This window comes from Cryptomeria japonica, chromosome 5 (genome assembly GCF_030272615.1).
Source record: "Cryptomeria japonica chromosome 5, Sugi_1.0, whole genome shotgun sequence".
In the NCBI taxonomy this organism is placed as follows: domain Eukaryota; kingdom Viridiplantae; phylum Streptophyta; class Pinopsida; order Cupressales; family Cupressaceae; genus Cryptomeria; species Cryptomeria japonica.
In genome coordinates, this window is record NC_081409.1 from 766,420,554 (window position 1) to 766,564,732 (window position 144,179).

General features: G+C 35.0%; 1 protein-coding gene across 1 annotated transcript; it reads right to left on the reverse strand.

The window, feature by feature from the left end:
* Positions 1-42,594: 42,594 nt before the first annotated feature.
* Positions 42,595-104,293, reverse strand: LOC131036495 (probable caffeine synthase MTL2). Its single transcript, XM_059220965.1, has 3 exons — positions 104,192-104,293; positions 103,790-104,101; positions 42,595-42,678 (listed from the first exon to the last, which is right to left on the reverse strand). Exons 1-3 carry the CDS (start codon positions 104,291-104,293, stop codon positions 42,595-42,597), a joined length of 498 nt encoding a protein of 165 aa, XP_059076948.1.
* Positions 104,294-144,179: the final 39,886 nt, after the last annotated feature.

Genomic DNA, 144,179 nt, shown 5'->3' on the forward strand with positions numbered 1-144,179 from the left:
GGATGATGACTGGTTAAAGGTAATGAAGCAAGAACTTGATTAGATTGAGAAAAACAATGCCTAGTCACTTGTTTCTAGACCTCATGATACAAATGTCATTGGTACAAAGTGGGTATTTAGAAACAATTTTAATGAAGAAGGAGAAGTTTTTAGAAACAAGGAAAGACTAGTATTCAAAGGGTATGCTCAATAAGAAGGTGAAGATTATGGAGGGACCTTTGCACCGATTTCTAGGCTTGAAGGTGTTATAATGCTACTTGCATGTGTAGCTTTTAAGTATTTTAAAGTTTATCAAATGGATGTTAAGTTAGAATTTCTGACTGGTATTCTTGAGGAAGATGTGTATATTGAATAACCGGATGGGTTTGCATTGTTAGAAGATAAGGATATGGTATGCAAACTACATGAGGCATTATATGGATTGAAGCAAGCACAAAGGGCATGGTTTGAATGACTTCATGCACATATAATAAAGATAGGATTCTAGAGAACCAGTGAGGACACTAATATTTATTTGTAGAGTGAAGGAGACAAGATGTTGATTGCAAAAGTATTTGTTGATGACATTATATTTGGTGGAAATGATGATTTGTATGAATTTTGCAGATGAGAAGAAGAAAGAGTTTGAGATGTCTCTTATAGGTGAGATAAAAAAATTCATTGGATTGCAGGTCCAGTAGCTGGAAGGTGGTATTTTTATCTATCAATCTAAGTATGTGAAGGAAGTGTTAAAGACCTTTGGAATGGAAGACTGTAAACCAGTTGGACCACCTATGGTTACCAGTTGTTGATTTTCAAAAGAAGATGATTCATCCTCTGTAGATGAAAAGGAATACAGATATATGATTGGGGATATTCACTATTGTTCATAGTAGACCAGACATTACCCATACAGTTGGTTTAGTAGCAACATTTTAGTGTTGGCATTATAATAGACATGGGGAGATTGTTGGCATTTCAATAAGGATATTGAGAAGGTTGTTGATGATTATGGATATAACTGATTAAGGATGTTTACTGTCTTAATATTATTATTTTTTCATTGATGTCAAGAAATTGATTTTCTAATTCAGTATGATGTTGCCATATCTTGAGAAGTATGATTTGATCAGTATAAAGATGTTGGTAAAAGACACATAAAGAATATGATGAATAAGGGGAGGAATAAGTTATTCAATGGGCAACTATTACCGAGTTAGACAATGATGAGATCATGATGTTTAGATTGTTTTGATATCATACATATGTTATTGATTGTAAGGTTAATACTATACTATGTTACCGAGCAAAGAACCTAGTCAGTAAACCCTAAGGAACCTAGTCGGTAAACCCTAAGGTTATCGCTATCGGTTAATAAAGGCGGTATGTCTACCAAGTGAAGTTTAGTATTTACCGAGTTGTAACCAATTAATAACAGAATGCATTGAATGAATACAAGCATTATTTAATGAAGGAAGATGATGAGCTGGCTATGATTAAATGATTGGTATGTCATGAATGAATTTTGTTAAAGAATCTATGGCAAAGGAAAATTGGCAGGAAGATCTACAACTTAGATTGAACCGCAATACCCTAGCACAAGTTCCAAGAAATGTATGCAAGTTCCAAGGTGGGGTAAAACATTTTCAAATCGAAGGATACATTGAACCTGGTCAAAGTTTGAAGATCTGATGGCTATGATTGATCATGGGAAATGTGATCAAGGAGATTAAGAAGTTGGTGAATTGTTTATGAATAAGGAACTGTTGATAAACAATGTATGCAGGCAAGTGTATGCACAGGGATGCTACATAGTGATTACCAAGCACAGAAGCTTGAAGAACTATTTGAATAACAGAGTATAGAGCCCAGTAGATGGACAAGATAAGTACTATATTGTATTGAGAAAATAAGAATCTGCTTTAGCATTTTAGATGTGAAGTTGCAGATAAATTTTTATTACTGTTACCTTGTAAAGTGATAGAAAATCTCTTAACCGAGTGGACTTAACAGTCTTATTTGTAAAACCCTCTAGCAAGGTGACATTCTGATTGAGTGTTTGAAATCCTTTAACAAGGTCACTTCTAACAAGGTGAAGATCCTAACAGATCTAAGGGAAATCCCTTAACCGGGTCACATCTAGCAAGGTGTTTGTAATCTTCAACAAGATTTTCTTTTAACTAAGCATACTCTAGAAAAGTATATTTCTTAGTGGGTCCGAAATCCCATAGTGGTTTTTCCCTATTTGGGTTTCCACGTTGAATCTGGTGTTATGAGTGTTATGATATTTATATGCTTATGAGGTTGCATGTTTAACAGTTTTGGTTATATTACTGAAGTATATATTACCGAGGTTGAATCTGTTGTTTTTATGGAAGATTAAGTTTGTATGACTCACCCCCCCCCCCTCATCTTATTAGCTTGGCATCTGTACTAAACATTTAGTATCACAACTATCAATTGGTATCAGAGCTTTTGACTCCGGAAGAAAAAGTTTAAAGGTACTTGAGGCAAAGATCCAAAGATGTATAAGAGGGATGCATCGAAGTTGAACAAGTCAAGTTTCTTTACATGGTAGAAAAGGATGAAGCTACACCTATTAGGAGTTGAAGAATATGTTGTATATTATCTGGAGAATGATTTCATCATACTGAGCACCTATCCATTGACAATGGAAGACATAAAGGAAAAGCAAGAACATATCCAAGCAATGATTGAAATAACATCTGCATTGACTGATTCAGAGTTTAATGATCTAGAAGGCTGCAATGATGTGAAGACAATGTGGGATAAGCTCATATCTGTGTATGGTGGAGATGAACATGTTCAAAGAGTAAAAGTGGATAGTCTAAGAGGACAACTTGAATCTATGAGGATGAATGAAGGTGAGAACATAGCCCAGTACAGTACAAGACTAAAGGAGATTGTCAATCAAATTAAAGGAGTAGGTGGAACAATTGAACTAAAGGATATAACAAGTAAGTTATTAAGAACCCTTCTACCAGCTTATGCAATTCAAGTCTCTACAATCAATGAACTAAGGTTTGTACCCAATATGCTAGTTTCTTTAGATGCTACTATTGGTAAGCTACATGCATTTGAGTTAAGTAATTTTGATAACAATGGGTCTTCGGTAAATAAAGTTGAATCTGCATTTAGTTCTTTTCATATTGGTGAATCTGATGATTACAATGATAGAATGAGTAAGTACACTAAAGGGGATCATAGTGGAGCAAGTGAAATATTTCACAAGAACATGGAGGAAGTACACAAACTATATGAGGAAATCAGAAAACAAGAAGAGTTTGAAGCACTTTTAGCCAGAAGGTTATCGAGAGGCAAAGGTAAGTATAAAGGCAAACTACCTTTGAAATGTTTCAATTGTGATAAGATAGGACATATGGCTTCTAACTATCTTGACAAAGATTTTACTGAAAAGAGATATTACCGAGATGATAGACAGAAAGATAATCATTACAGAGGACACCGAGACTTCAAAAGAAGAGATAGAAAGTCATGCTTAATATCCACTGAGGAATCCAATGATGATAAATCAAATGAAACTGATACAAAGGAAGTAGTTTATGTGGCTATCAAAGATGGATCAGATGAAGAAAGGTATGAAGAAAAAGCCCTAATATCTCACATAAATACTAATGATTCTTGGATCATAGATAGTGGATGCTCACATCACATGACTGAAGATAAACACAAGTTTGTTATGCTAGAAGACTATGATGGAGGCTATGTAAGATTTGGTAATGATACACCATGTTCGATAAAAGGTAAAGGATCCATAACACTTCGTGACAATGCAAGATGCAATGATGTTTATTGGGTTGAAGGTTTGAAATGCAATTTGTTGAGTGTAGCACAACTAAACAATACAGGATACCGAATAGAATTTCAGAAAGGAATTGTCAAAGTTCATGACAAGAATGAAAAGTCTACTGCTACCAGGACATAAACAAAATGTAGCACATTTCACCTTGACTCAACTTGGAATAAATGTTTGTATGCAAAGAAAGATGATACCTAGTTATGGCATAAAAGTTTTTGTCATGTAAATTTTGATAATCTAATCAAAATAAGTAAGAAGCACCAAGTAAGAGGTCTACCAAGTCTTGAGAAACCTGAGAATTCTATGTGCTGAGGATACCAGATGGGTAAAATGACAAGATCAAGCTTTACAAGTAAGTCTTACACTTCCAAGGGAATTTTAGATCTTGTACACATCGATCTTTGTGGTCCTATGAAAGTTCAAAGTTATTATGGTAATAAATATTTCATATTATTTGTGGATGATTACTCAAGGATGATGTAAGTTATGTTTTTAAAAGAAAAATCAGAAGCTTTTCAAATGTTTATACGGTACAAAGCAAGAGTTGAAAATGAAACATGAAGACAACTAAAATGTCTTAGATCAGATAGAGGAGGAGAATTCACATCTAATGAGTTCAACTTATTCTGCAATGATCATGGTATAAAAAGACAAGTCTCTACACCAAGAACTTCACAACAAAATGGAATTGCTAAGAGAAGAAACAGATCTATTGTGGATTGTGCCAGAACCTTGATGATTGAAAAGAAAGTGCCACAAACATTTTGGAGAGAAGAAATAAGCACAGCAGTTTACACCCTGAACCGAGTACAACTGAAGAAAGGAACTTTGAAGACACCATATGAAATCTGGTATGACAAGAAACCTAATGTAAGTTATTTTAAAATCTTTGGAAGTAGATTCTATGTACACAAAGTTGATAGAAATGGCAAGTTTGATTAGAAAATTGAAGAAGGAACATTTCTTGGTTATTCTTCTAGTAGTAAAGCATTTAAATGTCTGATCAAATCATCTAACAAAATAGTAGAAAGTACAAATGTGAAAATTGATGAATTTGCAGAAAGAAATGATGAAGGAAATTCCAAAGAAACAGAACATTATGATGAATTTGTCTATGTTCAACCGACAAGTCCTACCGAGAAAACTGTAGAAGGAAATGAAGAAAATATTCAGTTATTGAGTGATGAAGAAGATCATACAGAGCCTGCCGAGCCTATATTAGCCAAGTATGTTAGAAGACATCATGCATCAAGTCAAATTATAGGAGATAAGGATGATCCAGTAATGACAGGAGCAAACTGAGACAAGACACATGTCTGATATCTGAATTTGAACCGAGAATAGTGAAAGAGGCATTTAACAGTCAAGATTGGATAAATGCTATGATAGAAGAGATTGATCAAATCAAGAAGAATGACACATGGACACTGGTCCCAAGACTGAAGGACAAAAATGTAATTGGTACAAAGTGGATTTTTAGAAACAAGCTGAATGAAAAAGGTGAGGTCATTCGAAATAAAAAAAGACTAGTTTGCAAAGGTTATGCACAAGAAGAAGGAATTAATTATGGTGAGACTTTTGCACCTATGGCAAGACTTGAAGGAGTAAGAACATTGTTGGCATATGCTGCTTTCAAAAATTTCAAGGTATATCAAATGGATGTCAAATCTAGATTTCTGAATGGTATATTAGAAGAAGTATTTATTGAACAACCTGAAGGATTTGTTGAAGAGAAGAATAAAGATGAGGTATGTAAATTAAATAAAGCTTTATATGGTCTGAAACAAGCACCTAGAGCATGGTATGAAAGATTGCACTCTTATCTAATTAAGGTTGGTTTTATAAGGACAAGTGAAAACAACAATACGTGTTAGCATTTGGCATTATAACAGACAATGGAAGATTGTTGGCATTTCAATAAGGATATTGAGAAGGTTGTTGATTATTATGGATATAACTGATTAAGGATGTTTACTATCTTAATATTATTATTTTGTCATTGATGTCAAGAAATTGATTTTCTAATTCAGTATGATGTTGCCATATCTTGAGAAGTATGATTTGAAGAGAATAAAGATGTCGGTAAAAGACATAGAAAGATTATGATGAATAAGAGGATGAATAAGGTATTCAATGGGCAACTATTACCGAGTCAAACAAAGATGAGATCATGATGTTTAGATTGTTTTAACATCATACATATGTTGTAAATTGTATGGTTAATATTATACTATGTTACCAAGCAAAGAACCTAGTCGGTAAACCCTAAGGTTATCGCTATCAGTTAATGAAGGCGAAATGTCTACCGAGTGAAGTTTAGTATTTACCGAGTTGTAACCGATCTATAATAGAATGCATTAAATGTTTACATGTGTTATTTAATGAAGGAAGCTGATGAGCTAGAACAGATTAAATGATTGGTATGCGGTAATAAAGTTTGTTAAGAATCTATGGCAATGGAAGATCGACAGGAAGATCTACAGTTTAGATTGAACCGCAATACCCTGGCACAAGTTCTAAGAAATATATGCAAGTTCCAAGGCGGGGTAAAATGTTTTCAGATTGAAAGATACATTGAACCTAGTCAAGCATGAAGATCTGATGGCTATGATTGATCATGGGAAATGTGATCAAGGAGATTAAGCGGTTAGCTAATTGTTTATAAATAGGGAACTATTGATAAACAATGCATGTGGGGAAGTGTATGCATAGGGATGCTACATAGTGATTACCGAGCACAGAAGCTTGAAGACCTATTTGAATAACAGAGTATAGAAGCCCAGCAGATGGACATGATTAGTTCTATGTCTAGATTGTATTGAACAAATAAGAATCTACTTTAGCATTTTAGATGTGAAGTTGTAGATAGATTTTTATTACTATTATTTTTTGAAAGTGACAAAAAATCTCTTAACCGAGTGGACTTAATAGTCTTATTTGTAAAACCCTCTAGAAAGGTGACATTCTAATTGAATGTATGAAATCCTTTAACAAGGTCACTTCTAACAAGGTGAAGATCCTAATAGATCTGAGGGAAATCCCTTAACCGGGTCACATCTAGCAGTGTGTTTGTAATCTTTAACAAGATTTGTTTTTAACCAAGCATACTCTAGAAGAGTATATTTCTTAGTGGGTTCGAAATCCCATAGTGGTTTTTCCCTATTTGGGTTTCCACGTTAAATCTAGTGTTATGAGGTTTATGATGTTTATATGCTTTTGAGTTTGTATGTTTAGTAGTTTTGGTTATATTACTGAAGTATATGTTACCCAGGTTGAATTTGATGTTTTTATGGAAGATTAAGTTTGTATGATTCACCCCCCCCTCTCATCTTGTTGGCTATTGGATTTGTACTTATATTAAGTATCAGAACTATCAATTGGTATCAGAGCTCTAGACTCCGGAAGAAAAGTTTAAAGTCACTTGAGTTAAAGATCCAAAGATGTGTAAGAGGGATGCACCGAAGCTGAACAAGTCAACTTTCTCTACATGGCAGAAAAGGATGAAGCTGCACCTATCAGGAGTTGGAGAATATGCTATATATTATCTAGAGAATGATTTCATCACACCAAGCACCTATCCATTGACAATGGAAGAGATAAAGGCAAGGCAAGAACATATTCAAGCATTGTTTGAAATAACATCTGCATTGACCGACTCAGAGTTTAATGATCTAGAAGGCTGCAATGATGCAAAGACAATGTGGGATAAGCTCATATCAGTATATGGAGGAGATGAACATGTTCAAAGAGAAAAAGTAGATAGTCTAAGAGGACAACTTGAATCCATGAGGATGAGTGAGGGTGAGAACATAACTTAGTACAGTACAAGACTAAAGGAGATTGTCAATCAAATTAAAGGAGCAAGTGGAACTATTGAAGACAAGGATATAACAAGTTGTTAAGAACCCTTCTACCAGCTTATGCAATTCGAGTCTCTGCAATCAATGAATTGAGGTCTTTACCTAATATGCCAATTTCTTTAGATGCTACTATTGGTAAGATACATGCATTTGAGTTAAGTAACTTTGATAACAGTGGATCTTCGGTAAACAAAGTTGAATCTGCATTTAGTTCTTTTCATCTTGATGAATCTAATGATTACAATGAAATAAAGTATAAGTACTCTGAAGGAGATCATAGTGGAGCAAGTGAAAGATTTCGTAAGAACATGGAAGAAGTACACAAACTGTATGAGGAAATCAGAAAGCAAGAAGAGTTTGAATCACTATTAGCCAAAAGGTTACCAAGAGGCAAAGGTAAGTATAAAGGAAAACTACCTTTGAAATGTTTCAATTGTGATAAGATAGGACATATGGCTTCTAATTGTCTTGACAAAGATTCTACTGAAAAGAGAGATTACCAAGATGACAGATAGAAAGATAATCATTATAGAGGACATCGAGACTTAAGAAGAAGAGATAGAAACACATCCTTAATAGCCAATGAGGAATCCAATGATGATAAATCAGATGAAACTGATACAGAGGAAGTAGTTTTTGTGGCTATTAAAGATGGCTTAGATGAAGAAAGGTATGAAGAAAAAGACCTAATATCTCACATAAATACTAATGACTCTTGGATCATAGATAGTGGATGCTCACATCATATGACAGGAGATAAACACAAGTTTGTTATATTAGAAGATTATGATGGAGGCTATGTAAGATTTGGTAATGATTCACCATGTCTGGTGAAAGGTAAAGGATCTATAACACTTCTTGACAATGCACGATGCAATGATATTTATTGGGTTGAAGGTTTGAAATACAATTTGTTGAGTGTAGCACTGCTAAACAACATAGGTTACCGAATAGAATTTCAGAAAGGAATTGTCAAAGTTCATGACAAGAATGGAAAGTTAGCTGCTACTGGGACACAAACTAAAGGTAACACATTTCACCTTGACTCAATTCAGAACAAGTGTTTGTATGAAAAGATAGATGATACCTGGTTACGACATTAAAGGTTTTGTCATGTAAATTTTGATAATCTGATCAAAATAAGTAAGAGGCATTGAGTATGAGGTCTACCGAGTCTTGAAAAACCTAAGAATGTTATGTGCCGAGGATGCCAGATGGGTAAGATGACAAGATCAAGCTTTACAAGTAAGTCTTACACTTCTAAGGGAATTTTAGATCTTGTGCACACTGATCTTTGTGGTCCTATGAAAGTTCAAAGTTATTATGATGATAAATATTTCATATTATTTGTGGATGACTATTCAAGGATGACGTCAGTAATGTTTTTAAAAGATAAATCAGAAGCTTTTCAAATGTTTAAATGGTACAAGGCAAGAGTTGAAAATGAAATAGGAAGACAACTAAAATGTCTTAGATTAGATAGAGGAGGAGAGTTCACATCTGATGAATTCAACTTATTCTACAATGATCATGGTATTAAAAGACAAGTCTCTGCATCGAGAACTCCACATAAGAATGGAATAGCTGAGAGAAGAAACAGATCTATTATGGATTGTGCTAGAACACTGATGATTGAAAAGAAAGTGTCACAAACATTTTGGAGAGAAGCAATAAGCATAGCAGTTTACACCCTGAATCGAGTACAATTGAAGAAAGGTACTTTAAAGACACCATATGAAATCTGGTATGATAAGAAACCTAATGTAAGTTATTTTAAAATCTTTAGAAGTAGATGCTATGTTCACAAAGATGATAGAAATGGCAAGTTTGATAAGAAGAGTGAAGAAGGAACATTTCTAGGTTATTCTTCTAAAAGCAAAGCATTTAAATGTATGATCAAATCATCTAACAAAATAGTAGAAAGTGAAAATGTGAAAATTGATGAATTTGCAGAAAGAAATGATGAAGGAAATTCCAAGGAACCAGAAGACTATGATGAATTTGTCTATGTTAACTAGACAAGTCTTACGGAGAAGACTGTTGAAGAAAATGAAGAAAATATCCAGTTATCAAGTGATGAAGAAGATCATACAGAGCCTACCGAACCTGTATTAGCCAAGTATGTAAGAAGACATCATGCACCAAGTCAGATTATAGGAGATAAGGATGATCCAGTGATGAGAAGGAACAAACTGAGACAGAACACATGTTTGATATCTAAATTTGAACCAAGAATAGTGAAAGAGGAATTTAACAATGAAGATTGGATAAATGCTATGACAGAAGAGATTGATCAAATCAAGAATAATGACACATGGACACTAATCCCAAGACCGAAGGACAAAAATGTAATCAGTACAAAGTGGATTTTCAGAAACAAGCTAAATGAAAAAGGAGAGGTCATTCGAAACAAAGAAAGACTAGTTTGCAAAGGTTATGCTCAAGAAGAAGGAATTGATTATGGTGAAACTTTTGCACTTGTTGCTAGACTTGAAGGAGTAAGAACATTGTTGGCATATGCTGCTTTCAAAAACTTCAAAGTATATCAAATGGATGTCAAATTTGCATTTTTGAATGGAATATTAGAAGAAGAAGTTTTTATTGAACAACTTGAAGGATTTGTTGAAGACAAGAATAAAGATCAGGTATGTAAATTGAACAAAGCTTTATATGGTTTGAAACAAGCACCTAGAGCATGGTATGAAAGATTGCACTCTTATTTGATTAAGATTGGTTTTATAAGGACAAGTGAGAACAACAATATGTACATGAAGAATGATGAAAATGGAATACTGATCTCAGCCATATTTGTTGATGATATTATATTTTGTGGAAATGAATCTCTATGTAAGAATTTTGGAAATGAAATGAGCAAAGAATTTGAGATGTCATTAATTGGTGAGATAAAGTATTTTATAGGTTTACAAATACTGCAAATGAAAAATGAGATTTTCATTACTCAATCCAAGTATATAAAGGAAATCTTGAAGAAATTTGGAATGGAGGATTGAAAACCAGTAAGTACTCCTATGACTACCAACTGTAAATTATCAAAGAATGACGAATCTACATCTATTGATGAGATAGTTTACTGATCCATGATTGGAAAGCTACAATATGTTGTTCACAGTAGACCAGACATAGCACATGTAGTAGGTATAGTTGCAAGATTCTTTGCAGATCCTAAGGAAACACACATGATAGCAATCAAAAGAATTTTTAGATACTTGAAAGACACTGAGGATTATGGCTTAGTATATCAGAAAGGAAATGACTTTGATTTAAAAGTTTATACTTATGCTGATTGGGTAGGCAACATTGATGACAAAAAAAGCACAAGTGGAGGAGCTTTCCTTTTAGGAGAAAGACTAGTGAGTTGGCTTAGCAAGAAACAAGGATGTGTTTCACAGTTAACAGCTGAGGCTGAATACGTTGCTACAACATTGAATTGTACCAACATAGGATGGATCCAAAAACTGTTGCAAGGTATAAATGAGAAAGTTATCGAGCCAATAACTATATTTTGTGACAATACTAGTGCCATTAACATTTCAAAGAATCTTGTTATGCACACTAAGGCAAAGCACATCTCTATCAAATATCATTATCTTAGAAAAGAAGCTCAAGAGAAGAAAGTGGTGTTGGAGTATGTTAGAACAAAGGAACAAATAGCAGATATCTTCACCAAGCCACTGCCAAGGGACACTTTTGAGTATCTCAGAAGTTTGTTGATGATTGTTGGCATTTCAATAAGGATATTGAGAAGGTTGTTGATGATTATGGATATAACTGATTAAGGATGTTTACTGTCTTGATATTATTATTTTGTCATTGATGTCAAGAAATTGATTTTCTAATTCAATATGATGTTACCATATCTTGAGAAGTATGATTTGATGAGTATAAAGATGTTGGTAAAAGACACAGAAATAATATGATAAATAAGGGGAGGAATAAGTTATTTAATGGGCAACTATTACCAAGTTAGACAATGATGAGATCATGATGTTTAGATTGTTTTGATATCATACATATGTTATTGATTGTAAGGTTAATACTATACTATGTTACCGAGCAAAGAACCTAGTTGGTAAACCCTAAGGAAACTAGTTAGTAAACCCTAAGGTTATCTCTATCGGTTAATAAAGGTGATATGTCTACTGAGTGAAGTTTAGTATTTACCGAGTTGTAACCGAGTAATAATAGAATGCATTGAATGAATAAAAGCATTATTTAATGAAGGAAGATGATGAGCTGGCTATGATTAAATGAGTGGTATGCCATGAATGAAGTTTGTTAAAGAATTTATGGCAAAGGAAAATCGGCAGGAAGATCTACATCTTAGATTGAACCGCAATACCCTAGCACAAGTTCCAAGAAATGTATGCAAGTTCCAAGGTGGGGTAAAACATTTTCAAATCAAAGGATACATTGAACCTGGTCAAAGTTTGAAGATCTGATGGCTATGATTGATCATGGGAAATGTGATCAAGGAGATTAAGCGGTTGGCGAATTGTTTATAAATAAGGAACTGTTAATAAATAATGTATGCGGGCAAGTGTATGCACATGGATGCTACATAGTGATTACTGAGCACAGAAGCTTGAAGAACTGTTTGAATAACAGAGTATAGAGCCCAACAAATGGACAAGATAAGTCCTATATTATATTGACCAAATAAAAATCTGCTTTAGCATTTTAGATGTGAAGTTGCAGATAGATTTTTATTACTGTTATCTTGTAAAGTGACAGAAAATCTCTTAACTAAGTGGACTTAATAGTCTGATTTGTAAAACCCTCTAGCAAGGTGACATTCTGATTGAGTGTTTGAAATCCTTTAATAAGGTCACTTCTAATAAGGTGAAGATCCTAATAGATCTGAGGGAAATCTCTTAACCGAGTCACATCTAGAAATGTGTTTGTAATCTTTAATAGGATTTTCTTTTAACCGAACATACTCTAGAAGAGTATATTTCTTAGTGGGTCCGAAATCCCATAGTGGTTTTTTCCTATTTGGGTTTCCACGTTAAATCTGTTGTTATGAGTTTTATGATGTTTATATGCTTTTGAGTTTGCATGTTTAACAATTTTGGTTATATTACTGAAGTATATGTTACCGAGGTTGAATTTGTTGTTTTTATGGAAGATTAAGTTTGTATGATTCAGCCCCCCCTCTCATCTTATTAGCTTGGCATATGTACTAAACATTTAGTATCAGAACTATCATTAGAAGAGCCCTAAGGAGACACATATGACAACAGTAAACATGATATTTAGATATCTTAAAGGGACAGTTGATTATGGATTGTGGTATCCATACAAATGTAATTTTTCTTTGTAGGTATTCACTGATGCTAATTGGGCAGGGAATGTAGATGTCTAGAAAAGCACAACCAGTGGAGCATTCTTTCTATGTGGTAGACTGGTATCTTGGACCAGTAAGAGACAAACTTGCATATCTCAGTTTATAGAAGAAGCATAATATGTAGATGCATCAATGAATTGTACACAAGCTCTATGGATCAAGCATGTCACGGAAGGTTTCAAACAATATATGATAGAAATGGTGATCATATACTATGATAATACTAATACTATATACATATGCATAATTCGGTAATACATGCTAGGACTAAACATATTGAGTTGAAGTATCACTTTCTGAGAGAAAGAGTGTAGGAAAAGAAAGTGATATTGGAGCATGTATCAAGTAAGGAGAAGTTGGTAGATATATTCACTAAGCCACTATCTAAGGCTACCTTTGAATATCTTAGAGGTAAGTTAGGGGTTATACCCCTACCCAAGATCAACTATGATGCTAGTGAATCATCAATCTAGTGGATTTGTTTACTATCTTTCACTATCGATTGATGAGAACTGGGCTAATCCTCAGAGGGAGCAACTAAGATGAGGAATACAAAAATGATGGAGATGTAGCAGCAGAGTTGAAGATAGAAGATTTCTTTGGACCTTTGGCATTACCGTCAAAGGGCAAGAGCAATTGTAACAGTTAAGGGGAGAAGAAATATGATAAGGTGAGAAAAGCAATAAAGAGAAAAAGAGATGAACTGAGAACTGATGAATGGATAGTGAGTGGTGTACAACATACATAACAGGTTTCATGATGAGATTTTAGTGTTGCCATCAATACCAAAGGGGGAGAATGTCGGCATACTTGATGTAGATGATGGTGTACCAGTAAAAGACTGTTGGTGATGATTTATTGATGGACTATTGGTGATAATATAATAATGATATGATGCTTGATGATAAGTTATTTGTGTTGGCATTGATGGAAACCATTTTTGTCCATGTTTGTCTATGCTTGGTATGTCATCTAAGTTGATTAATTAAGTCTAACCGGTAATGGATTGAGATGGATTAAGTTGGAATGCAAAATTGCCAAGTGATAGTGAACCAGTAAGCATGAATAGAGAAGAAGATAGTTGCAATTGTGATCTTTGATGAGTTAGGTGTTGTGGTTTGGAATATGTGTCTATGACATTGTAATGAGTCTATGACATGAACCACATCATGTTTGGAGAACTCGAAGTTGTTTTTGTAATTGACTCTTGTATACTCAGTTAGGGTTTGAGAATAGGTATCAAGATTTTTTGACCTATGATGTTTTATGGTTTCGCGGTGATTATTTTCATGTTCATAAGTTGACGATGACCTATCAGAATCCATGTATAGATATAAGATGTTGTTTTCATGTATATGAGGAGTGAATTTCTTGGAAAGCAATGAAGTGTTTAGAAGAATGTGCTAAGGGTTTAACAAATTATCAGATTGATGTGCAGTGATGAGTTATGATCATTCAATGACTGTAATTTTTCTAAAACTTTTTGTAATGATCCATAACATGTTTTGGCAAACTGTTTTGTCGCACTTGATGTAATTTCAAAGTTTCTAGGGTTTTGTAACCAACCCAATTTTAAAGGTTATTTAAGTCAAGTTTTTGAAGGTTTATTATGTCGGTGATTAAAGAAGTGTGTGTGTGTGTGTGTTCCAACCCAGTTGGTGATGTGTACATGAGTGAAGAAGATTGGAGTTGAGGTGGATCTGTATTAGCAAGCAGAGAGTGCATAGATTAGATCATTTATCTTTTGTTTCCTAATAGTTGTAGTAGCATTAAAATCCCTTAACAAGGTAGGTCCTAACAGGCCTAATTTTGTAAATCCCTTCACTGGGTGGCTCATTAATTTGGGTTTAAATCCTTTAGAAAGGTTACACCTAATAGGGAAAATCTCCTAATAGGGCTAACTTGTAAAATCCCTTGACTAGGTGACTCCTAATCGGGCATTGTTGTAAAGCTCCTAACTGGTCTAGGCTCTTAACAGGGCACATCCCAGAAGAGTGCAAATCTTGTGGGTACTAATTCCCATTGTGGTTTTTCCCATTTGGGTTTCCATGTGAAAAATCCTTGTGTTCATGTTGTGGATGGATTTTGGAGTTGTTCATTTGATTTATTTACTATATTTTCTTAATGATAAACACTTAAGTTGCTATTGGTAATGTTTTGGTAAAACTGATTTGAAGATTGTTTGATCATCTACTGGTACTAGTTATGAACTATTTTGTGAAGTATTTTTCAGATTGGTGAAAAGTTATAGTTTATCCTTATTATGAATTCACCCCCCTCTCAGTAATAGTCATAATCTCGCAATAATAGACAATGGATGTAGTGCATATTGTTGACCCATTTTTCAAGGAGGTGGTGAGATTGCATGGATTACCTCCAAGCATGGTTTTAGATAGAGGCACTAAGTTTGTTGGATATTTGTGAGGACACTTTGGAAGAAGATGAAGATAGATTTGAAGTTTAGTTCTACTTCTCACCCACAAACCGATGGATAGGCAGAGGTAGTGGATAGGAGTTTGGTAAATTTGTTGAGATGTTTAGTTGGAGAGAAAATCAAAAGTTAGGACTTGACCCTTACACAAGTAGAGTTTGCCTACAATAATTTAGTGATCAGGAGTACCACAAGAATACCTTTTGAGATTGTTACTAGAGCACACCCTAGAGGCATATCAAAGTTTAGGGATGCCAGTAATGAAGATAAGAGGAGTACATACTCAAGTCAAACAACATTTGAAAGACATAAGGAATTTGAAGTTGGAGAACAAGTGATGTTGTATCTAAGAAAATAGATATTTCTATTTAAAACCTATAATAAGTTGAAGATGAGTAAGTTTGGTTTCAAAAATACATATGAAGCAAAGCTACCTGATACTTTGGAAATTTCACCTATATTCAACATTGTAGACCTACATCAGTAACATGAGGCAAAATTCAATGAGGACAGTGGAGCATATTCAAAGAAGAAGATACCATGGAGGGAACGAGGTCAAATTGAAGATATTTTAGATTATAGGACTGGGCGTAACACCCAGAGTATTCAATATAGAGAGTATCTTGTGAAGTGGAAGGGAAGACCAGTTGAAGATTCATTATGGATTTCTCAAGAAAAGGTAGATCACCTTGGTTTTTCTCTAACACAAACAAAGTGAGGGACTCACTTTTTCAACAACCTGAAATGGCTAATGTAGGTGAATCCCTAGTTCATGACAATCATGCATCGACCAGAAAAAATTCTTTTAGCTTGTTTCCTATTTTGAAGTTCAGCATTCCTTTTTGTGTTTCTTTTCATTTGATCACCAGATCCTATGGAGATGTATTTTGTTTGTAAACATGTTCATCTATCTTATCCTAAGGCCATGAGACATTTGTCTCTTTTTCCTGCAAGTTATCGCTTTTGCAATTTGAGACAGTTTTCTAGCTTGAAACACTAGAACCGCTTGGACCTATTTTCTATTGGTGAATCTTGTGGATCACTTCCATAGGTTGTGGAGCTTCAATTTGTTGTTTCCAATTCTCCTTGTCATGTGGCCAACCTTCCCTTTGGTTTGTGCTTCATTCTATGGATTTTTTAGAAGGATCTATTTGGTGGAGGCCGACCTTGTTGTTTTACACATTACATCTTTTTCATTGGCATATGTTTTATCTTGGACCGACGTGGATCATTCTTGATCATATAAATTAATGTAATTAAGCTTTTAGAAATTAGTTTTTGAGAACATAAAAAATAATCATAAGGATAGGAGATCTAGAGTTGGGTCACATTCTTGCTTGAGCCTAGATATTGCATTTGAGCACGTAAGTAATTAGGACTGTGTGCCATATCTTGTGAGCTGACATATTTCTAGCAAATTGTAACTGATTCTTATGATATAATTAATCCTTTAAAGCATTTCCTCCATCACATTGTGTCACTTCTATTGTGTTAACTATTTCTGCATGGTCCAAACTATTCTCTTTGAGGAATTTCCTATCCTATCGTGATTTCACTATAGAGACATTCTACCTTTTTTACACCACACTAGACCAAACATAATATCTTTGAATTTTATCAAGCCTCTTAGCCCAAGTCATTGGGACATGAAAAGGGATAGAAGATAAATTGAGGTACTCTAAAGAGTTTCTTTGACTAATTAGATTTTTCTATAATTACTTTAAAAATCATCTTTCCAACTAGCATGTTTTCTCTGGATTCTTTCCAAAAGCCAAGTCCAAACTAATTCTTGTTCAACATCCTCATAGTTAAAGGTAACCTTTGGTAAGAAGATGGGAGGCTGCCAATCTGATAATTCAAAATCATGGAAATATGATTTTGGATGTTTTGGGGGACATTTATAAAGTAAAGAGGACTCTTATCTAGATTTATTTTTCTCCTTGAAGCATAGGCATAATGTTATAAGATATAATTCTAACCTTTAGCCTCTAACACTAAAGCCGATCCAACCAAAAGGGTGTCATCCACAAATTCCAGATGAGAAATCACAAAAGGGCCAAAATATTGTTTAATCTCTTAAATATTCCTCTTTAAACAATAATAATGATAATGCAGAGATAAAAAGCAAGGGGGTCACCCTACTTAAGGCCACCAAAAGAAGAGAAAAAAATTTCGGGAGTGCTATTGACTAACATTGTATATATGGACTTTTTGAAGAATATCTTAATCAAATTTAATAATTTTCCTCTAAAACCAAATTTATTGAGAACCAAGGAAAGAAAGGGACATGAGACCTTATTATAAGATTTAGTGATATCCAATTTCAAGAGAATACCCTCTCTTCAATTGTACTATTTCATGAACAACAAGAACAACGTAAAAAATTTGATGAACTAGAATAAATCCCTTTTTTTTTAATATGAATCGACTTCTCAAGGAAAGGCTTAACTCTATTAAAAGGGAGCATTATAATTTTTTTGTACAAGGTATGACAAATATTTGTGGGTTTGAAATCAAACATATGATTGGAAGCTAGATTCTTGGGAACTAAGACAATAAAGGTTTTATTGATCTCTTTCGAAACCAAAGTTGAAGACATAAATTCTCTAGTAGCCTAGGTAATATCTAAATCAAGAATGTCCCATAATTATTTGAAGAATAAAGGGAGAAAGCCTTCTAGTTGTGGGGATTTAAAAGGCTTAAGGGAGAATACTGATTCTTTGACTTCATCATAAAAAAACTTGCACTGCGAAAAATTAAAATCAATAGGGTTAATAATGTTAAGAGTAGCATAGACCAGCTTATCAAATCCCTCATAAAGAATGGGATTTTAAGGAGGTTGAGGATTAAGAAAGGAACTAAAGTGAGAGACAATCACTTAATTAATATCCTCCTCTTTCAAAAAAGTGATACCATTTGCTCAATCCAACTCTTGAATTTTGTTTCTTTTTTGTGTCTACTGGCCTACTTGTGGAGGAATTTGGTATTTCTATCACCTTTTGGTACAGGAGCCCCTAACTTTCCATCAAGCCTCTAGGAGGAAAACTATGAGACCTATGTGTATTCAAGATTGAAAGTTTTAAATAAGGTCGTGAAGGACCATATGTGATATAATAAGTTCATTAAGATCATTAGTTTGTATGTGGAGTCTTAGTAGAGGTGATGTTAATAATAAAAATTATCTTTCTATGTGGAATATCTGTCAATGGGTCTAATGTGGTGATTCAATGGTATATAAGAGCATTTTAGATCTATTTGGGCCTATTTTTATCAATTTTGAGTCATTATGGTATTAGGTTGAGTCTAGGATCAATTTTAGAAAAAGTTGCTCACATTGTCAAAAATTGTTGAAGCAACTTTTGTGCATCTTGTGAGTAATTAGGACTTTGTTTGTTAAACCAATTTTAAATGGTGGTTGTAACCATTGGAAGTATATTAAAATTGTGTTTCAAAACCTCTCTTGGTAGATGTTAGTGGTTTTTGAAGGTCTATGATCATTTTGAACAAAAAATAAAATAAAAAAATCTTGAGTTCCCTAATAATTTTTGTAATTCTCACACATTGCAGTTTGAACCTAGTTTTTTTATATTTGTGAAAATTTATTCAAATATTTTGGAAATAAATTGGGAATGTTGAGGGAATGAATCACCTATGATTTGTGGTTTGTCTCATTTTATATCATTCATTTTTGATATAGATATATTATTTTTTATAAAATTTGTCCATACCCTAACCTAGGGTAACCAATAACTGCAAAAAAAAGTTTTTTGCCTTATTTCCTAGTTGAAAAACCACACCAAATGGTGTAATCTTGTAAAACATCATGCTTTTGTATGTTCTTGTGTTTTCAATGTCTCATGAAAATTATGGCATGTGCAAGTGTGTTGGATGGTGATTTATATGTGTTAGTCTCAGAATTCAGGGTATACATGATGTTTGGAAGGTGATCTAGGAGAAATATGGGCTTGGGAAGGTTGGGGAAGGTGTTGAAGGATGTGGGAAAGTTTCTGTTACTACTTATCAAATTGCCATTAGTTTTTATATTCAAAGTCATACTATATACTCTAGTCGGTTAACACTACCGAATCATGCAGTCGGTACACATAGAGAAGTCAGTATGCACAGTCTAGTCAGTTACAGAGGAAATCAATCAGAGAATGTAGTATACACTGAGCTGTCTACCGAGCAGCAAAGATGACACACCGAGTTAATATACACTAAGTGAAACATGTCACTAGATACATTGAACTTGGACATGCATATGAAAACATGTTACAAGATCGAGGCACATCTAACCATTATTACATTGGAAATTGCACCAGAAGACTGTGTATGATTTTGAGATCAATCTAACCAATGAAATATTTATACAGTTATTCATTCGATAAATCTTGTTTGTAAGATCGAAACAATGAATTGGATCACTGTCTTAAGAGATCTATTTATACAACATGAGTTAAGAGTTCAAGGTGTGTGCATGCATGTAAGAAGACTGTTACAAAGACACTGAGGTCACTGAGAAGGTTTTCAGAGAGCAGTCAAAGAATAGAGTAAACAAAAGGGTTTACTGAGTTACTATATGGGTTACTGAGGTATGTTATAAGTTAGGTAATCTATTCTGAGCACATAGAATTTGCTTTAACATTTCAGATGTAAAGTTGCAGATATTTGTAATGATTTTATTGTAATATTGTGAAGTTCAAAGAGAAACCTTTAACAGGATAAAAGACTCTAATGAAGTCTATAAATTGTAAAGCCTCTAACCAGGTGCAACATTTATAATAAATGTTGTAAAATCCTTTAGCAAGGTAGATCTAATAGATCTTATTACTCCTAACAGGGTAAGCTATCAGAAATAGCTAAAATGTAGCTCTAACCGAGCACTCTTTATTATTGCAGTAGTGAAGTTGTGGGTGCCATCCCCACCGTAGTTTTTCTCTCTAACCAAGAGTTTCTACGTAACCAAAATATATGTGTTATGGAGTGAATCATGTATGATTGCTATGTATTTGTTTTAACTTTATTTTATGTTATTGCACTATTCTGTTTATGCATAACAATAAAGTTATTATTGAAGAAAAGTTTTGAAGTACTGATTCACCCCTCCCCTCTCAGTACATTAGCTTTCCATATTGGGCCCAACAATTGGTATCAGAGCTTGAATTTTGGAAAAGGGTTTAACTACCTAAAGACAAAGATCTTATCAATGGAAGGCTATAAACAATCTCGAAGGATTGTGTATTTGCAAGAAGAGCTAAATCATGCTAATCAAGTGATTGCAGACATGCAAAGGCAAAAGCAAAAATCTCTGAAAGTGAGAAGAAGATTATCTGATGATTTGCAAGACTCTCAAGAGTTAGTGAAACAAATTGAGACATCATCTGAGAACAGTATATCTAAAGAAACTGAAGAAATGATTAGAGTATTGAAAGAAAAGAACAAAGCATTGACTGATCAATTGAAAGCAATGAAAAGAGAACATGAACATTTCAGCACACAAATGACTAAAAATCTAGATGCATTAAGGACAGCTGAGGATAAAGAAAGAGATCTACAAAGAGAGAAATAACAACTTCAAGTCTTAGTATCTGATAAAAATGATGAAATCATAAGGTTGACTGGGATTCAACAAAATATGACAAATCAACTAGGTTATGCACATCATGAAGCAATTATGAAGAATGATGAGAATCAAGCATTGAAACTTGAAGTGTCAAGGTTGACCAATGAACTTGAAATAGAGAAGAAAGCCAAAGAAACACTGAAGAAGAGTTATGAAGCATCAAAGATGTTGGAAGAGCAACTGAATACAAGAAGACCCAACAAAGATGCTGGACTCGGTTACAAAGGAAAAGATTCTACCGAGAAAGGAATTCATACTACAAAAAGAGGAGAATCATCAAAGCAAGCTGGAAAAAGGAATAACATCAAAAGAAAGAAGCCTATTTGCTACTACTGTGGAAATCAAGGTCACACTGCCAACATATGCCAAATCAAAAAAGGTAAGCAACCGAATATTACAAAGTCCAATGATTATTGTTACAATTGTAATAAATATGGTCACACATCTAATCAATGTAGGACAAAGTCTATTAAGAACTATCAGAAGGCAAAAATCAAGGGGTTTTGTAGAAAGTGCAATATATATGGACATAGTATTGAGAAGTGCTGGCTTAAGAAAAAGAATTACATGTGGTCTGTACACCAAGAAAACACTAGAGGTTACCAAACTCACATAAATCCTTACCGACAACATGTAGCAGTACCATGGGATTACAATACAAGGATATGGTGTGAATGTTGTGGAAGATATGGACATATTAGTGCCAACTATTTTATAAGGTTTGGAATGAACAACCGAAGATCATGGAGAAATCTTGGTATGGCATGTTTTCATTGTCACAAAGTTGGACATTTAGCTGGAGATTGCAGAGAACAACCTAGAGGAAACACTGAAGAAATAAAAGAAAAATTAAAGATGATTTGGAAAAGGAAGGAAATTGTGTCAAATGAAGAAAGCACCTTACCTACCGAGTTAGGTGCACCTATTCCAAATTAATCAGCAAAGGTATAAAGGAACTGCATTCTCTGAAGGTTAAAATCTTAACAGTTCCTATTCTATTATGTACTAAATTCAAAATCTGCATAATTAAGATGCATTAGTAAGTTTGAAATTCTATCAAAAGTACTTACAAGAAACCTATCAAGTTGGTGAATACAGGAAGCCTGTCAAGTCGGTAAATAAAGGAAATTTGGTTACTCAGTTAAAATGAGAAAAGAGAGTAAATCAGTTAAAGGTGAACTGAGTGCATTTAATGTTTTTGACCTAACTTGCATGGAGCCCGATAAGGTATTTTGTGTACTTAAAAGAATTTTCGCAGTCATTTACACTTACCAAGTTTTCGAAAGAGTAGAGTAGAGCGAATCAAGGTGATCAAACCTCATTCAGAGTGAATTCAAGGTATTTACAGCAATCTCATCACAATGTTAAGCTGGTTTCCAATCTTATCAAATTGTTATTATCTACTGAGTGTGAAGCGTCTTCCGTTTGTAAACTGTCAAACCCTAAGGATAGTTTGCTAAGTTTTACCTGAAATCTACAATGGCGCCCAAGATCCAAGACCCCATTGTTGTCAAGAATGTTGAGAAGCCCTCACTGAAATACACTTTGACTCCTAAAGTCCCCTCTGAACCAAATGACAAAACTGCCTTTTCACTCATCCTGGATTGAGTCTTGTTAGTTGAAGATGTTAGATTCTTCACCAAATGCCATGTTGAAGAACTCGGTCATGTTGAGATAAGAGATACCTATGATGAATTGTGCACAGATGGTAAATTAAACAGTAAATATGAACACATCAAGATCAAAGGATTGACTAAAGCCCTAACCTACCCTCTTGTGTTCAAGCCCCAATGGGTCAAGTTTGTTTTAAGTAGAGTTCATGATGATTTCATGTGGCTAGAAGAGAAACCATTCAAAATCACCAAGGAAATCATTAATGTGATCATCGGTTATCCTATCTATGATCATGCATGAGCACAAAAGATGATATCATAGAAGGAATTAATCAGTTTAACTAGAGTTGAATCTGATTACAGAGGATTAAAACTAAACAATGTCACTGATGCAGAACTTAAGTTTGCCATTAGAGAAATTGGTTACTATTTCTTCCAATCTATAAGGGAAAATAGTGTACCCTATGCCACAGTTGACATAACTTATAAAATTGTGAAAAAGGGAATGAAGATTGACTTATGTGAAATATTACTGAAGAACCTGTTTGAGAACCTGAACACAATAAGGAAGCCGAAGAAGAACAACTTGGAAAATACATTAAAGTTTGGTTCACTTGTTGTATGCATGTTTTTCTACTTTGAAAAATTCTTTCCATCAGTCAGTAAAGTATTTTGGGAGCTACACTGACCAATCACCCATCAGATTAATGACTTTATCAAGAAGCTAGGTGATAATTTCAATGACATAATGGATGATTATTTCAGCAAATTTCAAGAGAAGATGCACAACAGGTATCAGATTCCACCCCAACTGGTAGAGAAATATAAAGATGATATATGCCTTGAGATAGATAATGATTACTATTATGTGAATGTCATGGAACTGAGGACTCAATCTTTGTCGCTTATGAGTTACGAGATTGACTTTGACATCACACAACAACAAATTGATGCCTATCTTTCATTACCAAGGAATGCTATTGAACTGAAGTATGGAACCTATGAAGAGGTGAAGGGAAAAGTAAAAATGAGCATTGTAGTACCCAAACCTACAAGGAAAGAAACAAAGATGATAAAGGTTTTAACAGAGAAATTCATAGAAGAATCTTCCTCCACACCTATCGAAGGCACTCTTGCCATCATCGAAGATGAATCAAAAGCTCAAGAGGCAGAAATAACATTGAGCACCGAACTGCCTAAGGGTAAAGTATTGAAAAGAAAGAAACAGGATATTTCAAAGGCCCTACCGACTCCTCCAACAAAGAGACCTAATACTAGAGCATCAGCTGCATCACCAAGTAAGAAACAAAAGAGTGTTACTGCTCCCAAGGTAACCAAGACCTACAAGAAATCTACTTAGAGACTCATTTTGGCAAAAGAGTCTAGTGATACAGAATCTGAGGATGCCAACAAATTCCAGATTGTCAAAAGCAAGAAGGTAAATATACATAGTGTTGAAAACTTCTATGCCAATCTAAAAGAATATGGTGGATTTGGTTCTTTTACATTTATCAAGTATGAAACAAGAAATAATTATGAGAAGAGACAAATTGAAGAAGCTATCATTTGCACACTTCTAAAGTTTTGGCTAGCTCCATTAGAACTAGTAAAGTCACTTCCAAATGAACTTTACTTACATATTGATAACAGGTGGAAGTATGCAATGGACTCAGAAAAACAAATCAGAGAAAGAAGTCTAGTCCATCTATTCCCTAATATGTCTATAGAAAAAATAAAGGAACACTTGACAACCTACAATTCAAAATTTCTTGCCAAACAAAGAGCCTTAAAATTGATGAATGGGCTATATATTGATGTAGAGAATGAGACAAAAGCAAAATGGTAGGAAATTTTCAAAATTAAAGATGTCGGTGAACAATCTAAAGTTGAAATCATTGATGTCACCGAGAAAGAACCTGATGTCACCGAGTATGGTCCTGATGCTACCGAGCAAGACTCGACTGACACTATTCAAATTGATGAAGATATCATGGATACAGTGGAATAGGAGCGAGAGATGATAGAAGGCACCACATATGCAAAACTTGTATCTAGTGAATCTATTTTAGAACAAGTTTAGCCTTATCCACCCATCACTCAACCTATCTCTATCGAATCTCCTCAAGATATAGCACAAGGTGCTGAAGGTCACAAGTCTGCAATAGGAGAAGAGACTACTTAAGCCCAGACCTCTGAAGCACCCTCGAGCACCGAAAATGTAGTAGCTGAGACACCCAGTACCGAGACACCAAAAGACACCACAGCAGCTATAGGTACTGACCAAAGTGTTTCCTCTATCGAGCAACCTACTGAGGGTCAGCAAGCCTCTCAAGCTATTTTCTTGGTCCAACCGACTAAAGGTAAAGAGAAGAAGGTGAAAAAGCATAGTTCCAAAGTTGATTTATCTAAACCAATAGTGTTGCCCAATGTGGATATCTCAAAATTAAAGGGGCAAGCACTCATTGATTTCGGTGAACTATGCAAAGCAAAGGCCGAACAGGAAAAAAAGATGGCCATACAAAAGAAGAATAAAGTACTTCAGAAGGTGAAGACACTGCTATCTGACATGCTACCTACAACTATAGTGTCAATCGATGTAGCCATCCACATTCAACTAGATGAACTCCTAAATAAAATAGAAACATCTGGAGTTGATGCATCTGAGTACTTGAGCAAGCTAAAAGATAAGGAGCTTACTGCAAAAATGATAGAAGAGTTACAAAAAGCTCTAGCTATTGGGAAAGTCAAACTTGTCAAATTCATTGTTGAGTTGTCCCCTCAACTCAAGCATATTCTTTATTTATTTCAAAAACTTTGTACATTTTCTATATTCATTAAAGATATCAAGAGTAAAACTAATTCAATTGAGAAAGAGATCACCGATCTCTCAAATAAGTTGACCTCTGAGCCCAATTCAGTTCAAAATTTTTATACCAAGCTTCAACAGCTCATGGCTCAACAATTGGAACTTAGAAATGAAGAACATAAGATCCGGATGGATATAATAACACTCCAGACATTATTCCTCTCTCATCTTTCATCAGTACAAGAATAGATTAACTGAGCTACATGCCTATCTACTACACAAGAGTATCCTAATTCTTATATTGACTGTCAGAGTTGACAACACTTTGAATCATGGCACTTTGTAAAGTTGAAGAGTGATCTTGTTGGTGAGTTTTGTGTCAGGAATAGGAGTAGGAGTTTTCACCATAATATTTTCTAATTCTTTTTTTTTTGTGTGGGGGGGTCATGTAGAGGGAATGGTCAATGGGAGTATGACTGTCTATAAGAAGGTTAAGGCTATCATAGTTAGATAGTGTTATGACAACATGTTCTTTTTGTCTTCTAGGGTGGATGGGATGGTGTTGAATGGTGTTTGTGATAAGGAAAGAACAATCCTAACTTATTTTGTGAAGTTCTTCAGGATGGTGAGTAATTACTTGGCTTGAGAGTTGTGTCAATGAACAATTGGAAGACCTATTAGGAATTATTTTTGTGTGGATGGGAATTTTGTGAGTTTTGGTGTGACTTAGTTGTTCAAAGTTCTAAGTATTTTTTGGGAAAGTTGTACAAACATAATCTAAGGTGTGTCAATGGTTGGTTGAGAGTTTGACAGTAAGGGTTACCTATGGTTGTTGTAACCCTGTTAGTAACCAATGTCCTTGTAAGGGGACTAGTGAGTATGTGAATGGTTGTCACACAATTGGAATAGGTGAGTTGGGAGAAATATCTCTCTTAATTGACTAGTGTGTGGATTCTCTACATAAAAGTGGTATCAGATCAAGGAAGTTTGAGGAGTTGAAGGCAAGATGCCTCCAAAAGGTAGATTAGCATTTGCTAGGGAATTGAAAGCCCTGAAAGAGAAGGTTACAACATTGGAAGCCAGAGATAGAAGGAGAAGAGATACTAAAGGTCAGAGTGAGAAAGAAGAAAAAGGTGAGAATGAATTCCCTCAAGAGGTAGATTTGGATCTGAAGGAAGCAAGGATAGTTAGGCTCCTAAAGGTAGTTAAGGCAAATGACTAGAAATCCAAAGCAAATCTACCCATTTATGGTGGTAAATTGGATGGGGAAGAACTTATTGATTGGATTGGAGAATTGGAAAACTACTTTGAAAGTGAAGGAGTGGAAGAGAATTAAAAGGTGAAGATTTCTAATTCAAGATTGAAAGGACATGCTCTACTTTGGTGGGATTGTGTGCAAGCTAACAGGTGGAAGAAGGAAAAACCAAAAATAACTTCATGGAACAAGATGGTGAAGAAGCTAAAAGGAAAGTTCTTACCTAATGACTGAAATATCCAGTTGTACAAAAGGTTGCAAAATTTGAAACAAAAAGATAAGGATGTGCAAGCATACACTAAGGAATTTCATAAGTTGAATATAAGAGCAGAACATGAGGAAGATGATGAAGAGAAGGTGGCAAGATATCTTAATGGGTTGAGGTACAATATTCAAGATGAACTTAGTCTCACAAGACCAAGAATGGTAGAGGAGTACTATAAGCTAGCTATGAAAGCTAGGGAGAAGTTGTAAAGAAGGCAAGAGAGACAAGGAAGAGGTAGAGGAAACACCAATAGAGGAAGAGGAACAAAATAGACTCAAGAAGACCAAGGAGATACAAGAAATGGTAAAGAGAAAGTTACTAATTTTAGAGGAGGATGTAGAGGGTGAAATCACAATGCTGCTTCCCACTTTTTGTACATCCTGATTTTTGCTGAAATGATACATTTTTAAAAAAATTTAATGATTTAAGCTTTAAGAGGTCCCATTTGAAGTAATTAATTGAAGAGAGTTAGATCAAAGGCTCTTAGATCAAAATTTCTTGGATAAAACGTCTATACTTTTAAATCATACTTGCAATAGGGTCTCCTTTGCATCTATCAAATATTGATAAAAACCCAATTTTACATTAGTTTTTGGGGGTTCAAATGAATTCATTTAGAAGTTTTGTTTTTTTAAGTATTTAGCCCTTATTATAAGTGTTACCTATTTTCATCATGACTCAAACAGATAGATCTGAATTGCTTTTATTCATATTGAAAAAGTACACAAATATTATACAGAACATCATTGATCTAAATTTGATTACAATTTTCATTTTTCAGTTTTTGTGCAAATACATAAAACAAAAGAATATTCTACATTTTGCTTAAGTTTTGTATTTGTATTCATAATTTAAAAATCAGAGTCCCACACAAGCTGTTGGATTAGGCTCATTTGATTCATGATGCATGAATCAAGTAAAGAATACATTTGATAAATATAAATGGAATAGCTAACTGTAATAAAAAAGACAGAAGGGAAATGTTCCATCATTGCCTGCATGATGATATCTGAACTTTTGTCTTCCCCTAGCTGTGGTTGAACAACTCAAAGAAGGAAACTCTAGGGTCTCCTAGTCCTAAAAAAATGAATAAAAGAGAAAAGGGTTAGAGAAAAAACTCCAAGCAATGATGAAGCAAATGCAATATGCACTTCTACATCACAATTAGACATATCGCATATAGTCATCAAAGGCATCCATTATGTGTTTAGTCATCAAGATTAGAAGGGAAAAAGGAGTTCAAACTCACTGAAGCTTTCAGTTTCTTCATGTTTTTGCTAATATGATTATTCACTGTGGAGGCAAAGGAAAAGTCTTGATGTTGATTTATGAATTATAAATGTGGGGTAAAATGGGCTCCTAGAAGGGTTGAACCCAACGTGCAAGTAATCTAAGACAAAGAGTAATAATACAATATATCATTATCAATAATGTGATAGGAGTTGTAATATAAAAAATATCACTATCCAAGATGTGATAGGAGGAATAGAAATGTAGCAATAAACAACTCAAAAAAGATATAATGCAATGAGTTTCTGTATGCATGTCACTATCAAAATGTGATAGAAAAGCATAGAAAATGCAAAGCTATAAGAGAATATAAGTTATATTGATAACAAGTACATGACTGAGCATTCAATAGAAATGTGTGCAACAATAAAGAGGTGATAGCCCATGCCTACATACCACTAATATCATCATGCAAGAAGTAACAATACATAATATCATTGGCCAAAGGTGACAGAGAGTGGTAACAACAACAAAAACATATCACTATCCAAAAAATGATAGGAAGGACAAAAATATAGCATATACAACGTTCAATTGTGAAGTAAAGATAAAACAACAGTTTGCATCTGCAAATATATGTTACAATGAGCTTCAGGAATCTATGGTAGAATAAAGCTCTACTATTTGCAGTTTTTTTAAGATTAATGTCAAAATCCAATGAGACAGTGGCATGACTGCAACTTAGATGTTGTTGTTAATTTAAGTCAAATTATTTTTTTGAGAAATACAACCATCAAAATGAACGGTGATTGTATCTATGTAAAAATGTCATACAATGATCATTGCCGATATACATTCTAGGTTATTTTTCAAACCCTGTATTTCATAATTACAAATTTTGGCCATGAGGTTCAGCCTTAGGGTTTTTGAGCAAACAAAACAAAATCTGAACCTATTTTTCTTCAAGGGCTTTCGCTCATGTATTTCATGAAGCAGCGAGAGACCAGGTTATTTTTTATATAGTGAAATGCCAAATATTTAGTGCTTCAGCCATGAAGTGGCCTCTAAATGTGCAGATCGGAAGTAAGAAAAATAGAATAATACTTCAAGATAAAAACCAAAATTCTCTTTAGGGTTCGAAGGAGAAATAAACAAACAAAGGATCGGTTCTTTCATAAGAAACCTAGAAATCAGAAAATACAGATTTGTATGCATGTCGTGCTATTTGCACACTCATTTTTTCTGAAAAGCACAAAGGAAACTGAAAGTTATTGTATGAATAGGAAAACATAGCACTTAAGATGGAATGCACAAAGTACAGGTCAAAGAAGAGCCAATAATGATCTTTAAATCCAACCTTGCAACTTGTTCAAGCCCATACAACCAATGAAACCAATACTTCTCCAAGCGTGGTGGCCAGGCTTCTCGTGAAGCTTCTTGAAAATAACAAGTGTATAAATGAGCGATTTTAGGGTTTGAAAACCTTTTTACTTCACTTGAGTTTTTAAAAAAGAATAAGCTTTCACATAATATGATGACTCAACCGTGGGGTGGCTTTTAAACCCTTAAGTCTTTTAAGACTTAAACTTTGTAAAAGATGCTTTCTTTCATCATATATAAATTATTAATTAATATATCAACATTGGTAAATAAAACAACAAATCACGAGCCAATATTAGTATAGTAATTAATAATTATTATTATTCATTATTTTTACACACATATATAGGAATATTTTTAATTTCTATATCCTTATATATACATGAAGATAATTAACATTAGCATCTTAATAGGCACTTTGAGTTTGGTCTTTAGTATGTAGACACAATATGAGAAATTGTAAACTAAATATCCAAGTTGGATAAATTATAAATCAACTTAGTGTTTATTATGATGTGTCTTAGATATTTACTTTAAAAATCTTCCTAGCATGCATACATGCTAAAAGATCAAAATCATCATGAGGAGAAGTCATAATGTAGTTTGGGGTCGGATTTGAGCTTGAGTGCAGGTTTGCATGAGTTTTTCCAATGATTTTGAGGTGATAAGACTTGAGTTTGAGTGCCACATGGGTCAACCTTTAGGTGACCAAGAGGTTGAGCTGAGTTACCCATATTTTTACATGTTTTGAAGCCTATTTTGATGGATTTTCATTTCTTCTCAAGGATCAATTTTTAGAGAAGATATTTTTAGCGAAGGTTCATCTTTAGTTGATTTGGAGTCATCTTTCCTTTGCCTTTTGGAAGGATTTTTCTATAAAGTGAAAAAGTTTTATCATTTTTCACTAGTTCTTGATCATTCTCTTGTTGTTTTTGCAGAGAATACATTCTCGTACCTCTTGTGTAGTTATCTGATAGAATACTGAATAAAATCATCAGCTTATGCCTTATATCTTTTGAGTTCATTTTTTATTCATGATTTAGAGTTAGTTTATTGTGTTATTGTCTAGATAACCTTTAAACTTTCTATCTCATTTGTAAATCATAGGTTGTGCATTTTGATCAATTGATTCAATTGATTGATTGTGAAAGTTTTCTTTCCTTTCGATTTCTTGAGTTTAAATCATTTGCATGAAATATTAATGTGTTGTGAACCAAAAGTCTATTTGTGCAGATTGGTGTTTTTAGGAGTGCATTTTTGTCATTCTAAGATATCATATTGGTGCATCACCTTAGTTTAGTATTTGAAAAGTCATGTGAGTTTCATTTTTATCTCCTATCCTTTTCTTGGTAAAGAATTTAGATTTTTTCACAGGGAGCCAACCCTTCATCTAGAGGTTAATTCTCACTATAGGCTGCCCACAGGCCTGAGAATTATCCCATGTGTCACTAAATTGCTTGAGCTTTCAGCTTGTGCATTACGGGTACAATTTGAGTGATAACAATTTTTGGCATGCCTAGTGGGACACGTTTGAGCTATCTTAGCTCAACAAATATCCACTCTTGCTGCTGTTTTGGTGTGAGCAGCAACAACTACAGCCTTGAGAGCCAATAATTTTCATACTGGGTGACTCATTTTCTTGGTTTCTATGCAGATTTGGTGACATTGTAGCTTATGAGAAAGATTCAAACTAGATCAAGTAAAGAATCTGTTGAGAATTCTCATCTATAATTGCCAAAGAGAAAGTGTAATGCAACAATGAAGGTTTCAAATCCATCAAACCTTTCTAATTCTTTAGTTCCAATTTTTCCTACTCCTCTCATTATTCAGACTCCAATTACAACCTACAATAATCCTTTGTTTTCAAACTCATCATCTCAAGCACACGTAAATCTACTTGTTATCCCAATGGCTCTGCCAGGAGCTCAACCTTTTGTACCTTTCAATCAAGGCAACCCCTTGAATCTTAACAATTATGATGATATTACTGTAGCAGCATTGAAAAGCCTACCTTTTATTACATGAGAAGATCAAACCACTCCCATCGAGCATATAAGGGATGTAGATTCATTGTGTGGTTTACATCATATCACACAAGAGAATGTTGCAATCAGACTCTTGGCTACCTCATTCAAAGGGAAGGTGATTCAGTGGTTTAGAGGACTACTTGTAAACTCAATTGCTACCTAGGATCAACTGGGTGATAGATTAAATTCACATTTTAAGGACAAATCTAACCATTTGTCACTATTAGAACAGGTGAGTACCATAGAGAGAGCCCCTCAAGAGCAAATGACCAACTTTAATTTTTGTTTCTAGAAGACTTCGAGCAAAATCCCTGTCACAGTAAGGCCTACTCTTGCACATGAATTTCTATCTTATCTTAGGGCCCTTAATAGTGATATTTCAGTCACGATTTAGTCTATGGGTGCAAATACTCTACCAAATGCATTTGGTGTTGCTATTAGAGAAGAAAACTTTCTAATTTAGGTTGGTAAAATAGCCCCTAGGCCCCCAATGTCCATATTTCTAGAAATACAACCTATCATACCTCTTTCAAAGCCTCCTCTACTAGTTGTCCCACCTTTATCAACACTAAATTATCAAGTTGCAGCCCAAGCAAATACTGTCACACTCCCAATTCAAGAGTTTCAGGAGTTTAAAAATGAGATGAAGACCATGTTCCAATGTTTTGGGAACAAGATGACGAATATTGAGAAGCAAGTTTCCTACAACACCAAGCCTTAGCAAGCCCCTTATCTAGAATAACAAGAAGAATAGGCCTCCTTATCAAGTTGACCCTCAGGGTCAAAGAAGAAATTATAACCAAAGATCCAATATACCTTACAATCCCAACACTACCAGCACATCCAAAGATATTGTCCAACTCAAAACACCATGGCATCAGATTATGATTGGTCTTATCCTTGCAACCAACCTCAAAATTAGACCACTTGTTTGAATGGTATGCTACATCAAGCATTCATGGTTCAAAATAATACTCATGTCTCAAAAGATAGCACTCATGAAACTCATGATTAACAAGTTTCTCATTTTGAACAATGCCTGAATGTTACCTTGGTCAATTGGCAAGGTGAACAATTATGTGGAGTGAATCACCCACAAGCTCAAAATCAGTCCTACACCTCTATTTCACTCAATTCACGGTCCAAAAAGAGGGCCATCGATATAGGACAACAAGCTAATAAAGGCACCAATCAGGCTTCTACAAGCCAACAAGCACCACCTAGACCTCAACCCACTCAAAATACACAAATCACACCAAAAGGGCAACCAATGGTCAACAAGTGTCAGCCCAGAGGTGAATTACAAACATCACAAGTTCAAGAGGATGTTGCTATTAAAAGAGAATAGTAGAAGGTTAGTACAAATTCATTTAATATTTTGGATCAATTGAAAAAGACACATGTCTGTGTCTCAATGTGGGATTCCTTAGCTCTCTCAGGGCAAAAGGATTTTCTTAAAAACACCTTGTCTAACCTCTCTTTGTCACAAGAGATTCCTAATGAGTAGCCCAAAGTTGTCTTATCCAATGCCCCTCAAGAAAAGAAGGATGAACAAAAAACTCAAAAGATTAAACCCCCTCCCTTTTATCTAACTTTGATCATAGGCCAACACCTAGTGCATAATTGTATGATTGATTCAGGTGCAAGTAGTTTTGTCATGCAAAAGAAGATAGTTAATAGGTTGGGTTTGATATATAAGCCTCTTTCAAAAGGGGTAGTCCAACTAGATGGGACAACAGTAAACATAGTAGGTGTGATTAAAAATTTGGGTCTCATATTGCATGCATGCCCAAACTTATCGATTCCACAAGATCTCTACATCATAGATCTTCCGCCTCACTTTGCTTTATGCTTGTCTAGAGATTTCACAACCAAGTTGGGTGGGTATATGTCTTTTGATTGGTCACACATGCTCTTCAGAATAAGATATGGTACCAAACTAACCATAAAATCAAAATTGTTAGCTAATTATAATATAGAACCATACATCCCAAGTGTTGTTAATGCAAATTTGTCTATACAAAAACCTGATAAACAACCAAATATCCAAGATCCAAACACACCAATAGAAAGGACACCCGATGTAGTATTATGAATGGGTAGTAGAGAATAATGAGGAATATCCATCCAAGCATATGGAAGAGTTAGAGCTTGGTGTCTACATGATCCATCAAGAGGGTGTTGTTATCCCTAATCTTCAAAAGGGTGACAATCAGTTGTCCAATCAACACGGTGAACAAAAGAGAAATGAATTTCGCAGCTCTATTTTGATGGCTCATGGAGAAAACGTGGTTCCAAAGGTGGTGCTATGTTGATATCTATGAGATTTTGCCAAGATCAAGAGCTCAATGAAATGTACAAAATAGAGACACAATATAGGACAAGAATAAACTGTATTCTCATCAATAGAAAATGATCAATAATCAAAATTACATACAATGTAGATGAGCTTCCTTATATAGGCAAGGCTAGGGATATGTGAGCACACAAACATGACATGTGGCTCAATAAGAAACAAGGGTAGGTCAGAAATAGGTGTGGGTAGGTAGGAGAAATAATATAATAGTCCACATGAGGTGGATCACCCACTGAATGTGGAGTGTAACAACAAGATCACACCATAAAAGGTGGAAATTCTCCAACACACACTATCCCAATGTGGCACAAAGACCCAAGTGTCTCATACCCAAACTATTATGAAATGCATTTCCTAAGTAAACTTAAGTAAAGTGTAATAATATCCAAGATGAATAATTATTTACACCAACACTCCCCCTTAAGTGCAACTTAGGGGAATGCACTTAAGTCTACAATTCAACTAAGCAATGCAAGATGGGTCCCGGCTACTAGGCCATGTTAGGTACCCATGAACAAATGCAAATGCATGAAAACCAATGCAATGAAATCTCTCACAAAGTGGGGAAAGAGAGAAAAACCCAAAGCGAAAAAACCCTCCCCCAAAAGAGAGATGAAAGCTATACAAGAGAACTCTCATAGAAGAATGTGAGGAACAAAACCCCATGTGAGGAAATAGTCCCCCCCATATAAGAGAAGAAGAGAAGCTAGGAACCCCCCCCTCAATGTGGAATCTACACCAATGATAGAAGCTCAATGTATGAAGAAACTGCTCCATGAACATCGAACAACATTCCTCCCCTTAGGAAGAAACAAAACCAAAGATGTATCCATGAAGTCTCCCCAATCATGAAGGGAAGATGTATGAAGAAAACTCATGATGAAAGGAATCTCTGAAAACTGCTCAAGTGTCCCCATGTCGATGCTAAAAGATACCCCTTCCAAAGGTGGTAAACTATGCCACACTACTGAAAAGGGCACTCCAAGATCTAGTGGAGATGGATGTATAACATTTCCCAAAGACTCACATGTCTCCTCAAAACATAAAGAGACCTCCTCCAATTGCTGTACATAAGTATCCACAATCATGTCAACCTTGAAAGAATGATCATGTAGAGAATGAACAAGAGGGTGAGAGTGTGCCCTCACAACAATCAAAGAAGGATCACCTTCATCAAAGAGAAGATGAATGTCATCAATGATGTCTCCCAAATCTGCAATATAGGATTCCACAAACAATCCTGCAATGTCTGTCAAGTAATCATCCCATGAATTTGAAGCTGGAAGACAATGAATATCCTATTGCACTGAATCACATGAAGGCAAAACTATCACACTATCTGCATCATCAGGTGCAATAGGTGATTTGATATCAATATGAGGAGCTGGAATACAAGACTCAAGAATGGGGTCACATGTGAGAATCCCCATGTTAATGTATCCAAAGTTCCCCTGAAAAACTGAACCATCACAATAAGTCTGATCATCATGTGTAGAATCATCAAATGTGAAATCAACATCATCAAAAAAATCTGAAAAGGAGTATAACTAAGAGGCATGATCAACCACCCCAATTGCAATGATAGCTCTAGTCTCCAAGTCTCTATTGAAAACTGAGTCAGGTGTGAACTCCACAACTCTCTTAGTTGCGCCATGTGTGATTTGATAGATAGAAAGGAGATTGTTTGTCAAGTGGGGTACACATAACACATCATTGAAGGAGTTATCCCCAATGTCAATAGATCCTTTCCCAATCACATCCATGTATGTATGATTGCCCATCAAAATTTGTGGCATGGTGCAAGGCTCAAATGTATAGAACATAGACTGCGAAGATGCCATATGATGAGAAGCCCCTGAATCTAGAAGCCATCTCTCTGAATTATGACTAATAGTAGCACATAAAGCTTTTCCTTTTCTTGTTCCAAAAGAATGAGTCTTCCCACTTGTAGAAGCCATGAATGCTTGCCGTTTTCCTTTTGAATGTGAGGAAGTGGAAGTTGATGAATCATCCCTCTTGTAGACTTTAGGTAAATCAATTTTATGCTTTTTGATGATATGTGTGAGCTCATGAATCTTCTTAGAATGGCAATGATGCTCCTCATGACCAATCTTTTTACAATAAGCACAAGTAGGTCTCTCCCTCTTTGGTGAATTATCTATCTTGGAAAAGGATGAATCTCCTTGTTGTGGAGAAGATGGTGCTTTTTCTTTAGGCTTTGATTGCCATTTTTTCTTGTTTGAATTGTCCTTTCCTTGATTTAATTTGTTCCCTTGATTTTCCACCAATGCTTGAGACTTAGAAGCCTTAAGAATGCCCATGCTTATCAACTTAGTTTGTTCCATCATCTACATTTCATTGAAAGCATCAAATGTAGGCATTTTGTAGCTTGAACCCATTGTCATCCTATGGGTTTGGAAACTAGAAACAAATGCTGCATATTCTTGTGGAAGCTTGCCTATCAAGTTGAATATCAATTGAGTATCCTTCTTATCAATGCCACAATCTTTGAGTTGTGCCCTCAACTCATTTGCCTTAGTGACTTAATCTTGTATAGTATCAAAGTTCTTCGGATCTAACATGGTGAGATCACTATCAATTTTATATCCCCTAATCTCATCAACTTGACCATACAAGTCTTGAAACTTTTGCCAAGCATCCTTGATTAGAGTACACTTCTCAATATGAAAAATGAGATCCTTTGATACATACTTTCTTAAGGTACCAATTGCCATGATATTTTTAGTGAGCCAATCCAAGTGAACAAATAGATCAACCTTAGGATTAGCGGGAGCAACAATAGTTCCATAAATGTAATGAGTGAGTCCTTTTTCCATAAGTTTACTCCATACATCAATTTTCCAAGTAGCATAATTATGAGGAGTTAAGAGAGGAAACTTAGAAGAACCCATAGCAGCAAAAAGGAAGGAACACAAGAGCACAAAAGCACAAGAGACACCCCCGCAAATTCACTCAATCAAAGTACCCCCCCAAAGTGATGATTTTGGCACTTTATACTTAGTGTGATTACAATGAGCCACTTGCAAAACAATGCAAAGTGGACTTATGATGCAAATTTTAAAACTTCTCAAATGAGATACAAGAGACTTCAATCAATAGTGCAATGAATCTAATCGAGATTCAAGCAAATATACAAGTACCAAGAGAGCCAAAAAAGGCCAAAATTTGTAAGTACAATTTTTACTTACAATGGCATCAATATTATAGCATCATGTGAAAGTAGATGAAAAAATACACACTTTCAAAAAAAATGGCACCTAAAAAGGAGGTCGTATGACCCTAAACGAAGCGTCTAAAGTTGCAAAAACTCTGATTACTCAGGTACAGTCACCAAAAACTGCATTTTCTAAAAAATCTGTGCATCAAAATCAAATAATTTCTCACCACTATGGAGAGCATGAAATTATAGCCCATTTCAAAAAAAATTTCACCCAAAAAGGAGCAAAAATGAGCAAGTTATGGCCATTTGAAGTTGAACTGCAAAATCAAAAAGCTCAATGAGAGGGCCCTGCAAAATTTTTGAAAAATGATCACATGATGCTGATTTTAGCAAACCACTATGTTAAATTTGATGTTCGTATGACTGTCACAAAAATGTCACCTCTTTGCTGACTGGGCATCCATACTGTACGGATAGGCTGATGTGGCAGATGACTATGCAGATGATTGTGTAGGTCGTACTGTACGGATTTACTGACTGGGTGGTGTGCGTCTGCACTGCGTGGCAGATGATATGGTGGATGACTCGATTGTCATATAGAGCTGACATGTACAAGTTGTACCCACGGGCCAGTGGCCGGCAGCCACGTGGCGGACACGGGTCCTCCTATTTGGTTGACCGCGGACAGAGGGAGCGGCCGGAGCTGAAAGGTTGGCGGTAGTGGCTCGGTAGCTGGTGGTAGCGGGCGCCGGAGATTGGGTAGTAGGTCACTGGAGAGTAGGAGGCTGCCGGCACGAAGGAGAGATGATCGCCAGAGGTGGCAGCAGCAGCGACTGGCGGGAGGCGGCCGACGGGAATCTTCTCGGTGGTGGCGACAGGTCTTCGGTGGCGGCACGGACAACGGGTTCCTGCAGCGATGCAGGTACGACTTGCAACACAGACTGCAGGTACGGGGTACGGGGGATCTACGGACCCCCAAACAAAAAACACCTTTTTTTTTTAATTGATTTTTCGAAAAAAAATTTCAAAAAATAAATTTTTTTTTTTCGAAAAAAATTTGAAAATCCGTACAATAATAGCAAAATTGGTGAAAAAAATTTTCTCACCAAAATAGGCCAACTTTATAACCAAAATTCATGGAAATGGCCTTCTGGATGCAATGGCGGGGTCGGATCTGGTGTAGGATGCATCCAAAAGATGCTGCTCCTCAGATCTACCTCTTGACGTCACAATAATGCCTCTTCAAGATGAATCAATGAAGCCCCAATGGCTCTGATACCATGTGAAATTTTGCCAAGATCAAGAGCTCAATGAAATGTACAAAATAGAGACACAATATAGGACAAGAATAAACTGTATTCTCATCAATAGAAAATGATCAATAATCAAAATTACATACAATGTAGATGAGCTTCCTTATATAGGCAAGGCTAGGGATATGTGAACACACAAACATGACATGTGGCTCAATAAGAAACAAGGGTAGGTCAGAAATAGGTGTGGGTAGGTAGGAGAAATAATATAATAGTCCACATGAGGTGGATCACCCACTGAATGTGGAGTGTAACAACAAGATCACACCATAAAAGGTGGAAATTCTCCTACACACACTATCCCAATGTGGCACAAACACCCAAGTGTCTCATACCCAAACTATTATGAAATGCATTTCCTAAGTAAACTTAAGTAAAGTGTAATAATATCCAAGATGAATAATTATTTACACCAACACTCCCCCTTAAGTACAACTTAGGGGAATGCACTTAAGTCAACAATGCAACTAAGCAATGCAAGATGGGTCCCGGCTACTAGGCCATGTTAGGTACCCATGAACAAATGCAAATGCATGAAAACCAATGCAATGAAATCTCTCACAAAGTGGGGAAAGAGAGAAAAACCCAATGGGAAAAAACCCTCCCCCAAAAGAGAGATGAAAACTATACAAGAGAACTCTCATAGAAGAATGTGAGGAACAAAACCCCATGTGAGGAAATAGTCCCCCCCATACGAGAGAAGAAGAGAAGCTAGGAACCCCCCCCTTAATGTGGAATCTGCACCAATGATAGAAGCTCGATGTATGAAGAAACTGCTCAATGAACATTGAACAACATTCCTCCCCTTAGGAAGAAACAAAACCAAAGATGTCTCCATGAAGTCTCCCCAATCATGAAGGGAAGATGTATGAAGAAAACTCATGATGAAAGGAATCTCTAAAAACTGCTCAAGTGTCCCCATGTCGATGCTAAAAGATACCCCTTCCAAAGGTGGTAAACTATGCCACACTACTGAAAAAGGTACTCCAAGATCTAGTGGAGATGGATGTAGAACATTTCCCAAAGACTCACATGTCTCCTCAAAACATAAAGAGACCTCCTCCAACTGCTGTACATAAGTATCCACAATCATGTCAACCTCGAAAGAATGATCATGTAGAGAATGAACAAGAGGGTGAGAGTGTGCCCTCACAACAATCAAAGAAGGATCACCTTCATCAAAGAGAAGATGAATGTCATCAATGATGTCTCCCAAATCTGCAATGTAGGATTCTACAAACAATCCTGCAATGTCTATCAAGTAATCATCCCATGAATCTGAAGCTGGAAGACAATGAATATCTTGTTGCACTGAATCACATGAAGGTAAAACTATCACACTTTTCGCATCATCAGGTGCAATAGGTGATTTGATATCAATATGAGGAGATGGAATACAAGACTCAAGAATGGGGTCACATGTGAGAATTCCCATGTTCAAGTGTCCAATGTTCTCCTAAAAAACTAAACCATCACAATAAGTGTGATCATCATGTGTAGAATCATCAAATGTGAAATCATCATCATCAACAAAATCTGAAAAGGAGTATAACCGAGATGCATGATCAACCACCCCAATTGCAATGATAGCTCTAGTCTCCAAGTCTCTAATGAAAACTGAGTCAGGTGTGAACTCCACAACTCTCTTAGTTGCACCATGTGTGATTTGATAGATAGAAAGGAGATTGTTTGTCAAGTGGGGTACACACAACACATCATTGAAGGAGTTATCCCCAATGTCAATAGATCCTTTCCCAATCACATCCATGTATGTATGATTTCCCATCAAAATCTGTGGCATGGTGCAAGGCTCAAATGCAGAGAACATAGACTGCGAAGATTCCATATGATGAGAAGCCCCTGAATATAGAAGCCATCTCTCTGAATTATGACTAATAGTAGCACATAGAGCTTTTCCTTTTCTTGTTCCAAAAGAGTGAGTCTTCCCACTTGTAGAAGCCATGAATGCTTGCCGTTTTCCTTTTGAATGTGAGGAAGTGGAAGTTGATGAATCATCCTTCTTGTAGACTTTAGGTAAATCAATTTTATGCTTTTTGATGATATGTGTGAGCTCATGAATCTTCTTAGAATGGAAATGATGCTCCTCATGACCAATCTTTTTACAATAAGCACAAGTAGGTCTCTCCCTCTTTGGTGAATTATCTATCTTGGAAAAGGATGAATCTCCTTGTTGTGGAGAAGATGGTGCTTTTTTTTTAGGCTTTGATTGCCATTTTTTCTTGTTTGAGTTGTCCTTTCCTTGATTTCCTTTGTTCCCTTGATTTTCCACCAATGCTTGAGACTTAGAAGCCTTAACAATGCCCATTCTTATCAACTTAGTTTGTTCCATCATCAACATTTTATTGAAAGCATCAAATGTAGGCATTTTTTAGCTTGAACCCATTGTCATCCTATGGGTTTGGAAACTAGAAACAAATGCTGCATATTCTTGTGGAAGCTTGCCTATCAAGTTGAATATCAATTGAGTATCCTTCTTATCAATGCCACAATCTTTGATTTGTGCCCTCAACTCATTTTCCTTAGTGACTTAATCTTGTATAGTATCAAAGTTCTTGGGATCTAACATGGTGAGATCACTATCAATTTTATATCCCCTAATCTCATCAACTTGACCATACAAGTCTTGAAACTTTTGCCAAGCATCCTTGATTAGAGTACACTTCTCAATATGAAAAATGAGATCCTTTGATACATACTTTCTTAAGGTACCAATTGCCATGATATTTTTAGTGAGCCAATCCAAGTGACCAACTAGATCAACCTTAGGATTAGCGGGAGCAACAATAGTTCCATCAATGTAATGAGTGAGTCCTTTTTCCATAAGTTTACTCCATACATCAATTTTCCAAGTAGCATAATTATGAGGAGTTAAGAGAGGAAACTTAGAAGAACCCATAGCAGCAAAAAGGAAGGAACACAAGAGCACAAAAGCACAAGAGACACCCCCCCAAATTCACTCAATCAAAGTACCCCCCCAAAGTGATGATTTTGGCACTTTATACTTAGTGTGATTACAATGAGCCACTTGCAAAAAAATGCAAAGTGGACTTATGATGCAAATTTTAAAACTTCTCAAATGAGATACAAGAGACTTCAATAAATAGTGCAATGAATCTAACTGAGATTCAAACAAATATACAAGTACCAAGAGAGCCAAAAAAGGCCAAAATTTGAAAGTACAATTTCTACTTACAATGGCATCAATTTGATAGCATCATGTGAAAGTAGATGAAAAAATACACACTTTCAAAAAAAATGGCACCTCAAAAGGAGGTCGTATGACCCTAAACGAAGCCTTTGAAGTTGTAAAAACTCTGATTACTCAGGTATAGTCACCAAAAACTGCATTTTCTAAAACATCCGTGCATCAAAATAAAATAATTTCTTCACCACTATGCAGAGCATGAAATTATAGCCCATTTCAAAAAAAATTGCACCCAAAAAGGAGCAAAAATGAGCAAGTTATGACCATTTGAAGTTGAACTGAAAAATCAAAAATCTCAATAAGAGGGCCCTGCAAAATTTTTGAAAAATGATGACACGATGCTGATTTTAGCAAACCAGTGTGTTAAATTTGATGGTTGTATGACTGTCACAAAAACATCACCTCTCTGCTGACTGGGCATCCGTACTGTACAGATAGGCTGATGTGGCAGATGACTATGCAGATGATTGTGTAGGTCGTACTGTACGGATCTGCTGACTGGGTGGTGTGCGTCAACTTTGCGTGGTAGATGACATGGTGGATGACTCAGCTGTCATATGGAGCTGATGTGTACAAGTTGTACCCACGGGCCAGTGGCCACCTGCCACATGGCGGACACGGGTCCTCCTATCTGGTTGACCGCCGACGGAGGGAGCGGACGGAGCCGAAAGGTTGGCCGCAGTGGCTCGGCGGCAGGTGGTAGCAGGCACTGGAGATTGGGTAGCGGGTCACCGGAGGGTAGGAGGCTTCCAGCATGAAGGAGAGATGATCACCGGAGGTGGTAGCAGCAGCGACTAGTGGGAGGCGGCCGACGTGAATCTTCTCGGTGGCGGCGACAGGGCTTCAGGTGGCGGCATGGACAATGGGTTCCTGCAGGGACGCAGGTATGACTTGCAACACAGACTGCAGGTACAGGGTACAGGTGGTCTGCGGACCCCCAAACACAAAATACCTTTTTTTTTTTATTGATTTTTCGAAAAAAAATTTCAAAAAATAAATTTTTCTTTTTTCGAAAAAAATTTGAAAATCCGTACAATAATAGCAAAATTGGGGAAAAAATTTTTCCCACCAAAATAGGCCAACTTTATAACCAAAATTCATGGAAATGGCCTTTTGGACGCAATGGTGGGGTTGGATCTAGTGTAGGATGCCTCCAAAAGATGCTGCTCCTCAGATCTACCTCTTGATGTCACAATAATGCATCTTCAAGACAAATCAATGAAGCCCCAATGGCTCTGATACCATGTGAAATTTTGCCAAGATCAAGAGCTCAATGAAATGTACAAAATAGAGACACAATATAGGACAAGAATAAACTATATTCTCATCAATAGAAAATGATCAATAATCAAAATTACTTACAATGTAGATGAGCTTGCTTATATAGGCAAGGCTAGGGATATGTGAGCACACAAACATGACATGTGGCTCAATAAGAAACAAGGGTAGGTAGGAGAAATAATATAATAGTCCACATGAGGTGGATCACCCACTGAATGTGGAGTGTAACAACAAGATCACACCATAAAAGGTGGAAATTCTCCTACACACACTATCCCAATGTGGCACAAACACCCAAGTGTCTCATACCCAAACTATTATGAAATGCATTTCCTAAGTAAACTTAAGTAAAGTGTAATAATATCCAAGATGAATAATTATTTACACCAACAATATCTCTTGAAGGTAAGAAATACTTTTGATGTTTTAGATTTTGTTTCAACTGTACTAATAATATAGTTGAATATGAGTCACTTGCACATGGATTGGAATGGGCTAGAAAAACAAATGTAAAGTTTTTGCAAGTACTTGGGGATGGTGAGATAGTGGTAAATCATCAAAGAGGTGTCAATGTGACTAAGAATGATGTCCTTAAATCATATAAGCATAGGATATGGGACTTAATTGAAGAATTTGATGCTTTTAATCTACTATCCATGCCAAGAAATTAGAATAAGGAAGTAGATAGGTTGGCTGCCTTGGGTGCCCAATTTGACATCGCTGATGAGGTAAGCAATATTGAAAGATAACAATATGTCAAAGTGGTTGTTAGGCCTTCAATTATAGATAATAATGTTAATTGGCAAGTCTTTGATTCAGATGAACGAATTATTAATTTTCTTATTGAAGAGGCTGAATTTGTAGTTGGTAATCAACATAAATTTATAAAACAATATGAAAATCAGATTCTTCAATTAAAAAGTAACAAGCTTCTAAAGGGATTGGTAAACCTTAAGTCAATATTTAACACTGATGGTCAGGCTAGAAAGGAAAAGGGCAACATGCTGGTTAAAGAGGAGCACTATGAACCTATTTAGATCTTCAAAGACAAGTTATTGAAGCTTGGAAATGTATGTACAATTGAAGAGAAACAGGCATTTATTTTTCTTTGTCAAGAGTTCAATGATGTGTTTGCATGGCAGCATGAAGGGATTTAATCCCACATTAGGCCAACACACCATAGAGTTGGAAGGTAATGCCAAACTTGTGAGACAAAAGAAAATGCCACTCAATCCAAAACTCGAGCATCTCATGAAGACAAAACTAAACAAGCTGATCCAAGGTAATATCATCTTTCCTATAAAGCATACATCTTGGGTTTCAAATTTGGTTCTCATAAGAAAGAAGAAGGGTGAGCTTAGGCTTTGTGTAGACTTTAGAGATCTTAACAAAGCTTCTTTAAAAGATCATTACCCGCTGCCCTCAATGGAGAAAATATTACAAGTAGTTTCGAGTTCAGATAGATTTTTACTACTTGATGGTTATTCTAGTTATAATCAGATTCTAGTAAAAGAGGATGACCCATTTAAAACAACCTTTACTACAAAATGGGGAACAATGGCATACAGGAAAATGCCTTCTGGTTTGTCTAATGCAGGAGCAACCTTTCAGAGGGCAATGGATATGGCTTTCCAAGGTCTTATAAATAAATTTATTTTGGTTTATCTTGATGACAACCATTTTTTCAAAGCATGCAGAAGAGTACTTTTCTCACTTAAGGAAGATTTTTGTAAGGTGTAGATAATATGGAGTATCTTTAAATCCCAAAAAGGGCATCTGTGTTGTGCATGAGGGTAAGTTGTTGGGCTATATTGTCTGCAAACATGGAATAACCATAGACCCAGAGAGGGTAAGTTCTAGTTTAGCTTTGCCATTACCTACACATAAGAAGGGCCTTCAAAGCTTTATAGTTAGAATCAATTTTGTAAGGAAATTCATCCCCAATATAGCATTTCTTATGAAGCCATTGACTAGCATGCTTAAGAAAAATATTACTTTCAATTGGTCCAAAGAGGCTAAGAGTAATTTTGAAGAAATTAAGAGTGCCATAGCGTCAACACCTAGCTTGATTAATTTATACTTTGAAAAGGTTTTTATATTACATCTTTTTGGTACTTTTGACACTATTTCAGCTATGTTGATTCTATAGAATGATGAGGGATTGGTGCAGCCAATAGCATTCTTTAGCCAAGGCCTAGAAGGGTATCAACAAAATTATTCTTTTGTTGAGAAACATGCATTGGTAGTTATTAGAAGTATAAATAAATTTAGACACATGCTTTCAAATAACAAAATTCATCTAATGGTTGCTCATCCTAGTATAGAGGATTTTTTGTTGAATAGAGATCTTAATGACAAAAGAGCTGGTTGGATCATGAAAGTGATGGAGTATGATGTTAATATCAAGGTGACCAAGTTGATTAGAGATAAGGGGCTATACGAACAACTTGTTGGTCACACAGAAAACAACAAACAAGAGAATGAAGAAGTCCTAGTTCATGAAGATGATGAACCAACTACTGTAGCAGCACGTCCTACAAGTTGGGTGCATGAAATGATGAATTTTCTTTAGACCGGTGAGTGTCCTAAGGATTTGAACAATGCTAAACAAAGGTACTATAGACTTCAAGCTATCCCTTATATCATTTTGGATGGAATTTTGTTTAGAAAAGATTTTAATGTTGTATTCTTAAGATGCGTAGATTTAAATCAAACTAACAGAATATTAGAGGAATTCCATAATGGACCAGCTGGCGGTCACTTTGTACCAAGAACTACAACATTGAAGATCATGAGGGCAGGATATTTTTGGCTTGATTTGCATAAAGATGCATATGTTTGGGTAAGGAAATGTAAGAATTGTGAAATACTTGCAGACAAACAGAAGATGGCATCTTTACCCCTACAAGTTGTTCAAATTGAATAGCCATTCATTAAGTGGGGTCTTTATTTTATTAGGGTCATCAATCCACCTTCAAGTTCTTGGCATAAGTGGATCATGACGACCATTGATTACTTTACTAAGTGGAATGAAGTTGTACCCTTGAAGGAGGCAAATGAAAGTGTAGTCCTAAACTTTTATCAAGAATTGGTAGGAAGGTTTGGTATCCTTGATTCCATTATTTTAGACAATGGATTAGCTTTTGTAGGATTTAAGATTATAGATTGGGATATTTAGAACAACATATTTTTGAGTACTTCATCCAACTATTACCCTCAGAGTAATGGACAAGTTGAGTGTACTAATAAGAACTTGATTAGGATAATCAAGAGGACAATAGAAGATAATCAGAGAACTTGGAACACTCAATTGAAGCATGCATTGTGGGCTGATAGAATCACCCCCAAGAGAGCTACAAGCTTATCACCTAATATCCTCATTTATGGTAAAGAGGCAAGACTCCCAATTTTAGTTGGAATGCCTACACTAACTCTGATTAGAGAGATAGAAATGTTGTAAGAAGAACCTGTGCAGGTTAGGTTGGCAGAACTAATGGAGTTGGAGGAGGTAAGAAAGCAAGCATTTTTGACTATTGAAAATCATCCAGCTCAGATGAAGAAGACTTTTGACAAGAAAACAACTTTGAGAGTTTTCAATGAGCGAGATTTGGTTTTGAACTGGGATGAAATAAAGCATAAGCCTTGAAAGCATACTAAATTTGAGGCCATATGGGATGGCACATACATCATTATTGAGAAAAAACAACATAATGCTTTTCAGCTTTCAAAGCTGAATGGTGAGATCCTTCCAATCCTAGTTAATGGGATTCATCTCAAATCTTTCCTTTGACAATTTCTTTAAAGTTATTAAGTGCTAATGCACATTTGTTTTTTGTTCCGTTGTTCTGAGTTTCAAGAAATTCTCATGCATAGTTTATAGTTTTTTGTTTTAGGCAACACCACTTGTAGTTTTCCATTTTTTTGTTATGTTTTGTTGTCATTCTATGGAGTAGTTGAGCTTCAAGAAATTCCATTTAAAAGCGGGCTGGGATGACTCCATAAGCCCAATGGATAAGCGATGACTGATCTATAGTGTTTAGCAGGCAACCACTCCACAAAGGTCACCAAATTTGTTACCTATTTTCATCACAACTCAAATAGGTAGAGTTGAATTGCATTCATTCAAATTGAAAAGGTACACAAATGTTCTATTGAACATCATTAATCTAAATTTAATTACATTTGTCATTTTTAGTTTTTTGTGCAAATACATAAAATGAAAGACTATTTTACATTTTGCATAAATTATTTATTTGTATTCATAATGAAAAAATCAGAGTCCCACATAGGCTATGGGATTCGCCTCATTTGAATCATGATGCATGAAACAAGTAAACAATACATTTGATAAATGTAAATGGTATAGCTAACTATAATGAAAAAGACAGAAGGGAAGTGTTCCATCATTGCCTGCACGGTGATATCTGAGCATTTGTCTTCCTCTAGCTATGGTTGAACGTCTCAAAGAAGGCAGTTCCAGGTTCTCCTAGTCATACAAAAATAAATAAAAGAGAAAAAGGTTAGAGAAAAAAAAATCCAAGCAATGACGAAGCAAATGCAATCTGCAATTCTACATCACAATAAGACATATCACATATAGTCATCAAAGGCATCCATTAAGTGTTTAGCCATCAAGATAGGAAGGGAAAAGGAGTTCAAATTCACTGAAGCTTTCAATTTCATCAGGTTTTTGCTAATATGTTTGTTCACTATGTAGGCATAGGAAAAGTCTTGATGCTAATTTATGAATTATGCATATGGGGTAAAATGTGCTCCCACAAGGGTTGAGCCCAACGTACAAGTAATCTAAGACAAGGAGTAACAATACAACATATCATTATCCAAAATATGATAGGAGATGCAATATAAAAAGTATCACTCTCCAAGATGTGATAGGAGAAATAGAAATGTAGCAGTAAACAACTGCAAAAAGATATAATGCAATGAGTTTCGGTATGCATGTCACTGTCAAAATGTGATAGAAAAGCACATAAAATGTAGAGCTACAAGAGAATATAATTTACATTGATAACAAGTACAAGATTGGGGATTCAATAGAAGTGTGTGCAACATTGAAGAAGTGATAGCCGATGCCTAAATACCACTAATGTTGTTATAAAAGAAGCAACAATACAAAATATCACTGTCCAAAATGTGACAGAGAGTGGTAACAACGACAAAAAAATATCACTGTCCAAAATGTGATAGGAAGGACAAAAATGCAACATATACAACATTCAAATATGCAATAAAGATATAAAATAGTGTGCATCTATAGATATATGTTACAGTGAGCTTCAAGAATCTATGGCAGAATAAAGCTCTCCTATTTGAAGTTTTTTCAATATTAATGTCAAAATCTGATGAGACAGTGGCATGGCTACAACTTAGATGTTGTTGTTCTTTTAAGTGAAATTAATTTTCTGAAAAATACAACCATCAAAATGAAAGCTGATTGTCGTTGTGTAAAAATTCCATAGAATGATCATAGCCGATATACATTCTGGGTTGTTTTCCAAACCCTGTATTTCATAATTACAACTTTTGGCCATGAGCTTCGACCTTAGGGTTTCTGAGCAAACAAAACAAAATCTAAACCTATTTTTATTCAAGGTTTTTCGCTCATGTATTTCACAAAGTAGCGATAAATTGGGTTTTTTTTATATAGTGAAATGCCAAATATTCATTGCTTCAGCCATGCAGTGGCCTCTAAATGTCTAGATCAGAAGTAAGAAAAATAGACTACCACTTCAAGATAAAAACCCAAATTGTCTTTAGGGTTCAAAGGAGAAATAAATAGAGAAAGGATCAGTTCTTTCATAAGAAAGCCAGAAATCAAAAAATATAGATCTGTATGCATGTCGTGCTATTTGTACACTAATTTTTGCAGAAAAGCACAAAGGAAACCGAAAGTTATTGCATGAATAGAAAAACATAGTACTTAAGATACAATTCATAGAGTACTAGTCAAAGAAGAGCCGGTAACCATCTTTAAACCCAACCATGCAACCTGTTCGAGCCCATATAACCAGTGAAACCGATACTTCTTCAAGCATGGTGGGCAAGCTTCCCGTGAAGCTTTTGGAAAACATCAATTGTTCGAATGATCGATTTTAGGGTTTGAAAACCTTTTTACTTCACTTAAGTTTTTAAAAAGAATAATATTTTGCATTATATGACGACTCAGCCATGGGGTGGCTTTAAAACCCTTAAGTCTTTTAAGACTTTAACTTTGGAAAAGATGCTTTCTTTTATCGTATAAAAATTATTAATTAATATATTAATATTGGCAAATTAAACAACAAATTATGAGCCAATATTAGTATAGTAATTAATAATTATTATTATTAATTATTTTTACACACATATATAGGAATATTTTTAATTTCTATATCTTTATATTTATATGTGAAGATAATTAATTTTAGCATCTTAATAGACACTTTGAGTTTGGTCTTTAGCATCTAGACACAATATGAAAAATTGCAAAATAAATATCCAATTTGGATGAATTATTAATCCACTTAGTGTTTGTTATGTTGTGTCTTAGATATTTACTTTAAAATCCTTCCTAGTATGCATACATGCTAAAATATTGAACTCATCATGAGGAGAAGTCATCATGTAGTTTGGGGTCAGATTTGCACTTGAGTGCAGGTTTGCATGAGTTTTCCTCATGATTTTGAGGTGATAAGGCTTGAGTTTGAGTGCCAGATGGGTCAACCTTTACCTGACCAAGAGTTTGAGTTGAGTTACCCTCATTTTTGCATGTTTTGAAGCCTATTTTTATGGCTTTTCATTTCTGCTCGAGGATCTATTTTTAGAGAGGATATTTTCAGTGGTGGTTCATCTTTGATTGATTTGGAGTCATCTTTCCTTTGCCTTTTGGAAGGCTTTGTATAAAGGGAAAATTTTTTATCTTTTTTCACTAGTTCTTGATCATTCTCTTGTTGTTTTTGCAAAGAATACATTCTTGTAGCTCCTATGTAGTTTTATGATAGAATACTGAATAAAATCATCAGCTTAGGCCTTATATCTTTTGAGTTCAGTTTTTATTCATGATTGAGAGTTAGTTTATTCTATTATTGTCTAGATAACCTTTAAACTTTCTATCTCATTTGTAAATCATAGGTTGTGCATTGTGATTAATTGATTCAATTGGTTGATTGTGAAAGTTTTCTTTCCTTTCAATTTCCCGAGTTTAAATAATTTGCATGAAATATTTATATGTTTTGATCCAGAAGTCTATTTGTGCAGATTGGTGTTTTTAGGAGTGTATTTATGTCATTCATGAGATATCATATTGGTGCATCACCTTAGTTTAGTATTTACAAAGTCATTTGAGTTTCATTTTTAGCTCCTATCCTTTTCTTGGTAAAGAATTTAGAGTTATCTATAGGGAGCTAGCCCTTTATCTCAAGGTTAAATCTCACTATAGGTAACCCACAAGCCTGAGAATTATTCCATGTGTCACCAAATTGCTTGAGCTTTCAGCTTGTGCATTACGGGTACAATTTGAGTGATAAAAATAAGCTTTCCAAATAGTATAATTTTTAATATATTTTTATTTTATTTCTTATGAATGTAGGGTTTTCATTGAACGTGAACTTCTTTGTTCAATTCTTATGGAAAATAGTAAACGTTACCCAAAATAGTTGAAAAAATATTTACACACTAGGTATTGGAGTCCACTTTCCAATAAAAAATTAATATTTAATTTTTCGTTACATATAGAACAAGTTATATAATATCAAATGGACATATGTCAAAATTATAGCTAACTCGACTTCAAATCTTAATAAAATATGAAATATTTAAGATAATGTTACAAAACCAATTGAAAACACTAGATATGGATGTTACAAAACCAAATTCTAAAGATTCACGTTCATATCTATTATATAAAAAATGTTATGCTATACAAAGTGAGTGTCACTCTTTAAAATTGTTGTTTTTTGGAAAAATCTAGTTTTCAAGGTAGATAGAAAAATGGAAGCAAATTCCTTATGGTTTAGAAGTGATAGGTGTTTGAATCTAAATTTTTTTTTTCTGAAAATGAATATTGCATTGTAAAAGTTGGCAAAAAAGTGTAACCCACTATTGTGGGTTCACCCAGGAACAAGAGGTATCTTTGGAGGAGGAAGAAGTTCTAAAATATTCACATGAAGGTGCTAAAATTTCAATGAAGTTGGTCACCCAACATTCAAGTGTCCAGAAAGACAAGGTTCGTCATCGGGAGGTGAAAGAAGAGGTGAGAAGAGGGTTCAACTTGTGAAAGAAGATGATGAATGAAGTGTTAATTATCCAAGAGGATGTGAACTAGAAGTTGGAGAGATAGTGATCCTAAGGAGAACACTATTGCAAGAATCCAAGGAGAAAGAACCATTGTATAGGAAATCTCTCTTCAAAACCACGTGTAAGTGGAAGAATAAGGAATGTAAGGTTGTAGTTGATTCGGGTTCTACTAAAAAATATGGTCTCAAGTGAAATGGTTAGTAAGTTGAATTTGTAAAGGATTTGTCATGAGTTGCCGTATAGGGTGTCATGGTTAAATGATAAGAAATCACTTTTGGTTAATGCACAAGCCATTGTTGAGTTTTCTATTGATGATTATAAGGATAAGGTACTCTGTGATATTGTACCCATGGAGTGTTGTCATTTACTTCTTGGAAGACCCTTGCAACATAATAGGGATACATTGTATGATGGGAAAGAAAATATATATCACCACAAGTTAATATAAGTAATTCTAACTATACATTAATTTTTGTCAAACATATGGTCTATATAGATTCATTATAGCTAATTTATATGTGGACCACAACTTTTCCAAATCGAAGTGTGTACCAAATGTATATTTTATACCACTTTGGGTTGAATTGCAAAAAAAAAAACAAAAAAAAACTTGATGTTTTAACAACTCCTACTCTTATACGTAATATTGTTTTTTAAATGTAAAAATACCCTTTTATAGATCTATAAGTGAACTTTCAGAAATATATTCTTTTAATAATTTAGTTACTTTTTTATATTTTATATTTTATTTTTATTGAAAGTAGATCTATAAGCGAATTTTCAAAAATATATTTTTAATATTTTAATTGTTTTTTTATATTTTATATATATTTTTTATTCAAAGTAGGTCATCAACACTAAAATATAAGGTTGATTATCTTGTCAAGGAAAAATACTAAGGTTTATTTAAAAAATTTGAAAAAAATATGATGCAGTAGAGAAAGTAATCTATGTCAAGATGATATAATTATTTTCTAATTTGGATAAATAATTAAGAAAAAAACTAGTGGGAATTGGAAAGAGTTATATTTCAGCATACACAACTTTTTAAATTTATTGAAAAACATATATCTATAAAAAGCAATAAAAAATATATCCATGCACTAAAGTTTCAAGTTATCAATATACACAAAAAAAAAATTATTAAAAAAGCTAAGATTTATTGATTAAAGTGTGGTGGCTTGTGTAACTTCAATTTCAACATTTTATTAGCAACTAAATTATGGTGTTTACTTTATAAAAAACTACATTCAAATAATTTTTTAAAATTTTGTTAAAATTACATACATAAAATAGATAAAATAATATAAATTTTATTAGTTTACATCATTTCAAAATTCAAACATATATTTCAATTTATATTGATTTACTTTAAAAATTTGAATCAACATTAACCATTTCTTTTATAAAAGTGTGACACAACTTTGTCTTTTACCCTTCTACTTCTAGAGGGAGATGAGGGTGTAGGTAAAAAGACCAAAGTGATCATATGTGGGAAGAAGGAACATATATCAGTTGACAAAATGGATCAACATGTTGTAGCAAGCAAACCAAAAACAAAATCAAGTGTAAAGGATGAGTGGGTGGTTGATTGGCAAGCTAATGTTTTTATTGGAATGGTAGTGTGCCATTTGATGAAGGGTAAGGTAATTGCACAATGTGAAAGTGCAGGTACAAAGGTAAAAGATGTTGTTAAGACAATGAATTTGATGACTGATATGCAAGGACAACTTGGACAAGGAGATGAAGAACACCATGCACATCAAGTTGCAGTGGAGAGGAAGGATAATGAATGGGTTTCTCATCAAGGTTAAAGTTTTTTTGACTGTAGGAGGACAATCCAAATGCCATGTGTCATTCTAAGGATAGTGGACAAACCACATTCTAATTTGAGCATAAAAGTGCAGTCCCATTTACATACCAACAAGGTCATGACTCCTAGATGGCATCCACAGTGTCAATGCTTGAACCCATGGAGTAGACCTACAAATGATCATTCATTTGGAAGGAATAATGGAGTGGATATCAGTCCCCACTCATGATACATGAGTTCTCTTCTAGGGGGGTTGTATGGTGCAAGAGCACCTAAGTTGCCATCAAGCCTCTATGAGGAAAATTATGAGACCTATGTGTTTTCAAGAGTGAAATTTTTAAATAAGGTCTTAAAAGACCTTATGTGATGTAATAAGGTCATGATTAAATTTTGACAATTGTTGTTCTCTAGGGAATATGTGTCATTGGATCTAATGTGTTGATTAAATGGTGTATAAGGGCCATTTTTATATATATTTGGTCCTATTTGTATCAATTTTGAGTCATTGTGGTCTTGGGTTGAGTCTACAATTAATTTTAGGAAAAGTTGCTCACATTGTCAAAAATTGCTAAAGCAACTTTTGTGCATCTTGTGAGTAATTAGGAGTTTGTTTGTTGAACCAAGTTTAAATGGTGATTTTAACCATTCGAAATAGATTTAATTTTTTTTAAAAAATATCTTTTCGTTGAGGCTAGTGGTTGTTGAAGGTGTGTGCACATTTTGAACAAAAAAAAATCAATAAAAATCTTGAGTTCCCTGCACATTTTTGTAATTCTTAGATGTTAGAGTTTGATCTTAGTTGTTTTTATTTGTGAAAACCTAGATTAAAATGTTTTGGAAATGAATTTATAATTTTGAGTAAATTAATCACTTGTTATCTTCTTTTTGTCTCATTTGATTTCATTCATTTTTGATAGAGATATATTAATTTTTGTAAAATTTATCCATACCCTAACCTAGGGTAACCAGTGACTGCACAAAAATGTTTTTTACCTTATTTACTAGTTTAACAACCACAACAAATGATGGAATCTCATAAAATATCATTCTTTTTCATTTTCTTGTTTTCCAGGGTCTCATGAGCATTCTGGCACGTGCAAGTGTGTTGGAAAGTGTTGTTTTATGTGTCTCAGTCCGAGAACATAGGGTATACATGGTTTTTGGAAAGTGATCCAGGAAAAAAGTGGGCTTGGGATGGTTGGTGAAGGTGTTGAAGGTTGTGGGGAAGTGTAACAAATACAAACCAAGTGATGGTAACTAGAAGATCCAATCCAAGTGACCACAATTCATGATTGTCCTAATTCTCATATTGATTGTCAGAGTTAACAACACTTTGAATCATGACACTTTGCAAAGTTGAAGAGTTGTCTTGTTGGTGAGTTTAGTGTCATGAATAGGAGTTGAAGTGTTCACCATCATATTTCTAATTTTTGGGGGGTTATGTAGAGGGAATGTTCAGTGGGAGTATGACTATCTATGAGAAAGTTAAGGTTGTCACAATTAGATAGTGTTATGACAACGGGTTCTTTTTGTCCCTAGGGTGGATGGGAGAGTGTAGGATGGTGTTTGGGATAAGGAGAGAAGAGTCATAAGGTTTTTGTGAAGTTATTATGAATTGTGAGTGATTACATGGCTTGAGAGTTGTGTCAATGAACAATTAGAAGACCTATTAGGAATTATTTTTGTGTGGATGGGAATTTTGTGAGTTTTGGTGTGACTTAGCTGTTGAAAGTTCTTAGTTGGTTTTGGGAAGGTTTTATTAACCTAGTCTAAGGTGTATTAATGGTTGGTTAAGAGTTTGACAGTAAGGGGGTACGTATGATTTTTGTAATCCTGTGAGTAACCAGTGTCTTTGTAAGGAGACTAGTGAGTAAGTGAATGGTTGGCACCCAACTAGAATAGGTGAGTTGGGAGAAACATCTCCCTTAGTTGATTGGTGTGTGGATGCTCTGTATCACCTTCCTTCACCCATTGCAATCTAGATCTTCATTTCCAATATAGTTCATCTTGGAAAACAATATTATGAAGGTCTACTAGAAGAGATTTTTGCAGACTCTTATCTATCCTAGGAGGGGCCTAACATCTCCATTTCCTTTTGTATATAATTAATCTGGTCCTTCAAGGCTTTCTTTTGCTTAAAATTATTACCAAAGGATAATTTACTCCATGAGCATAGATCATTTTTGAGAAGATTCAACTTGTGAGAGACTTTTAACATAGGCATCCCTTCAATTTCTATATTTTACCACTAAACCACAAAATCTTTTAATTTAGTAAATTAGGTCAACATAGCCTCAAAATGAAAGGGGAAGTGAGACCCTCAAAAAATAGACTCCCAAAAAACCAATAAAATAATATTGTTCGAATCAAATTGAATATAAGAGGTGAGGTGGTAGAAGATAATAATATTCCATGTAGAGGAGATCACACACTGATTAAGACATGCCTTAATAATGCCATTACATTATTGGAGGTCTGACCATGCATAATTTTTGTATTCCAAATCTAGATCACATAAGTTACCTCTAGCCAAAAATTCATGAAGGTCCTGCATGCTATCTTAAAAATGAGTAACACCTCACGTCTTCTCTAAAGAAAACAAGGAAGTGTTAAAGTCCCTCATTACAATCCAATTAGATTCCTTGAAGATAGGATATGGTGAGAGGATGGTTTCCCAAAGTTCCCTTCTTAACAATTCATTGTTATGGCCATTTAAATATTGAGAGTCTATTTATCATTGGTGCTTTCGTCCTTAAAGTCCACACATTTGAATTTTTTATCTTGATTCGTTATGGCTCTAGAAAGATTATTGAGTTTTCATAAAATGTCTAGGCCCCTACAAAAATGTTTAGCACTCATAGAAATAGCCTTTGAAAAAGGCCAAATGAAATTACAAAACTTGAGAAAGCCCTTTAAACTCATTTTAGTTTCTAGGAGAAGTAGGATATTTGGGTTCAATTCTTTCACCAAGATCTATGTATGGGAACCATTAAGTCTCCTTATGTTCCAATACAAAACAATTATTTCAAATGATTACAAAAGCAAAACTATTCCAAAGTAATTTCGCTACCATTATCCACATCTCTAGTAGAACATGACTACATCACAACATTGGAAGACTTTTTGCCATCCTTCTCACCCCCTTATCAAATTTGCAATATGTTTGAACCACTCCAAACAATGACAACCTCTTAGGGGTAGGGGTCCAAAGAGAAACCAAGGATGACTCAGCTAACCCACATCGATCCTCCACATAAGGAGCCACTCCCTTGATGGGAAAAACAACAAGGAGACATGTCTACTAAGAGATCCATAGGAGGAGAAAGATACAAATAAGCACTAGGTTGGACAAAGCAAACAATATCCAACACTGGGGAAGATTGTGGCAAAAATAAATACTAGAGGGGGAGGGGACCAAAATCCTTAACACCACAATGTTAACTAAGGAGTAGAAAACTCACTTCAAGAAAGACTTTAAGGGAAGCACAACTTACCCTATAAGGGGGAGGGGGTGACCCCAAATCCAAAATTAGCATGAGGGAACCACCATAGTTTGACTCAAGTAAAGCCAAGATTAAAAAAACCTTGTTTAGAGGAGAAGTTAACTTTGAGAAATTTGATAGCTCCTTACCTTTAGCCTTGAGAGGCTGAGATTTAGATCTATCAGTAGGGCAACTATAAGAGATGTGACCAACTGATGAATAGAGATAGTAGAAGAGGGTATAGCTCTCATATTCTAGTGTCTTGGACCAAGAACCAAGATGAGATTTTAGTTCAAATGAGAAAGGGAGAGTCATTCCCAGCATAATTTCCACATAGAAGAACACATTCACCAACTGCAATCTATTCTTAGCAATAAAGTCTAAGGAGATAAACTGGCTAAATGAGTTGGCCAACCCAACAATTATCTCCTCATCCTAGAACTCCAAAGGAAGGCCCATGAGATAGATATATGTCAGAATAGCCGTAGCTAGATGGTACTCAGACATAAAAATTGGGTGCCATTTATAGCAAAGAAGTTGTTTCTTGCAAAAAATCTAGGGGCCCGAAGACAAGATGAAAGTGAAATCCTTGAAAGAAAATGAGAAACAAATTATAGATTTGGGTAGCAATAAGACCAACACATTTCCCTTAATCGTCCATCTCACAATAGTGCATTTTTAGATTTAGGCAATTTGCAGATGTCTACCCACAAATTTACCCATGAGGGCCTCCTCCATCTTAACCAAAGTTTTGTTTAGGGAGGAGTCTTTTATATTTACACATGTTCCATTCTCGGATCACTAAAAAAACACCCCATCCATGGAGATGAATTGACCAATGTTAAATAGATCCTTCCAACACCCCTTGGAAAGGTTGCTAGTTGATTCCACTGAGGAGTGAGGGGATCCACTATCATTACCATTCATAACAACAATCTTTGTAGGTATAAAAGAACAACCTAAGAAGGTCCCACCTACATCATAGAGGGGTCCCAACACCCTAATTAATAGGAAAAAGGTAGAGATTGTCCACAAGGTAGTCCTTTGAGGTTGACACCTATAAGGAGTCCAAAACCTCATGCACAAAAAGATTTGTAAATGTTGCATCATTATTTCCAAGCTTTTTCTGATCCTGAATAGCTGGTACCCACCCATCACTCACATTACACATTTTTAAAATCAATTGTAGGATGCATTTTCTTGAAACTTAATGCAATAAAGGAATTAAATATTTATTAAAAAATTTTAAATAAAATTTAATAAAAATATATAATAATTAAAAAATTATAAATTTATTAAAAATACTAGTGAGTTAAAAACTATAACTTGATACAATTTATCAATTATTTTTTAAAAAGATACCTTTAGTATAAATATTTGAAATATATCCACATATTTCAAATTTCTTATCTTCAAGAACTAAAACTACTTAAGAGTAAATATTAAAATATAATTGTAGTGTCATAAAATTGCGACCCTAGAAATTTTCGACCACATTAGGGTCCCCACTCATGCAAAATTGAATCCACTAGCCTGATCAGAGACTGGAGACTTAATCAACCCCCGAAACTGCATCTTTATTTCCCTCTGCACTACTTGAACTGCATCCTATCCTAGAAAAAAGGGCATGATAGGGGCATAGTGCCCCTATCCTCCTAGGACATGGGTGTGGTGCCCCTATCCCCTGCCCTATTTTGGGGCAGGACCTTCCAAATTTTGCATTGGTAAATGTGCATTGAGTAGTAAAACTCGCCTAGTGTTGGCCTCTGATGAAAAATCATTCAGTTAACCCTAATTGACAAGTATATAAGTTTCATTTTCCCTCTCATTTGCATAAGTTTGAATACATAAGATCATGCAATCAAGAATTCAAGAGCATTCAAGCATCTCTTCCAAGCATTGAGCATCTCAAGTCTCCCTTCAAGACTAGGTGTTGCATTCAAGTCAAGGATTCAACCATTGAAGAGGAGATCACTTTCAACATTCAAATTCATACAAGAAATTCTATCTACATCTCCATTGCAACCTCCCTTGAGGTGATTTACATTTTAGTCTTTCATTTACATTTAATTGCAAGTACTTTCTTTCATCATTTGGTTAATTCCAAATATGGGGTTTGACCTGAAGGCAAACCCTAAATCCCAACCCCTTTTCCTCTCTTTTATATGTTTAGGTTGCATGTGCACAACTGTTCTTGTAGATTTGGACTCCATTTGTAGAGGTGGAAAAACCATTTTGTTTCGCAGATTTTTTGGAGGACCATGTGCACTTTCAACATGGTCTTGGTGAATTTTTCTCAAATTAATATGGTAGCTTTGTGTTGACATATTATAGCGAGATCTAGGTGCACAACTTCATCCCACACTTCTATTTCAAGTTATAATAAGTTCTTTCCTACTTTTACACCTAGTCTCAAAATGCATAATTCAACAATCATTTTCCATTCTAAAAGAAGGGTTATCTTGTCATCTTTCTTTTCAATTTATTTAGTATTGAATCTCTTTCCTAAGAGATTGGATCTAGTGAATTTTCCCCTTCATTTAAATGTAATTGTGGGAAAAGTGTTTGGAGGGAAATCCACAGTGAAACTTTCATCTCTCCTTGGAGGGAAGAAAAGCTTTCCTCTTGATCGCTTATTCATTCCTTTTACCCACCATTAAATTTTGGTGAACCTGATGTCTTGCATGATTTCCTTTGAAAATCATTGCATATTTTTCATTTACAAGTTTAATTTTTATGCAAACTTAGTGGTTAATTCATTAAAAACCCTAGTTTTAAAATTAAACTTGTGTGTTGTAAAAAATTGCTTGCAATTGTCTTAAATCTGAAAAAAATTGTTTTTTTTTTATCAAATTCAATTATGTATTATTCAATTTGCAAATCAAATTCACAAAATTAAGAGGTTAATTGTCAAAACCCTAATTTTCAAAAATCTTGAAATTGTGTAAAAATTGAATTTCTATTTAATTTTCTAGTTTGTGACTATTTTTAGAGTTATCCTCTTGCCTAAAATTTAAATTTTCAATTTCCCTCCTTTTTCAAAATTCAAGATTTCAAAAATTAAGTGGTTAGGTCTTAAAACCCTAATTTTCAAATTTAATTGGATTTTGTACAAATTTCAATCAATCTTAATCCATCTTAGTTTTCTAAATATTTTTCGAGGTGCCCCTATCCATTAGGTTTGATCCTTTGCAAATTTGCAATTCAATTCCTTTTTTTTCTCAAAACCCTAATAGGGTCCTATTTTAACATTCAAACCTTAATTTCGACTATCTAGAGATCATAAAATCAACTAATTTTTGGGGGTTAGCTTTAAAATCATCATAACTTTCATCCCCGGAAATTTCTGAAAAAGTTGGGAGCACCGTATGCACTTTCAACATGGTCCTGAACTTTTTTCTTGAAATTTTGGGAGACTATTATGACTGTATTTAATAGCTTAAATCCAGAAAGTTGGCTAATTTTGTCAATTTTTAATCCCTCTAAAAACAAAAATATATTCAAAATTCAACATTTCAAATTTCAAGTTTTTAAAAAAAATTAAGTGGCTAATTATAGTCTGCCCTAGTTTTAAAATTTTAATTTTGTCAATTTTAAAATTAAGTGGTACCCCATTGGCCCTAATTTTAAAATTCCAATTTCCCTTCATAAAATTGTTTTTGGAAATTGTGTCATTTTCTGCTTTCAACAAAGTTTAAATTGTTTAATTATTATTTTCACAAATTTTGCATTATTCAGTTTTGCAAGATTTGTTCCTATAATTCAAAATTCAAATTTTCCCTTTAGTGCATGAGTTTTACCACTATTAGTCCTACCTATACTATCCCCATTAGAAGAAGTATTAGAATTAAGGCTTCACAAGGTTTAATTACCAAGGAGTTGGAGCATAGTTTGAGTGACTTCTTTAATGAGGACCATGCTAATTCTTCCAATCGTAATCATGTCCCTATCTATCCAATTGATGAATCCCATGATGAAGAAGAAGCTTTGACTAGAATTTCCATAGATCAACTTTCAAAATTGGATAATCAATTGGATAACTTTGAACAATGGATGTCCCAAGAGTACCCTAATAGTGAAGCTCTTCCTTTAATTGAAGGTCTTAAGTGCATGATTCAAAGTCAATGCCTATAAAGAGTTGTTCTAAAACCCTAGGTTACTCGCAACCTCCTCCACAAATCAATTCTCCTATTCCTTTGACTACTCCTATGACTAGTGTTCCTACTTTTACCTCAAACACCATGGCTACTTCAACTAAAAATCTCATTCCTACAACAATTATTCATGGGGGAAATACTTCTTCTTCGTTTAATCCTCCATCTTTATCTATCTGTTCAATAATTATTCCTATTATCCCTCAACCAATCAATGTGACACAATTGGGAAATTCATTCAATAATTTTACTCCTTTAAGTGTCCCTCTTCCTAATAAATCATCACCTATGCCTACTAATCACAATGTCCCACCACCTTATTCAATGCCTGCTTTCAATAATGTCACACCACCTTCTCAATCAACCATGTTTAACATCAATTCTTCTATCGAAGTGACCATTAACAATCTTTCTCAAACCATGTCTTCCTTACAACAACAACTTGCTTCCATGAGTCAATCCAAGTTTAGTATGCCCACATTTGATGTTGTGAGCCCACTTTCTCTTGATATTGTTAAAGTTGTCCCACATAAACATGTTGAGGTCCCTCAATTGGAACTCTATAATGGAAAAGGTGATTCTCTTATGCATGTGAAAACATTTCAAACATTGTGTATTGATTTTTCTTATGATAAAAGATTGCTTAGAAAATTATTTACAAGAACACTAAGAGATAAGGATTTACAATGGTATCTCTCTTTGCCTTCTTATTCTATTACTTATTTTCAACAACTAGAAAATTCTTTCATTCAACAATTTCAAAACAACATTGGTTCTAAAATTACTTTGACTAATTTAATGCATTGTAAATAAGGCGTTAAAGAAAAAGTGACTGATTTCATTGGTAGATATAAGCATCTGTGTGCTCAAATTTCTTTTCCTCTACCTGATAATGAAATTTATAGAATTTTCATTTCTAATTTGCGAAAAGCTTCTTTTGTTTGGGTTTACTTTGTTTTTGCAGTTGTGTACAACACTCCATAATTATCAACTAGTTGAGTCAAATGGAGCAATCTACTCCTATCACTCTGAGTGATAAGGGGGAGAGTGTTCAACAACCATTTGTGAAGTTCTAACCAAAAAAAGGCTTCATCAAGTTCATGTTGGCATATGGACACTCCAATGAGACATTGTGTGTGATTGAAGGTTTTTTCATTGATGGCAACCTTGCAATCCTATGGCACCAACAAGACATTCTACCGGCAAAGCATTATTCAAGAAAGACAATGCACTAGCATCAACAAGACCACTCTACACTGGCACTAGCACTGGCATAGAAGAAAAGACGTATACTGGCACAGAGGCCGATAGGATTTTTGATATGTAATATTTTGTTTATTATTGTAAGCCGACTTGGCAAATTGTAAAATGACTCTTGTATATAAAGGAGATCATTATAGACATTTGGATATATAGAGAAGCGAGCATAAAGAAAATTATTAGGTAGACCTAATGTGCAAATTATAGGTCAAGGGTATATGTAAAGAATAGAGCAAGAACCGTTACTGAATCTAGCATTGAAGATGCTATTGTAAAGCAATATAGAATATTGGATTAGCTTAATCCCCATTGTAAGTTAGTGTGACTTCTCACTGAGTAGTGTGCTCTAGGCAGTTGGCCTTCCTGCATGTGTAGGCCCCTATTGTAAGTAATATTCTCTTATTGGCCAGTAAGTGAATATTGTGGGTCACAAATCCCATTGAGGTTTTTCCCACACTGGGTTTCCTCATTAAACATCTTGTGTTATGGTGTTATTTTCATGTGGATGTTTCTGATTCTGTTTATTACATTAATTCTTGCATACCGGTACACTGTTACTTTATGTTCTACATGTCTTGTCTTAAGAAAGTCTCATTACTAGTTAGATACTGATTCACCCCCCTCTCTCAGTATCTGTGGGAACCCTAAGAATTGGTATCAGAGCTTGGTCCTCTATTTTCAGAATCCTAACAGCTTCAAGAAGATCTTGACAGTGGCAAAAATGGAAAATCTGATGAAGCAACTTGAAGGAGCTCTTACTGATTATGATACAAAAAAGTTGAAAAATATCAAATGAAAAGATGATTTAAAAGCATCTCAGGATATCATTTAGGCACTGCAAGAAAATCTTACTGTTACAAGAAATAAGAGAAGAGAACTTTGTGAAAAATTGCAAAATGAGAATGATGAAAAGGAATCACTTAATGATATAATAAGCAAGTTGAAACAAGAGATCATGACAACAAAAAATGAAATGCAGGATATGACTATGAGATTTTGCAAAGAGATTGAGGACAGAAAGAAGAATGAAGAAGAATTGACCAGAAGACTAAGTGATGCAGCAAATGAGAACACAAGACTTAGCTATGAAAATGACATGTTGAAGACAGATCTGATGCATACTCAGAATGACTCAAATGAACTAATGAGACAAAAAGAAATCTTGGAAAGGGAATTGGAAATTCCAAATCAACACAAAGAAAAATTCAAGAAAAGCTCAGAAGAACTTGGTACCTTATTGAAGAATCAAAGACCCAAAGGTGACACTTCTAGAATTGGATTTGAAGTTGGAGAAAGCTCCGGTACTACAAATACCCAGGATCACAAAAAACTGGTAAGACCTCCTAATACCTATAAATTCAATGGAAAACGCTTTAACTGTAATAAATATGGTCATAGGGCAAATGAATGTAGATCTAGGAATTATTAGAATATCAATCCTCCCACTGGTCAATGCTCCAAATGCAACAAAGTTGGTCATAACTTTGAAAACTGCAGAATGAATGTAAGATGTTATGTTTGTGGAAGATTTGGAAATTTATCAAATCAATGCAGAACACAAACCGGCATAGGTAATGGGAAAGCTGTTCAAAAAAATAATGTAACTTGTTATGCATGTAACAAGATTGGTCATATTGCTAAATTTTGTAGAAGTAAAGGTACACTAGTAGACAACAAAAATACTAGCTTGAAAGGTAAAGAAAAGGTTGAAGAGGTTAAGCAAGAATTCTCAAAGCAATCGATTAGAAAAGTTGATCTAAATATTGGGAATACTCTTCCACAGGTAGAACCAACAAATGCTCCACTAGCAGGACAATGTGATGCTCCACTAGCAGGACAGAGCAATGCTCCAGCCACAGGAAGTTCTTCATCTAATTGAAGAAAATTATCTTGAGGGTTTGGCAATCAAATGACACGTGCTATTATTCCCTCGGTTAGAGAAAAGAAGTTGAAAATCACTCATTACCGGCAAATAAAGTTAAGCTAATACATTACCGACAAGCAATTAATGTGGTAGGTAGCGAAAAAGACTTTATAAAATAAGGTTTTGGCTCCATTTCATTTCACCATGATTTCAAACTTTCAGAGAGTGTGAAGATTTTTGAGCTAAGACATTTCGAGCAAGAAGCAAGCACACTCCAAGCAATAATTCATCCAAGATAGAAAAAGGTATTTTATCATGGCATCCTCCTCTACAATTGAATACATAGCAAACCCTATTGTTGTGGAAGTAATTAAAAGACCTAGGCCCATATTTCATTTGGTCCCTGAAATAGCAAAGAAAGATGATACCTTAGGTGCATTCTCTCAAATCCCTAAAGGTGTTGTATATGCTAAAGACCCTAGAATATATATTCACTGCAATATTGAAGAGCTAGGAGATGAGGAAATCAAAACCATGTACAAAACTAAGATATGCGATGATACCGACAATATCAAAGCTGAACACAAAATCATTGAAACCCTAGGATTCACAAAAATCCTTAGTATTCCTAAATTTCCTAAGGATGTGATTAGGATAATATTAAGCAGAGTTCATGGAGAATTTTTCTAGTTAGATAAAATTCATAAGATCACCAAGCAAGCGGTAAAGGTTGTCACAGGGTTACCGGTCACTGGTAAAAGACCAGATAAAAACAAGAAAGTTTCAAATGATTTAGTCATTGACCTAATAGGTGCAACATCTGATAAAAGATCTTTAAGGGTTAATGATGTAAAGGATACAAATGTGAGATTCATAAGCATGATATTAGGTTACAAAGCCACTCATGCCAATAGACTCAACTCAGTTTCAAGTTTATGCATCATGAGTGCTTATGACATAATAACCAACAATGAAAAAATTAACATCTATGAATGGCTAAAGGATGAACTGATAGACAACCTTGGAAAGATAAAGACGGATAAGAAAGTAACCTTCAAATTTGGGAATCTGTTAGTGTGTCTAATGCTTCATATAACAAAACAAGTTCCTGGTATAGGATATAATGATTTCGGATATGACATACTGGTAGGAAAGCAACTGACATAACTGTTCAACACCATGGGCGACAATAAGGAAAACATCATTCATGACTTTTTCCAAGCACTAAAAACAAAAATGAAGAAAAGGACAAGGTTATCACAGAAGATTGTAGACAAATACAAAGATGATATATGCTTTGTTATAAAAAAGGATGAAATATGGATGGAAGCAGTCATCCCCAGGACAACTTGGGTAACAAAAATGGGCTATGAAACAGATGAACACATAGTTGAAACTTATGCCAAAGCACTTCTAGAAGCCCCCAATGAACCTAAAGAAGAAATATTTGGTAGTGTTGAAACCATAGAAAGTCAAATTCAATCAAAGAAAAGAGTGAAAAAGGTAGAAGCATTTGTGAGGAAAGGATCCAGACAAGCAAAAGCCATTAAGGAAGATATATTAAAGAAAACTAGCATAACTGAAGATGAGTTGGCAGCCCCACAACTTGAAGCTCATCTATCACCGGTAGGTACTTTCTCAGAAGGAGATATGCCAGCAACTTGTAAAAGAGTTGTTAGGAAAAGAGATCCCTCACCGGCAACCACTCCTTCACCTAGAAGGACAAGGCAGAAGCAACAAGTTGTAAGATCTCTGGTCAGAAAGTTCACACCTAAAAAGAAGCTGACCCCTAAGAAAAAGAAAAAGGCAAAAACTGACTCGGCACCTCTAGACATTTTGTTAAATGAGATCACAGAGGAAGGAAAACTGAAGAACATAGGGAAAATTTATGACACCCTATCGGCTGATGAGGAAGGGTAAGTTGAGGAGAGTGTAATATTACACATGGACATGTTTAAAATTTTTTTGGTGCAAGTCTTAAATGAAATTCCTAATGAATTATACAAAAGACTTGAGGCTAGAAGGCAAGGAGTAGTTGAACTGGACAAGAAAATAAAAATAGAAAAACTACTTGTAGTATATCTGGTAAACTCCCCAAAAGAAATTGATGATCTGATAGCTCAAGCTAACTAGACAATTTTTTCCACTGCACACCGACAAATTTTACTGATGGCAGGTAGAGTTACAGAGGTTTCAGAGGAAACAGAAGATGGTTGGGACATATTTTTGGTTGAAAAAGAAAAATAAGAAGAATATAGGAATCCCAAGCCTATTAAGGTATATCAGAAGGACAAAGGGAAAGGGAAAGTTGGTGGACCTCCAAAAATAAAGGTTAAAGATAACCTACCTCCACCTGTAAAAATTACAATCAAACCAACCTTTAGCTAAAAGCATGGATACAGATGATAGAAATACAAATCTTGAAGTCCTATTCACTGTAAATGTTGATACCCAAAAGATCAACATAACAGTTGATAAAGACCCAAGTGAAAAATTAGATATAGCCAAAGAGCCTTCAGTAACAGGAAATACAGAGCAACCAGTAGTGGATACAGGGAAAAAGATGGAATCTAAAGCACAAACAGAGAAACTGACAGAGCTAAAGGCTCCAGAATAGATGCCACCGATAAGAAATGAAGCATGAAAACTAGTGCTAAAGGAAATGCAGACACAAATTGACCTGCCAGAGGTCAATACAAGCATGGTCACTTCCACCGGTACTCAGTTTGTTGGGTCACCATCAAAGTCAACAAATGTGATTGAGGTATTACTTGAATCCATCAAGAAAATAAATGACTATAGCTCACAAGCTTACAAAGCAATAGATGATTCAATCCCATTTTTGAAAACAATAGCTCCTAATTGTAATATAGATAATAAATATTCTTTAGGACAATTGGATACACTATGTAAATACATTTCTAAAAATATTGAGCAAATAAAGGTAGAATCTATAAAGGACATTGTAGAAAAGGAGAAACAAAAATTCTTTGAGGAAGGAATTAAGAAGTGTAATAGAGATTTTGACACACTTCTACTGGAACTATGTAGTTTGTTAAAAGAGTACAAAAACCTATACAAAGACACATGCAAAACAAACTTCCTGACTATAGGTGTAGACAAGAAGATAAGCAAGACACAGGAAGAGATGAACAAGCTTGCTGACAATTTTGTCAACTCACCGGATTCATTATCTGTTTTTGAAGATAAGTTAGCAAATTTTGAGATAGAATTACTTAAACAGGAGAAAGAGAAAGAGACAATAATAAATAAGGCAAAATACTTGAGATTTAAACTGAGTCCAAGATTGGATTATCTAGCATCTCTATAGAAGGAAATCTTAGAGGCATTAACACTGGGAAGTAAAACACTAGCAGAGCAATTGCAGCATCTCACCGGCACTGTGAAGAGAACTGAAACAGCAATAAAAGATAGCAAAAAGTTTATGGATAGTATAAACTTAATTTTGGGCGATCTTTTTCAGATAATAACTACCCAACTACAAGGTTGAGGTTATGGACCGGTATAACTACAAACTCTACTAACATCTTCACAACGTTTGTCATTGATGCCAAAGGGGGAGTAGTAGGATGAGAAAATTCAAAACACAAGGATCATATGCTTAGGGGGAGTCCCTCATTTATTTTGGTAAATTTTTGGTCTACACATTTTTGGACATCTTTTTGAAATTTCTCATGAGTGTTGCCATCAATGCCAAAGGTGGAGATTGTTGGCATATGGACACTCCAATGAGACATTGTGTGTGATTGAAGGTTTTGTCATTGATGGCAACCTTGCAATCCTATGGCACTAACAAAACATTCTACCAGCAAAATATTATTCAAGCAAGACAGTGCACCAACATCGACAAGACCACTCTACACTGGCACTAGCACCGGCACAGAAGAAAAGATGTATACCAACACAGAGGCCGACAGGATTTTTGATATGTAATATTTTGTTTATTATTGTAAGCTGACTTGGAAAATTGTAAAATGACTCTTGTATATAAAGGAGATCATTATAGACATTTGGATATATAGGGAAGCGAGCATAAATGAAATTATTAGGCAAATCTAATGTGCAAATTGTAGGTCAAGGGTATATGTAAAGAATAGAGAAAGAACCGGTACTAAATCTGGCATTGAAGATGCTATTGTAAAGTAGTACAGAATATTGGATTAGCTTAATCCCCATTGTAAGTCAGTGTGACTTCTCACTAAGCAGTGTGCTCTAGGCAGTTGGCCTTCTGACATGTGCAAGCCCCTATTGTAAGTAATATTCTCTTATTGGCTAGTAAGTGAATATTGTGGGTCACCAATCCCATCAAGGTTTTTCCCACACCGGGTTTCCTTGTAAAACATCTTGTGTTATGGTGTTCTTTTCATGTGGATGTTTTTGATTCTATTTATTACATTAATTCTTGCATACCGGTACATTGTTACTTTATGTTCTGCATGTTTTGTCTTAAGAAAATCTCATTACCGGTTAGATACTGATTCACCCCCCACTCTTAGTATCTGTGGGAACCCTAACAGTTCAATGATACCATCAACAACAACAATGTGAATGCCACAATAGGTGTGCCTCCTATTTCTAAATTATTCAAAACAGAAAGACAATTTACTCTTTTCAATGAATCTTTAAATAGTATTATGTCTCAGTTTTTGCAAATAAATGTTATAAAACTTCCTCCTATAAATCCGGTTGATCCATCTAGTTTAGCATCCCCTTGTTTTGATAACAATTCATTTTGTCAATTTCATCATCAATCTGGTCATGATACTAAGAAATGTTTTGCATTGAAAATTAAGATTCGAGATTTGATTGATAATTATACTATATCTATGTCAGGTGTGAATGATAAGGGAAACAAATTAGTAGCTCCTCCTAATTAGAATCTTAAGATTTTTACCTCTAACATGATTGATATTGAACATACCTCTTTCTCTCCTTTTGATCTTACTTCCACAACTCTAAATTTAGTGAATATGGTAGAGAAACAAGAGACACCTAAGGATCCTTGTATTACATTTGACCCTAGTGGGACCATTAAAGCACCTGGTGACCCTTTATACATAGTTTCAAAGGTTAAGGACATACCTTGTTGTGGTGCTCTTATTGATCCATCTTTCATGGTTAATATCATCACTGTGGAGTATCTCTTCACCTTATGATTGCATAAACCAATTTATGATGATACTAATGTGGTTTTGAAGTTTTTTGATGGATTCTCTTGTCCTACCATTGGATTTATCACCCTTCCTGTTGAAGCTCACACTAAATCTATGGATGTCAACTTTGTTATCATTCCTTCTTCTAAGCAATTCTATATGAAGTTAGGCTACCCTTGGCTATCTTCCATGAAGGCTATTGCATCTCCTATTCATAAGTGTTTAAAATTTCCTCACAATGGATAAATCATAACCGTTAACCATATCTTATTTCGACCATCGAAAAGAAGGCCAGGTGTTCCTATTGATTTCTTTTCCCCTAAGCAATTTCAATCTCTTCCACCAAGGAGAGATGCTCTTTTTCAATCTTACCAAAAGTGGAAGAAATATATGATATTATCCTTAAATCAACCTAGATCCCCAACAATTGACATTCCTATCCTTCTTTCAAATGAAGTTCTTCCCTTAATGGATAGAACTAATCTTCCTCCTAAGGAAGATCTTCAACCTATTCCTATGGATGTAACTATTCCTTCTCCTAAGAAGAATAACAATATTCCTTCAAAGGTTAGACATGTCCCACCTCCCCATGATGGACCCGATCTCCTTCCTACACCTAATATTTCTCCTTTATATGGTGTAGTTCCACCTCCTTCCTCTTATAGAGAGAGGAGGCCTACCTCTCATCTTGTCCAACCTAAAAGACCTCAACCCAAACCTGCAACTATCAAAGAGGAGACTATTCCTCCTTCAACAAATGTTCCTCCTTCTTCTTAGCCTTCCGTTAAGACTCGACAAAATCATTGTGCGAGAGACTACCGATAAAGACATCGTACCTAAGCTCGTGAAGTCATTCCTCTAAACATTCAATCTCCCAAAACTCCAATAGTTGATATGATTCCCTTTTCTCCTAAGCAAGATATTGAACCTAAATCGCCTGAACATAAATTACAAAAAACATGTGATGATTTTACTTCTATTCATGTGAGAGCTCCTCTTTCTATAAATCTTGATGAATAAATTGGTGAAAATGTTATTCATGATGGAAATACAACTCTTAATGCTTCTGATAGTGGTTTTGAATAGGTTTATGTTGATAAACATTAATTAGCTGAATTGTGATATATCCAGCTACTATTCTTAATGTCGCTCCTCTGGTATGTTAACCACCTTCTGAAAATAGTACTCAACAATATCAGGAGGTGGATGTTGTCCTAGATTAGCAACATTAGCATTGTAGATCTTCTCTCTCTCTCTCTCTCTCTCTCTCTCTCTCTCTCTCTCTCTCTCTCCTTTCTTTCTCTTTTGTGACTATTCTTCTATGTGTATCCCTGGTCTTCTATTTTCCCCTTAATGTCTACTAGAGGATGATGCAAAGAATTGAGATCTCTTTTGGTCTCTTTCATGTTTACTCAAAAGACATCTTTTGTTCCCTTTCTTCCAAGGTATATTCCTATTGTCTGTTTGGTGGAATTGATTATGTGTTGCATTGATATTTTGTCATTGATGTCAATACTAACTATTTGGATGCTTTACCGACACCCTTCTGGTCATAGTAGGTTGATTATTTTTTTTATAACTTGGATCTAGCATGCTCCACTAGACTCTAGCATAATCTGGTGATGGAATTGGCTTGTTCATGATACTCATACTCATATTTGGTCAGCTAGTTTCAGTCTGGTGATTGGATGCTATCTTGCATACTTAGAAGATTGGTTTCTAGTTCAGGTGAGGGTTCCACCCGTAGAGCTTTTGGTAGAGATCTTTGATGCATTGCATAATTGGTGTTGGTGCAACTTTTGATGGAGTTTCAGGATACTGTTGGTGATCATGTTCGAGACTTGGCATTTGGAGATCATTGCTGAAGCGTGTGGACCTATACTTTGTCCTGGATGATCTAGGTTATGGACTAACATTAATGTAACATGTGGATAAGACCTATTGTTTTATTTTTGGGATGTCTTATGTGTTGGATATTATTTGTTTTGGCATAGGCCGACATGGATTGTAATTATGTAATTGGTTTATTATCTGGTGGCCGACCTGATTGTTTATGGTCTAGAGTTTGTATAAATAAGATGTTAGATCTCATTGTAGATCATCATGGTTATTCTAAGAGGTCATTGTCGAGGAATATAATGTGGAAATAATGTAATATCATTCAGGAAGAGGATTTGGTCGATCATTGAAGATCAAATTAGGTTTGTAAGAGGATTTAGTCCTCGGGTATTAAGCTTAACTAGAACTATACTCCGACATAGGAGATTCTATATTTTGCAGTTGAACTCTTCTTCAGATTGCAGTCTGGATTTATATGTAGTTAGTGAGGCTCATTTTGTGATGAGCAATGTGCTCTAGGATGTTGGTCTTCCTACAAGTGTAGGCCCCTTCATTGTAATTCACATAATTACTATAGAAGTATTATCTGACTATGGGTAGGCTTCCCACCATTGTTTTTCCCTTTACTGGGTTTTTCACGTACAAATCTTGGTGTTGTGTGGATGTCTTTTATTATATGATTATTGTTTATGCTTAATTGGATAACTACTATTTCGGTATTATTGTTTTGGGTTCCAATATTAAAGTTTTAATTGTTAATGCTTCTGGTAATTTGTGACAACTGATTCACCCCCCCACCCCCCTTCTCAATTGTCTGTTGGTTATCTGAACTATCTAACATTTCCTTCCTTTAGGGAATGATGATTATTATATGCACACACACACACACACACATATATATATTATATACATGAATTATTATACATCATACTAACCTCGAGGAAAGAGAAACTACCTTATCTTTTGTGTTTTGTGTTCATTATCCTTGGGTTTATTCCTTGATTGGGGGCTAAATCCTTGCAATAACATGTTCCCTCTCTTTTCTCTCTCTTGGGTGTATCCCATCTTAAATAAATCGATCCCAACAAGGAGTTCACAATCTCTTTCACATGGGGGCATACACTCCACTCATATTTTTCTTCTTGATACTCAAAGTTACTTAGTGAACTTGGCTTTTCTTTGTAATTTTTGTATCCTTGATTTTCATGACTCATAGTGAGGGAAACCTTGCTACTTGTAGTCATGCTTCTCAATCTTGATCTTCCCTTTTACATTGTCAATCAATGTCATAAGATCTAAGTCCAATGGGGGATTGGTGTATCTTGCCTCCTTGACATTGTAGAAGTTTTTCAATCTTGTTTCCTTGTACTTTATCGGAAGTATTGGCGTACGCTTATACTCCCGCTAAAGTGGGCATAAATGTAGTGTCATTAAATTGAAACCTTAGCAATTTTTGACCATATTAAGGTCCTCATGCATGCGAACTAAATCCCCTAGCCTGATTGAAGACCAAAGACTTCCTCAGCCCCTGAAACTTCATCTTTCTTGCCCTCCGCATTGTCTAAAATGCATCCTATCCTAGAAAAAAGGATATGATAGGAGCGTGGTGCCCCTATCCCCACTAGGACAGGGGCATGGAGCCCATGTTCTCCTAGAATAGGGGCATGGAACCTCTATCCCCTACCCTATTTTGGGCTAGGAGATTCCAAATTTTGCATTGGTAGTTGTACATTGAGTGGAAAAACTCTCCCAGTGTCAGCCTATGACAAAAAATCAGTAAATTAACCCTAATTGATAAGTATATGTTGGCATTATATGAACCGGTATAAGGACATAATGATATTGTATGTTGTCATTGATGTCAATATGTGATATGAAGTGAACCGGCATATGTGATATGTGAGAAGAGAGAATTGGTATATGTGTGAACGGGTATATATGCCAAAGTGAAGCGGTGTATTTGCTCAAGGTGAACTGACATGTAGTTATGGTAACTGACACATGGAAGCATTGTATGGCTACCGGTTGGTAGGTAGTTTCCATTACAGGATTTCTGGTTGGAGTATCTTAAGCCTATGTGACTCAATCGGTGATATTTGTGTGATGAGTTAGTAGTATAATGAAGAATAGATTGTGTTGCCACATAAGCCCTGTGCGCGTGAAGGATCTTGCATGAAGAAGACTATTCCTATCTACCTCAGGAATGTGCGAAGTTTGTCAAATGGTGATAACACATGATGGGTTATCAGCCGCCATGAAATTGGTGGATAATGGACGATGGAGAATGTCTTGAGATCGATTCAAGATTGTTGCATTTAATGTAGTATGATTCAACGATCAGGATTGAACTGCTTGAATTGCTTAACCTAATAGGTTTAGGGTTTAGGGTTTTTGCTACTGACCTATTTGTTTCCTATAAGTTTGATGTTGTGTTTCTTAATAAGGTTGTCGGCAAAAGTTATGTGTGTTTATCCAAGGGAAGTGATACGTGATTCTTGCCAGACCAAAGGAGAGAAGGGATACCTGCAAAGTGAATGTGTAGAAGGTGAAGAGGAGCCAAAATGGATCTACATTAGCATTGAGTGTTCTTACTAGATCATTGTAATTCCTATTGATCTTTAACCACTTCAACAGTTGTGAAATCCCTTAATAGGGTAGCCTTAACCGGCTTGATACAAATCCCTTAACAGGGTAGCTTTAACTGGCTTGATTCAAATCCCTTAATAGGGTAACTCAAAGTTAATGAGTTCTGGGAAGCTATAGAGCTCTGGAGATGCTTTAGCTATTGAGTTCTTGAAATCCTCTAACAAGGTAACCCTAACCAGGTTTTACCTTTAACCGGGTATTGTAGCCATCCCTTAACTGGGTGATCCCTAACAGGATTGGTTCCTAGTAGAACCTATTGTAATGTCTTTAACCAGACAAGGCTCCTAATAGAGCAAAATTCTAAAGAGTTCAAAAGAAGCTTGTGGGTATTCATCCTCACCGTGGTTTTTCCCAGTTGGGTTTCCATGTGAAAATATGTGTGTCATGTGTGATACTTTGTTATTACCTGTTGAGCATATGATGGTTCTATGTTTTATGCCTATCTATAAAACATATTGAACTAACTATTGTGAAGATCTGATGATAGTTTACTTGTTCATGCATGGGGGTGTAATGGTACTATAGTATTGAGCTAAGAGGAAAGCTTAGTGAGTGACCAGTTTATGATTGTTTTAGTTATTTTGGGTCTTACCAGTTGCACTCTGTTTCAACCAGTATCACCTCTTGCCAGTCATTTGGAGTATTTGCTGTCAAACCAATTTTGTTATTAACTATTGAGTTATTAGTATATAAGTTTAATTTGCCCTCACATTTGCATAGGTTTTAATACATGAGATCACACATTCAATAAATCAAGCATTCAAGAGCATTCAAGCATCCCTTCCAAGCATTGAGCATCTCAAGTCTCCCTTCAAGGCTAGGTGTTGCATTCAAGTCAAGGATTCAACCATTGAAGAGGAGATCACTTTCAATATTCAACTTCATACAAGCCATTCTATCTATATCTCCATTGCAACCTCCCTTGAGGTGATTTACATTTTAGTCTTTTATTTACATTTACTTGTAAGTACTTTCTTTCATCATTTGCTTAATTCCAAAACTTGGGTTTGACCTAAAGGAAAACCCCCATTCCCACTCCCTTTTCCTCTCATTTCTATGTGTAGGTTGCAGGTGCACATTTGTTCTTGAATATTTGGACTCCATTTGTAGAGGTGGAAAAACCCTTTTTGTTTTGCATATTTTTTGGAGGACGGTGTGCACTTTCAACATGGTCCTGATGACTTTTTCTCAAATTCATAGGGAAGCTTCGTCTCGATATATTATAGCCAAATCAAGGTGTAGACACCTAAAAATGTCTCATTGATCATGTACTAATTATTCCTCTAATTGATTAAATAATCTTTATTATTTAAATAAGTTACTAATTATTCAATTTCTATCTCTAATCATCTAATCATTCAACCCTCTTCTAAATATTAATTAAATATTTATTATTTAATTAATTGTGATTTAATCCTTTAACTTAAATAATCTTTATTTTTTAATTAAATTCCATTTCTAAATAATTAAATAGTTTAGTTAAATTATTTAATTAGCTAATTAATTCTTCCATTTCCAAATCCCCAAATTCTAATTTCATTTAATTTCATATTCTTCTAATTTCTTCCAAATTCAATCACATGTGCATGATTTCAAAAACCAAATTGAAAATCAAAGTGAAGCTCTAAATATATTCAAATGATAAATTGAATTAATAAATTCAATTATTTAAATAATATCTCATGCAAAGATTCAATTAATAATCTAAATATAAATGCAGGCACATGCTAAATTAATTAATTAATTAAATCATTTATCTCTTCAACTTCTATCTCCATCTTCAGTTAGCATTTTCTAAATTAAGCTTTCTTTGTCATCCTCTTTATTTCCTCCAATCATTCTTTTTCTTCCTTCAGTCAACTTTTTCTCAATCAGTTAACTCAATTAATCTATTCAATCTATTGAGTTCCACTCCTATAATAAGCAGTCCAACTATCAATTTTCATTTGAGCTCACCTGATCTCACACCTCTTGATCAATCTGTTCCACCTTTCAATCAATCTCATCCAATTTTTTATAAATTAAGCATCCAATCTCCATTTTCAACAATCAAAAACTTTGAATATTTGTGTCACTTGCAGGTTACCAGTGCAATATCTGAGAGCCATCATACCATGAAGAGGAGAAGAGCAATGGAAGTTCTACATAGTCATGGAATAGGGAGTTTTTGATTTGATTTGATGATTTATAATTCCTATTTCTTAATTGCATTATTTCACTGTATTGTTTGTTAAATTCTGATTAGGATAGGGATTCTTGATTTCCCTTGTTTCTAATTGATTACTTTGTCCATAGAAGATGAATTTTGCATCCCATATTTTGGTGAACCGGATGTGAAATGACAACAATTTAACCTTTTCTGTGTTCTGTGTGATTTTTGAAAATTGTACGGATTTTTCATTTTTTTTGTAGGTTGCACAAATTTTGAGAAAAGATTTTCCATCACACAATCGATCTTACATCATCACGCAATCACATAGATAGGATCATGCATTCAACCTTTCAGGTCACGCATTTGTTTAGATAGGGTCACGCAATCGCCCTGTCTAGATCACGCAATTACCCTTTTGGGATCACGCATTCACAGGAAGCTTTGTTGTTTAATTTTTTCTTCCATCTGTTATCTATTTTGTTTAATTCTGTCTTAAAATTAGTTAATCTGGGATCAAATTTCTTTTTATTTCATAATTTGATTAACATTGTTTATGGCAAGAAAAGTTCAGTTCAAGATTTCAGGTGCAAGAAGGATGAAACAACAAAGGAGAGAAGCCAAATGATATCAAAAATTTCTCCAAGTAGAAAAATTGATACAGGATTTGAAAGAACAAGTGGCCTTAGATAGATATAATAGACTAGTTCTTTCTTATACAGTTAAATATGATCTAATGATTATTGAATGGATGATGAGGGATTTGGCTAGAGCTTCTCAATTGGTTTCGCAGGTTCCTGATCGGGTTTAGTTTTCGTGTATTTTTCTTTTTCTTTTTGTTGTCTACATTCTGTCATGCAATTGACCTGTTAGTGTTACTCAATCGACCAGATACTGTCATGAATTCGGTGTGTCATATTTACACATTCGATCTGTCAGATTTACGTGTTTGGTTTGTAAGTATCACACAATCGCTCAGGTAGTATTACACAATCGCCTCTATCAAGTTTTGAGTTTCTATTTTTTGTTGGTTTAATTTTAGTACAAATCTTTTGTTTGCAGCTTGTGGCAGATTCGCAGAGAGGATTAGATTAGTAATTTTGCATGCACACTTCACACTTCAATTTTTAGTGCTTAAAATCAACAACAGTTAAAAAGGACATGTATGGATAATCTCACACTTCAATTTTTTAGAGCTTAAAATCAAGAACAGTTAAAAAGGACATGCATGGATAATCTCACACTTCGTTGTTGGTGTTTAAAATGAACATGGGCTAAAATTGACATGCGTGTATCTCATAATTGGTTTTTGGTGCTTAAAAATTAACAAATGGTTAAAATTAACATGTATGCCTTCATACTTGGATTTGCTATTTAAAATTGAGATGCACATGCAGATCTAACACCTAAATTTGGGCTATAAAATGAAAGTGAATCAGGCTGCATTAGATTAAATCATTTTTTCATTTTCTTAAGGGAAAAGAACTTTTCATTTTGTTTGGGGTGGACCTCCAGTTGCACTGACTTTCTACCCGACATCAGGCTTTGGGGAGAAAGAAGGAAGGTGACAACAACATCCAAATTTTCTTTTTTTCTACGTAGTGAGGGGTATCTTTGACTAGGGATTTCATCACCCCACAAAGGTACTTTGAATTGGGATGTGTTGGGGATATCATCTTTCCCAACATACTCTTGAGTGGGTTTTTTGAGTCGCTATATTAATATACTGGTCAGGTAGCTAGAGTGTTGAGTGAATTCGACGTATGTGGGGGCCTTCCTTGCACCAATAAGCTCAAATAAAGCCTTAAGTGGCTTCCTCTGACAATCCATCATTGGATCAGGACCCCTCAAAACCTAGTACTAAGAACCAATTTAGTTGCCAAAAATCCTACATTTAGTGGTTCTAGGAGTGCGGATTGTACACCATAGATACCCTTCATGTACCTTACACTATGATACATGAATCCCTTGGCTAAAAGATCCTTGGATCTTTGGGGTAAGAGAGACTGGCATGCCCAAGAAGTGTGTGCTGTGGAGTGGAGCCAGTGCTGCTAGACTCCCTATCTGTTCATTTTGTCTCGATATTTCGTAGGGGCCTCACTGAATGGTGTCCACTATCCAGCATAAGATTGTATTTTGTTCTTTTTTATGTATTGATTTGCTAGACCAATATTGAGTCAGTCCCTTGGGCTATTTCAGGCCCTATCCCATGTATCTCCAAATTTTTCGAGATTGTATGAAAATTGAGTCAGTTGGCTATACATACCTACCAGTAATTGTTCTCAGATTTGGGAAACTACAAAATTTGTCATATACATGAAGTTACTAGAAACAAAGTCCATTTTTGAAACTAAAAACCTTAAAGTCCTTACATACTTGTGACCCTAGGAAGTCTTTGCATAATCCCCACTTACGTCCTCATTATCATCCTAAATCCTTGCATAGTTCTCACTTACATCCTCATTATTGTCCTAAGTCCTTGCATAGTCCCTATTTACATCCTCATTATCATCCTAAGTCATTGCATAGTCCTCACTTATGTCCTCATTATCATCCTAAAGTCCTTGCATAGTCCTCATTCATGTCTTCATTATCATCCATAGTCATTGCATGGTCCCCACCTACATCCCCATTATCATCTTGTGTCTTTTATATAGTCCTCATATACGTCCTTGTCTAGACCTCATATATGTCTATCTTAGTTCATCATCATTTGCATAATCATCCTAGAAATTCATATCCCAAATGTCCAAAACACAATCAAAGGATCAGTCAAACTCAACCTCAACTCAAACAAGTATGTCAAGTTCAACAAATTAAACATTGTCACATTCAGAGAAATGGAGAAAATATCTTACATGTTGTGATCCTAGGTCTAAACCAAACAAGCAAACACCATGGATTGGAATTATACATTTTATAGGGAAGGTGGAGGATTCATCCCTTCCATTCCTATTCCATCGCCATCCATAGAAATATTATCTCAACAAATCAAAAGTTTGCAACAAGTGACAAACATGGCTAGTCCTGACAACCATAGGGGCTGGTTAGAAAAGATGATGAGAGAAGTGATGACCATGTGGGGATCAATATCAGGCCAATCTTCTTCTTCTGGTGAGACCATTCAAACATTCCAACCTTCATTCTTCAATAAAATCTCTCCTACCTCAGTTCAACCAACATTAGAGTCGTGTAAACCTTCTTTTTCAACCCAAAAATCAAACCATTTTCAACCAAAGGCCAAATCAAAATCAATATCAACCCAACATTCAAACCTCATTCAACCAAAATCAAACCCCATTCAACCAAGGTCCAAATCAAAATTCATATCAACCCAACATTCAAACCTCATTGAACCAAAATCAAACCTTATTCAACCAAATTCCAAATCAAAATTCATATCAACCCAACATTCAAACCTCGTTCAACCAAAATAAAACCCCATTCAACTAAAGTCCAAATCAAAATTCATATCAACCCAACATTCAAATCTCGTTCAACCAAAATTACACCCCTTTCAACCAAAGTCCAAATCAAAATTCATTCAACCAAAATCAAACCTTTTTCAATCGAAATCAAACCTCTTTCACCCAAAATAGTACTCCTTTCAACCAAAATCAAATCCCTTTCAAACAAATCCCAAATCAACCATATCTATCCACCATTTCATCATTCCTTAAAGTCATGCAAGACCAATCCATGCCATCTTTATCTAATAACACAACCTCCCAATCACTATCCATCGTACAAATCAAATCTAATTCATTTCATGATTCTGAGGATCTTAGTCAAAATCATTTTTCATCAAGCCAAAATGTTGAAACATTCCAATAATCTCCCATGAATTTCCAAACTTCTTCTCCGTGTCAAGAGGATGGTCCAAAATCAAAAGAAATGAACCCTGAAACAAATAAAGATCAAGAACAACCTCTTCCATCCTACCCAATTTTTGATCAAGATCTCACCAACCAAGAATCTTATGATGATCCCCTTGCTCTTTTCTATTCCATTCATAATCAAACCCTTCCATCTCAAGAAAAAAGTGTCATTTCAAGTCCCATCCAACATCCACCTCCTAAGCAAGATCAAGACATCCCTTCTATCCTTCATAATAATCCCTTTACAAACCAAGATCAAATCATACCTTTACCTTCATGTCCTAAACAAGATCCCATTATTTCTCCAAATCCTAGTCAAGGTCCCTCCATCCCTTCATCTCCATGTCATAGTCCTCCATGTTTGTCACAAGATTCCCTCTCAAACAAACTTACCATTTCTCCTAGTGATCCCAATCCCTATATACAAGTTGTTCATGCACCCCTTATTAATGAAATCACCAATCGAGATCATACTACACAAAACAACTTGTCAAAAATTGTTTCATCATCTTGTTCAAACACAAGCATAACACCAGTTAATGAGATCAACACCTAGTTGACTTCATCATCCTCTTCAAGTGCACTATTAAAAATAAGCATAACACCCACTCATGCCATAACTTTGAAACCAATTTATCTCATACACCCACACTTGATAGATCGGGGGCAAGAGAATCTACCACAGTTGGATTTCTTTGAAACTGATAAGGCTCTAGCTGAATTCATGGATTCCAGAGCTAGATTTCCTTCTGATGATTCACAGAATCCAAAAAAAAAGAAAATCAACATTGGAGATGTTCAACATATACACTTAGTTGAGTCCTTATATCCTATTGGAAAACACATCTTCATCCGACTCTTCAAACAAAGACCAATGAACTACCTACATGATATTATACCTAAGGGTTGTGTAGTTTAGGTTTTACTTTCTACATTGCATATCATATCATTTAAAACACTACATTACATATAGTTTCTTTTTCAAGAACATCATATTCACAGATTTCATGGCATATTGTTTCTGCATTTTCATATTAGAGAATCAATAAAACAAGGCAACTAACCAATTTTATCATCTGTTTGCATTCAAGAGAAGCAAGTGTCGTCTCCTTTCTTAGATATTCAGACATGAAGTCTTTGAGGTCCTAAGCTCATTTATTTACAACATTACCTTGTGACGACGCTTTACTTATGGTTGTGAAAAATCTAATATTCTACTTCAGCGCTGCAGTAATTGTCACATCCAAGTAGGTTTCATTACTTACAAGTCAAGGAAAGAAAATGAAAAGAAAAAGCCAAATATCCATCTAAAGGCAAAAAGAGCAATGATATATAACTGAAATATCATGCATACAAGTGTGGCAAAAAGCTTGACTAAGGGAGCATGCAAGTAACTCCATTAGGGCTATGAACGCCTACTGGAAATGGAGCAATATTTGAGAAATTATAGTCTCTAACCTCGTCGGAGCTCTTAAGGCTTGCTAGCAGCGAGGCTTTATTCGGGATGCTTTTGAAGTTAGAAAAATCATGTAGCTAGTCATATAGGATGCTAATGATCTTTAGTGAACACAAGAGTGGGAATTAACACATTTACATACACATGGGCAAAAGAAGATCAAAGTTTCAAGAACCAATGGAGAAGTTTTCCACATCTCCATTTGTAAATCCTAGTCACTAAGTGTGTTGAGATGAATGTTCTGAAGGGCCTTAGAGATCGATTGACTACTTATCTATGAAATGTTTTGCACCTCCATTTCAATTGGTGTATTACAAATGCAAAAATAAACATAGTCAACCTTGTTTGAATAAGAAATGCATCTTCATCATGCATTTTGCATTCACATAGGTCATGTCAAAAATTCATTTGTCTCCACATACATTCTACAGATCTTCATCTCATATAGGTCTACACAAAGGGGGCATAACTGAAAAAATCCTAAAAAGCAGATAAAGTACTAAAAAAACCCTAAAAATCATATAAAGTCCTGAAAAAATCCTAAAAAGAAGATAAAGTCTTGAAAAAATCCAAAAAATAATATAAAGTGCTGAAAAAATCCAAAAATCATATAACATCCTTCAAAAATATCCAAAAATAGTGGAAAACTCAAAATCCAAAAAAAAATTGAAAACAACAAAATCCAAAAACATTGAAAAATCTAAATGAATGAAAAACATTCAAATATGATCCTAAAAAAATCAACCAAAAACATTCAAATATGATCCTGAAGAAAAAAAATAATACCAAAAACATCTGCAAAACAATCCTTCATAATCCAAAAAAATTGGATAAAGTCCTGAAAAAATCATCTAACCAAAAACATTCAAATATCGATCCACATAAACCAAAAACATCGAAAAAGCTCTTGGAAAAGAACTAAAATCAATCAATCAGAAAAACTTGCAATAAAATGTTTTGTGAGAAACAAATACCCTAGTAGATATCCAGCAAACACTTCGCATGAAGTTAACAAAGGATACGACTATCCAGTCAAACATCTGCAATCAATTGATCAAACTGTCTTATCAATCGTATCATATCCATATCAACATGATCATTATCTTGTCTTAAACAGAAGAGGATACACTCGAAATCAGACCGGTCAGTCTTAAATGGGGTCTGCAACTTTTTGAGATCAAACATTACCAACCATCACATCAAGCAACTGAGAACGAAGGCACAAGGTCAGTATAGCTGCTCAATTTTGTCCGGGTGAGTCTTTATCTTTTTATCATTTGGCGACAGATATTGTTCCTATGCTACTCAAGGATGTCCACAAGTGATTAGAGGAGCTATGATGGGCATTATCTTTTTCTTTCTTTGTTGTTTGTGGTGTGAATCGATGAAATTCTAGGGAAATTGCTCTAGTGGGTGTCTGTGATAAGAGCCTTCACATCAAGGTGAAATTGCCACACATACCTCGACCCCTAACACAATTCCTAGAATGGAGGGTTCACTCCTTATCTGCTACGTGTTTGTTTCTTCAATGAGATATCTTTACATCTTGGTTCCTTATACCCTGATGTGCTAAGCTTCATTGTTCAATAATAAGGCTTAGTGATGAATATATATTGCGCAATAAATAATGACATAGGTTCATGATTAATTAGATTTCATTTTCATTTTCATCTCATCTGTTTATTGCTAGTTTTCTGATTCTTCTCTCATCGTCTCTTTCTTAATCATTTTCTATCATCTAACATTGTTCTATTTCATTCTAAGGTTCATTCTCTCATATTCTATCTCAATATTATCTTCATATCACCTATTTCTATCTCTAACCATTCTCCTATCTTTCATCTCAAATTCTTTTCTTTTTTTTGAGAGATCATTCATATCTTTAATGCACAAACAATCTCTCGAGGGGGCATTAATACCCTAAGTATCACAGGGGCATACTAGGGTAGGATTTTTTATTTTCTTTGAAACAAAGTCATTCCAACATTGTCACAAAGAGGGGCAAATGCAAACATCTAAAAATGTCTCATTGATCATGTATTAATTATTCCTCTAATTGATTAAATAATCTTTATTATTTAATTAAATTCTATTTCTAAATAATTAAATAGTTTATTTAAATTATTTAATTAGCTAATTAATTCTTCCATTTTGAAACCCCCAAATTCTAATTTCATTTAATTTCATATTCTTCTAATTTCTTCCAAATTCAATCACATGTGCATGATTTCAAAAATCAAATTGAAAATGAAAGTCAAGTTCTAAATATATTCAAATGCTAAATTGAATTAATAAATTCAATTATTTGAATAATATCTCATGCAAAGATTAAATTAATAATCTAAACCTAAATGCAAGCACATGGTAAATTAATTAATTAAATTAATTAATTAATTAAATCATTTATCTCTTCAACTTCTATTTCCATCTTTTAGTTAGCTTTTTCTAAATTAAGCTTTCTTTGTCATCCTCTTTATTTCCTGCAATCATTCTTTTTCTTGCTTCGGTCAGCTTTTTCTCAATCAGTTAACTCAATTGATCTATTCAATCTATTGAGTTCCACCCCTACAATCGGCAGTTCAACTATCAATTTTCATTTGAACTCACCCGAGTTCACACCTCTTGATCAATTGGTTCCACCTTTCAATCAATCTCATTCAATTTTCTATAAATTGAGCATCCAATCTCCATTTTCAACAATCACAAACTTTGAATCTTTGTGTCACTTGCAGGTTACCAATGCAACATCTAAGAGCCATCATACCACGAAGAGGAGAAGAGAAATGGAAGTTCTATGCAGTCGTAGAATAGGGAGTTTTTGATTTGATTTGATGATTTATAATTCCTATTTCTTAATTGTGTTATTTCATTGTATTGTTTGTTAAATTATGATTAGGATATGTGATTTCCCTTGTTTCTAATTGATTAATTTGTTAATAGAAGATGAATTTTACATCCCACACAAGGTGCACAACTTCATCCCACATTTCTATTTCAAGTTATAATCAATTATTTTCTACTTTTACACTTAGTCTCAAAATGCATAATTCAATAATCATTTTTCAAATTCTAAAAGAAGGGTTAGCTTGTCATGTTCCTTTTCAATTCATTTACTATTCAATCTATTTCCTAAGAGATTGGATCTAGTGAATTTCCCTCTTTGTTTAAATGTAATTGTGGGAAATGTATTTGGAGGGAAATCTGCAGTGAAACTTACATCTCTCCTTGGAGGAAGAAAAGCTTTCCTTTTGATCTCTTATTAATTCATTTTTCCCGCCATTGCAATAATTTTTAATAATAATAATTTTTTGTGAGAAAAGTAAATATTGATATCATAAAAAACAATGTCCTGATATAAATAAATTTTAAGACAAGTGAAATATATCTTTGAAGAGTATGTAGAATTTGTATCATTGTTGACAATAACAATAAAGGAAAACTGAGGAGGGGGGTTGAATCAGTTTTCACTAGATTAAACAATTTAAGCTCAATCTCAGATTTGATCAACAACATCAATAACAAAGATAAACACAATAATATCAACATACATAACACCAAGATTTTTTACCTGGAAAAATTAGTTAAGAGAAAAACCTCAGTGGGATCCTACCCACAATAAGATGATACTCCACAGTAGTATGTGAGAATATTACAATGGGTAATGCACATGCATTCAGGAACACTTCCTAGAGCTCACTGCTCAAAATATGATAACCCATAAGGCTCCAACCCTTAGGGAAGATTCACTACCTTATAATGAAATTCAGATTACAATCCAGTTAAGATGAACTAGAAGAATAGCATCTACTAATGCCTAATGATAGATCCAATTAAGCTCATTTGTATTCCTTGCAACAATCTCTGCTCAATACTCCACACTGATGGATGAATTTGTTTATTCATGCATACACCACTCTGATAATGCAGACACAACTCCCATGTCGAAATTACATGATTATAACACCTATTTATACAAATCATCAACCTTGACTCTAATGTAGGGCAAACCCTCAACACCTAATTACAAAACTATATCACATGATACATAAATCAACCACCAAACTAATATATTGACATAGATTACATATTGTGGACCTAGATCAACTCCTTGAACATTCAACAAAACCAAAATTCTTGCCAAGACCAACCACAACATGCTACACCATCGAAAATGCCATATAACACGTAGAAAATAAAGGGACCCATAAGATCTTCAAGAATGCACACAATCATCAATGTGAACCATCAAAACAAATAGGACACTATGAAGAAACACCAACAAGCACATTAGAACCATCCATAATAGCTACACCAATACCACGTATTTAAATCTTCATCGATCGACATGCTAACAGTCAACAACACCCAACAATAGTAACTCAGGAAAAATAGATAGCTTGTGGAGCACCAAATCATGATACACATGAACATCTCCAACACTCTTCCAAATCTACAAGAAAAGATATGATCATAGTGGAGCAGAATAGATCAATCATAAAAACATTGCATCATTGAACATTGAAAACTAACCTCCATACTAGAATCCACAAAACATCATGAAATCAATAAAGAATAAAGTCTCTAATTGATTCAGCATCCCAAGTAGATAAACCAACTAGATCAACTCACTACAAACACCGGATCATAAAAACAACTCTGTGCAACACCAAAACACAGGAATATGTTCACATCAATATCCAACAATTATATGAAGTTTAATAATCCCCAAATTAATACTTCATGAAATTAGTTGACATCAAAATTTGAAGATCAATTGGAGGGGTGTGGTTTTTGTGAGAGCTATATTAGTCTAGCTCACATGTGGTAAACATGTAAGTGAATAAAAATATTAAATACAAAAAAAATCTAAAGATATATTTGATTATTATTTGTGGTAAAGCTACAATAGAAGACTCAATTTAACATGTAAGAGAGGTCAACTAGTATAGCAACTGCTATTTAGCATGTAGGATTGCAATAAAACAACTATAAGTCTCAATTGAAAACAATCTATGCTACCTTGTCTTAAAATATGAACTAGGAATGGAAAGATTATAACACTAACAATAGCCCTTAAGAAAAGATTAGGTGGAACGAAAGTGTGTAGACACAACACAATAAAGTCTCTCATAGATGAACTCTTTGAATGTTTTTCTAGCTACTCCTAGTTGTCATGTTTAGCTAGAAAGAATATTTGCATGCTCTCAAAGAAGCATCATTGAAATCTCATGTAGCTAGGAAACATAGAACAAAAGAATTGATATCAAAGCAATAGATGGTTTGCATCAAAGAACCTTTGAATGCTTTATGTGAAGCATTTTTGAACTCTGAAAAGGAAATGCCAAGATTGTAGTCTTCTAGTCTACAAATCAAGATTCTACAAACAAAGGTTCTAACTCTAATAGTTGAAATTTATTATATGATTATGATTTAGTTGTATTTTTTGTTGTGTTTAATGGAGAGATTTTGGACATTGTTTATTAATAGGTCTTATTGTGCACTACTTTCTTAATGAGAAAGACAACAACAAGCTCTATTTATTTGGAGAGATGATCCTCTACATGAATATAAGCTCTTTTATAAATTCAAGCAAACAATTCTTCTATCAATCTCTCACATCCCAAATGAGCTTCTACAATATTTTCAAACACTACTCTATAATAGTTGCCAACAAGTCTTCCAAACATATCCTCATCATCTCTTTTCAAATGTGTCATAGAATGTTTATGAATTTTTCCCACAGTTCTAACAAACTCTACCACAAATGACCCTTCTCTCTTCACAATGCTTTCCACTTCTTTTGAATTTGGAGCAAAATAATGTATGTTAAATGATTCCCATTTATCTTTTTCAATAATACCTTGCAAATAATAAAATTCCATTTCATGAATATAATTAATATATAGTATAACTTAAAAATTCATTGTTTGATATAAATTTGTGCTTACAAACTCTATAAACTTAAACATCATGCATGTCCCCAGTCAAAATGTAATTTGTTATGTTGTTATTTTGAAAAGCACACATGTTCCATTTTAACTGCAAATATTGGTTGTATTTATCCTATTCCTCAATATGAAAACAATTTGACCTTGGGATTTGCTACCAAAAATAAATAAATAAATAACAACAAAAAATAAACTAGAAAATCACTTACGTAAAACTCATGTTGGGGCGTGGAAAAAGAATGAATTATAGAGAGAAAGGGAGAAACGAAGAAGAAAAGGAGAGAGAGTATGCATTGTATCAACCTCATTGACTACTTCTTCAAATGCACATTCTAAGTTGCGCATAGCATGTCCCACTTGTTGGCATATGTGCAGAGTGTGATGACATGATGATATTGTATGTTGTCATTGATGTCAATATGCTGAAGAGTGAACCGGTATATTGAAGTAAGCAAATTGCAAGGGAACCAATATGATGTTGTGAACCAGTATATGTGATGCAAGAGAACTGGTATGATGTTGTGAACCGGTATATGTGAAAAAGTAAAGCAATATATGTTGGAATGTGAATTGGTATATGGAATGTTTTGTATCAAGGTTTGATATGGTATGACTACCGGTTGGTAATCTTAGCTTTAGGGTTTCCGTTGAAGTGTTCTATGCCTATTTGATTCAACCGATAACACCGTGTGATGAGTTAGCATTGTAATGAAGAACAAATTCCATTGCAACATCAGCCTTGTGCATGTGAAGGATCTTGCATGAAGGAGATTGATCCTATCTACTGTGGGAATGTGCAAAGTCTCTATAAATGGTAGAAAACACATGATGGGTTATCAGCCTCCAAGAAGTGGTAAAGAAAGAATGATGGAGAACATCTTGAGATCTATTCAAGACTGTTGTAATCAATGCAATATGTTCAAGGATTAGGATTGATCCGACTGAATTGCTTAACCTAAATGTTTAGGGTTTAGGGTTTATGCTTCCGACCTATCTCTTTCCTATAAGGTTGATGTTTTTTTCATGTTGAGGTTGCTGGCAAATATTGTGTGTGTATCCAAGTGCAGAGATATGTTATTCTTGCCAGACTAGATAAGAGAATAGATACCTGCAGAGTGTGATTGCAGAAGGAAGGAACTAAAGTTGATCTGCATTGGCATTGAACTGTTTTTACCAGATCATTATAATACCTGTTGACCTCTAACCACTTCAAGAGTTGGAAAATCCCTTAACAGGGTAGCTTTAACCGACTTGTTGTAAGTCCTTTAACAGGGCGACTCAAAATTATTGAGTTCTTAAAATCCTCTAACAAGGTAACCTTTAACAGGGTTTAACCCTTAACCAGGTATTTTAGCCATCCCTTAACTAGGTGATCCCTAGCAGGATCGGTTCCTAATAGAACCTATTGTAGAGTCTTTAACCAGACTAGGCTCCTAATAGAGTGGACTTCAAAAGGGTTCAAAGAATAGTTTGTGGGTATTCATCCCCACCGTGGTTTTTTCCCAGTTGGGTTTCCACATGAAAAATATGTGTGTTATGTGTGATACTTTTCATGTGATGCTTTGTTTTTCTCTGTCAAGTGATAAAGCATGTTGAACCAGTAAGTCTTTACATTTATGTTGATGTGTTACTAGTGTATGCATATGGGTGAAGTGGAAATATGATGTTAGATTGTGTGGAAAGCCAAGAGTTATCAGTTTATGTCTTTCACATTCTTACTGTGTTAAACTGGTAGTAATCTGGTTTAGATCGGTGGTATTGCTTGCCAGTCAAGTGCAATGTTCTCTATCAAACCAGTTAAAGGAAAAGTGTTTTTCTCAGTATTGATTCACCCCTCCTCTCATTACCAGTTTGGTACTAGCTGTTCATCATTGATTCATCAATTGGTATCAAAGAATCTTCTAGGTTCTTTGTGTTGTAAGCTTAACCTCTTGAGGTAAAGATCCTACTCTAATGATGAAGAGAGAAGGTCCAATGTTCAATAGAGACAACTTTAAAATATGGAAGGATAGAATGAAGATATACATTAGAAGCATGGGTGCTCAACACTAGAACTATGTTGAGAATTATTATGTTATCCCTACCGGTACTCTCACCGATGATCAAAAGAGAGAGATTTAGGAGAATGGGAAAGTCATGGAAGCAATATTAGTAGCTTATCTGACATTGAGTTTATTGATGTTCAGGATAACGAGAATCCCAAAGAAGTATGAGATGCCCTTGAAAACATATATGACGACAATGAGCATGTGAAACAAGATAAGGACGAAAGCCTTAGGGGAAAGTTTGAAGACATGCAGATGGTTGAAGGAGAGACCATTCAACAATATGGAATAAGAATCAAAACTATTGTTGGAGATATCAAGAGTACAGGTGGTAAAATGGAAGATTTCAATATTGTTAGCAAAGTTTTGAGATCCTTATTACTAGTCTATGCAATAAGGGTTGCTGCTATTCAGGAGTTGAGGTCTGTAGACAAGACAAAGGTATTTGTGGACTCCATCATTGCAAAGTTAACAGCTTATGAGCTAAATAATTATGATGGCAATATTTAGAAGACTGAATTAGCCTTTAGAGCATCTGCTACACCATCTAGAAAAGACAAAGAAGCTAGTACTAGTGGTGAACCAAGACAAAGTAGAGAAATGGATGATGAGGAGATCCTGATGGAATTTGAAGCTCTTCTTACCAAGAGACTTCCCAAGGGAATTGGTAGATACAGAGGTAAGCTTCCTTTGAAATACTTTTCTTGTAACTAGATAGGACACATTGCTGTAAACTACCCTAATGGTGATAACAAGGACAAACTGAAGAAGTTCAAGAAGTTCAAAGGAGGAAACTGGAGAAACTGTTTTGTAGAAATTGATGAAGGTGACACTGATGAGGAATCAAAAGATGAAGAAAATGAAGATATTGTGTTTGTAGCTATCAAGGAAGATGTGTCAGAGATGAAGGCTCTTGTCTCCCACTTTGATAATTTCAATGAGTGGATTATTGTGAGTGGTTGTTCTCACCATATGACTGGTGACCGAAGTAAGTTTCTATCTCTGGAAGAGTATGATGGTGGTGTGGTTCATTTTGGTAATGATGCAACATGTATGGTAAAAGGCAGATGGTCCGTCTCTTTGAATGTAAAAGGCAGTGCTGACAATGTGTATTGGGTAGAAGGTCTCAGACACAACCTTTTGAGTGTTTCTCAACTGAATGATAATGGACTCACTCTAGAATTCAAAAATGGAGTGTGCAAAATCAAAAGAAAGAATGGTGAACTGATGGCTAGCGGTATGCAGACCAAAGGTAGCCTATTTCAGCTAACTACTAATGTGAGTACATGTCTAATGGCTAAGTTTGAGGATAGATGGATATGGCATAGGAGACTCCAACATGTAAACTTTGATAATATTATGAAGGCCAGTAAGATCAAGGCAGTTAGAGGATTTCTTGTGCTAAGCAAACTCGAGAATCCTTTGTGGAAAGAGTGTCAATTGGGGAAAATGTCTTGCTCAACCTTTGAAAGGTAAACCTTTCACTGCAAACAATTTACTTGATCATGTGGATACTGATTTGTGTGGTCCTATGAAAACTAGGAGTGTGCAGGGAGATAGGTATTTTATGATTCTTACTGATGATTTCTCAAGAATGATGTGGGTCACATTCTTGAAGGACAAATCTAAAGCTTTTGGAAAGTTCAAAGTCTTCAGAGCACTGGTTGAAAAAGAAAGTGGTAAGAGGATTAAGTTCTTAAGAATTGATCAAGGAGGAAAATTCAATTTCAGTGAATTCAACAAATATTGTGAAGAGAATGGCATCAAGAGGTAACTGTCTGCCCCCTAGACTCCACAACAGAATGGCCTAGTAGAAAGGAACAACCGGACTGTGGCTGAAGCAGCTAGAACTATGTTGATCCAAGGGAAGGTTGCTCACACCTTTTGGAGAGAAGCGGTGGGCACTAAAGTCTATACAATGAACCGGGTACTCATAAAAAAGGGTATGAATAAAACACATTATGAGTATTGGACTGGTAAGACACCAGTGGTAATCTACTTTAGAGTGTTTGGTAGCAAATTTTATATTAAGAGGAGTGAACACCAGAGCAAGTTTGACGCTAAATGTGATGAGGGAATATTTTGAGGATATTCCACAAAGAGAAAAGCTCTCAAATGTTTCAACAATAGGACTCAAAGAATTGTTGAAAGCATCAATGTTAGAGTTGTCGAAACCTCTAAGAAATTTGAGGAAACTAACAGTGAGCAAGTAGGAGATGAACTGGTAGTAACCTTCTAGGAATCAGTTGCAAAATAGCCTAGCACCAGTAATAGTGTTCCTACACTAGTAGATGCTAATGCTAATGAAGATGAGGATGAAGAAGATAAGCAAGAGGAAACAACCAAGATCATTCCTAGTTATGTAAAGCTGAATCATGATCCAAAGCAGATCATATGAGACAAGGATGTAGGAATTCTTACAAGAAGAAAGGTTAGAGAAAACTCTTGTATGATCTCTGAATTGGAGCCTAAAACATTTAGAGAGGCACATAAAGATGAAGACTGGATCAAGGCAATGGAATAAGAACTTGACTACATAGAAAAGAATGGTACATGGTCTTTCGTACCTAGACTGGAGCATAAAAAAGTTATTGGCACCAAATGGGTTTTCAGAAATAAGCTGAATGAAGATAGCTCAGTGGTTAGAAAACAAAGCTAGACTGGTGTGTAAATGATATGCCCAAGAAGAAGGAGAAGACTATGGAGAAACCTTTGCTCCACTAGCCAGATTGGAAGGAGTTGTATGCTTCTTGCATATGCAACATTCAAGGGATTCAATGTATATCAAATGGATGTAAATTCTACATTCCTAAATGGAATACTAGAAGAGGAGGTGTATATAGAGCAACCAGATGGGTTTTCCTTATCAGAAGACAGTGACATGGTGTGTAGGCTACATAAGGCCTTGTATGGACTAAAGCAAACACCTAGAGTATAGTATGAATGCTTGCACTCCCATCTTGTGAAGATTGGATTTGAGAGAAAAAGTGAGGATAGTAATATCTACTTGAAGTCAAAAGGAGATTAGATTCTCATCTGTGAGGTATTTGTTGATGGCATAATCTTTGGAGGAGATGATAAGATGAGTCATGATTTTGTAGATGAGATGAAAAAGGAGTTTGAGATGTCACTTATAGGAGAGATTAAGTTCTTCATTAGACTACAAATTCAACAAATGAAAGATGGAATCTTTATCACTCAGTCCAAATATGTCAAAGAGGTGTTGAAGACCTTTGGCATGGAAGACAACAAACCAGTTGGTACACTGATGGTGACCGGTTGTAAATTATCAAAAGAGGATGACTCAAGGTTGGTAAATGAGAAGGAATACTGATCAATGACTAGTAAATTGCACTATGTAGTACATAGCAGACTGGACATTGTACATGCAGCGGGAATTACTGCATAGTTCCAGAAAAGCCCAAGAGAATCCCACTTGGTAGTAGTCAAGCAGATTATGAGATATATGAAGGGAACTATTGACTATGGATTATGGTATCCATACAGTAATGATTTCAACCTGAAAGTGTTTACAGATGCTGACTGGACTGGTAATGTGGACGACCAGAAGAGCACAACCAGTGGTGCATTCTTTCTTGGTGGTAGACTAGTTTCATGTATGAGTAAGAAGAAGAGCTATATCTCTCAGTCTACAATAGAAGTGGAGTATGTTGCAACATTTATGAATTGCACCCAGACAATCTAGATGAAGCATGTATTAAATGGCTTCAAAGTTCCTATATCTAAACTAGTAATTAGTATATTTTGTGACAACAGAAGTGTGATTAACATCTCCAAGAATCTAGTTTTACATTCTAGAACCAAGCACTTTGAGCTTAAGTATCATTTCTTAAGGGAAAAGGTTCAACAGAAAGAAGTTGTACTGGGACATGTTTCCATTAAGGATCAGTTAGCAGACATATTCACCAAGCCTCTATCGAAGGCTACCTTTACCTATTTGAGAGGTGAATTAGGGGTGTTGCCCCTTCAAGAGGTGAACTAAAGGTGTGTGCTCCACATTAGTCAGGACTTACATTGATATATCTTGTTTAGGATTGGTGTCATGAAGGATGCTACACCTTAGGGGGAGCAGCATAGTTGAACATAGATGTTTATGCCTTCACTTTGGCATTGTTGTCAAAGGGGGAGAAGACGTGAAGTGGAGAAGATATCTACAGTGTTGGGGGAGAAGATGTGAAGCGGAGAGATATCTTTGTATATTTCCATCAATGCCAAAGGGGGAGATTATTGGCATATGTGCAGAGTTTGATGACATGATAATATTATATGTTGTCATTGATATCAATATGCTGAAGAGTGAACCGGTATATTGAAGTAAGCAACTTGCAAGAGAACCGATATGATGTTGTGAACCAGTATATGTGATGCAAGAGAACTGGTATGATGTTGTGAACCAGTATATGTGAAAAAGTAAAGTAGTATATGTTGGAATGTGAACTAGTATATGGAATGTTTTGTATTAAGGATTCATATTGTATGACTACCAGTTGGTAGTCTTAGCTTCAGGGTTTTTGGTTGAAGTGTTCTATTCCTGGGTGATTAAACTGATGACATCATATGATGAGTTAGCATTGTAATGAAGAATAGATTGTGTTGCCACATCAGCCTTGTACGCGTGAAGGATCTTCCATTAAGGAGATTGATCCTATCTACCTTGGGAATGTGCAAAGTCTCTGTAAATGGTAGAGAATGCATGATGGGTTATCAGCCTCCAAGAAGCGGTGAACAATGAGTGATGGAGATTGTCTTAAGATCTGTTCAAGACTGTTGTAATCAATGGAATATGTTGAACGGTTAGGATTGAACCGACTGAATTGCTTAACCTAAATTTTTAGGGTTTAGGGTTTATGCTACTGACCTATCTATTTCCTATAAGGTCGATGTTGTTTTTCATGTTGAGGTTGTTGGCAAATGTTGTGTGTGTATCCAAGTGCAGAGATACGTGACTCTTGCTAGACCATATAAGAGAATAGATACCTGCAGAGTGTGACTGCAAAAGGAAGGAACTAAAGCGGATCTGTATTGGCATTGAAGTCTTATTACTAGATCATTGTAATACCTGTTGACCTCTAACCACTTTAACAGTTGGAAAATCCCTTAATAGGGTAGCTTTAATCGGCTTGCTATAAATCCTTTAATAGGGTGACTCAAAATCATTGAGTTCTTAAAATCCTCTAACAAGGTAACCTTTAACAGGGTTTAACCCTTAACCGGGTATTTTAGCCATCCCTTTACTGGGTAATCCCTAGCAAGATCAGTTCCTAACAGAACCTATTGTAAAGTCTTTAACTAGACTAGGCTCCTAACAAAGTGGACTTCAAAAGGGTTCAAATAACAACTTGTGGGTATTCATCCCCGTCGTGGTTTTTTCCTAGTTGGGTTTCCACGTGAAAAATATGTGTGTTATGTGTGATGATTTTCATGTGATTCTTTGCTACTCTATGTCAAGTAGTAAAGCATGTTGAACCAGTAAGTCTTTACATTTTTGTTGATGTGTTACTAGTGTATGCATATGGGTGAAGTGGAAATATGATGTTAGATTATGTGGAAAGCCAAGAGTTACCGGTTTATGTCTTTCACATTCTTACTATGTTAAACCTATAGTAATCTGGTTTAGATTGATTCTATTGCTTGCCAGTCAAGTGTAGTGTTCTTAGGAAAACTGGTTAAAGGAAAAGTGTTTTTCTCAGTACTGATTTACCACCCCCGCTCTCAGTACCGGTTTGGTACTAATTGTTCATCATTGATTCATCACCAGTAAGCCTTGCTCCTCCATTATTTGGGTGTCTACATTACGACCAATCATAGATATAAACATGTATCCCCCATCAACTATCTCCTCTACCCAGGCCTTTTAAATCATTCTCAAGTCTATATCAAACTAGTGTAGATATGCACTCCTCACAATCGCCTAAAATGTGAGCACGATGAGAGATTCTCTATTGAACACTCTCTAGCACCTGTAATTACATCTTATCATGAGACCACTACATCATACTCATATATGGAAAAGTTATGGTATATTACTCACTCGTGAAAGCCAATGGGGACTGTTAGAAGAATGACAAAATTGCAGGCTATTCCTTGGGACTAAATGTCTAAAATGTGATCCACACAAAGCAACTTCAACATAAGACCTTCCTCCTAATGGGTTGTTATCACCATCATTATCTTTGTAGACACCTAGAAGTTGCACAATGAATTAAGTGAATTTTATTCATCTAACTAATTTTAATTCTTCCTATCAATTAATATCCCTATTCTTCTAATTATCTATTAATTAAATTAAGATTTAATTAATATACCCTTTGTTGGCATATGATGAAGTGGTGATAATGTATGTTGTCATTGACATCAATAAGTGCTCAAGCAGGTGAACTAGTATGAACTGGTATGAAGATTGGAAGTGGTTATGGTCAATAGGAATGGAGTGGACCAGTGTCGGCATTCACTAAGTGTGAATATTGGTTGGTAGTCTCATCTCTAGGGTTTTTGGTTTTGATTGTGCGGTGCAACCAATTATGTTTTGTGACTAGCTAGCTAAGGAATAAGGATAAGGATTGAGATTCCCCATCATCTATGTGCATGTGAAGGATTTCTTTGTGGCTCTTGTGCATGAAGATTGAATGCATTAAATGCCTACCTCAGGAATGAGGGTTTTTCTTAGTGGTGTGTGAAGAATGCATGATGGGTTATTGACTTTCGGATGCGGTGAAAATTGGATGATGCAGAATGTCTTGAGATCTCTTTTAGATTATTTCATTCTATGAAATGTGTTTAGATGGTTAGGATTGGACTGCTTGTAAGTGTAGACTTGAAATATTTAGGGTTTAGGGTTTATGCTACCAGCCTATTTGTTATTTATAAGGTCAATGAGTTTTGTTATTGTGTTGGTTGGCAAAAGTTGTATTTGTGTCCACATGTTGGAGATTTGATACTTGTCAAACTAGAGTGAGGAATCTGCAAAGTGTGAATGCAGAAGAGAGGAACTAAAAAGGATATGCCTTAGCAAGAAGTGTTGTTATCAGATCGGTGTTTACCTGTTGTCTTCTAACCATTTCAACAGAAGGTAAATCCCTTGATCGGGTAGCTTTAACAAGCTTTGTTGTAAATCCTCTAACTAGGTGGCTCAAAGTTATTGAGTTATTTAAATCCTCTAGCGAGGTAACTCCCAATAGGGTTTCAACCTTTAACAGGGTATATAGCCATCCCTTAACTGGGTGATCCCTAACAGGATCGGTTCCTAACAAGACCTTATTGTAAAGTGTTTAACCTGGGAGCCTAATAGAGCGGTCTTCAAAAGAGTTCACAAATAGCTTGTGGGTATTCGTTCCCACTGTAGTTTTTCCTATTTGGGTTTCCATGTGAAAAATCTGTGTGTTATGGGTTCTGAGTTTTTCATGTGATGATTGTGTGGTTTTGATTAAGTTATATAGGCATGCATTGTTAAATTGTTGTGGTATCATTGGTACAACTCATGCATGATAATATCAGTGAAGTAGTTATCAAGGTTTGATATCTATTGTATATTGTCTGAAGTATTTTTTTTTAACTGGTATTGCTATGGTTAAGTTTAGTGGTGAAGACAATCAGTCAGCTATTTTTTGATATGACAAAGTGTTGAAGCAATTTTTTTGTGTGTACTAATTCACCCTCCCCCCTCTCAGTATTAGTTAGGACCTTAGTATTTCATCATTATTCGTCAATTGGTATTAGAGCACATCTAGTTCCTTAGTGATATAAGCTTAACCACTTGAGGCAAAAGATCATGTTTTAATGATGAAAAGGGAAGGTCCTAAGTTCAATAGGGACAACTTTAAAATATGGAAGGACAAGATGAAGATATATTTCAAGAGTTTGGGTGCACAACACTAGAGCTATGTTGAGAATGCCTATGTAATCCCCATTGACATTATAACTGATGATCAAAAAAGAGAGATACCAGAAAATGGCCAAGTCATGGAAGCCCTTATTAGCAGCTTATCTGATGCAGAGTTCATTGATGTACAAGATAAGGACAATGCAAAAGAAGTATGGGACAAACTGGAATCCATTTATGGTAGTGATGAACATGTCAAGCAGGGTAAGGAAGAAAGCCTTAGAAGAAAGTTTGAAGATATGAGGATGGTTGAAGGAGAGACCATTTAGCAGTATGGTATAAGAATCAAGATAGTGTTTGGAGAGATCAAGAGCACTGGTGAAACAATTGATGATGCCACTATTGTCAGTAAAGTTCTAAGATCACTTTTACTGGTCTATGCAATTAGGGTTGCCGCTATTCAGGAGCTAAGGTCTATCGACAAAACCAAGGTATCTTTAGACTCTATTATTGCAAAGTTGACTGCATATGAATTGAATATCTATGATGGTAGTGTTCAGAAGACTGAGTTAGCCTTTAGAGCGTATGCTTCCTCTACACCGACCAGGAAAGGAAAAGAGCTTAGTATCGGTTATGAAACCAGGCCAAGCAGAGATATGGATGAGGAGGAGATTCTGATGGAGTTTAAAGCTCTTCTTGCCAAGAGACTTCCAAAAGGCATCAGAAAATATAGAGGTAAGCTTCCTCTGAAGTGTTTTTCCTGCAATAAGATAGGACATATAGTTGTTAAATCTCCTAACAATGATAATACGGATAAACTGGAGAGGTTCAGAGAGTATAAATGAGTAGGTAGGAGAAATTGTCTTGTTGCAGTGGATGAAGGTGTTACCAATGAGGAATCTGAGGATGAAGAGAATGAGAACATAGTGTTTGTAGTTGTCAAGGAAGAGTTGTCTAACTAGAAAGCCCTTGTCTCACATATTGACAACTCTAATGAGTGGATCATTGATAGTGGGTGTTCTCACCACATGACCAGTGACCAAAGAAAGTTTTTATCTCTTGAAGAATATGATGGTAGTGTTGTCTGGTCTGGCAACGATGCACCTTGCATGGTGAAAGGAAAAGGATCCATCTCACTAAATGGAAATAGCAATATGGATGATGTCTACTAGGTGGAAGGCCTTAAGCATAATATTTTGAGTGTTGCTTAACTGAACAACAAAGGACTCATACTGGAATTCAAAGGTAGAGTTTGTAGAATAATTGGAAAGAATGGTTAACTTATTGCAACTGGTAAGCAGACCAGAAGAAACCTGTTTCAGCTGAATGCCAAGAGTAGTTAGTCCCTGATGGAAAAATTTAATGATAGTTGGATATGGCATAGGAGACTTTGTCATATAAATTTTGACAATATTGTAAAGGCTAGTAAGATCAAGGAAGTAAGAGGATTTCCTTTGCTGAACAAACCAAAGAATTCCTTATGTAGAGAATGCCAACTTGGGAAGATGTCTTCCTCAACATTCAAAGGTAAGTCTTTTTCCACAGAGAACTTACTTGATCTAATGCACACCAATCTGTGTGGGTTGATGAAAACTAGAAGCATTTAGGGATATTGGTACTTCATGATTCTTACCGATGATTGCTCAAGAACAATGTGGGTCACATTCTTGAAAGACAAATCTAAGGCATTTGGAAAGTTCAAAGCCTTAAGGGCATTGGTGGAGAAGGAGAGCAGTAGAAGGATAAAATGCCTAAGAACTGATCAGGGCGGTGAATTCACTTCTGATGAACTCAATAAGTACTATGAGGAGAATGAGATTAAGAGGCAATTGTCTACCCCAAGGACACCACAACAAAATGACATAGCAGAAAGAAACAACATGAGTGTAGTTGAGGTGGCCAGAACTATGTTGATCCAAGGAAATGTTGCTCACACATTTTGGAGAGAAGCGGTGAGCACTGCAGTCTATACCATGAACTAGGTACTCATTAAGAAAGGTCAAGACAAAACCCCCTATGAGTACTGGAATAGGAGAACTCCCAATGTGAGTTATTCAAAGTGTTTGGGAGTAAATGCTACATCAGGAGAGGTGAGCACCTGAGTAAGATTGATGCTAAGTGTGATGAAGGAATATTCTAGGATATTCCACTAAAAGAAAAGCTCTCAAGTGCTACAACAATAGGACTTAGAATATTTCTGAATGTATCAATGTCAGGGTTGATGAATCCCCTAAGAAGCCTAAGGAAACTGGCAGTGAGGAAATGAAAGGTGAACCCGGTTTAGCCTTCTGAGAACCGATTAAGAAAGAAACAAGTGACAAGCACGGGAAAGACCTCAGTGTTTCTATACTGGTAGAAGCTTCAGTGGGAGAAGAACAAGATGAAGTGGAAAAAGAAGAGGAAAAGCAAGTCAAACCTGTTGCAATCATTCCTAGGTATGTAAGAGTACATCGTGATCTGAAGAAGATTCATAGGAGACAAGGATATAGGAATACTTACAAGGAGAAAGGTGAAAGAAATTTTTTGCATGATTTTAGAATTTGAGCCTAAGACCACTAGAGAGGCACTTATCGATGAGGACTAGATAAAGGCAAAGGAAGAGGAGTTGGACTAGATAGAGAAGAATGCAACATGTTCCTTGGTACCCAAACCAGAACACAAGAATGTCATAGGTACCAAATGGGTATTTAGGAATAAGCTAAATGAGGAAGGCACAGTGGTAACGGACAAGGAAAGACTTGTATGCAAGGGATATGCTCAGGAAGAAGGAGAAGACTATAGAGAAACCTTTTCCCAATTGGCTAGAATAGAAGGTGTATGAATGCTACTTGAATTTGCAACATTCAAGGGATTTAAGGTATGCCAGATGGATGTGAAGTTTGTCTTCTTCAATGGAATCCTAGAGGAAGAAGTGTATATTGAGAAACCAAATGGGTTTGCTTTGTCAGAAGATAGTGGCATGGTGTACAGATTACACAAGGCCCTGTATGGATTGAAACAGGCACCAAGGGCATGGTATGAATGGTTACACTCTTATCTTATGAAGATAGGGTTTCTGAGATCAAGTGAGGACAACAACATCTACCTAAAATCTAAAGGTGGTCAGATTCTGATATGTGAAGTATTTGTAGATGATATAATCTTTGGTGGAGATGATGATATGAGTCATGCATTTGCAGATGAAATGAAAAAGGAGTTTGAGATGTCTCTGATTGGAGAGATAAAGTTTTTCACAAGCCTACAAATTCAGCAAATGAAAGAGGGTATCTTCATTACCCAATCCAAGTATATCAAAGAGGAATTGATGACCTTTGGCATGGAGGAGATCAAACTAGTTGGAACATCGATGGTGATCGGCTGCAAACTAACAAAGGAGGATGATACAACATTGGTGGATGAGAAGGAGTACCGATCAATGATTAGTAAGTTGCACTAAGTAGTGCATAACAGTCTGGATATTGCTCATTTAATGGGCATAGTGGTCTATTTTCAGAAGAGTCCAAGAGAATCCCACTTGGTAGTTGTAAAAAGGATTCTTAGATACCTAAAAGGGACACTTGATTATGGATTGTGGTATCCATACAATGGTGAATTTCATCTCAAAGTGTTTACTAATGTAGGTTGGGAAGGAAATGTGGATGACTAGAAGACCACAACCGGTGGAGAGTTCTTCCTTGGTGCAAGACTAGTCTCATTGACGAGCAACAAGCAGAGCTGTATTTCCCAGTCTACAGCTGAAGTGGAGTATCTAGCAGCATTTATGAACTGCACTTAGGCAATCTGGATGAAGCATGTACTTAATGGCTTCAAAGTGATTATATCTGAACCAGTGGGTATATTCTCTCATAATACTAGTGCAATAAACATTTCAAAAAATCCGGTATTGCATGCTAAGACCAAGAACATTGAGCTTAAGTATCATTTATTGAGAGAAAAGGTTCAGAATATAGAGGTTGTGTTAGAACATGTTTCCTGTAAGGAGCAGCTAGCAAACATACTCACTAAGCCCTTACCGAAGACTACATTAACCTATTTGAGAGGTTCATTAGTGGTTATGCCCCTTCATGAAGTAAATTAAAGATGTGTGCTCCACATCAGTCAAGTACCAGTTTGTCAGATTTTAGAGGATTGATGTGTTGAAGGATGCTACTCCTTAGGGGGAGCAACATAGTGGAGACCAGAAGCTTGTGCCTCCACTTTGGCATTGTTGTCAAAGGGGGAGAAGATATATGTTTGAAGGTCAATATGCAAAGGGGAGATGAAATAAGTGATTGAGAAAAGTGCACACTGACCAGTTTAGGTGGTGGTGGTGATATTTTAAGTTGAACAGGTATATGTTATTGAGAATGATGCTGATACTAAGCAATAATACTGAGTATTGCCATCAATGCCAAAGGAGGAGATTGTTGGCATATGATGAAGCAGTGATAATGTATGTTGTCATTGATGTCAATAAGTGCTCAAGCAGGTGAACTGGTATGAACCGATATGAAGATTGGAAGTAGTTAAGGTCAATAGGAATTGAGTGGACCGGTGTCAAGTTTCATTAAGTGTGACTATCGGTTGGTAGTCTCAGCTCTAGGGTTTCCGGTTTTCCTTGTGTGGTGCAATCGATGATGTTTTGTGACTAGCTAGCTAAGGAATAAGAATCAAGATCGAGATGCCATGTCAACTGTGTGCACATGAAGGATTTCTTTGTTGCTCTTGCACATGAAGATTGAATATATTAAATGCCTACCTCAGGAATGAGCATTTTTCTTAGCTGTGTGCGAAGAACGTGTGATGGGTTATTGACTTTCAAATGCGATAAAGATTAGATGATGTAGAATGTCCTGAGATATGTTTTAGATCGTTTCATTCTATTAATGTTTTTGGAAGATCAGGATTGGACCGCTTGTAAATGTAAAATTGAAATATTTAGGGTTTAGGGTTCATGCTACCAACCTAGTTGTTGTCTATAAGGTTGATGAGTTTTGTTATTGTGTTGGCTGGCAAAAGTTGTGTTTGTGTCCGCGTGTTGGATATTTTGATACTTTTTGAACCAAAGTGAGGAATCTGTAGAGATGTGATTGCAGAAAAGAGGAACTAAAAAGGATTTGCCTTAGAAAGAACTATTGTTATCAGATCAGTGTTTTACCTGTTGTCTTCTAAGCATTTCAACAGAAGGTAAATCCCTTGACTGGGTAGCTTTAACAGACTTTGTTGCAAATCCTCTAACTAGGTGGCTCAAGGTTATTGAGTTATTTAAATCCTCTAGCGAGGTAGCTCCTAACAGGGTTTCAACCTTTAATAGGGTATATAGCCATCCCTTAACCGGGTGATCCCTAACAGGATCCATTCCTAATAGGACCTTATTGTAAAGTCTTTAACCGGACTAGGCTCCTAACAAAGTGGACTTCAAAAGAGTTCACAAACAGTTTGTGGGTATTCATTCCCACCGTAGCTTTTCCCGTTTGGGTTTCCACGTGAAAAATCTGTGTGTTATGGGTTGTCAGTTTTTCATGTGATGACTGTGTGGTTTTGATTAAGTTAGATAGGCATGCATTGTTAAATGGTTGTGGTATCATTGGTACAACTCATGCATGATTATATTAGTGAAGTATTTATCAAAGTTTGAGATCTATTGTATATTGTCTGAAGTATTTTTGTTTAACCGGTATTGCTATGGTTAAGTTCAGTGGTGAAGACAACCGGTCAGCTATGTTTTGATATGACAAAGTGTTGAAGCAGTTTTTTTTGTGTCTACTGATTCATCCCCCCACTCTCAGTACCGATTATGACCTTAGTAGTTCATCATTATTCATCACCCTTCTTCTATCTAAGCCATTTAATTCCCTTCTAGCCCATTTAATTAAAATCCCCCTTCTAGCCCATTTAATTAAATTTATATTTAATTAAATCTCCCCACTTGTAAAATCCTACCAATGCATGTTGCAACCACGATTGAAATAAATTAATTTTATTTTAATTAAATTCTATTTTCCCCACCCACTTGCAAAATCCTACATCTCTCACTTGTCTCCTAAACCCCTTCTAGATTCTTCTAATCACTTCTAATTTAGCCTAATCCATCTCCTAATTATTGTCACATTCCTAAGGAAATAAAAGTCACTTCACAAAGCCTCCAAAGTCTTTGAAATTCATTAAAGGCTTTATGTCTTCAACAAGTTAACCCTCAAAGTCTTCCTAACCATTAATGGTTAACTCAACCTTCTTGCATGATTAGAGACTTTCTTTGTAACTCAACTCCTATCTAACCCAAGGGTCTTAGCAAACATTCATGGCTTTAACCTTGGTTATCTCTTTAACCATTGCACAAGAGTTTATCCCTTGGGTAAAAACATTATCCAATGGATAACCCTAACTTAACCTTAACCCTTACTTCCAAGGTAACCTTCATGTCTTCTTAAGCATTTAATGCTTCTTTCATCTCCTCTCAAGAAACCTCTTGTTGACGATTATCACTGTTTCATTGGTGAGAATTGCAAACATGGATTGATTAAATTTCAATCCTAGCTATTGTTGAGATGATTCAATCTCAACCCTCCATTGCCCTATTTTCCCTATAAATAGAGCCCATTCTTTCTTCAAAAAAATCCAAGTCTTTGTGCATCAAACTTATATTCTCATAACATTAAGCATATTATCTCTCTTTGATAGAATAGCATTTTAGATCATTTTGTTAGCATTACAATCTTAGATATATCATGTTAATCTCATATCATGTTAGCTTCATGTTAGTATCATTTTCATACTAGTTTAAGCTTCATATCAATACATTGAATCTTGAAGATCCTTGGAGATAGAGGAACATGGATCAAGTTTAAAGAGTTTAGATTCATTCAGTTTTGTTTGGATTTCCAACCTCTAATGCAATGTTTGATGTGTGTGTTTGAATTGTTTTCTCCTCTTACAGGTTGATACCACATTCGAGGCTTACAATCTCCATCGGCACAGCCTTGTCTATGGGGAGGCAACATTCGAAACAGTGAATTGAAATCATTGGAAGGAAGGTCGATGAAATACACCTCAAATTTTGGCATCTCCTGTTCGTCAAGCGAGCGTTGCACAACAATGACAATGGTATCTGCTACCATCAGAGTATTTTTCCCAATACCACAACCGAAATCTGCTATCCGAAATATGCCTCCCACATTAGACATCAATCTCACATTCTCATAAATGCTACGCTCAAGAATTGGCTTCACAGCTTGAACCGTATTTAACTGTACCAGGAAATTTTCCAAATCTAATTTTCATAATTTTTTTTCATATAAAAATTAAAGAGGTTAAAAAAAGAATGAGTTGTTATGTACCTGCATTGAAGATCTTTTGGCATAGATAGAATCTCCATCTCCACCCTTCATGGCAACCACATTCTCCAGGGCCGGTTTCGATTGAGATTGAATCACCTCCATTAAGACGCCTGAATCTTGAGCTTTTACCTGAACGAGCTCAATCAAATGAGGGGCAATCTGTGCTTTCTAGGGTAATATGCTTTTACTTTTTTTTAGGCTTTGTGTGTCTCGTCAATTGTAATATTCCTCTATTTATAATCTTGTTTTGACATCATCTCGAACGCCATTTTGATGATTCCAGGCCTCACCTTAGAGTGGAATAGTTTGCCATGAATAGAATATGACCTCTACTCTAGAAGGGAAATCATGACCAATGTGATTTTAAGCCCTTGGAATCCACATACGTCGATTTTTTCAATGAAAGTTTCTAAAGTAAACATTGACAACTGCTTTCACTTTTTAAGAAAACGAAGAGCTTAGCATAATTCTAGGTTTTGAATCCGTGTTTTTGAGTTCGGCGATAGTTGAGTGAATAATTAGTACGTTTCACTTTCATAAGAAGTATCAATATTGTGTGAATTCTTTAATCCTTTATGCTATAGATGGATTACCAAAAGTAAGGCAAGCTCAACGTTCATGACAAAGTACAACATTGTGTTGAATGGGTTAGCCTTTTACATTTGGGTGGTCTTCAATAATCTTTCATATTTATGAATGATATGAATATTGATATACCATATTGAATGTGTTAGTGTTTTACATTGGGGTGGTCTTCAAGCATTTAGAAAGGTGCTAGAAAAACATAACATATGACAAATAATGACAAATATGTCAAATCATATGACAAAAATGATGATAATATAAGATGTATTATTCAAAGAAAAGTATTACTAGAATTATGTCCATAGACGTATTGGGGTGGTCTTTAAGTATTTAGATTTATGCTAGACAAGCATAGCATATGACAAATATGTCAAATCATATGCCAAAAATGAGGATAATACAAGATACTATATTCAAAGCAAAGTATTACAAAAATTCTATCCATAAACGTATTAGGGTGGTCTTCAAGCATTTAGAAAGGTGTTAGACAAAAATAGCATATGACAAATATGCCTAATCATATGAAAAAAATGAGGATGATATAAGATACAATATTCAAAGCAAAGTATTACTAGAACTCTATCCATAGATGTCCAATAACATTTATTAAATTTTTACAATATGAGTATAATTAACATAATCTTATATATTATCTTATATTTATATATATGATTTTTTAAAAACTATTTGTTCTTAATTTCTCATCATGGTTCTTAATAATTTAATATTATTTTTACTAAATTAACGAAATATTTGTATAGGTTAGTAGTTAGTAGAAATTACATAGTATATTTTTATCTTTGTATCACGTATATAGTTTTTCTCATATTGTACTGATAAAAATTGCATCTCCTTGTAGTTTTTTATGCCTCTTCAATTGTAATGTGTGGAGATTGGTGATTGTTGCCTTGTCCTGTTTGTGCACTGTGCCCTGTTCCATCACAAGGATGATGTAGGAGCGGCTAGTGATGAGTGTGAAGGGGTGGGATACTTTTTTGTGCTCAAGGAGTTCATGTTTGACAGTGTTGAAGTTGGCTTTTTTAACTTTTACCTTCCTTTCTCCCTCATATTTGTCTCCCCTATTCGTTTCAAGCATTAGACACTCTCTACCTTCTTCATATGCAGGGAGCAAGGCCTGGATGAGCTTTAGGTTTGTTGGGCCTCTCTAGTGGGAATCCTAGTCTCTGGATGTGTTCCTCTTGTTTGGGACCCAAGTGGGTTTACAAGGTTCTACTTTTGTGGGTTTTCGGTTACCCTTCTCTCTTTGGGATGCCTTGTGCCCTTGGGGTTGGATATGGTGTTGCAAAGGTTTTCTTTTTGGAAGATCTGGTGTCTTGGGATTTTTTTCTGATTTGGGTTGTCCTCCTATTGAGGTGGTGGGACTTTTTTTTATGTTAGGATATGGTTGAAATGTTTGGGCTTCTTGGTTGTTCTTCTTCTTGCAGGTCTGAGGTGGAGATTCGGTGGTTGGGAGCAGTCGGGTTTCAGCATGCTACTGGAGGGTTCTCGGGGTTGATGTTCCACCTTCTATCTTGTCCTATCGAGGTGGACCTCTTCCCTATTGAGGTGGGGAGATGGTGTGAGGAGGCCTTTCGAATGATGCTATTGCTCATGCTGCTGGTTGAAGTTGCCTTTCATTTCTCTCATGTGTTTCTTCATGGCAAGGTCTGGGTCCTCTATGTCCCTACTACCTAGAATTTTTAAGGGATTGAGGGACACTTTCAAAGCCCTCCTGGTTCTATTTGGAATTTGTCAACCGGTTTTTCAGTTTCAAGTTGTGAGAGCTTGGTAAACCCCATAGGTGGGTAGGTTGATGTTGTTCAACCCAACAATAAGAATAATAACTCTAGTTGAAGTCTCAACCTGAAGTTTGGACATTCTATTGGTAAATTCATTATTTCCATGGTTAGTGTTCATTTGATTGTCAACCCAAGGACATAATACTTGAAATGGGTGTGCACTATATATGCACTAAGTTCCTGCAATAGATACTTTGCATTACTACAACAACTAACTTCTATGCAGAAAATATAAGAAAGAATTGAAACTATTGAATGGCTATAGGAAAACTTCTGCATTAACATAAATTCATTCAAGCAATACTGGCTAAGTTCAATGATGCTAAACAAAAATTACTCTATTTTGGTTTGGTTGCAAGAACACTCGATGGATCTGTTTCCAATGGCTGTAGGAACAGTCAATGCAAGAACGTCTACTGCAGCTAAAGAAGAAAACTAATTTTAGTAAAGGAACGGGAACACTCACCAAGTGGGCCCCATTGGATGAGTGATTCCAGACTTCCCAAAAACAACTCTAAGTGCTCAGAATAACATATTTTTATTAATTGTTCTTCGGAAGTCATTACATGATTCAACATAAAAAGAAACTCAAAACACTTGTAACTTTATTTCTAAAATCCTCTGCTCTACTTTCTCTCCTTTCTATCTAGCCTCTGAAAATAGATAACGACCTTTATTTAAAAGAAAAAAATTATTTCCTATTACACAGATCACGTCGAAAAGAAGAGGTGGATAACTAATTAAGAAAGGAAACTACTGGAGTTAAGTCACTGATAATGTGGATCTAAACCGAACCATAGTCATAACACATTGTGGTAATATTTTCAACACTGATGTCTACTTGATTAAGACATCAGGAAACTTTGCACAATTACTTTTCTTCTGTCGTTCCTTATGCTCAACAGCATCTCTACTGATTCGATCTTTCAGTCTCCTCCTTGAATATCTCCTACTACAACTGGCATGACAAGAGAGCCTTCCCAACAACATCAATTTATTCCTGCAATCTCAAAAAGAAAGAACATACAAATCTATTTTAATTAATCAAAACATCTATTAATTTTACACATGATATTGCCTAACCAATTTGCATGGAAACAGGAATGAATAACATGGCTGCAGGATTAAACTGGCAAAGACAAAACATGTTTTAATAGGTTCAGGCTAACATCTGAAATACATATAGTAAGCTTCCGATACATCATTACTATTATGCAAATCAAAATATGAAAAAACTTAAGATTTTTGAGGATAAAAATATGCCAATGTCTCAACTCATAATGCCCCCCAACTTTAAGGTCTTGTTGATCCTCCAGCAAGAGGAAAATTCCTGATTTTGGCACTAACTCTTAAGTCACCAACGGTTCCTTGACCTGTTCCTCTTGAAGGAAAATTTCAATAAAACCTCTTCATCTTTTGTAATCTATACCATCAGGCCTCCTCTGTAATTTATTCATAGGGGTGATCTATAACCTTACATCCCAACAATGGCCACATAAGTATAGGGGGCTAAAAGATCAAAGGTAACTAGTTATTGGTTTTCATCCTGCCCAGTTGGATATATTTAGGGGCTCTTTGCATAGCTACATGAAAATTTGGTAGTGAATGAGGTTCCCCTTGTTTCAATTCTTATGGCAAATTATTCCAGCACTGAGTTAGGCTTTCAATTGCAGCCGCACTTTCATTTTGAACTAAATGCTCATATGCTTGGAATATTTCTTTCCTCATTGGCAACACTTGATTCCTCACATCTTGCCTTACCAATAGCTTCTACCATTCATAATAGAGAACTCTTGGCTCTTTTGATTCCTTCCTCAGTGGTAATGGACAATCAAATTCAACATCCCTATGTGTTCTGGCCTATGCTCCCATGCTGATCTCATTCTGAATTCATGACATTAAGGCTTTTATGTGGATGTCACCAATGTATAACATGGGATTCCACTCACTATCAGAAGTTACAGCATAGTTATGCAAGTAAAGCTCACACAATAAATTTTTCTCAGCTACTGGGGAAGTTTGATAGGCATCATAAAATTCCTCAGGGGTTTCTAAAGAAGGGATAAGGTCCCTAATAATGCAGTTTAATTTACAATTTAAATACCGCTCTTTCAAATGCAGAGTATAAACTCTTGGCAGTGCCCTACATTGTATTAAATCTAGGACCATACTAGTGATTGTATCAGCTTTGGCTTCTAATTCTTTAATTTTACTATCCTTTTTTTCAATTTCCTTCTGTTGCTTGTCAATAATCCCCTGTACTCTAGTCCTTTCTATCTCCCACTACCTATTAAATGTTAATGCAATAGATAAACCATTGAGAGATGATGGAGGTCTAATAGTTGTTACCTTTGGACGTGGAATTTCTTCAACAAGTTCCTCAAGTTGTCATGCCACATATGCCAAGCTTGAAAGTCTGTCAACATCATCTTCCTTCTAAATTTCAACCTCTACTGGGTTCTCTTCATCTGATGCTTCTATTGAAATAGCCTCTATTGCATCACTTATTGGACATACTTTTTGGGTAGTACTCCTAGTTCTTCTTGCATAAACCTTTGGAGTGGCTACAGGAATGATTTCTACCTGCGTATGTTCTATAGAAGTATTTCTCTTCGGTCTACACGTCTTGGTTGTAGGGGAAACATGAGTTTCCTGCGGTTGAACCATAGGTTCATCTTCTGCGTTAATTTCTTCTAATTCCTTCCCTTTTATTTTAGAAGATGTTGATTCTCTTTGAAAATAAGTGGAGGGCTTCTCCATGTTTGTCTCAACCATCTCTTCCTCCGTAATAGTTACAGCTCCTTCAACGATGAGTAATTAATTCTCTACAAAAATTATGGGAGAAGAGGGTTCTCCCATTTCCTACTTTTCAGCTGCTAACTCATCTACAACAGGAGAATCTTCAACCCTAAACTACAATATGTCTTCAAATACCCCCCATTCCATCTGTGAAACATCCCTAAGAGAATGTTCTACCAGCAATTTTATCAAACCATGATGGTTGATAGAATGATTTCCATTCTTCTATGTTTCTTTGGCACTTGTGGAAATGAGGTGATATAAAAAATTAGGAACATTCACTCTCCGGCCATGACGTGAATGACTAAGCAATTTGAAATGGGGTGAATGTAAATTTGAATACCTCCCTTCGCAAGTAATGTACTTCATTACATATAAAGCCACCTGGGGCCACTTTACTTGAAGGGAAATCCTCCTCGTTCCTTGCTTGTCCACTATTAGAGGTCCATCTACCGAGAGTGTAAATTCTACTATAGCGCTTCTAGCATCTTTTGATTCTTGAAACAATTCTCCTTCATGTAGCAACTTTGTAACCTCATCTATCGACTGCTCTATAGAAATGACCCTTAATCCTTTGATAGTAGCCTCACCTTCATTGAATGAATGCATAAACTCAGAGCCAATTTCTTCATTAGAGTCCCTTATTTTTAGAAATTAGACAATCCAACCATGCTACCGGAAATAATGCTCACAAAGAGAATCCTGTAGCAACGCATCATGGATTATTGGTTCATGGCAGATTGGATCTCCAACCATTTCCTAATCTGTTAATGTAGCAATCTCCGCAACTGAGAAATGAAGAACCAAAATACTCTAGAGACTGAAAATTGAAACTTCCTTACCTATTTCCAAATTTGGCGAAATAGTTCATTACTTTCTTAGGCTAAATAATATCAAATCAAGGTATTGAAAAGGATGTGTAATTACTAATTTTGGACATCGGACCACAAAACACCCCCCCAACTTACTTTGGCACATGTCCACACAGGGCGAAAGGATTTAGGGAAGTGTACATGGATTTAGCAAAGGCAATAATCATAATGAAATCATAAATGCCTAATTAAATAAAATAAAATATGTACATACCTATAGTCGTGCGAAAAGTTTGAAAAAATGAAATGAAATGACAAATAAGGAAATGAGATTGGATGACATGGATGGAAAAATTTATTTATGGAGAATAATATTTCCATAAGTGGTGCAGAGGCACCTAAGCACACAAGCATACCAAGAGGTCAAAAGTCATAATATGAACAATTTATTGTATTTGAGTCATTCATAATTTATTAAGGTTATTTGAGTCAATTGAATCATAATATGTAAGGCTAAATGAGCCATTTTGTCCAAAGATATCATATTTGGTCCATATTTAATTTTTAAAAGTGTCCATGTAAGAGTTGGAGTCATTTATGTCAAAAATTGTAAAAATTGCAAAGTTGCAATATTGCCAAAAAGTGCAATAAAAGTGTAAAAATGAAATACATTGGTTATGAGGTGGTTGGAGTAGTTAGAAAGGAGTTGGAAATGGTTTATAAAACCATGTTTGGTCAAAATCAAGAAGGTATATCAGTTTGGAGCGGATTTGACAAAGATTATCCATCAAACCCTCAAACTATCATGAGGTTTTAAGGAATCTATGACTGTCATAGATCTATGGAGGATCACATTTGGTGTAATTTTTATGTGTAGATGTTATTTAATGATATATTTATGAAATATATTTCATATTAATCCTTTCTTGTTCATTTTTGTGGAGTATTTGGCGAGATATGTTTGTTTTTTCAATGATTGTCAAAACCTTGCCAGGGGTTACCCATTTTTGGAAAAATGATCATAACTTTTGATTCAACTGTTGGATCTGGCTGAAATTTGGATATAACTTGTTTCACTTAGTAATATAAATTTTGACTAAAGATATTTTCTTTATGAGAAATATGTAAAAAGTTACTGATGACTGTTTGTTATAGTTCATAGTGAAAGGCAGACTGGTGAAGGCAACAACAACCTAGTTGCAGCATTTGGTGTGGTCACATGATGGATCATGATGAAGAAAGGATATATGTTTTAGAAAGGTCTCTGAATCACCTTTCCATTTATTTTTGTCTTACTTTATTTGGTTAAGAATTGAATATTTTGTGATCATTTTGGTGAAAAGAGTTGTTAAGGGATGAAACCATAAACTAGGGTATTCCATGGCAATAAAGAATTTGTTCTCTCATGTTATGGTGAATTTTATGATCTGAAATCTCAAATTAAGGTTTGTAGGGATGTAATACAACCTTTGAAATTGGTTTGGAGTTGAGAAGAGTGATTTATCTTTTTGTATGCCTCTTGATTGAAGCTTAAAGTCTACCCTTGAATGAAGGTTTTATGGTTTGTGATAGATGCTCTACATCAAATTGGTATCAGAGCTAGAAGAGATTGAGTGTGTGGGTAGAGTGCCGAAGGAGGCAATCTACACTAGGACCTAGCCATGAAGGATTTGTTATTTTGTTTTTACTGATGAGTTTTTTGTTGCAAGGTGCTCGTCCATCTAGCTGCAAGAAGGCAGACAAGGAAGGTCTGTCAAGGGCCAAAGGGATGGTCCAGGGCCATGGGCTGGTCCATTGATTGCCAAAAGACTAGGGAGAGACACAAAGAGGAGAACTCCTAGGTGAAGCATAGAGGTTGTTGGTGAGGTGATGCAGCATGGAGAGGTGGACTTATTGCTGGTAAAAGCACTTGGATGGCAGCCACTACAAACTCTATTGGTAGGAGTCACAAAGAGATTGTTTGAGAAGGAAGCAACAACATAAAGAGGCATAAAGAGATAAAGATGAAGACAAAGGTGAAAATTTCACTCAAAATTTTTCTTGCAAGTCATTGTACCCACGTTTCCAAGGGACTTGGAAACTTTTCAAGGTCGGGAGTATGGTGTAGATGCACCTAAGCACACAAGCATACTAGGAGGTCAAAAGTCATAATATGAACAATTTATTGTATTTGAGTCATTCATAATTTATTAAGGTTATTTGAGTCAATTGAATCATAATATGTAAGGATAAATGAGCCATTTTTTCCAAAGATATCATATTTGGTCCATATTGAAGTTTTAAAAGTGTCCATGTAAGAGTTAGAGTCATTTATGTCAAAAATTGTAAAAATTGCAAAGTTGCAATATTGCCAAAAAGTGCAACAAAAGTGTATAAATGAAATACATTGGTTATGAGGTGGTTGGAGTTGTTATAAAGGAGTTTGAAATGGTTTATAAAACCATGTTTGGTTGAAATCAAGAAGGTAGATCAGTTTGGAGGGGATTTGACAAAGATTATCCATCAAACCCTCAAACTGTCATGAGGTTTTAAGGAATCTATGACTGTCATAGATCCATGGAGGATCAAATTTGGTGTAATTTTTATATGTAGATGTTATTTAATGATATATTGATAAAATATTTTTCAGATGAATCCTTTCTTGTTCATTTTTGTGGAGTATTTGGCAAGATATGTTTGTTTTTTCAATGATTGTCAAAACCCTGCCAAGGGTTACCTATTTTTGGGAAAATGATCATAACTTTTTATTCAACTGTTGGATCTAGCTGAAATTTGGTGATAACTTGTTTAACTTAGTAATATAAATTCTGACCAAAGAGAGTTTCTTTATGAGAAATATGTAAAACGTTATTGGTGATTTGTTGTTATAGTTCATGGTGAAAGGCAGACTGGTGAAGGCAGCAACAGTCCGGTTGCAGCATTTGGTGTGGTCACATGAGGGATCATAATAAAGAAAAGCTATATGTTTTGGAAAGGTCTCTAAATCACATTTCCATTTATTTTTGTCTTACTTTATTTGGTTAATAATTGAATATTTTGTGATCATTTTGGTGAAAATAGTTGTTAAGTGGTGAAACCCTAAACTAGGGTATTCCATGGCAATAAAGAATTTGTTCTCTCATGTTATGGTGAATTTTATGATCTAAAATCTTGAATGAAGGTCTTTAGGGATGTAATACAACCTTTGAAATTGGTTTGGAGTTGATAAGATTGATTGATCTTTTTGTATGCCTCTTGATTCAAGTTTAAAGTTTACCCTTGAATGAAGGTTTTATGGTTTGTGATAGATGCTCTGCATCAATAAGACATGGAAATATTGTTGTGAAATGAAGCATGGAAAATTATGAAGTGGCAAGAATGTTCACTGCAAAGGCTACTGGAACCTTACCTCCAATACTTTTCTCAATTGTAGAACGAACTTGATTAGTTGCTGCAAGAACTTGTGTTTGATCCTTTTTAGCAAATTGCTGCAGGAACTCCTCTTTGTTGGCAAGGTTATGATAAAGCCACAATCTATGACCATTTACCAAAAGCTTGAATCGAACTGGATCAATTATGGTTAGACAAACAACTCCATTATTGAAAACTTCCTCTATCTCATATGGACCTAACCATCTGGTTTGCATCTTTCCTATAGCATCTTTATATCTTGAGTCATATAATAGTGCCTAGTCACCTGCTTTGAAATTTTTCTCTTTGATGAATTCATCATGCCACTTGGCTCTCTGATTTTGTATCAGTTCTGTCTGTTCAACAACCATTTTTCTCCATTCATCCAAAGCATTCAATTGTTTAATACATTCTTTTAGTGCTTCAGAAAGTGTTAAATTTAATTGCAAAGTTGTCCTCAGAGTTTTATGCTCAAACTCAATAGGCATCATTGTTTCTTTTCCATACAACATCTCAAAAGGTGTAAAACCAATTGGTGTCTTCCAAGTTGTTCTGTATGCCCAAATTGCTTCTGAAAGTCTATGAGACCAGTCTTTTTTATGAACAACTACTGTCTTGGTAAGAATAACCTCAAGATCCCTATTTGTAACCACTACTTGTCCATTATCTTGTGGATGACATGGGGTAGATTTTATGCGCCTTATATTGTATTGATTGACCAAGGCTGCAATCAATGTTGAAGTAAATTGTGGTCTTTGGTCTGATACAATTTCCCTTAGTACTCCATATTTTGTAAATATCTCCTCATAAAGGAACTCAACCACCTTATTATCTCTTTCATGTGTCATGGCGCAAGCTTCCACCCATTTGGTTACATAATCAATACATACTAAAGAGTAAGATTTTCCATTAGAAGGGGGATCAATTGGGCCAACAAAATTGAATCCCCATTTATCAAACGATGCAACTAGTATTTGTGGATACAATGGCATCTCATCAAATTTAGTAGGTCTCCCCATGCGCTGGCATCTGTCACATTTTATTGTATATTGTGTTGCATCCTTATATAATGTGGGCTAATAATATCCTGTATTTAGTATTTTGAGTGTTGTTCTTTTAGCAGCAAAATGTCCTCCACATGGATCATCATGACATGCATGCAGGATATCATATGTTTCATCTTCTCTTACACATCTTCTCATGACTTGGTCAGGTCTAGTATAAAATAAACAATTAGCAATCCATGAGAATTTAAATCTTTTCTCAACTAACAACCTTCTTTCTTTAGGGGATAAATGATGTGGCATTTTAGCAACAACAAATAATTGGCAATATCAACATGCCAAGGAGTCTGGGCTTGTATAAGGAATAGATGTTCATCTGGAAAAGAATCATCTACTGTTGTAGGATCTTCCTATAACTGAAGTCTTGAGAGATAATCTGCAACTACATTGGACTTTCCTGGTTTATCAATAACTATGATATCAAATTTCTGCATCAATAATAACTAGGGAGCTAATCTACCCATAATTGAAGGCTTATTCATGAGATATCTGATTGTAGTGTGATCAGTATGCACAAATCTGGGATACCCTATTATATAGTGCCTAAATTTGTTGAGTGCATATATAATTGCTAACATTTGTTTTTCAGTGACTGTGTAATTTAACTCAAGCCCTTGCAAGTTTTTGCTAATATAATATATTGCACTCTCCAAGTTATCAATCTTCTATCCTAAGACTACTCCTATTGCATAATAAGATGCATATGTATGAATTTGAAATGGTAAAGACCAATTTGGACCTTTAAGAACTGGTGCTTGGGTCAAAGTGTGCTTAAGCTTCAAGAAAACTTCATTGCGTGGAGAAGTCCATTTAAATTCTATATCCTTGGTAAGTAGAGAATATAAGGGACTTGCAATTTTGCAGAAATCTTTGATAAACCTTCTATAATATCTAGCATGACCAAGGAAACTTCTAACATCTTTTTGCTTTACCAGTGCATTGATATTTTGAATAACTTTAATTTTTGTTGGGTCAACTTGTATTCCTTTTATATAGATATGATGACCAATGACTATCCTTCCTACATCATTATGAAGCACTTCTCATTGTTTAATGACAAACTATAGTGTTCACACCATTGCAAAACTTTCTTTAGGTTCCCTAATGCTTCTTCAAATTTAGAACCATAAGTTGTAAAGGCATCCATATAAATTTCCATGATGTCTTGGGAAATATTAAAAAATATGCTTATCACTGCTCTTTGAAAAGTGGCTAGAGCATTGCACAATCCAAAAGGAAGAACAAAATATGCATATGTTCCCGAAGGACAAGTAAATGTAGTCTTCTCTTGGTCCTCCGGGGTTATCTGAATTTGGTTGTAGCCACTGAATCCATCAAGAAATGAAAAGTATCTCTTCCCAGCCAAAGAGTCGAATACTTGATTCCCAAATGGCAATGGAAAATGAGCTTTTCTTGTTGCTAAGTTCAAAGCTCTATAATCAACACATACCCTCCATTTTCCTCCTTTCTTAGGAACTATTATCAAAGGTGATACCCATTGACTATCAGAGATAGGATAGATAAACCTAGCCTTTAACAACTTCTAAAATTCCTCTTTAACTATTTCTTTTAATGCAAGATTGATTCTTATTTGTGGTTATCTAAGTGGGCAATAATATTCTTTTATGTAGATATGTTGGGTACAAACTATGGAATCAATTCCATGCATGTCCTTGTAATCTCATGCAAAGGCATGTTTATGACATTTAAGCAAGTCCATGAGTGCTACTTTTTTAGTATCTACAAGATCACTATTGATATTCAAATATTTACTCAAATCAACTTCTATTTTGATAGTAAGATCAATTTGGGATATATCAGAAAAATGACAAGTACAGACTTCTTGCAGCAACATAGTATGCAATATATCAATGGTTGCAAGAAAGTCTAAATCTGCAATATTTGGTACCAACTCCTGCAATTGTTGTTCTTGTTTCAACTCATTTGTCAGAATTTTATAAATAATTGAGTCTTCATCATGGAATTGCATGAATGGTCCTTTATTAATCATCATAAGGTGATTAATAGAGTCAACTCCCTCAAATGCTTCTCCCAAAGTAGGCCAAATAGCTTATTGTTGATCAAACTAGGGCTGAGCAGGACAATACAAAGCTAATATTTTAGTAGAGTTCCGATCTAAAATAGTCATATCCTTTGATCTACATCCAATATATGCATTAACTGTGGCAAGGCAAGGTCTTCCCATAATCACCGGATATCTTCCTAATGTCGCCTTTAGAGACATAATCATAAAGTCTGCAGGGTATTCCCAGGAATCCAAAGTAACAACCACATCTTCCATCATACCATCAAGTCAAACTGTAGAGTTGTCAACAAATTGTAGGACTATAGGTGTAGGTCCGATACTATTCATTTCAAGTCATTGCATTACTTCTCTTGTCATCACATTAATGGCTGCCCCTAAATCAACTTAAGCATTCCTTATTTGAGTGCCATTAATGACTATATTCACTATAGGACTACCAAGATCAAAATATTTAGGAATTGAAACCTTTCTTAGCATAATATTTGCTAGTTGACCCATCACATGAACTGTTTGTGGATCCTTCTTCTTCCTACCAGGTTTTTTTAGACATGCCTCCCTAAGTGCCTTACTATATATAGGAACATATTTTATTGCTTGCAACAATGGGATTTTAATACCTACATGTTTTAGTTGATCTATGATATCAAAACCTTGCAACTATTCTTTAAGAACTTACTTTTCTTGCAATCTCTAGGGAAATGGGGTAATCTCTATCTCTAAGGTATCATGGCTGTTGGATTAGAGATTTCATGTTCTTGTTGCTCCTTAGTTATAACTGGAGGAGATGGATTAGGCAGAGTTGTCCCAGATCTTAGGTGAATATCACTTATAGATAGAGAATAGGTTGGGTATTGATTAGGATCAGCTGAATAAACTTATTGTTGTTGAGATTTAATATTAGGATTTGGCATTGGCTGAGTGGGCAACTGCACTGGTTTAGGTGGAAAAATAGTGGTTACAGGGGGAGGCATTATTGCAGGCGATTCTAGTTGTTGAATAGGCTGTTGATATCAAGAAGATTGGGTAGTCCATGGTTGACTCCCCCTCCATTGAGGAGTAGGTTGCCAATTCCCTTGAAACTGGTTCCCTTGTGCTTGAGGTGGATACCAATTTCCCTGTGGCTTCTGCCACTGTGGCATTTGACTAGGAAAATGTTGTCCTTGGCCTTGGGGACCATACAAGTTTGGACAATTACCAAAATTTTGAGCACATGGTGATTGCCATTGATTATTTGGTACATAAGAATTTCCACTATAACCAGAAAAAGAAAGTGGATCTGGAGGCATACCTTGTCTTTGGAAATTTGGCATTATTTGAGAAACATAGAAAACTTGTTCATCCTCACCTTGTATTGGCTTGAAGTTAGGAACCTCAATATTTCCAACCATTTTAAATTTGCAGTCCTTTTTTCTTTGTCTACAATGAGAGCCAAATTCTGTAAGAAATGCATCAACTTCTTCATGCTTCTTCTTAGCTGAGAGTGTATCCAACTGAGTAGCCATATTGTTTATGATGTCCTCCTTAAATTCCTTCAACAAATGGCTAAGTTCCATTCTATAAACTCCAGTATTAGATGTTGATGAAAGAACTCCTCGCTTGAAACCCCTATTTTTTTTAGAAGTTGATCTAGAATATTTCTTAAAAATTTGTCTTATTTCATTTCATGTAGATTGTGTAATGTCACCTCCTCCCATAAGATCCAAAGCATTAGTGTATTCATCACTGATTCCTCTTAAAAATATCAGCTTGAGGGAATCTTCATTTAGAGTGCTATGCTTGGACTTTTTGACACTAAATAGAAACCTTTTCAAGTAATCTTCAAGACTCTCATCTTCTTTCCATGTCATTCTAAAAATATCATCCCCATGACGATCAATGCCTCTACAATAGTTTTTATACTTTGCAAGAAAAAATCATTTCATCTCATCCCATGTATTTATTGTGCTATTACCCAAACTCATAAACCATCTTAAAGATGATTCTTTCAAAGTGGCAAGAAATTTTTTGAGTCTATGGACATCTATAGTATAATCAAAACTCCTATAGAGAACATTAAACTCAAATAGAAATGTGTCTGGATCCTCTATCACTAATCCATAGAATTTAGGGAGGGAAGAAGCTGGAATGTTCTTGAGATTAGCATTATCATGCTAATCTGATATGAGGAACTCAAATGTTGGGTCCAAAGGTGGATTATTCCCACTAGGAGGTGGATTATTCCCACACATAGGTAGATTTACTTGCATTGAACTTGTGGGGGAAGTTACCAAATGAAATTATTCTTTTGGTGGTCCAAAAAGGAAATGAAGGCTACCCTTAGGAAATTCAGATTCAGGGTGGTTCAAGTTTTCTAGGGTTTGATAAAGTTCAGCAAAAGGATTTATATTTGGGGAATTAATTTCTGCATGATTAGGATGATTGGGTATAAATCTACCTAGAACATCTCTTCTTCTCCTATGCATGCAGGTTCATAAATTTTTTTGAACAATCAGGTATGCCAGAAAAATAATTAATTGAAAAAACTAAAAAAGACAATAACCATAATAGGTTCCTAGTTTGACACCATCCCCCGACAACGATGGCAAAAATGTTCAACCCAACAATAAAAATAATAAATCCAGTTGAAGTCTCAACCCAAAGTTTGGACATTCACTTGGTAAAGTCATTATTTCCATAGCTAGTGTTCATTTGATTGTTAACCCAGGGACATAATACTTGAAATGGGTCTGCACTATATATGCACTAAGTTCCTGCAATAGCTACTCTGTATTACTGCAACAACTAACATCTATGCGGAAAAGATAAGCAAGAATTTAAACTATTGAAAGGGTACAAGAAAACTTTTGCATTAACATAAATTCATTCAAGCAATACTGGCTAAGCTCAATGCTGCTAAAGAGAAATTACTCTATTTTTGTTTGGCTACAGGAACAGTCAATGGATTTGTTTCCATTGGTTGTAGGAATAGTCAATGCAATAACATCTACTACAGCTAAAGAAGAAAACTAATTTTAACAAAGGAACGGGAACACTCACCAAGTGGACCCCCTTGGATGAGTGATTCCACGCTTCCCAAAAACAACTCTAAGTGCTCAGAATAACATATTTTTATTCATTGTTCTTCAGAAGTCATTACATGATTCAACATCAAAAGAAACTCAAAACACTTGTGACTTTATTTCTAAAATCCCCTCCTCTACTTTCTCTCCTTTCTATCTAACCTCTGAAAAGAGATAAAGACCTTCATTTCAAAGAAAACAATTATTTCCTATTACATAGATCACGCTGAAAAGAAGAGGCAGATAAATAATCAAGAAAGGAAACAACCAATGTTAAGTCACTGATAATGTGGATCTAAACAAAACCACAGTCATAACACATCGTGGCGGTATTTTCAACAGTAATGTCTACTTGAGTAATACATCAGTAAACTTTGCGCAATAACTTTTCTTTGTTAGGTCCCAGAGACAACTGAGAAGGGGGGGGCAGATCAATTGTCTAATAAATTCAAACCAAAAACTAATTAACCAACTTAATGCTTAATACCGGTGAACCAGTTAAGTATGCTGGTAGACAGTGTTAAAAGTAAATTGCTATACCGATAAGGATTAATGCATGAAACATAGACATAAAGTCATCCACAACACATGACACCAATATTTGTACGTGGAAACCCTGTAAGGGGAAAAACCATGGTGGGAAACCTTACCCACAATCAGATGATACTACTGCAGATAGTAAGTATACATAAATGGGGTCTGCACATGCAGAAAGGCCAACAGCCTAGAGTTCAATGCTCAATAACAAAATGGGAGTCACACTGACTACAGTTGGATGGTTAAATCCAATAAGAATGTACTGCACAAAATAGCATCTTCATATGCTGGATTCAGTACTAGTGTAATGCTGAAATGCTTCTACAAAACCTAACTTCACCTTCAAATGATGTCTTCATGTATATCCCTACTTGATCTCGCATATACTTTTACTTAATTCTTTTTCACATTCCACACTTGATCTTACAAATAAGATCTTACATTTATTCCATACCCTAAGACCAATTTTAGTAGGTCGGCTCTACAAGATATTACAATAAAAACATTTTACAAACAATATAATATCTGATGAAATAACCGATTAAACATGTTGGCTTAATGCATTTACAACAATAATAAATCATCTCCATAGTGTGCCATGCTGATCTAGAAAAGATAAACCTGACGGTGTAGCCCTAGATAACTTGGACCTATTTGCTGGGAAAAGCAAATATGCAAATATGAATATACCAATGATTAATTCTTCAAAACAAAGTGTCCACATGATGTCTTCGACATTACCAAGTGTCTTCCATATCATTCTAGGTACCAGTGAACAATATATCCTGCTGGTGAACCATATACCAGTAACTGTTGCACAGTTTACTTGCTTGTCGATGAATGTTGTTGGATCTCCAAAGTAGGTGTTGACATCAATGACAAAACCATATCAAATTACCAACAATCTCCCCCTTTGGCATTGATGGCAACACAAGATGGAAAAACCATCAAAGTGCCAAAATAGAAATGCCAAATACAAAAACCAACAATCTCCATTTCTCCCCCTAGGAGTAACATGTGTTTATCCAAAGATTTATTTTCAATACCAATCTCTCATATCAATTTCTCATACCAATCTTTCCTTAAATGTGTTTTTCAAAATCTCTCCCCAAAAAGATAATGTGTTTTTCCATAGATATCTCTCCCCCTTTGACATCAAATGCCAAAGTCACAAAAACTCAAGTTCATACAAAATACAAACCAATTCAATATACCAACTACTCCCCCTGAGAGGTAGCTTCCTCATCAAATACCAGAATAAAAGATTTATGTTTTTAATTTTGCTAGTTGATGACAATCATCAACTATCTAAGTCTCTACCGATGGTGGTATTACTCCAAGTTGATCTTTGAGATACTCAAAAGTCTCCTTCGGCAAAGGTTTTGTGAAAATATCTACAAGTTGTTCTTTAGTATTCACATAAACCAATTTTATCTCCTTTTCTTCAACTTTTTCCCTTAGAAAATTCAGTTTGATAGAAACATGTTTTGTTTTAGAATGTAATACCAGATTCTTAGATATATCAATTGTTGCAGTGTTATCACAGTATATAGTAATAGGTTCCTTGCATTTTACCTTTATGTCTTTCAACATTTGCTTAAGCCATAATACCTGTGTACAGTTAGTTGCTGCTGCAACATATTCTGATTCTGCTATTGATAAAGATGTACAACTCTATTTCTTATTCAACCAAAAAACTAATCTCTTTCCAAGAAAGAATGCTCCTCCAGTGGTGCTTTTTCTATCATCTATATCTCTTGCCCTATTTGCATCTGTGTATGCACATAGATCAAAATTTTCATCTTTAGGATACCATAATCCAAGATTTGTTGTGCCTTGTAAGTACTAAAAAATCCTTTTTACTGTTGATTCATGATTTTCCCTAGGATTACTCTGAAATCTAGAAACAATACATACTGCATTCATAATACCAGGCTTGGTTTGTGTCAAATACAGTAGACATCCTATCATTGATTTGTATCTAGTTGGATTAATAGGTGTAGATTCATCCCTTTGAGATAATTTGTCATTTGTAGTCATAGTTGTGCTTACCGGTTTAGAATTCTCCATCTCAAATTTCTTTAGTAATTCTTTCAAGTACTTGGATTGACTCAAAAATATACCTTTTTTAGTGTGAGAAATCTACAAACCTAAAAATAATTTTATTTCTCCAATCATAGACATTTCAAATTCTTGTTGCATTTCAAGAGAAAATTCCTTACATAATCCATCTTCTCCTCCAAAGATTATATCATCAACAAATACTTCAATAATCAAGATGTCATCATTAGTTATTTTATATTATAAATTGCTATCTAGATTTCCTTTAGTGAAACCAATATTCAAAAGATACTTATCCAACCTTGCATACCAAGCTCTTGGGGCTTGTTTCAATCCATACAGAGCTTTTCTTAACCTGCAAACCATATCATTGTCATCTGTCAAAGAAAATCCATCAGGTTGTTCAATATATACTTCTTCTTCAAGATCTCCATTCAAAAATGCACATTTAATATCCATTTGATAAACTTTGTAATCCTTGTGAGCTGCAAAAGCCAAGAATAATCTAACTACCTCAATTCTGGCTACCGGTGCAAAGGTTTCATTGTAATCAACTCGTTCTTTCTGAGAATATCCCTTACGCACTAATTTTGCTTTGTTTCTAACAACCTTACCATCTTCATTAAGTTTGTTTCTAAATACCCATTTAGTTCCAATTACATTTTTATCTTTAGGCTAGGGAACTAATGTCCAAGTAATATTTGTCTCAATTTGTTCTAATTCTTCTTCCATAGCTTTTATCCAAAATTTATCTTCACATGCCTCATTGATAGATGATGGTTCAATTTGAGAAATAAGACATACCTCTTCATTTGCCAATCTTCCTCTTGTCATAACTCCTTTAAATTTGTTTCCAATTATCTGATCTTCAAAATGATTCAATCTTACATACCAGGGTGTCTTAGTTTGTTGTTGTTCTTCAATTATTGTGTAATCTTCTGATGATATCGGGGTAACTGGATCTTCATTCTATACCGATGGATTCAGTATAGATTCATTTATCACAATATCTCTTGCCAGTTCAGAGTCTATATAACTTGAAGTTCCTTTGAATTGTTCATCAATCTTTACATTTGTACTCTCAACAATTTTTTGCAATCTTTTATTAAAACATCTATATGCCTTGCTCTTAGATGAATAGCCAAGAAATATTCCTTCATCACTTCTAGGATCAAATTTACCAATATACTCATCTCTTCTAATATAACATTTACTTCCAAACATTCTGAAATACTTAAGAGTAGGAGTATTACCAAAACATAGTTCATGAGGGGCCTTACCGGTTTCACCTTTGATGTGAAATTTGTTGAATGTATAGACAACAGTGCTAACTGCTTCTCTCCAATACACGTGGTAGATTTGCTTCTGATAACATACTTCTAACTGCATCCGAGATAGTTTTGTTTTTCCTTTCAACAACTCCATTCTGTTGTGGTGTCCAAGGTGCTGATAATTGTCTTCTGATTCCATTCCCTTCACAAAATGTATTAAAGTCCTTAGATGTGAATTCTCCTCCTTGATCTAATCTTAAACATTTGATTTTCTTACTGGTTTCATTTTCAACCATTACTTTGAATAGTTTGAACTTTCCAAGTGCTTCTGATTTCTCTCTAAGAAAAGTAACCCAACACATTCTAGAATAATCATCAATAATTAACATGAAATATCTATCACCTTGCAAGCTTCTAGTTCTAGCTGGACCACATAAATCAGTGTGAATTAAATCAAGAGCATTATTGGATTTTTCTGGAATACTTTTGAAACTAGCTCTAACTTGTTTTCCAAATTGACATTCCTTACAAATTGTATTATGAGGTTTCACAATTTTAGGTAGATCTCTAACTGCCTTAGAAGTACTGATTTTTACCATGCAATCAAAGTTTACATGACATAGTATCTTATGCCATAACCAACTTTCATCTATATGTGCAATTAAGCATGCCTTTTCACTGTTATTCAAATGAAAGATATTGCCTCTAGTTTGATTATCGGTTGCAATTTCCAAACCAGTTCTATTCATGATTTTACATTTTCCATTTTTAAATTGTATCTAAAATCCCTTCTCAACTAATTGACCAACAAATAAAAGATTATTCTTTAATCCTTGAACATAGTAGACATTGTCAGTGTTATGCTTACCATCAAGAGATATTGAACCCTTACCTTTGATTGAATAGGCTTTGTCATCTCCAAATCTTACTAAGCTTCCATTGTATTCTTGAAAGTTCAAGAATTTACCTTTGTCTCTAGTCATATGATGTGAGCATCCTGAGTCAATGATCCATTCATCCTTTGCTTCAACTTTAGCTGCTAGGGCTTGTTCTACGAGTTGAGCTTCTGTTATAGCAACAAAAACCCATCTGTTGTCTCCTGGATCCTCATCAGAATCATCAATCACACCTTCATCAGTAATGTAACAAGATTTATCTTTGTTCTTTTTAAATCTGTATCTCTGATATTCAGGATTAGGCTTGTATGTTCTTCTAGCTTCTTCTCTTAGTCTAGCATGTCTATCAGGGCATCTTCAAGCCATATGACCAATCTTATTGTAGTTAAAACATTTAAAGGGTGCTTTACCTTCATACTTACTTCCAATTGAACCTTTTGGCATTTTCCTTGCAAATAGTGCTTCAAGTTCTTCAAGCTCTTCATTCTCCTTTTTGGATTCGTCAAGTTCTTTTGCATAAAAGGCTCTCCAGTCTAGTTTGTCAAATGATGGAGCAAATGATGTTGATTCTTTAAAGGCCAAATCAATTTTTATAGTAGCAACAAGACCAAATTCCTCAATTTCAAAGGTTGAAATTTTTCCAATCAATGTATCCCTAGTTACTGATGTATTAGGTATTGTTCTCAACTCATTTATAGCAGCAACCTTCATTTTATATGCCGGTGGCAAACCTCTTAAGATTTTTGAACCAATTTCATCCTCACTCAAGGTTCCTCCTATAAGGGTTCCCACAGATACTGAGAGGGGGGGGGGGGGGGGTGAATTAGTATCTGACCAATATTCAAATTTTCTTAAGATAAAACATGTAGAGCATAAAGTAACAGTGTACTGGTATGCAAGAATTAATGTAATAAATAGAATAAAAACCGTCCACATGAAAAGAACACCATAACACAAGATGTTTAACGAGGAAACCTGGTGTGGGAAAAACCTCGGTGGGATTTGTCACCTACAATATTCACTTACTGGCCAATAAGAGAATATTACTTACAATAGGGGCCTGTACATGTAGGAAGGCCAATTGCCAGATTCAATAGGGGCCTGTACATGTAGGAGAATATTTTGTACTACTTTATAATAGTATCTCCAATGCCAGATTCAGTACCGGTTCTTGCTTTGTTCTTTACATATACCCTTGACCTATAATTCGCACATTAGGTCTATCTAATAATTTTGTTTATGCTTGCTTACCTATCCCTACAAATGTCTATAATGATCTCCTTTATATACAAGAGTCATTTTACAATTTGCCAAGTCGGCTTGCAATAATAATCAAAATATTACATATCAAAAATCCTGTCGGCCTTTGTGCCAATATACATCTTTTCTTTTGTGCCAGTGCCGGTGTAGAGTGATCTTGTTGATGCTGGTGCACTATCTTTCTTGAATAATGCTTTGCCGGTATGATGTCTTGCCAGTGCCATAGGATTGCAAGGTTGCCATCAATGACAAAACCTTCAATCACACACAATGTCTCATTGGAGTGTCCATATGCCAACAATCTCCCCCTTTGGCATTGATGGCAACACTCATGAGAAATTTCAAAAAGGTGTCCAAAAATGTGTAGACCAAAAAAAATTTACCAAAAATATGAGGGGCTCCCCCTGAGCATATGATTCCTGTCTTTGAATTTTCTCATCTTACTACTCCCCCTTTGGCATCAATGACAAAGATTATCAAGATTCTAGTAGAGTTTGTAGTTATACCGATCCATAACGTCAACCTTGTAGTTGGGTAGTTATTATCTGAAAAAGATCACCCAAAACTAAGTTTATACTATCCATAAACTTTTTGCTATCTTTTATTGCTATTTCAGTTCTCTTCACAGTGCCGGTGAGATGCTACAATTGTTCTACCGATGTTTTACTTCTCGGTGTTAATGCCTCTGAGATTTCCTTCTATAGAGATGCTAGATAGTCCAATCTTGGACTCAGTTTAGATCTCAAGTGTTTTACCTTATTTATTATTGTCTCTTTCTCTTTCTCTTCTTTAAGTAATTCTGCCTCAAAATTTGCTAACTTATCTTCAAAAACAGATAGTGAATCTGGTGAGTTGACAAAATTGTCTACAAGCTTGTTTATCTCTTCCTATGTCTTGCTTATTTTCTTGTCTATATCTATAGTCGGGAAGTTTGTTTTGCATGTGTCTTTGTACAGGTTTTTGTACTCTTTTAACAAACTACACAGTTTCGGTAGAAGTGTGTCAAAATCTCTATTACACTTCTTAATTTCTTCCTCAAAGAATTTATGTTTCTCCTTTTCTACAATGTCCTTTACAGATTCTACCTTTATTTGCTCAATATTTCCAGAAATGTGTTTACATAGTGTATCCAACTATCCTAAAGAATCTTTATTATCTATATTACAATTAGGAGTGATTGTTTTCAAAATTGGTATTGAATCATCTATTGCTTTGTAAGCTTGTGAACTATAGTTAGTTATTTTCTTGATGGATTCAAGTAATACCTCAGTCACATTTGTTGACTTTGATGGTAACCCAACAAACTGAGAATTGGTGGAAGTGACCATGCTTGTATTGACCTCTGGTAGGTCAGTTTGTGTCTGCATTTCCTTTAGCACTAGTTTTCTTGCTTCATTGCTTACTAGTGGCATCTGTTCTAGAGCCTTTAGCTCTGTCGGTTTCTCTGTTTGTGCTTCAAATTTCATCTTTTTCCCTATATCCGTTGCTGGTTGCTCTGTATTTCCTATCACCGGAGGCTCTTTAGCCATATCTGATTTTTCACTTGAGTCTTTATGAACTGTTATGTTGATCTTTTGGGTATGAACATTTACAGTGAATAGGACTTCAGGATTTGTATTGCTATCCTCTGCATCCATGCTTTCAGCTGCCGATTGGTTTTTAGGGATTGTAATTTTTATAGGTGGAGGTAGGTTATCTTTAACCTTTATGCTTGGAGGTCCACCAATTTTCCCTTTCCCTTTGTCCTTATCCTTCTGATATACCTTAATAGGCTTGGGATTCCTTTACCAAATGTTGCACCTGTTAGGTCAATGACTAAATCATTTGAAACTTTCTTATTTTTATCTGGTCTTTTACCAGTGTCTGGTAACCCTATGACAACCTTTACCGCTTGCTTGGTGATCTTATGAATTGCATCTAACTAGAAAAATTCTCTATGAATTCTTCTTAACACTATCCTAATCACATCCTTAGGAAATTTAGGAATACTAAGGATTTATGTGAATCTTAGGGTTTCAATGATTTTGTGTTTAGCTTTGATATTGCTGGTATCATCATATATCTTGGTTTTGTACATGGTTTTGATTTCCTCATCTCCTAGCTCTTCAATATTGCAGTGAATATACATTCTAGGGTCTTCAGCATATACAACACCTTTAGGGATTTGAGAGAATGCACCTAAGGTATCATCTTTTTTTGCTATTTCAGGGACCAACTGAAATACGGGCCTAGGTCTTTTAATTACTTCCACAACAATAGGGTTCGCTATGTATTCAATTGTAGAAGTGGATGCCATGATCAAATACCTTTTTTGTCTTGGATGAATGATTACCTGGAGTGTGCTTGTTTCTTGCTCGAAATGCCTTAGCTCAGAAATCTTCACGCTCTTTGAAAGTTTGAAATCACAGTGAAATGAAATGGAGCCAAAACCTTATTTTATAAAGTCTTTTTCACTACCTACCACATTAATTTCATGTTGGTAATGTATTCACTTAACTTTATTTGCCGGTAATAAGTGATTTTCAAATTTTATTTTATTTTTAACCGAGGGAATAATAGCACGTGTGTCATTAGATTGCCAAACCCTCAAGACAATTTTCTTCAATTAGATGAAGAGCTTCCTATCAGTGGAGCACTGCTCTATCCTATCGGTGGAGCATCACATTTTCTGACCAGTGGAGCATTTGTTGGTTCTACCGGTGGAGGAGTATTCCCAATATTTAGATCAGCTTTGAGAATTCTTGCTTAACCTCTTCAACCTTTTCTTTACCTTTCAAGCTAGTACTTTTGTTGTCTATCAGTGTACCTTTACTTCTACAAAATTTAGCAATATGCCCAATCTTGTTACATGCATAATAAGTTACATTATATTTCTAAATAGCTTTCCCATAACCTATGCCGGTTTGTGTTCTGCATTGATTTGATATATGTCCAAATCTTCCACAAACATAACATCTTACATTCATTCTGCAGTTTTTAGAGTTACGACCAACTTTGTTGCATTTGGAGCATTGATCAGTGGGAGGATTGATATTCTGATAATTCCTAGATCTACATTGATTTTCCCTATGACCATATTTATTACTGTTAAAGCATTTTCCATTGAATTTATAAGTATTAGGAGGTCTTACTAGTTTTTTGTGATCCTGAGTATTTGCAGTACCGGAGCTTTCTCCAACTTCAAATCCAATTCCAGAAGTGTCACCTTTGGGTTTTTGATTCTTCAATAAGGTACCAAGTTCTTCTGAGCTTTTCTTGAATTTTTCTTTATGTTGATTTGCAGTTTCCAATTCCCTTTCCAAGATTTCTTTTTGTATCATTAGTTCATTCGAGTCATTCTGAGTATGCATCAGATCTGTCTTCAACATGTCATTTTCATAGCTAAGTCTTCTATTCTCATTTGTTGCATCACTTAGTCTTCTGGCCAATTCTTCTTCATTCTTCTTTCTGTCCTCAATCTCTTTGCAGAATCTCATAGTCATATCTTGCATTTCATTTTTTGTTGTCATGATCTCTTGTTTCAACTTGCTTATCATATCATTAAGTAATTCTGTTTCATCATTCTCATTTTGGAATTTTTCACAAATTTCTCTTCTCTTATTTCTTGTAACAGTAAGATTTTCTTGAAGTGCCTGAATGATATCCTAAGCTACTTTTAAATCATCTTCTAATTTGAAATTTTTCAACTTCTCTGCATCATAGTCAGTAAGAGCTCCTTCAAGTTGCTTCATCAGATTTTCCATCTTTACTGGTGTCAAGATCTTCCTCAAGCTGTTAGGCTACTAAAAATAGAGGACCAGGCTCTGATACCAATTGTTAGGGTTCCAACAGATACTAAGAGGGGGGGGGTGAATTAGTATCTGACTGGTATTCAAATTTTCTTAAGATAAAACATGCAGAGCATAAAGTAACAATGTACCGGTATGCAAGAATTAATGTAATAAACAGAATCAAAAACATCCACATGAAAAGAACACCATAAGACAAGATGTTTAATGAGGAAAACTAGTGTGGAAAAAACCTCGGTGGGATTTGTGACCCACAATATTCACTTACTGGCCAATAAGAGAATATTATTTACAATAGGGGCTTGCACATGTAGGAAGGCCAATTGCCTAGAGCACACTGCTGAGTGAGAAGTCACAATGACTTACAATGAGGATTATACTAATCCAATATTTTGTACTACTTTATAATAGCATTTCCAATGCCAGATTCAGTACCGATTCTTGCTCTGTTCTTTACATATACCCTTGACCTATAATTTGAACATTAGGTCTGTCTAATAATTTTGTTTATGGTTTCTTACCTATCCCTACAAATGTCTATAATGATCTCCTTTATATACAAGAGTCATTTTACAATTTGCCAATTCAGCTTGCAATAATAATCAAAATATTACATATCAAAAATCCTATCGGCTTTTGTGCCGGTATACATCTTTTCTTCTGTGCTGGTGTAGAGTGATCTTGTTGATGTCGGTGCACTATCTTGCTTGAGTAATGCTTTTTCGGTATGATGTCCTGTCCATGCCATAGGATTGCAAGGTTTCCATTAATGAAAAAAACTTCAATCACACACAATGTCTCATTGGAGTGTCCATATGCTAACACCTCCACAACATTTGATACCCAAAACAATTTCATTTACTCTTTCCATAAAAGAAGAAATCCTTTCATCTTCTTCCATTTTCAGATGTTCATACCTGACTCGGAAGCTTTCAAGTTTTGCAATTTTGACTGTAGAATCTCCTTCATTCAGTGTTTCCAAGTGATCCCAAATAGCTTTAGCAGTAGACCTATCTGATAATCCCATGATTTGTTGATCTGATAATGTGTTCAAAAGTGCTTCTCTTGCTTTGCAATCATTTTCTTCATCTTTAGCTAAGGTAGTTGGAGTAGTCTGACCAGCTACAGTGGCAGTATAACCATTCTTAGTAACTTCCCAGACATCTTTACCAATGCAATTCAGATGTGTCTCCATTCTGATCTTCCATATCCTATAGTTGGTTCCATCAAGTTTAGGACTGTCCTTCCTGAAATAATTAGTAGACATTGGATCTGCTCAAGTTGTTAAACTTCTGCAAAAAAGGACTAAGCTCTAATACCAATTGTTAGGTCCCAAAGACAACTGAGAGTGGGGGGGGGAATTAGTTATCTAATAAATTTAAACCAAAAACTAATTAACCAACTTAATGCTTAATACCGGTGAACCAGTTAAGTGTGTTGGTAGACAGTGTTAACAGTAAATTGCTATACCGGTAAGGATTAATGCATGAAACATAAACATAAAGTCATCCACAACACATGACACCAATATTTGCACGTGGAAACCCTGTAAGGGGAAAAACCATGGTGGGAAACCTTACCCACAATCAAATGATACTACTACAAATAGTAAGTGTACATAAATGGGGTCTACACATGCAGAAAGGCCAATAGCCTAGAGCTCACTACTCAATCACAAAATGGGAGTCACACTGACTACAGTTGGATGGTTAAATCCAATAAGAATATATTGCACAAAATAGCATCTTCATATGTTGGATTCAGTACCAGTGTAATGCTGAAATGCTTCTACAAAACCTAACTTCACCTTCAAATGATGTCTTCATGTATATCCTTGCTTTATCTCACATATACTTTCACTTAATTCTTTTCTGCATTCCACACTTGATCTTACAAATAAGATCTTACATTTATACCATACCCTAAGACCAATTTCAGTAGGTCGGCTCTATAAGATATTACAATAAAAACATTTTACAAACAATATAATATCCGATGCAATAATTGATTAAACATGTTGGCTTAATGAATTTACAACAATAATAAATCATCTCCATAGCGTGCCATGTTGATCTGGAAAAGATAAACCTACTGGTGTAACCCTAAATAACCTGGACCTATTTGCTAGTAAAAGTAAGTATGCAAATATGAATATACCAATGATTAATTCTTCAAAACAAAGTGTCCACACGATGTCTTTGACATTACCAAGTGTCTTCCATATCATTCTAGGTACCGGTGAACAATATATCCTGCCAATGAACCATATACCAGTAACTGTTGCACAGTTTGCTTGCTTGCCAGTGAATGTTGTTGGATCTCCAAAGTAGGTGTTGACATCAATGACAAAACCATACCAAAATACCAACATTCTTCTGTCATTCCTTACGCTCATGAGTATTTCTATTGATTTGATCTTTCAGTCTCCTCCTTCAATATCTCCTACTACAACTAGCATTATAGGAGAGCCTTCCCAACAACATCAATTTATTCCTACAATATCAAAATGAAAGAACATACAATAACATGCACATCTATTTTAATTAATCAAAACATCTATTAATTTCACACATGATATTTCCTAAACAATTTGCATGGCAACGGGAATGAATAACATGGCTGCAAGAATAAAGTGGCAAAGACAAAACATGTTTTAATAGGTTCAAGCTAACATCTGAAATACATATAGTAAACTTTTTATACATCATTACTATTATGTAAATCAGAATATGAGAAAATTTAAGAGTTTTGAGGATAAAAATATGCTAATGTCTCAACTCATCAGATGCTAGTTATTTCAGGTTTTTTTTTCTTTCATGTTTGTGTTGGTCGTGGGAGCCTTGTTTTTCCCGTAGGCAAGATAGATGCTTGGAATTTTAAAGGGCCCAGTTTGGCTAGTTGTGGTTTTTTATTAACAGTTAGTTGTGTTGTTAGCAGGTTGAATACTTTGTTATAGCTTAAGGGGGCCTGGGAAAACCCTAGTTTGTTAGTTGTGATAGTCAGTTTAAATCCCATGATGAAGGTTAGGGGAGGCTTTCAAAACTTCGTTAGTCCAAATTGTGAGTATATGTTGATTTATTGTAATTTGGTGTTGTTGAAGGTGATGGGTTCCTGGATACACCCATGGAAATATCTATAGGTTAAGGGACCCTTGTAAATCTCTTGTTTATGCGTTAGGGATGATTTTGTGTCCAGATTGTTGTTTGGCTACTAGTATGTTGATGTTCTTTTCTTTTAGTAGCATTGTATTGTGGGTTCCAAATCTTGGCCAAATTTGAGGGTTTTGGGTCCCTTCAAAACCTATGGGTTTTTGGGTCCCCTCAAAACCCGTTGTACTGGGTTTCCGGTCCCCTCAAAACCTATTTACCTTTAATAAAAAAACATCTAGTTGCAATTTCCATTATCAAATATCAATATGATAAAATAAAAAAAATCCCTAAAAAAAAGTTCTTCATGTAATATTTTCTATCATCTATAACATGTTTAATATTATAGTTATTTATTTGGCTACCTAACATCATCTTGAATGTCACTGTTAAAATTTATTTTATTTATAGTTATTCTTTCAAAAAGTATGGTTGTGTCAATCAAGACCACAAATAGCCCTCTTAAAAAGTACAAACAACGTATGTATGCATCCTAATTACTACTTACTAATGAAATATTATAATGCTTAGGGTAAATAATAGGTTTTCACTGAGACATTAAATAGGCAAGACAAAACTAGGCCCCAAGGATATATAATCTCATGAGTCCAAAATATCAAGATAGAAGGAGGAACATATTAATCAACATAGTTTACACATACACATGGAGCATGCAAGAAAAAGAAGAATATGGCCTCTAGGTCTAGTAAGGGATGCTTACTATGAGCCATAAGTGAATAGGCATGAAATATAGGTAATGCAAGGGTTTCTTGTAGGATTCATGCTATGATAGTCAAATAGATCTAGTTAGACATGTTATGCTAGTCAACTCTTGCTAAGAAAGAATACAAAGCAAAATCTTGGTTTTTTATATAATCTAAAATGATTTGAGTACAAAATGGGTGTTGTAGAGGCACCAAGCACGTGATGGTGTATAATAAAATTATACAAACCAAATTTATCACATGTGCACACAGTTTAACATATAGTAGAGTGTATGGCTCCACATTAAAGTGAGTGTGCATGCCTGACAAGGAGTAGTTACCTTAAGATAGCATAAATACATCCAAAAGATAACCACATGGAAATAGTGAAATATCTTTAAACATAGGCAAGTCAAAGATGATTCTCACAAGATATGAGAGAGAAGATTAGGGATCCACTATCTAGGGTTAATATGCACATTAAATAAATTATGTATATCAAGGATGATTATTTTTAATTGAACACATTACCAAAAGTAGTGGAACTACAAGCACAATGAAAGAAGAGCAGATAAGATGAATAAAAATTATTTTTGGCTCAACATGAAAGATACCAAAAATATCTCAACACTTTGGATCATTTTAAAGTAGAAATGGAAAGGAACATATATGACAAGATAAAATTTACAACATAACATGTATACAACATATGAAAGAAAGACAATACACATATAAGAATGTGACAGTATTGTTTAAAACTCTATAGCCTTGTGCCAATGAAGTAATAAAGGTCATCCAAAGATAGATTAGAAAAAAAATATATATACAAACAATCATAGTATGGGAGATCACAATACATGCAAGAAAATACACAAATGAATCTATTGTACAAATGAGCTTGTCTACAAAAATGACTACCTCTTTATCATGCTCAACACCATTTAGGGTTGGTGGACAAAATGCGAAATGAGATTGACTAGCACAATAGAGGGAGCTATCCCTAAATGCAAAACAACGACCATCATCAATTGATGGATTATTGTGTGTGTCACTAGGATCTAGAGTTAAATATTTAGAAAAGATTAAAGACAAATCATTATTGGTATCCTTAATTGTATCAACAATATCATCATAATCATCATTAAAGTTAAGCATAGCATGAGATTGATAGTAGAAGATCAAGAATAAGAATAATTCAGAATCAACAAATTTAACTTGCAATGAGGTCAAGAAAGTTAAGACTCATTTCTATATAATTAGGTCAAGTCTAAGAAGATCGTAACAAATTAGCATTTGGCTTCTTAGGTCAAGAATCAGTTTTAGAAGAACTCTCACGATTCAAAGCATGATGTATTCATTAGTGTTCTCTCACACCAATTTTTTATTGATTATGAATCAAAGCTTTAGTAGAGGAAGATTAAGGAATGTTGATTCTTTTATTCCCTTTGTCTAGGAACCAAAACAAGAATGGTAGAAACCCCTAAAGGTTGAGAGATAGAATATTTTAGGCCTTTTTTTTTGTCATTTACAAGATTGTGGTGGTGGAATAACATATATAAATATAAATTTATATTAGTTCATTTCTACAATACCTCATACATGTAAAGTAAGAATACATATAGAAAAACTCTCCTTGGTTTTAACACTTATTGTTTGTGCATACAAGTCTTGCCTAATTTAACACTTGGCAAATTTATGTCAACATTTTAAATCAAGAGAAAAAGGAAAAGGAACAAATTTACAAGAAAAGGAATACATGCTCCCTTAATTTTATACATTATAATTTAGTCCATTTACAATTTAAAATATGATGAAGAGATGGAAAATTAATAAATGCTCACTTCTACCAAAGATGACTTTTTTATTTTGAGAAAAAAATAAAAAGTTATAGCATAAATAAGTTTTCATAAAAAAAAGACCTATTTTAATACATCTATATTAAAAGAAATATATAAAGATGAGAAAATTTAAAATTCTAGCCACTCATTTAAATTAAGACAAAATGAAGAACATAATTGTTTTGATTGTGATGGGGTATTTGCTTCCCACCAACTCAAGAATCACACATCAAATTTCACAATAAAAACAACAAAGATTACATAACAATTAATTCTCACCAAGTCAATTTTCTCCAACTTTTACTTCTTCAAATATTTATACAAGCTATCTAATTCCTATATAAAATAAGATGAAGAGGCAAACAAAAATAAACATTTACTAGTAAGAAGTTGTATGCCATTATAGAACCAATTCTTCAATAATGGATATAGAAAATAGATAAGCCCACAACCTCTAAAAATGTCTTGAACTTCAAAATGAGAGATTTGATGCGGAGCATCATGAAAAAATCAACCAAATAACCATTATCAAATCTTATCCATATATCATGCATTGAACTGGAATAATTTAAACCCTTCATCTATTCATTTCTTGCAAATGAAAACCAAGAATTTGTCCAAACTGTGAAATTTACTCTATTCTGGTCATGAAATTATAGTCATGAACAGTCATTAATAACTCTTAAAATAAAAATCACCTAGACAATAGCTCTAGTCAGCTTCTATAAATGGTATTTATAAAACGTTTCTCCAAATTATAGAAAGATCCAATGGTTAAATCCAAATTTATGATTCATTTTCCAAAACTGGTCGTAGTGAATCAGGGTTTTGGGTAGTTCCAAATGGTTTTCACCAAAACATTCATAACTTCCACAAATATAAACAAAAATGCCTCAAACCAAAGGGAAAAGAAATATTATTCACATATCTTTCCAATAAGTCCATTTAGAGGTCTTAATAATATCATATGAGTTCATACGATACGCTACAATGTGACTATTCTCAGGAAGTATCAAATCTGCAATTAACAACTTTCACCAAAACTTCCATATCTTCTTCATTTCTAAACATAATAACTCCAAAAAAAAAGGAAAATAAAGTTAATTGACATATCTAACTATAAATTATACATATAAAAAGGTTTCCAGGCCATACATGGTCGTACAAGGCCTGGAACCAACACAAAAACTGGAAAGCCAACCAAAATAACAATAGTAGAATGCACCAAAATGTACTCAAAATGTTCTCCTTTCTTCTCTACTATTCCAATAATGATTTGGTTCGACCAATAAAACATATTTATAGACTCTTTTGAAATTATAAACCATCCAACTACCTTTATGACCCTTCATCTTCCCTTTTACAACTTTATGTGCAATTTTTGCACTTTTACATTTTTGCAAATGTTGCACTTTTGCAATTTTCTTGCAACTTTGACACTTTTTCCTAATAAATCTCCAAATTGTAAAAACCTAATAAACATGTCCAAATAATCTATTTAATACCTTTTACATACTTGATAGCCTTCTCATGGCCTTTTATACAATTTTGACCATCTTGACCTATAAGGGCCTATATGGACAACTAGGACATAATTAGGACTTGCTTACATTTTTAGGCTTCCAAGTCTTACAAATCATTCCAAATGGATTGAAATACATTATAAATGACCTTCAAATATAAATTATATTTCAAATGATGAATTTGACCATATATTTTCCTTATGCCATGGGTGCTCCTGCACCATACTACCGGCCTTGAAAGATTTCCAAGTCTCTTGGAAATGAGTAACATGATGCCTCTGCTACATTCTGTTTCAATCAAGACTCCTATCAATGGAGTTTATACTGGCTACTTCCAATGGTACATCTCTCATCTGAATTCCACTCCTCCAAGCTGCTACAAACACCCAACAACTTCTGTCCCTCACCTGGGAGTCCTCTCTTGCCTCTCTCCCCAAGACTCTTGGCGACACACTGGACCTCCTTCTCAGGCCCTTTGGACCATCTCCTATGGCCCCCTCTGGTAGACCTTCCTGTCCACCCACTTGCAGCTGAGTGAACCTGCACCAAACCTACAACCCAGAAACTTTAATCACAAGAATCAAATAAACAATCTCATGGGCTAGGTCCTCATGTGGATTGCCTCCTTCGGCGCTCTACCCACATACTCAAGCTCTTCTAGCTCTGATACCAATTTGATGAGGAGCATCATGAAAACATCAACCAAATAACCATTATCAAATCTTCTCCATATATCATGCATTAAACTTGAATAATTTCAACCCTTCATCTATTCATTTCTTGCAAATGAAAACCAAGAATTTGTCCAAACTGTGAAATTTACTCTATTCTGGTCATGAAATTATAGTCATGAACAGTCATTAATAACTCTTAAAATATAAATCACCTAGACACTCACTCTAGTCAGATTATAGAAATGGTAGTTATTAAAATTTTCTCCAAATTATAGAAAGATCCAACGGTTAAATCCAAAGTTATGATGCGTTTTCCAAAACTGGTCGCAGTGAATCAGGGTTTTGGGTAGTGGTTTTCACCAAAACATTCATAAATTCCACAAATATAAACAAAAATACCTCAAACTAGAGAGAAAAGAAATATGATTCACATATCTTTCCAATAAGTCTATTTATAGGTCTTAATAATATCATATGAGTTCACACCATACGCTGCAATGTGACTATTCTCAGGAAGTATCAAATCTGCAATTAACAACTTTCACCAAAACTTCCATATCTTCTTCATTTCTAAACATAATAACTCCAAACAAAAAGGAAAAGAAAGGTAATTGACATATATAACTATAAATTATACATATACAAAGGTTTCCAGGCCATACATGGTCGTACAAGGCCTGGAACCAACACAAAAACTGGAAAGCCAACCAAAATAACAATAGTAGAATGCACCAAAAAGTACTCAAAATGTTCTCCTTTCTTCTCTATTCTTCCAATAATGATTTTGTTCAACCAATACAACATATTTATAGAATTTTTGGTAGTTATAAACCATCCAACTACCTTTATGACCCTTCATCTTCCCTTTTACAACTTTATGTACAATTTTTGCACTTTTACATTTTTGCAAATGTTGCACTTTTGCAATTTTCTTGCAACTTTGACACTTTTTCCTAATGACTCTCCAAATTGTAAAAACCTCATAAAAATTTCCAAATAATCTATTTAATACCTTTTACATACTTGATAGCCTTCTCATGGCCTTTTATACAATTTTGACCATCTTGACCTATAAGGGCCTATATGGACAACTAGGACATAATCAGGACTTGCTTACATTTTTAGGCTTCCAAGTCTTACAAATAATTCCAAATGGATTCAAATACATTATAAATGACCTTCAAATATAAATTATATTTCAAATGATGAATTTGACCATATATTTTCCTTATGCCATGGGTGCTCCTGCACCAAGATGTTTGTTGGCAATATGTTGGATTTGGTTAAGTGTTGTTAGTGGTGTCAACACTGTATCCTGGTTGGAGACTATCCCGGTTGGATCTATCTTGGTTAGCCTTGGTGATCTTTTTGGTTAGGCTCTAATTCTGATCCGGTATGATGAGATCTCTAGAATCAGTTTTCATGCTTATTCTGATCGTTATATGCTTGCTATATTATGGTGGTTTCATGATTTGGTTATCAATTTTGGTACTTCCGGTTACTGGTTGGTTTGTGCCTTTCCTGACTAGATTTTGGCTTTACGAGCTTCTCGTGTTCTTGGTTAGCTTTACTAGTATGCTATTTTGGTGACTTGGTCGGTGGATTTTGGGTCCAGATTATGGAATTGGTTTCTATCATGTTGTTGGTACTTCTTGATTATATCCTGAGTGTTTCATGACTTTGAATTGGATGGTATGGTATTATGGTGGTCCTACTGGGATCTGGTTAAAATTTCACTGAAGGTTTCTACCGGGAAGTGAAGCATGTTGGATTTTGGTCTTAGTAGAATTCTCGATCGATATAATTGTTTTATTAACTGATTTAGGTCCATTCTATGTAAAGTAAATAATAATATTGGTCTGGTGGTATCATGTGATGTAATTTTTATAATTATAGGTTTATGGGTTTAGGGTTTAGCCGACCTTGTCAATAAGGTTGATGATATGTATTTATAGGTGACTTATTCATGTAATTTGGATATTGATGGTTATGGTTGGTTAAGTTTGCATTATCAGAGAAAGGATTATGTGTGAATACATTCATATCACTCTAGAGAAGGTTGGAAAGGTTTTGTATTGTAGAGTAGACATTAGTGCTTAATCGGAACTGTATCAAGCATTAGTAGATGTTACTTTCACAGCTCATTGATTTTTGGATTGGAGTTCGATGATTTTTTAAGTCAGTGAGACTTCCCTTTGTGATGAGTAGTGCGCTCTAGGCTATTGGCATTTCTGCATGTGCAAACCCCATTGTAATTATTCACAATACTATTGTCAAGCATTCATGTGATTGTGGGTAGGGTTTCCCACCATGGTTTTTCCCTTTCTAGGTTCTCCACCTCAAATATTGGTGTTATGTGTGTTGTGCTTCTATGATATATCTTTCATTATGTTGTGCTTTGGTATAAGGTTTATAATTGAATTAATTGTTGTTATTGTTAGTAAACTTATTCACCCCCCTCTTAGTTTACTGCCTGTATTAGTGCATTCCAACAATTGGTATTAGAGCGAGGTCCTCTCTGCAGAAGCTTAACCTGTTGAGGAGTTCTACATTCAATCCTTACCAGAAGGAGAGTCCTACATTTGATGGTAAAAATTACAAAATATGGAAGGAGCGGATGAAGATTCATCTCAGATGTCTTGGAGTTGAATTTTGGGAAACAATGGGGAAAGGGTATGTACCTCATGATCCTAATTCTAGAACACCGGCACCTATTGATCAATAGAAGAGAGCTGAAAATGATGTGAGAGAAAAAGAAGCATTGTTAAGTGCCCTATTAGATGAAAAGTTATTGTATTTCATAGAGTTGGAGAATGCTAAGCTGATCTAGATGAAGCTTGAAAAACTTTATGAAGGTGACCTGGCTGTCAAAATTGCTAAACATGAAGGTTTCCAAGTAAGGTATGAAACTTTAAAGATGGAAGAAGATGAGAAGATACATTCTTTCATGGATAGAGTCAATGAGATTGTCATGGGTATCAAATATTGTGGTGGATATGTAAGTGAAGATGAAATAGTGTTAAAATTTCTAAGAGTTCTACCTCTGTCTTACAAGATGAAGGCTATTGCTATCAATAAACTCTGAACAATGTCAAGTACCCCTATGACCACAAATACACTAATTTGGAAATTCGCTGCTTTTAAACTTGAAAAACTTGGAGATCAGAGTGCTGCTAAAACTGAGACTGCATTTAGAGCATATGCCTCTGGTAGACAGAAGATAGATTGGAAAGAGATGTATGCTAAGGATATGGAGGAAAGTGAGAAAGAGGAAAGAGAACTTGAAGAGATGGAAGCCCTGATTGCTAGAAGAATTCCTAAAGGACCAACTAGAAGTAAGTATTAAGGAACAATCCATTTTAAATATTTCTCATGCAATAAGATTGGTCATTTTGCATCTTGATGTCCTAAAAGAGCTGCTAGGAATCATGAAAGATTTGTGAGGAATCATAAGCCTAATCTTGAATATTAGAGCAAACCTAGATTTAGTTGAAATAAGGATAAATCGTATTATTATGCTGGTGATGATGATTGTATTTTTGATGATGATAATGATGATGAATCTGTGAGTGGATCTAGTAATGGTGCCTCATTCGACAAAGATTGGGTTTTTATTGCTATCAAGGATGGTTCTCTAGAATCATTTATTGAAGCAAGGATGAAAATTGGATAAAAGTAATGCAAGAGGAATTAGATCAAATCCTTGGGGTGTGCACCCTTGGTTTCCTTGTGTTGTGTATTGTAATGCTTGGGTTTGTGATATGGTATGCATTATTTCTTGGGAAGAAGTTGGTTTCATGGCTTAGTAAGAAACAATCATGCACTTCAGTATCTACTACTAAAGCAAAATATGTTGCACTTGCTACCAATTGTACTCAGATTTTATGGATGAAACAGATGTTAAAGGATATAAGGGTAAGTTATGATGAGCCTATTGTTATTCACTTTGATAATACTACTACTATTGACATGTTAAAGAATTTGGTATTTCATTCCAAATCAAAACACATTTCTATAAGGTATAATTTCTTAAAGGAAAAGGTTGAAGCAAAGGAATTCAGATTGGTTTATGTGCCTACTAAGGAAAAAATTGTAGATATTATAATGAAACCATTGCCTAAAGACACTTTTGAACATCTCAGAGATCAATTGGGGGTTACCAACCCTCCAGAAGAGACTTAGAGATGCGGAGATGCATCAATCTGGTCAGCTTATCAAACATACTTTTTCTGATCTAGGTTGATGAAGATGGTGCTGCTACTTAGAGGGAGTAGTCAGCTGTTTGGTTCAGTAAGATTGGTTTAGTATTCATCCTTTGTCATTGATGTCAAAGTGGGAGAAGGTATTCATGTGAAAACTGCTAGATCTTTTATGGTGTTTTGGAGATTGTTGGCATTCCTTGGCACTTGGATTTTTTCACATTCAGTGTTCCCATCAATGCCAAAGGTAGACATTGTTGGCAGTATGATGAATCTAGTTAAATTTTGTCATTGATGTCAACACTATATCCCAGTTGGATCTATCTTGGTTAGTCTTGGTGATCTTTTTGGTTTTGGCTATGATTCTGATCCGGTATGATCAGATCTTTGGAATCAGTTTTGATGCTTATTTTGATGGTTATATGCTTTCTATATCCTAGTGGTTTCATGATTTGGTTATCTCTTCTGATATTTCCTATTACCAGTTGGTTTGTGTTGTTCCCAGATAGATTTTGGCTTTACCGACTTGTATCTTTCTTGGTTAGCTTTATCGATATACTGTTTTGATAACTTGGTTAGTGGATTTTGCATTTGGCTTATTGAATCGGTTTCTATTATGTTGTTGGTACTTCTTGTTAATATCCCAAGTGTTTGATGACTTTGGATTGGATGGCATGCTATTATGTGGTCCTATTTGGATCTAGTTAAACTTTGACTAAGGTTTTATATCAAAAAGTGAAGCGTGTTGGATTTTGGTCTTAGCAGAATTCCCGATGGATCTAATTGTTTGGTTACTTAATTTAGGTCCATGCTATGTAATGTAAATCATTGATAATATGATGAAACAATAAGGATCTGGTCAACTACTAAGAGGGGAGGTTAATCAGTAGATAGAAAACAAACTAAATGTTCACCAAACTTAATCCCAACTCAGAAACAACTTGCAAATCTAAACTGGTTTAGAAACTATATCCAAAATTGTAATTGCACTGTCAAACTTTACTAATTGATCAAAACATCAATGATACAATGTAACATATCTAAAACTCAAATACCATTTAATCAAAACATTAAACCACTTTACTAACATCAGTAATAACTCATTTTAGATCACTTTCGGTCATCTAAACATATCTAAGTGGCTTTACCAGTTAATCATATTAACCATATCAAAACATATCCACAAAAGCATTCACCACTTGACACAATTATTTTTCACATGGAAACCCAAATGGGAAAAACCATGGTGGGGATGACTACCCACAAGTATTTTGAAATATTTTGAATTTTGCCTTGTTAGGAGCCAAGCCTTGTTAGAAGCTTATAAAATAATATCATGTTAAGAACAAATCTAGTTAGGGACCACTCAGTTAAGGTATTGACTACAATACCCTGTTAGGAGTAACCTCAATAGGAGATTTCAAATCCAAACTAATGGATCACCTAGTTAGAGGATTTAGACAACACCAAGTCTATTAAATCTTACCTGATTAAGGGATTTAACTGTTATAATGGTTAGAGAATAACAGGGTCTTTGTTGATCTGGTAATAGCACTATCTTGCTTAGTCAGCTCATTTTCTGCTCCTATCTGCCTTCACAACATTCTGCAGACACTCCTTCTGGTTAAACAACAATCGCATTACCACACTTAACCAAACTGCCAACACAATTACAAAACAACTCATCGACCTTAAATGAAAATACAATAGGTCAGTAAAATATCACAAAACCTACAAATATCATAGATATTACAAACATATTAGTTCAATCATAATCATTATATTACATAGCAATCAACTACACATTGTTCTAGATAACTTGAGTCATTCCTGCATCATCGCACATCAAATCCTATAACTCATTAGGCAGTTATCACTTCATGCTATGCAATTGCTCATTCCCAAGATAAACAGTTATCTTCACATCCCACAACCACTTTGAAAATCATCACATGTACATGATTACATGGAATCTTCATCTCCAATCACCATTTGATCATAGATCAACACAACCCATTCACCAAGCTCCATCGGGTAGGGTTTGGCATATCAACTAGTTAGGGTTACTGGTTGATCACTTTGCTTGAATAACAATACCAATATCGGTTTCCATCATTGCTTTACTACCAGTTGCATTATTGCATCACTACCAGTTTCAATACAACTCCATTACTAGTTACTATTAACATCAATGATAACACTATACTTCATCAATACAATCTCCATGCAATGCCAACAATGTCCCCCTTGGGAATTGATGGAATTACAAATATCAATACCCTTTGATTGTGATGATTGAGAGTAAAACATGTACACATGTATAGGAATCCTGGTTTACATTTATTTATGTACTCTCCTTCAACTGTATCTCCATGTCTTCAGATAGTAACATGTTGTCAATCATATATAGTTTTTCCCTTCGTTTGACAACAATGCTAAAGTCAATACCAATATCAATGGGTTAACAATTCCATGCTTCATCGATCTACAACAAGTTGATCTCCCTATGGAGTAGCTCCAATCTACACCAATCTTG

Bases quoted from the DNA above. Each gene is read 5' to 3' on its own strand.
- LOC131036495 (XM_059220965.1), bottom strand. From the start codon at position 104,293: ATGGAGGTGATTCAATCTCAATCGAAACCGGCCCTGGAGAATGTGGTT. The intron at 104,102-104,191 runs GTACATAACAAC...TTCCTGGTACAG, and splicing joins CCAAAAGATCTTCAATGCAG to TTAAATACGGTTCAAGCTGT. The intron at 42,679-103,789 runs GTAAGAGGAGAA...GGGGGTCCGCAG, and splicing joins CTCGAATGTGGTATCAACCT to ACCACCTGTACCCTGTACCT.